Source organism: Schistocerca americana, chromosome 6, assembly GCF_021461395.2.
Source record: "Schistocerca americana isolate TAMUIC-IGC-003095 chromosome 6, iqSchAmer2.1, whole genome shotgun sequence".
NCBI classification, from domain to species: Eukaryota; Metazoa; Arthropoda; class Insecta; order Orthoptera; family Acrididae; genus Schistocerca; species Schistocerca americana.
The window spans coordinates 469,098,018-469,242,196 of record NC_060124.1 but is presented as its reverse complement, the minus strand read 5'-3'; the positions used below and the strand labels follow the sequence as shown (position 1 = coordinate 469,242,196).

General features: G+C 43.2%; 1 protein-coding gene across 1 annotated transcript; it reads right to left on the bottom strand.

Annotated features, from left to right (window-relative positions):
- Nucleotides 1-54,102: 54,102 nt before the first annotated feature.
- LOC124620213 lies at nucleotides 54,103-134,005 on the bottom strand. The gene is made up of 5 exons (XM_047146881.1): nucleotides 133,760-134,005; nucleotides 109,635-109,746; nucleotides 94,667-94,766; nucleotides 61,475-61,724; nucleotides 54,103-54,289 (listed from the first exon to the last, which is right to left on the bottom strand). The coding sequence occupies exons 1-5, from the start codon at nucleotides 134,003-134,005 to the stop codon at nucleotides 54,158-54,160; spliced, it is 840 nt and encodes a 279-aa protein (XP_047002837.1). The 3' UTR covers nucleotides 54,103-54,157.
- Nucleotides 134,006-144,179: the final 10,174 nt, after the last annotated feature.

Here is a 144,179-nt window from a genome sequence, read left to right as displayed (position 1 = left end):
ATTGAATGGAGATTACGTTGAAAAATAGTGTTGTGTAGCTAAAAGATTGGGGAATAACCTGGTGTATTTCAATGCTGAATAAAACAACCCGTGTTTCTGAAAAAAAATGTGTTGCATTACTTATTGAACTTCCCTCGTACATGTTTCTTTTTGAGGTATCATGATTCCTCTAGCTATTATTAATTTCTAGATGAACTGTGAAATGTCTGCCATGATGGTTTCACAAAGTTCGCCATCTTTGGCACTCCCAGAATACAAATCTCCTTCATCGACACAAAGCCCATTCCTCAATACAGAATCAACCTGGAATCCCCAGCCACACAGTCAGGCTGAAAACCACGTGCTGGGGCTGCCCTCTTGCTCCTGCTAATGTTGGGCACCACGCGGTTGGTGACGAGCCCCGGCTTGCCGAGCGGCTCGTGCGGCCACGCCAACTCCCAACTTAAAATATTTTCAGGGCATCACAACTCGCCCGTGGCCTCACAATTCTATATTCAGACTCACATACGATATCGTCACTTTCTCCTTCTATTTTGGCAGCCTCATTATACTCATTTTGCAGCTACTAGGTGAACCTGACTGTCACTTTCTTTATCTGTCCCTATGTCCACTACTTTCCTTGTTGTCTGTGCTATTTCTGCACTCACAATCAAGTCTCCTACTCTGTCTTACACTTCTGCATGTGCTGTCACTGTAACTCTTTCCACCTTTGCCCTGTATCTACTATGATTCCTAGTCCTAATTCACTATTACCTCTTTCTCTACCTTTGCTCTAATTTCGTCGATGAACCTACCTGTACCCTACCAAATGCCGTAAGTGAAACACGCATGCCCTAGTATGTAACAATTCTGAATTTAAACAGCAGTGGCCCAAGCCAACAAGCTAAAATCAAATACGAAATTGGTATGAGCCTCACAACTTAAAACTAAAGACGCAAAATATTCCCTAACATTAACAAAATATAGTCCTCAAATCCTCCCTGCTCTGATCAACCGAGTTTATTTTTTCTATCCATAAAATTACCCACTAGTTCTCATCAAAGGGTTTCCCAACTGCTTAATCAGAAATACCTAAAACTTGAGTGACCTGAATCCTGGCAGTGATAAGCCAATTTCTATACAAGGCGTCATATGTGAGGAAAAATTTGTCCATCTATGAGTGCTTAGTGGACCGACAATGTTGGACTGGTGCATATCCCTGGCATTCCAGATCCCCCATGAAACTAGCAGTCACTTTGGAAATCCAACTGCTGCACACAGATGAGTGCTCGTTGCTGTAATGAGTATTAGCTTGGCCGTAATCACTAAGAAAAACCCACTACAAACAATACCCCAGGGTTTCCATTCTAAATACCAAATGAAAGTTATGGATACAGCAAATTTCACAACTTGCTTAGTTAAATCACAATTAAAATTACGAATAGACAGCAATATGAATCGATAAAACAGACAACTACATGAAACAGAGTCTCACAGCATCAGAAGGCACTTGAATATTAAGGTCAAAGTATTAGTAAATGAAGAAATGTGGTTGCTTAATCATTTGCGTCATTAAAATTCACATCTGTGTTCGACATCAGTTACTAACGTGAGTTAAACAACTACCCAAAAAAAATAGAACGTAGGGTATGGAAAATCGTGTTACGTATCTGAACCTTACACACCTTGAACACCCTGAATGTAGCCAACTCTACCTCTTACTACCGGTGTTTCATTCGGTCGTGATTAGATTACGGTTGCATTATACACGGACTCACTGAACGTTCTTTCTTGTTTTTATATACCTAAGTCAAAACAGTGTAAGAACATCTGTTCAATTAGTATCGCATACAGGTACTGACACATATTTAGCGGGCGAACAGAAGCATTGGAATCACACAATCATTTCGCGCTATAGCGTAAAAGCATTGGCCGATTTGAAACGTGCAATGTAATACTGGTAACGCTTCCTATGGCACGAGTGCCTGAATTCAAAATGAATTGGAATGGTGAAATTTTATATTTGACAGAAAAGTAAAATTATTCGTAACACTTACAGAAAATAAAGATGTTGAAAGTCTCTTAGCAATGATTCTGTTTATTTAGAAATAGAGAGCAAACTACAATGAGAGTCTCGGTGAAACTAACAGAAAATACCATGCTGTATCGTAATCTCCACCAGTAGCATAATGATATATAGTGAAGTCCGTGCTTTTTTAATACGCATCAGAATATAAAATGTGTTACTGTCTTTAATCTCCATACACAAGATGGCTACTTAAGCGCGTAAACAAATATTCGCATCTTGTCAGGATTACGGATCAAAAGACAATGATGTTAAGTTTTTTATTCTTCTGTGAGATCGAAGTTACCGAACAGATGTATTTTTGCACAACTTTTAGCATGACTGGACTTTTTTCTCTATTTAGTCTATAATCTGAATATTTTGCCGCGTCATCTGGCCCACTTTATTTATCCATTTGCTTGTATCTGCTCTGGATTCCGTCTCCGCCGACAATCAGTATTCTGTAACTAGCTTTTTTAAGCCAGTTGTATATTGTCCTCCGCCCCTGCAGCTCAAAGGTCAGTGGTCAGCGAAGGACCTGCGTTTGATTCACGGTGCTGCCAGTCTCCCTGTTGGTGAGAGGGTTGGAAGTGGTGTACTCTGGCTCGTCAGAGCAAGTGAGGAGCTAACTGACCCGTGTGGGTAGTGGCTGCTCTCAGATCTCCAGAGCCCACAACGGCCAGTAGAGCGGTGTGCTGACCGCAGTCCCTGCATACCGCATTTGATGACGCCATTGGCTGTCTGTCACGATAGGCCGATCAGTGACAGAAAGAGGAGCTTCGTTTTCTTGAATTTCTGCTCTACAACTTACTTAAATATAAGAGGTCTTTAAACTTAATATCTGCAACAAAGTAGTCCCATTATATGTAGAAAGGACCAATTGCACCGTTACTGACGTGTACAGGCAACACCGACTCAATGGAAGGCCTCGGCGCTGGTTCGTCACGTGACGTCAGCTAGGCACGGCGAACGCCAGGTCTGTTGCAGGCAGAAACGCCTGGACGTGCTTATCACTACAAATCTCTTATTTTTGGACAAAATGTTTGGTATTGTTTTGGATTCTGTAGTTTTATTTAGATGAAAGATTTTCTTACTATCGTAAAGCTACAAATGAAGATCATAGTTCTGTATTACTGAACCCTGTCGAAACAAACGCAGATCAGTATGAGAAGATGCTTTGCCCCATTGCAATCTTCGGAAATTTTACATTCAAGTAACTATATTTACTTGATACATTTTGCTATCGAAACTTACCCCAACCCCCTTACAATTAACTCGTTTCTTTTATTTATTTATTTTCGTTTGACACCGTCACTGGAAATGTGAACTAATTTACATGTGTAAATGTCCAACTGTTGCCAGTCATTAGATTACAGTCGTTTTCAATTAAAGGAATTCTAAACAGGAAACAAAATAGCTTCATACATCGAAAATACTGCTGAGCTTGAACTTTTTTAAACATACACATTAGAAAAGATAAATATTCCCCTCTTGCAACTGGAAGGAGAAACTTTATAAGATAAAAAAATTTTATTTGATAAAACAAGTATCTCTCTTTCGCCTCTTCTTCTGTTCCCCCTCCCCCCCCCCTCCCCTCCAACGTGTACAATCGCAAGATATTTCATTAACATTCAGTGCTCCTCGCCCCATAGTCAACCAAGATACCTAAAGAAGAGCTCCAATATGTTCTCAGTTTCTTGTAAAAGGAACCCAGAACAAACGTAACTTCATCAGATTTACAAATAAGGTAAAGCAGCACGAATTCTGTTGCTGCTGGACTATGAAGTTGTTTTTGTATGTCAATCCTTAAAACAGGCGGAAATTTAAGTTCAGGTGGTAGTGGTGGTTAGTGTTTAACGTCCCGTCGACAACGAGATCATTAGAAACGGAGCGCAAGCTCGGGTTAGGGAAGGATTGGGAAGGAAATCGGCCGTGCCCTTTCAAAGGAACCATCCCGGAATTTGCCTGAAACGATTTAGCGAAATCACGGAGAAAACCTAAATCAGGATGGCCGGAGACGGGATTGAACCGTCGTCCTCCCGAATGCGAGTCCTGTGTGCTAACCACTGCGCCACCTCGCTCGGTTTAAGTTCAGGTTCAAATGGTTCGAATGGCTCTGAGCACTATGGGACTTAACATCTATGGTCATCAGTCCCCTAGAACTTAGAACTACTTAAACCTAACTAACCTAAGGACATCACACAACACCCAGTCATCACGAGGCAGAGCTTAGGTTCAGGAGTACACTATTTGTTAAGAAGTGTAATGAATTGCACAATTAATTGATTGCATAAATCTCTCAGAACAATGTGTGTTGGTCAACTACCGCCAATTGTTTCACATTTTCCTGTGTCTGAGAGGGAGACACCACCATTTAGAGTATGCCTTCAACAGGCCTGGCGTTCGCCGTGCCTAGCTGACGTGACGTCACGAACAAGCGCCGGGGCCTTCCGTTGAGTCGGTGTTGGTACAGGTCGTCTGGACACGCCGTACTAGGTGAAGGTGCTCCGAGGTGGACGGATAAACTGTGACAGTGCTAACAAATTAGTGACACACAAACATACACTTTATTGCTCTGCGATACTTAACTAAAGTTGGTGGACAGTGACAACCAAGCAGTGACCTGTCAAACCATGTGTTACTGAATACAATGTCAACACGACTATGTCCGCCCTGGGCGCCACACTATCAACCTCTGTAGTAAACACTTGTCCCTAAACGAAGGCTATAGGCGACTCCACTTCTACTCTAAGTCTCGCAGGCTGATCTCCATTACGAACAGTAGACTCTACACAGGATATGGTGGCCGATGCCCAGTAACCAAGTTTCGTCCAAAGCACTGGGCGAGTTCATTCGTTTGTTCGGAAGGGAAAGCCGACAGTGTCTGCCACCTTCTGGCCGGTCGGCGATGACAAAATCGATGCGCATAGCCTACAATCTGTCTAAAAGGATTTTACAGAAACTACTTGGTAAAAAAGTTCATTTTTGCTTTTCTTGTAGCTTTACATGTTAGGTTCATTATGATGTGCCCGTCATTTCGTTAATGGTCATAGTTATTGTGATATTTATGTGGAAGTAAGAAACTGCCCCAAATTAAAAAAATATTTGCAATGAAAAATAGGGGTCGCCATGATTTTGCGTTTAGTGCATATGATGTAATACGTTGTTGCTCATGAAATTTAGGTAACATATTGAATTTTTCTGTAGACTTGAGTGGAGGTCCGTATCTGTCATCAGTCTCGAGAAAACTGATCTCATGTAGGACACTCATTTGCAATAAAGCCGGAGTGAAGTATCTACAACATTCCTCATATTTTGTAAACGGTTTGCGATATCGAAATGAGATTTTTGACAAATGATCGCACCCAAAGAGGGCAGTATTTTGATACATTATTAAGATGCAAAACTCCGTTATCTAACATGTTATTCCACTAACCACAGACTTTTTCGATGAAAGAACGTAATTTTTAAGGGCCGTCGATAGCTGGTGAAATGAGAAATGCTGTGGGTTTTGCTACGATGTGAGTGAAGACATTACACGTTTATTTTGTACTGAGGACGCCATTTTTCATAAGATACAGACCTTACTTTTCCTACATTCCTCATTTAATGAATTTTATAAACAACTTTACATAATTCTCTCGTAATTGCGTCTGCAAGCGGGATGAGACTGTCTAAAATCCGCTGTGTTTACGCAAAGGAATTGAATTTTAAGGCGGTAGCTAGAGACATGTGTAGGTTTTACTCAAAATTCGCCACTCATGACGCTTCTCTGATAGTTAGAAATAGTTAAAAAACCAGGCAAAAGTAAATCGCTGCATTTTCAGGGGAATACTAACCAAAGTAGAGGTGACAGATCATTTTGAATGGTCACCATGAAACTGTGGGCACGGAGCCAGACGGTGTGGCCGAGCAGTCCTAGGCGCCTCTGTCTGGAACCGCGCGACCGCTACGATCGCAGGTTCGAATCCTTCCTCGGGCATGGATGTGTGTGATGTCCTTGAGTTAGTTAGGTTTAAGTAGTTCTAAGTTCTATGGGACTGATGACCTCAGATGTTAAGTCCCATAGTGCTCAGAGCCATATTTGGGCACGGAGGAGCCCCGCTTAACTTTTACAGAAATGGGAGTGTGGCTTCAGTTTAGAAAGGCACTTCCCCTCCAGCACTCGGCATTTCCCCTACAGCGCCTGCCCACAGCCCCCACCACTACCGCTGTCCCGCCATGTGCCCACAGTCTTTGGCGCGGACTCGAGCTGCAAACTACAACCATGGAACTCCGTACTAGAACTCGAACACAAACGCTGAATATGAACGGTCCCTCGCTGCGTGAGGCCACGCAGAACTTCATCCTGTTGGTGGCGACACGAAGGCTGCTGATTTGGCCGCACTTGTGGTCGGCGGCGAACTTCAAAGCGCCGCCAGGGGCGGCAGTTTGAAACTGGCACAGTGCGTCAGCTCTAGTTACGTCCATTGGCGAGGACAGAACAATTACAGTATTATGTGTACCTGTAAGATGACTCAAACTGAAGTGTTCTAAATTTCAGAAAAACTTGAATTCGTTGTTATCGTAATACACTCCTGGAAATGGAAAAAAGAACACATTGACACTGGTGTGTCAGACCCACCATACTTGATCCGGACACTGCGAGAGGGCTGTACAAGCAATGATCACACGCACGGCACAGCGGACACACCAGGAACCGCGGTGTTGGCCGTCGAATGGCGCTAGCTGCGCAGCATTTGTGCACCGCCGCCGTCAGTGTCAGCCAGTTTGCCGTGGCATACGGAGCTCCATCGCAGTCTTTAACACTGGTAGCATGCCGCGACAGCGTGGACGTGAACCGTATGTGCATTTGACGGACTTTGAGCGAGGGCGTATAGTGGGCATGTGGGAGGCCGGGTGGACGTACCGCCGAATTGCTCAACACGTGGGGCGTGAGGTCTCCACAGTACATCGATGTTGTCGCCAGTGGTCGGCGGAAGGTGCACGTACCCGTCGACCTGGGACCGGACCGCAGCGACGCACGGATGCACGCCAAGACCGTAGGATCCTACGCAGTGCCGTAGGGGACTGCACCGCCACTTCCCAGCAAATTAAGGACACTGTTGCTCCTGGGGTATCGGCGAGGACCATTCGCAACCGTCTCCATGAAGCTGGGCTACGGTCCCGCACACCGTTAGGCCGTCTTCCGCTCACGCCCCAACATCGTGCAGCCCGCCTCCAGTGGTGTCGCGACAGGCGTGAATGGAGGGACGAATGGAGACGTGTCGTCTTCAGCGATGAGAGTCGCTTCTGCCTTGGTGCCAATGATGGTCGTATGCGTGTTTGGCGCCGTGCAGGTGAGCGCCACAATCAGGACTGCATACGACCGAGGCACACAGGGCCAACACCCGGCATCATGGTGTGGGGAGCGATCTCCTACACTGGCCGTACACCACTGGTGATCGTCGAGGGTACACTGAATAGTGCACGGTACATCCAAACCGTCATCGAACCCATCGTTTTACCATTCCTAGACCGGCAAGGGAACTTGCTGTTCCAACAGGACAATGCACGTCCGCATGTATCCCGTGCCACCCAACGTGCTCTAGAAGGTGTAAGTCAACTACCTTGGCCAGCAAGATCTCCGGATCTGTCCCCCATTGAGCATGTTTGGGACTGGATGAAGCGTCGTCTCACGCGGTCTGCACGTCCAGCACGAACGCTGGTCCAACTGAGGCGCCAGGTGGAAATGGCATGGCAAGCCGTTCCACAGGACTACATCCAGCATCTCTACGATCGTCTCCATGGGAGAATAGCAGCCTGCATTGCTGCGAAAGGTGGATATACACTGTACTAGTGCCGACATTGTGCATGCTCTGTTGCCTGTGTCTATGTGCCTGTGGTTCTGTCAGTGTGATCATGTGATGTATCTGACCCCAGGAATGTGTCAATAAAGTTTCCCCTTCCTGGGACAATGAATTCACGGTGTTCTTATTTCAATTTCCAGGAGTGTATTTCTTCTAGAAAGGAAGGTGCTCTTCTGGGGAAATAGATTCATTAAAATAGCTTCTCTTCCGAGCAGGTATTTTAACATTCATGACGCCTTTGCTGCCTCATCGCGACCGCCGTCCCCTGTTGAAGAGGCGTGTCGGCGCCACCCAACCTCCCATCTCCACCCCCCCCCCCCTCCACCCATCCTCCTCAGCTTTGACTACAAGAAATGAAACAAATTCATTTTAAGTACAGGGTCTGTCACACACATAAGACGTAACACCCCTTTTATTTCAGATATCGAAACGAGTTTCCCTTACCTGATAGTATATTGAGAGGCACATCATGTTTTGAATGGATAACGTTCTCACCTCTAGTCATCAACCGAGATATAGAAACAAGTGTGGTTTTTTCATAACTACATTCAGTCGCTCTTGGGATACACTTAGAGCAGTATAGTGCTTGTAATATTGACGTTCAAAACTTTTGCAAAAAATTCGAGAAATATACAAAAATTGTAAAGTAACGCGACAAGAGTCGGCTATTGCGGTGCAAACATCTCGAAGCAGAGCTCTCATGCAAGGCTCCATCGTTACATGCTACAAGAAACGACTATGCTTCTGATTTAAAACCTAATTTGCTATACAACGTAAACAGAGGGTCAGCTATAATATTTGAGTACGAAACTACAAAATATGCTAACTTCTTGCACATCACATGGGGCTTAGGAAAACTATTTAAAATCTGAGTATATTTCCAGGTTTTTATCGAAACAACTACAGTTTCATGTGGCAGTCTTCCGCTAAATTCTCCTGGTTCCTGCTTGCTTGTCAAATCTGAAACAGATCTCATCTACATCTACGACATTGCTCTGCTATTCACAATAAAGTGCCTGGCACAGGGTTCAATCAATCATCTTGATGCTGTCTCTCTGTCGTTCCACTCTCGAACGGCACGCGGGAAAAACGAGCACTTAAATTTTTCCCTTGCGAGCCCTGATTTCTCTTATTTTATCGTGATGATCTTTTCTCCCTATGTAGGTGGGTTCCAACAGAATGTTTTCGCAATCGGAGGAGAAAACTGGTGATTGAAATTTCATGAGGAGATCCCGTCGCAACGGAAAACTCCTTTGTTTTAATGATTGCGACTCCAATTCACGTATCATGTCTGTGACACTACCTCCCCTATTTCGCGATAATACAAAACGAGCTGCCGTTCTTTGTACTTTTTCGATGTCATACGTCAGTCCCACCTGAAGCGGATCCCACACCGCACAGCAGTACTCCAGAATAGGGCGGACAAGCGTAGTGTAAGCAGTCTCTTTGGTAGACCTGTTGCATCTTCTAAGTGTTGTGCCAATGAATCACAGTCTTTGGTTTGCTCTAAACACAATATTATCTATGTGATCGTTCCAATTCAGGTTATTTGTAATCGTAATGTCTAAGTATGTAGTTGAATTTACAGCCTTCAGATTTGTGTGACTTATCGCGTAATCGAAATTTACCTGATTTCTTTATTCAAGGTCAATTGCCACTTTTCGCACCATATCTAAATCATTTTGCAAGTCGTAGATACGTAGGTCTTTCATATTTCATAATGACAATCAGCCCCATGTACGGAAAGTAAGGAACTACTGTATTAATCTTCTTGGAAAAAAAAATCTGTCTTCCCCTGGAGACACCTGAATGCTTCTTGAAGATGAAACATAAGCTGTCAGAGAAATGTGTCTACCGGTATTAATCAAGACTGTAATCAGACGAAACACGTGTTAAATGAAGTAAACATTTCCGACCAGACCTCATGTAATGATGGACCGGGAGGGTCCAGCATTCTGGAGGGTGGTTGCAAAAATATGCACGATTTCTGCGGAAGGTACCACTCGTAGGTTTCAAAAGTGATACCAGCAGTGCAGCGAAATAACTGAGCATTTGTTGAGCGTCTCCTCATAAGCCACACATTTCAGTAATAAGTGATAAGCGACAGTGGAGATGGTGAAAAAAGTGAGGCCGTTCGACGGTGAATGATTGGAAACGATTGGCTTTGTTCGGTTTAAGTAGTTCTAAGTTCTAGGGGAATGATGACCTTAGATGTTGAGTCCTATAGTGCTCAGAGTCATTTGAACCATTTTTTTTATTGGCTTTGAATGATGAGTCACGCTGTACTCTGTGGAATCCGACGGAATCGTCCGGGTTTGTTGAATGCCTGGAGAACATTACTGGGCGTCGTGCGTAGTGTCAACAGTGGAATACAGAGTAGGTGGCGTTATAGGTCCCCAGCAGGGTTCAAGTCGTCACAAAGGCGAAGGGTGGACACGCAAAGTACTAATGTCCACTAATAAGTGTGTGTGTACAATTGATCAGACGGTGTAATTCAGCTTCCTAGTAAAGTATCGTATACTCGGGATTCAGTATTGTTTTTCAGGTGCTGCAGTAACCATGAGGTCCAATAAAGTTACCATTTTGATTTACCATTATTTTGAAACGGATTTTAAGTTTGACGAATTGCGGGAGGCCATACTAATTACACTAGTATTTCAGTTTATAATTTCACGGCCATTTGCATGAGAAATGCAGTTTTGAAGAGGAAGTGAAACATATTTTACCTATTCATGTTATGAATAGTATGAAGTCTATAAAATAAAAGATCACTATTTAACTATACATTTTTTCGTTTAGTGACATGTATTGTTTCTCGGTAACAGATTTAAATTTCCTTACTATTTAATAATTATAACGTTGTGAGCTATAGCTTAATTTTATGTTTCCTACTCTTTTCGTGAATCCAGCGGTTCTTGTGAAAAAAAACCAGGTGTACACAGTACAGGCTTCCAAATGGTAATATGTCACAATTATTTGTTTCACTCTACATAGCCTTTTTTGTTACACAATGCACATGATTTTGCTGCAGGGCTGACTGAGCTAATATGCAAGCTGCAGGATATGACAGTGGAGCAGGGAGTTGGGCTGTGGAGGAAGGTTAGGCAAGGGGTTTTGTAGTGGGAGTACTCTGTGTATGTGGGTGTGATATCTGCAATTTTTATTACGTTTCTAATAATTCCTTTTCACTTTACTATATTCTTATGTGGTGAGTATTGAAGTAGTTGGGATATTGTCCTTCAGTTGTTGCGTTTTTGGTTATTGCACATATTTTGATTTTTCTGTATGGCTCTCGTTATGAAATACTATTTCTGGAGATTGAACTTTCACTTTCTCTTTTTATTAAGGCACATAACTGCGATGACTTTTTATCCTATTGTGGTAGTGATTTCCGTCTGTTGCATGATATGCATACACTGAGATAACAAAAGTCATAGGACAGTGATATGTATCCATAGTATCGCCTACACAAGGCATAACAGTGTAGTGAATTGGCGGAGCTATCATATTCGGATGATTCTTGTGAAAAGATTTCCGAAGTGATTATAGCCGCACGACGGAAATTAAAGGCTTTCAACACGGAGTTGTAGCTGGAGCTAGATGTTTGGGACACTTCATTTCGGAAATCGTTGGGAACTCAGTGTTACGACATACAAATTGTCAAAAGTGTGCCGAGAATACCAAATTTCAGGAGTTACCTCTTGCCATGTACAACACATTGGCCGAGCGCCTTCACTTAACGACCGAGAACAGTGACATTTGTGTATAGTTGTCAGTACTAACAGACAAGCAACATTGGGCGAAATAACAGCAGGATTCATCGTGGGATAAACGAAGAACGTATCCTTTAAGAGTGTGTGGCGAAATTCTGCGTTATTGCACTACAACAGCAGACGACCTAATCGAGTGCCTTTGATACCAGCACGACGTCGCCTGTCGCATCTGTCGTGGGCTCGTGGCCGTATCGGCTGGACTCTAGATGACTGGAAAACTGTGGTACCTTCAGATAAGTCCATATTTCAGTTGGCAAGAGCTGACTTTAAGGATCAAGTGTGACCCAGGCTTCACGAAACCATGGACTCAAGTTGTCAACAAGGCACTGAGCAAGCTGGTGGTGTCTCCATAACAGTGTGCGCTGTGTTTACATGTAACTGAACCAATCATCGCCAGGAGATCATTGCCTGGAAATGGATATGTTCGGCTACTTGAAGACCAATTTCAGGCATTCGTGGACTTCATGTTGCTCCACAATGACTGAATTTTTAAGGATGACATTGCGCTGCCTCACCGGGCCACAATTGTTCGCGATTGGTTTGATGCACAAAATTCAAATGGCTTTAAGCACTATGGGACTTAACATCTGAGGTCATCAGTCCCCTAGAACTTAGAACTACTTAAACCTAACTAACCTAAGGACATCACACACATCCATGCCCGAGGCAGGATTCGAACCTGCGACCGTAGCAGCGGCGCAGTTCCGGACTGAAGCGCCTAGAACCGTTCAGCCAAAGAGGCCGGGCTATGATGAACATTCTGGAGAACTCGAGCCAATGATATAGTCTCCCATCGAGAGGTCAGTTCGTCCACAAAATCCTGCAACCGCAACACAATCGCAATTATGGACGGCCACAGAGGCAGCTGTGGCTCATTATTTCTGCAGATGACTCCCAGTAACGTGTTAAGTTCATACCACACCAAGTTGCTACGCCATTCCGAGGACAAGGAGGTCCGACACGATATTAGGAGGTATTCCACGAATTTTGCTACCTCATTGTGTTGGGAAGAGAGTGCCACAGATATTATACGCCTGATTGGGTGTTAATAATAAAAACATTGGCGTTTTCCGTTGCAACGAGCTCTTTTCACGAAATGTCAATTTCCGATATTCTTCCTAGAATGCGAAAATATTTTGTTGACACCCACCTACATAGAGAGAAATGATCATTGTAATAAAATAAGAGAAATTAGAGCTACCACAGAAAGTGTTAAGTGTTGGTATTTCCTGCACACAGTGACAGTGATTCGATGAACCCTCTGCTAGGCAATTAAATGTGAATCGCAAATTAGTCATGCAGATATAGATGAGTGGAATGGATATATTTCGCCGGCTGGAGTGGCCGAGCGGTTCTAGGCGCTACAGTCTGGAACCACGCGACCGCTATGGTCGCAGGTTCGAATACTTCCTCGGGCATGGATGTGTGTGATTTCCTTAGCTTAGTTAGGTTCAAGTAGTTCTAAGTTCTAAGGGACTGATGACCTCAGAAGTTAAGTCCCATAGTGATCAGAGCCAATGGATATATTTCAGTCTTCAATACTCTGATTTGTTCTTTGTACCTCATGTTAAAATTCCTTTTGGACATCCCAACATGTCTTGAGTTGAAGCTATTACATTTTAATTCAATTCTTTCACTTCCATCGTGGTTTTTGAGTTTTTTGTGTTGCGCTCTATTTTTCTTGATGATATTACAGTACCATGTTTTTTGAAAATGTTACGACCTGTGTGTGTCATCCGATCTTGATGTGGTCCACGTGTCGTTTTGTGTTTGTGTAGTCAATTGTCTTTTGTGATGTGGGTCCTTATTGTGTGTTACTGTTACGTTTAAGGATGGTTTTTGCTAGGCTAATAATCATGTTTCGCGCTTCTTCACAGCTATTTTTTTAAGAGGTGCTCTGTGTCTCTGTATACCATATGTCTGATGAATTACCAAATTTTCAGAATGTGGTTGTTTGATTTCTTGTGTATTATTATGTCTAAAGCTGTCGACGGGACGGTGAATCCCAATCTTCCTTCCTTTGAACAGCACAAAAGGAATCACAAGGTTTAATTCCCCTATCTGACAGACATATCACCGTTAGCGGTGTTACGTGTCCTTGTTTCACGAGATATTGAGGAGACTAACGTAATTTCACCCACGACATTGGCGCACAGTCAGGTGAACAGGAGAACTTATATAACTATCTTTTCTCCCCTTGATGCCCGAAAATCAGCAATTAAAATTTCCTCTAGCATCAGTATCCGACCTGTGTACTTTCAAATACAGTGCCAATGCGCTAGCTTAATGAACACGACTATAGCGGATCAAAGCTTATCAACTGCTATGGGGAGCGGACGTCAAGACAATATGTTTCGACCTCTTCACTTAGACCATCACACTTCAGAAAAATAATGTATCACTTCGTAGAGCATTTTTTGATCAATTTATTCATCCATGGCACAGTGTACACTTATAAATATCGCTGGCAATTGAAACAATGATTTTTACTTAATAAAATACATACTTTCTTACATTGTTTATAGTACGAGGGCAGTTCAATAAGCAATGCAACACTTTTTTTTTCTGAAACAGGGGTTGTTTTATTCAGCATTGAAATACACCAGGTTATTCCCCAATCTTTTAGCTACACAACACTATTTTTCAACGCAATCTCCACTGAATGCTACGGCCTTACGCCACCTTGCAATGAGGGCCTGTATGCCTGCACGGTACCATTCCACTGGTCGATGTCGGAGCCAACATCGTACTGCATCAATAACTCCTTCATCATCCGCGTAGTGCCTCCCACGGATTGCGTCCTTCATTGGGCCAAACATATGGAAATCCGACGGTGCGAGATCGGGGCTGTAGGGTGCATGAGGAAGAACAGTCCACTGAAGTTTTGTGAGCTCCTCTCGGGTGCGAAGACTTGTGTGAGGTCTTTCGTTGTCATGAAGAAGGAGAAGTTCATTCAGATTTTTGTGCCTACGAACACGCTGAAGTCGTTTCTTCAATTTCTGAAGAGTAGCACAATACACTTCAGAGTTGATCGTTTGACCATGGGGAAGGACATCGAACAGAATAACCCCATCAGCGTCCCAGAAGACTGTAACCATGACTTTACCGGCTGAGGGTATGGCTTCAAACTTTCTCTTGGTAGGGGAGTGGGTGTGGCGCCACTCCATTGATTGCCGTTTTGTTTCAGGTTCGAAGTGATGAACCCATGTTTCATCGCCTGTAACAATCTTTGACAAGAAATTGTCACCCTCAGCCACATGGCGAGCAAGCAATTCCGCACAGATAGTTCTCCTTTGCTCATTATGGTGTTTGGTTAGACAACGAGGGACCCAGCGGGAACAAACCTTTGAATATCCCCAACTGGTGAACAATTGTGACAGCACTACCAACAGATATGTCAAGTTGAGCACTGAGTTGTTTGAGGTGATCCGTCGATCATCTCGAACAAGTGTGTTCGCACGCTCCGCCATTGCAGGAGTCACAGCTGTGCACGGCCGGCCCGCACGCGGGAGATCAGACAGTCTTGCTTGACCTTGCGGCGATGATGACACACGCTTTGCCCAACGACTCACCGTGCTTTTGTCCACTGCCAGGTCACCATAGACATTCTGCAAGCGCCTATGAATATCTGAGATGCCCTGGTTTTCCGCCAAAAGGAATTCGATCACTGGCCGTTGTTTGCAACGCACATCCGTTACAAACGCCATTTTAACAGCTCCGTACAGCGCTGCCACCTGTCGGAAGCCAATGAAACTATACGAGACGAAGCGGGAATGTTTGAAAATATTCCACAAGAAATTTCCGGTTTTTTCAACCAAAATTGGCCGAGAAAAAAAAGTGTTGCATTACTTATTGAACTGCCCTCGTAATTTGGATTTCTAGTTATGCCATTTATTGTTACATATAACATGATTTTAAATAATAGGTAACATGCTGCTTGTTGAAGGATATTCTTTGCTTGAAGGAAACAACAGCTGCAAAATACAAGGAAACGAGACTCGGTTATTGTTACATAATTCACACAAGTACGAGAAGAAGAAATTACTCTACAAAGCGAGAATATGAACCAACACAGAGCATTTCTGCTCTGTACTTGGAGACTTGAGTCCATCGAAAGGGCAGCTCTGCTCAGTCGAGTCAATCGTACGTGGGAGGTTACTCTGTGGGGGCCTGGTGGTCTTTTCTCATAACACGAAACATACGTGTGCTGCGAAGCGAAATATGCGTGCAGCGAACATACTTAACAGTCAGTCCGATACCTGTTGTCAACACATTGTGGCTTCCATGATCAGCTTTAACATCAGTTCCAGTTCCTTACGTCGTCTCTTGCTAAGGCTTATACACTGGAGCGCCAAAGAATCTGCTATAGGCACGCGTATTCAAATAAAGGGTTATGTAAACAGGAAGAATACGGCGCTGCGGTCGGAAACGCCTAAATGAGACAACAAGTGTCTGGCGCAGTTGATAGATCAGTTACTGCTGCTACAATGACAGGTTATCATGGTTTAATTTAGTTTGAACGTGGTGTTATAGGTGGCGCACGAGCGGCGGGACACAGCATTCCCAAGGTAATGATGAAGTGGGGATTTCCCCGTACGACCATTACACGAGTGTACCGTGAATATCAGGAATCTGGTAAAACGTCAATCTCCGACACTGCTGCGGCCGGAAAAAGATCGTGCAAGAACGGGACCAACGGCGACTGAGGATGATCGTTCAACGTGACAGCAGTGCGACCCTTCCGCAAATTGCTGCAGATTTCAATGCTGGGCTATCAACAAGTGTCAGCTTGCGAACCATTCAACGAGACATCGTCGATATGGGCTCTCAAAGCCGAAGGCCCAGTCGTGTACCCTTGATGACTGCACGACACAAAGCTTTACGCCTCGCCTGGGTCCGTCAACCCCGACATTGGTCAATTGATGACTGAAAGCATGTTGCCTGGTCGGACGAGTCTTGTTTCGAATTGTATCTAGGGGACGGACGTGTACAGGTATGGAAACAACCTCATGAATCCGTGGACCCTGCATGTGAGCAGGAGATTGTTAATGCTGGTGGGGGCTCTGTAATGGCATGCGACGTGTTCGGCTGGGGTGATATGAGACCCCTGATACGTCTAGATACGACTCTGACAGTTGACACGTATGTAAACATCCTGTCTGATCACCTGCATCCAGTCATGCCCATTGTGCATCCTGACGGTTTTGGGAAACCCCAGCAGGACAATACGACACTCCATATGACCAGAATTGCCACAGAGGTGTTCCCGGAATACTCTCCTTAGTTAAAACACTTCCGCTGGCCACCAGACTCCCTAGGCGTGAACATTATTGAGCACATCTGGAATGCCTTGCAATGTCATGTTCAGAAGAGATCTACACCCTGAAACACGTATGTAACGTAGCAGCGATGGTGAGGCACGTTAAAATCTTTGACCAGAGAGCCTATTATCGTGGTTAGTCTGCGCTTGACCGCGCGAGTGTTGCGAGTGGTACGCTAGTAGTCGTCGTGTAGTACAGTTGCGAGCAGTCTGTCAGTGGGCAGTCTGTGAGCAGTGCAGTATGTCGGTAGTAGCAGCCGAGTGCAGTTGTGTGTGAGGAGTCGGCGAGCGTCGACATGGCATTCCGGTCAAGATGTTGAATGAGGTATATTGTTAATTAAGGTAATCATCAGATAATGTAAAGTTTATTTATTGTAATTAATTTTCAACAAGTGCCGCAATAATAATTTTGATTTCAAAGCAATTTTTACAACAAAAAAAAAAAATCATTTAATTACGATTTCCTTCATTTCCCTTAAAGAAAACTTTCAGTTAAATTTAAAAATAAAAAAAAAAAATATTATTTGCAATGCAGTTCCTCCAAGCCGTGCGCAACAATAAGAGCAGAAATTTGACAAGCAGTTTCAATGAGGTAAGAATTTAATTCTGATTGTTTTGCATAGGGCCAAAGACCGATATTTCGGTTTAATTGAATTTTCATTGTCACTGAAGTTTCATTAGCACTGAATTGTTTTTCATTATTTTTGTGGGAGCTTACACCAGAGTCAGATTGCGAATTTCACATTTTTGTTGCCTTTGTCAGTACATTTCATTGCAGGGAGGTCACGTTTGGCTCCCATTTCTATTAAATATTGTCATTTAAATTACGGTGGGGAGGTTACAATTGGCTCCCATTTATTATTATATTTTTTATTTAAATATTTCTGTGGGGACGATATTGCTTCTTGGCTCCATTTCTATTAAATATTGTCCTTTAAAATTTTTGTGGGGAGGTTACAACCCCTCGTACTCTTACGGATTTATGGACAGACCTGCAGGTTTCATGGTGTCAGTGTCCTCCAGCACTATTTCAGCAATAGCCGAGACCAAGTGTAACGTTCCCTGGCAGCACACACACTATTTATAAACTAAAATTTAATTGTACTATGTACGCCGCTATGAAGCAATTTGTATATACTGTAATTATTTAACAAAAAATATTATTTAATTTTGTATAAATGACATTCGTTACTATTGTAATATTTTCTGTAATAATATTCTCGATGTATTTATGATTGTTATATTTCTATACTCATTATGTAATTACGAAATATGTCAATATCTGCGATAAGAACGATGTAAAATACAGCCGCGGACTGCAAAGAGGCATTAACGGTCGGGAGTGGTATAAATAGGAATACATAGTGTGCATTCTTTGTCGTCTTCCTCGAGAGCTGAGAGAGAGAGAGGAACCTGTGACGTAGCATTTTATGAATGAGTAGACTTCTTTTGTCTATATCTAGATTCAGCCGCCATTAGAGGAGAAATTACAAACTAATGTAAGTTGAATTATTGTTGTGGTCTAAATACATTATAATTTATCAAAATTGTGTATTACTAATGTAAATTAGCTTGCCCATGTCATCTATAATATTTCTTTAAAGAATTTTCAGCATTTTTAGCGATTATCGTTGGTGTTGCTGGGCTGTGCCGCGACCGAACGATTTGCAGCGGCGGCACATTTGAAAAATTGTTCCGCTAAGAAAAATTAACCAAACTCGTAAATCGGGAGCAGATAAAATTAGCAGTGAATTACGAAAATATTTTTCTTTTACAGCAATCCTGAGACTGAGGGAATTTATTACTGGTTTCACATTTGTGCATTCATAGGCGGATAGTTAACGTTGAAGTTTAACAATCTGTTGGTTCTTTCAATTTCTAAAGCAAATAACTTAAACGTATAGTGAAGTGTGTTTTATCAATGATAATTAAACGTTCAGGTCGGCTTGGCAATATTTAAACATTTTCTGCTAACAGAGACAGTCTTGTGTTCCATAGCTAACGCCGGGAAAGAATTCAGTAAATATTAAAAAAAAAAACACTGCATTTAGAAAATGTGTGTCAAGGCCGAAATACGTAAAAAAAGAATTTAATTTATACAATTTTCAACTAAATGTTCTTAATCAGTTAATATGAATTTATCAGCATGAGAGGGTTGACTAAGTTCACGTAATTTTAAATGTGCTTAATTCTGTCTAAATGAATTTTTATTACCACACGTAAATAAGGGGTTCTACAACAAAGTTCGTACTGAAAGAGCAAATAATAAAAAACAATTTAAAGTAACATTTTCAATCCCCCCAACATTTTCAGTTCAATTCACATTTCATTTCATTTTTATATTTATTTTTTTATTAATTTCACTAAACAAGCTACGTCGTGTTGCGGCACTTCTGCGTGCTCGCGGAGGCCCTACACGATATTAGGCAGGTGTACCAGTTTCTTTGACTCTTCAGTGTATATGATGTATTAGTTTCAATTTTTTTAATTCTCTAGATAGGCCAGGTATAAAAATAAAAATAAGTTTTTGTGAAAATTATTATTTACAGTTTTAGAATAACGCATTACTAATTCATATTTCTAAATAAGCAGCTTTTCCTTAATATTGCAAAAATTATATATTTTGTATGAGCACATAAATTGAAGAGGTTATTATGTGCCAGTGTAGTAAAAATTGCACAGGTAATAATTATTGCATGATTTTTTTTTCTGGCTGTGTAGTCTGATCTGGTTTTTTCACATCTCGACCATAGCAGAGGGATGCCAATTTGGAAATATTTGTAAGCGAATTTCCAGCTCTAAAAATGGTTCAAATGGCTCTGAGCACTATGGGACTTTTTTTAACATCTGAGGTCATCAGTCCCCTAGAACTTAGAACTACTTAAACCTAACTAACCTAAGGACATCACACACATCCATGTCCGAGGCAGGATTCGAACCTGTGACTGTAGCGGTCGCGCGGTTCCGGACTGAAGCGCCTAGAACCGCTCGGCCACACCGGCTGGTTTCCAGCTCTAATATTTGCCTTACAATCAACCAAAACCTCCGGAGACCTTCGTTAGAAGCAGTGGTTTAGAACTACTTTTACACCAAAATAAGGATCAGCAATGTGTACAATAAAATAGAGCGTGTTGAATGCAACATACTATTTGGAACTATGAATGATTTACGCGGTGCGAGAAGCTACTTATAATTTTTACAGAAATCAGACTGCGCTCTTAAGAGAAGAACGGCATGAAAGGTAGGCAGAAATTCAGAAGGGACCAAGGCAGCAGTATAGCCTTTCACCTTATGATGTTTAATATGTATCTTGAACAAACAGTAAACGAAACCGAAAAGAAATAAGCAAAATGATTTAATGTTCCCATAGAAGGAGCAAAAACGTTAACGTTTGCCGAGGGCATTTCAGTTATAGCACAAGCAATCTTCCAAGAAGATCAGTTGAACTGGTTGGGTAATCTCTTAAGAGTGGGTTATGACACGAATATCTGTGCTGGTGTAACCTGTCGCTAGCACACAAGTCGGCAAATATATAGCGCGAAGCTCGATTGTAGGGGCTGGATCAAGCGCGTATCACGTGAGAGGGCAGACTCACCGAAAAGCAACGCCTTCTCGACAGCCTGTATTTAGGCCGCCGGCACTGACTGGAGAGTCCAGTCATTCGTCATTAGTTTTTTCGCTTGCAGAAAAAGCCAGAACAGACGTACCGTCAGTGGCACACAGAATTAACGGGCATGACTAGGTTCGAATCCTGCCTCGGGCGTCGATGTGTGTGATGTCCTTAACTTAGTTAGGTTTAAGTAGTTCTAAGTCTATTGGACTGATGACCTCAGATGTAAAGTCCTAGTGATTAGAGCCATGTTAGAGCCATATTCAAGCAGTTTGTTTACAACGGCATAAAAACGGCAATTTTCCCAGTTTCGAGAAAAACCAAGTTCGTGCGCGTCAGTGAACGCTGTCTTTTCAAAACCTACAACAGATTCTGACAAAAGTAAGATTAAACTTGTGGCTCCTTCTCGTCCTTGTGTTGTGCAATGTCGTTCTAACAAACTATTTGTCTCGTTACGCATTACTGACCGTCGTGTAAACTTTCAGTTTGACACGGGTGCCTCCGTAACTTTGCTTAATTGTGCCACGTACGAACAGTTAGGCTCACCACGCCTTTCAAAATCTAGCAAACACCTCACTGCTTACAACGGGCAGGAAATTCCAGTGCTTGGACAGTGTAGTTTGCCTGCAACTTACAAATCTTACACTAGGACAGTGAATTTTACGGTGGAGAACTGAAGAGACAGTGAGAACATATTCAGATTAGATGCCTTTGATTAGTTTGGACTTAGCATTCAAGACAATGTTGTTTCAGTGACTGCTTTTAATCCAAAAGACAGTGTAGCTAGTTTTCTTGAAGAATTTCCTGAACTATTTTCAGATGAAATGGGGAAAGCTAATACCTTTGTAGCGCATCATACATTCGAAGACAATGCACAGCCTAAGCTTTTCCGGGCGCGCCCCGTTCCAATTGCTTAACGAGACAAAGTACCAAGCGAATCGAAAGAACTGCAAAATATGGTGCAATTGCTCCAATTCAAGCTAGTCAATGGGAAAGTCCTCCCATTTCGTTGCCTAAGCCATCTGGTCGCATTCGCGTTTGTGTTGACTTCAAGTCTGCAGTCAACCCATAGACAGCAGATGACACTCATCCCATACCTCGCCCTGAGGAACTCAAGGACAGGGTTGATGCAGGATGTTACTTTTCTAAGATAGATCAGCGTGATGCCTACTTGCAAATTCCATTGGATGAAGAACCACGGGAAGTGTTTGTTGTAAATATACACTTATGACTGTTCAAGAATTTGCGTTGACCTTCGACAGTGCCTCCGCACCCGTCATGTTTCACGTTATTTCGAACAGTTGACTGAAAAAGCGCCATTTTATCAAACTATATTTACGACATTGTCGTCTCAGGTCCTGCACCGGAGGAACACATTGTCAATTTGCGTACTATTTTTCGAGTGTTGTCAGAAGAAGGACGCAAGTGTATTCTCGAAAAGTGTGACTTTTTTCAAATTAAACTACAGTACTTAGGTCATGTGATAAACGGTCTGGGTGTGAAACCCCTCCAATTGTATTTGCTTGGATTCCATGACCTGTCAGTGCCTCGCAATGTGTCTGAACTGCAGTCAGTAGTAGGCAAGATGTACTACATTAGGTTCATACCGAATGCCGCTCAGATAGAGGCTCCATTGCATCGCTTGCGTCGCAGAAATGTGCCTTTCGTGTGGACCAAAGGTTGTCACGACGCATTTCAGGAACTTTGACCCTGCAGAGCAAGTAGTTCTGCAATTCGACGTTTCTTCCTACGGAATCGGCGCTGTGCTTTCACACAGAACTGGTGCACAAGACAGACCTATTGCTATTGCCCCAAAGTTGTTAACTCCAACTCAGTGCAGTTATTCATTATTTGAAAAAGAAGCTCTCGTTATTATGTATAGTGTGACCAAATTCCATCACTATTTGTACGGTCGTTAGTTCTTTTTAGTGAGAGATCAAAAGCCTGTGCAGTCCTTGTTTCATCCTCCATAGCCGGTTCCTATACGCAATGCTCAGAATTTAAAACATTGACCTCTGTTTCTTTCGCAGTATCAGTATGAAATTGTGCACAGGCCTGCAGCAAAGTATGGCAATGCAGACGCCCTGTCTCGCATTCCGGTTGCCTCAGACTGTGGTTTTGATCCCTCTGCCGCATCTTGTCGCCAAATCGATGCGCAGGACTCTGAATTGCTGGAATTTTTTCCCTTGCACTACAGAAAAATTGGACAGGCCACAGAATCAGACAAAGGTCTTCAGATTTTGTTGCATTACATTCGCACGTCTTGGCCTCGTTCATTGAACAGTACCCAGAACTCAGTTGTGCTCCGATATTTTGCATGTCGGTGTAGCCTTACAGTTCAACAGGGCGTGTTTCTAGTCCAAAATAACAGAGGATAAACGCGTGTGCTTATTCCCAAAGTGTCGCAGAAAGGTGTGTTGCGATTGTTCATCCAAGGACACTGGGGAATTTTTCGCACTAATCAGGTAGCATGACGGCACTGTACTTGGCAGGGCATGGATACCCACATTGAACAGATGACATCACGGTGTCGCGCATGTGCCGAAAACCAGTCCGCTCCGCCATAGACATCCTCAGCTCGGTCTAAGACTAAATCGTCATGGCAACGAGTGCGTGTTGACTTCGCAGGACCATTTTGAAACACTTGTTGGGTCATATGGGTAGACTCTTTTAGCAAGTTCCCATTTGTGGTGCCTATGTCTTCTACCACATCACGTAGCAACATTCAAGTGTTATCCTCCATATTTTGCATAGAATGTTTGCCAGAAATACTTGTGTCGGACAACAGACCACAGTTCACTTTGAACAGTTTTGTGAAATAAATGACATTCGTCAGCTAACAAGGTCTCAAGTCGTCCCTTTCACCCCCGCCCCTCCCTCCGGCGCAACGGAGAAGCAGAACGAATCGTACGCACTTTTAAACAACAGATGACCAAGCTTCGCACCAGCCACACACGGGAGCAGGCGCTGCAACCCTTTCTCGCCTTCTTTCGCTCCCACAAACGAGACGGACCTTCCGCATAGCAGGCGTCATCTAACGCTGCTACACTTGCTACGTCCACTGCTGCAACCGGCGCCGCCAATGGTCCGCAAGTATCGCTTTGTGCCGCGCGATCTTATTTTCAGGGTTTATGACAACTGTGGGCTCTGGGAGAGAGGCGTGATCCAGGAACACATTGGCTCTTTTTTGTACTTGATTACAGGTCCCGATAATTTGCAGCGCTGCCACCAGAACCAAAATCGTGCGTGCCATTTGCCCCGTGATTCTGCCGCCTTTCTTCCCCCAGATTGACAGCCTCACGGGACCACGTGACCCTCGCAGCAGCCCGCTGGTGCCACGAAGGCGCCCCAGGAGGTCGTTGATCCCTCGTCCACTCCGTCCACGCCCGCCGACCCGATGGACATGGATCCGTCGTCACCGTCGCTGTCATCGCCCCAGGACACGCCCTCAAGCCTGGACATGTGACCTGGCAGAAGTTTTCCGGAGGATCTCTACATCGAGCGTCCAGCGTCCTCCGCCCCCCCCGCCCCGCGCTAGCCCCATCCCCGTTGTCGTTCACATCCTCCCTACTTGGCAATGGTTCAGCATTTCGGGGGGGGGGGGGAGGAATGTGCTGGTGTAAGCTGTCGCCAGCACACCGGTGGCAAAGCCGTGGCGCCAAGATCGATAGTAGGCGCTGGTTCAAGCGCGCCTATCACGAGAGAGGCCAGAGACACACCGACAAGCAACAAGCTGCCAACGCCCTCTTGACAGCAAGCATTTAAGTCAGTGCCACCGACCGGAGGACCCAGTCACTCAATCGTCTCACTGACTCGTTCATCCAGTTGGAGTCTGTCAGTATACTCGCGGAGTGGGCGCAGTTCATCGCAGGTTACGACAATACATACGGACCCAATTAGTTTCTATAGCGGGACTAGCAGTGAGAGTTAAGTTCGTAATAGCAAGATTACCGATATTGTCTGCAAGAGGACTATTACTGACGAGCTTGTACCGCAACACATGGACTCTATTCAAGTTAAGGGGCCCACACCCTGCCTATCTAACCCATGTTAATTTAGGTAAGTATTTGACCCATTTCTGAAAAAGCTATTTGCTGCAGGACCTTAATATTTTTACTGTATGTTACATGATGCTAATAGAGTCAGCTGTACTAAAATCTACTTTATCCATTCTATAGTTTTTAAGAAACACTTTTTTTAATTTATTAACAAAAAATATTAAGTTTTTTCTGCAGAAAATATTTTTTGTGAACTTCCTAATGGGAGAATATTAATGAATGTAGTACCACAGATGGTTTTTTATGTTATGCAGAGAATCTGAAAATTTCATTCATTTATCTATGATAGTTTCTGATATAATGGGACATACATACTGAAAATTTTAGTTTGTGGGAAAACTTACTTTAAACAAAAAACTTTTGAAATTTGTTCGTTGCAGTTAATTAAAACTGTCCTGCTGCATATGGTGGCCCTTCTTTGGCCTCTAGAAGGTCTTACAGCTTCTTTTTCACCTTACTGCATGTTTGTCTTGCTTTCTTCCCCATATTAGATGCAGACCTGTTTGCATCAGCTATCCTCATTTTATCGCAGTGTTGCAGCCCAGTGATCATATTTTCACCAGGATTTTTCCCAGCTTTTTCAGTACCCAACACTTTCCAATATTACCACAATTGAATGTAATAACAGCATCATAAACTCCTAGTTTCATTGCATGCATGCCTACAAATACAGTTTTAGGAAGGCGGTTCCAAATTATGCTGTTGAAACATTCATTTGTGATCTGTGTCTGCCCATGAAGACATTTCCTTGGAAGGTCAGGATGAGCCAAGTCTCTGAAAATAGGTTTAATTGCTGTAATAACAGCAGCAGGAAGAGAATGCTGGTGAGAATAAGATTCTCCAGTTACCTGAGCCCTATTGTATTTGCACCACGAATTTTCTCCTCGTGGACACAATCCATGGCATGGCTTATCATCAGTAGAGGACTTATGGAAGAATATGGCCCAAACATCTCTCTTCATTGCCTCCACATTTTCTTTATTTCTCCTAATTGCCTGCCCATAGTATACCTGCACGTTTTCTATAACAACTACTCGCAATCACACTTGAACAAAACCAACCGCGTGTTTGAAAGTGTGTTGTTTACAAACAGCAGAAAGAAAAGAATACCGGACGTTGCATTCCAAGGATAGCCAACATACTCGGGAGTTAAAAAAAATCCATAACATGCAATGTGAGGGATATAAAGATCTAAAATATATGCAGAAAAGTGGGTGACAGAAAAGTGGGCGTGGCACATAAGCATACGTGGTAGAAAAATGCTCTTTAAACATCCGAAACAAATTTTTTTCAGCAAAATCTTTTTCAGAGTACTTAAATGAAACCTAAATTTATCTAAATATGATGAAAACCGGAAACCGATTTTGCTACCTAAACCACGGTGTGGTTCCCTAAGTTAAGTAAATGTTAATGTAAATAAAGAACCATATCAATCCACGAGGGCATTTTCGTTCTAGAGCGGCTCTAGGCGCTTCAGTCCTGAACCGTGCGACTGCTACGGTCGCAGGTTCGAATCCTGCCTCGGGTATGGATGTGTGTGATGTCCTTAGGTTAGTTAGGTTTAAGTAGTTCTAAGTTCTAGGGGACTGATGAGCTTAGAAGTTAAGTCCCATAGTGCTCACAGCCATCAAATAACGCCAAATATGGAGTCACTCGGACATCCAAAATTAAACACATAATCAGTATATAATATATCTAACGTATTTAACATTTAACGCATTTCAATCAAATGTCTGATACTGCTGTTATGTACATACTAATAAGTGTATAATGTGATACGTGAAACAACACTGCACCTGCCAATTTTTCATTTTCCAGTCACTTCTTATGCTTGCTTGACGCCACTTTTGTACTCCCCTTACTTTTCAACTAGTCTAGACAGAATATATTCTGTGTTTACCAGCGGAAGTTGTTCTTTATTTATGTAATGTCGTTTAAAGGACGATAGTTTAGTGATCAAAATCGATGACCCGACGGCCATGAAGTGAAACGTTTTCAAGGAGATAAAGCTAGTAAATTTCGTGCCTGCGTAGGCGGATTTTACGGAGCTGTCTTGTGGGTGGGCAACTTTGATGGATCTGCCGTTCGCGTGGGTGGCTGTGACGTGTCTTTTGTGCGTAGGCAGGCTTTATTGGTTCGCGCTGTGCGTGGGCGCGAAGAGGAGCTGTGGATCGTGGAGGCTTCCAGTGACAATAACTTCAGCATCCACAGTCGAGGTCGTTAACGGGGGCTTGTGCGGTGGCGCAGCTGTTTCAGAGAGAGAGAGAGAGAGGGTGGGAGGGGACGAAGTGGTAATATTGTACAGCGTGCAATGCCTCATCGTCGAGACAATGTTTTGGATTAAATTCGAGACCACTCGGCCGGGTCAGGCCTTGTTACATTGTGAGATCACTGATGAGAACGGTAAGCTCGCCCCTTTCTACCCTCCTGGGGCTGTTCGATACATGTAGCCTATGCGTCAACCCCTGATTTCACCCTCTCTCTTCTCTCTCATCGTTATTTAGCACACGAACACGACACAGAATTCAGGAATATATGTTATGGTGGTGTTTCAGTCATGGTGTTCGTAATGTAAACTTAAAACGTCTACCGACGAAACAGCATATGGGGTGCTCAAAGGGAAATTGTCGAGGACAAGAAACTTGGCTGTAAGAATAAATAAGAATTCGATTAAGAAATGAGTGTTGAATGTTAACGATAAGCAAAATTTTCATAAATACTCTGAAATTATATGCGAACAAGCTCTAAGTCTGAAGAAATAATTGCAATTTTTCATCATAATAGACTCCATCTACGTCTAAAGACAGACTATATCACGAAGCTGTATTTACCTCCACACGAGGTTTTTCTGCAATCGTGTGGTAGCGTAGGACAAGATTAGCTAATACTAAGCCACCTCTACACAGAGTAAGGAGGAGCAATCTACAGGCTCATACAAGATCACTTCTGTGGAATATTTCCCTGAGGCCTAGTAATCAGAAAGAACGGAGTACAATACTCGTTACTAAGAGAGATTGCAGTAAAAGTGGCACAAGTATTACAGCACCAAAAAGAAAATAATTTCGTTTATAATTCGAGAATAGCATGAGGATTGGGATATTGGAATGACAGCAGGTCCCTTTGTTAACTTTTTGTCTCTGACAGGGACAGCGTTCAAATCAAGTAAATTCTATCCTTGAAGCGTACGATTCATTTTCTTCTTGGACACTGAAGAGGACGTCGATAGTGCGGTAACTGTGACTGCGAAGAAATTTGAACGCCAGAGCATACTATTCGGTACTGTATTCATTTCAGTAACATCACTAAATGCGAAAAAAACAGAAGTAATACATATAGCAGTACACACAACCTAGGGCGAATGTAAATGTCACAAGCTATACAAATAGCCAAAAATATATCCTGGAGACATCTGGAGATTTATGGTTAAAGAAAAGGGAGAGGTAACACTGATTCGCCACAGCGAAATACAGAAAATGAAGATGGCGGAGTAGATTTTGTTGAGCTGAATGTGTTGGGATGACAAGCCTAGATAGTTGAAACTTATGTTGACCTCAAGACTGTCGTCCACGACAGGTTGCAGCACAGTAGCTCAAATGTATCAAATGGCTCTGAGCGCTATGGGACTTAACTTCTGAGGTCATCAGTCCCCTAGAACTTAGAACTACTTAAACCTAACTAACCTAAGGACATCACACACACCTATGCCCGAGGCAGGATTCGAACCTGCGAACGTAGCGGGCGCGCGGTTCCAGACTGAACGCCTAGAACCGCTCGTCCACACCGGCCGGCTTCACAGTGACAAAGGCCAAAAGGAGCCCTAATACCCTATTTTAAGGACTAAAAGACGCACTTTTTCTTCGAAAAAAAATGCCTCCAAAATTCGAAATTAATATAAAAATGTTCAGTGTTTGATTTAAAATTCACGCCAATATTAAAAATGGCCATATATTCGATGCCGCGGGAAACTTATCTCTATCCGGCAATAATGGATTCCGCTGGCAGAAGCAGTGCGCCGATGCGACGAACATGTTTTGCAGGGATTCACAAGCTTCCTGACACTGTCTCCCTCCCGACCTGCCATCACAAACCCAGAACATTGTCTAGCCTATTATGCGTCATTGCAGTCTACAGTGTACTTGAACTGAGAATGATTTGTGTTATCGGTGACAGTATAATAATTTTGTTAGCAGCTAGTTGTGCAATGGGAAAAAATTAATGGTTGTGGTGTGCGTACTGTAAGACCTTCGGTACACACACCATCAGATTATTTGACTTGTCGCTCTAACGTAGTACGCGAGTGGCAGCAATATGTCTCGTGGTCTTATCGTGGCGTGCTTATCTTCTGCCGTTAGGTCAGACGATAGAAATGCCACTTGCACGCTTAGAGTAGCAGATTGACGGTGACCAACTTTAAACAGAACTTGATTAATTTTCACACATATTTATTAAAATAATAACAAGCATAAAATTACTTAACTTGGTTCTGGATGCTATTTACAATTGACCATCTGAAGTTCCTTTGGTATTGGTACATTAATCTTATTCTCACATATCTCTGATACTTGACAAAGTGTCTATTCATATATATTCATGGCTATATACAGGAGTATGGTAATCTTATTAGGTTCAGACTGAAACTTGACTACAGACTAATGCAGACTAATGCAGACTGACTAATCAGAGGTCTGTACACTCGTTATAATACCTCGCGCATTCATGTATCACTGCACCATTGTGATCCGCGAGGAGAAAAGGTTCTACGTTAGCAGCAATCTCATTGGCTGCGTTACATATTAATACGCGGATCGGCGGAAGTAGAATTTGGTCCGTCTCTAAGACAGCGCCATCTCGTAGTGCGGAGACGGACGAGCGCTGCGTCTGCGCTGTTGTGCTTAGCGGGCCGCGCTCTAGTGGGAAAGTTGTGTATGCGCTGACAACGCGGAACTATGTACACAACAAAGGTAATCGTATCACGCCGGATATAAAACGAAAGGAACAGCATACGCAGGAGAACATGCAAACAGAGTAACTGAGCGGCATTTTGGCCATTCAGCAACAGAAAAAGTCGTTCGCGATTGGTGGGTTAGTACAGAAGAACTGAAAAAAAATCAGAAAGACTCAATGTGCAAATAGAGGACTGAATACAAATTGGCCAAAACTACAAGTTGTCCTATTGAAATGGATTGAAGGGCACCAAATACAAGATCGCTGCAGTGGAACTTAGCAGACTTTGAAGGTGGGATTGGCTGATGTTACAGGTTTATGAATCGTCCTGGACTTAGCACGCACAGAGCGAGATGGCGCAGTTGCTAGCACACTGGACTCGCATTCGGGAGGACGACGGTTCAATCCCGTGTCCGGCATTCCTGATTTAGGTTTTCCGTTATTTCGCTAAATCGCTCCAGGGAAATGCTGGGATGGTTTTTTCGAAAGGGCACGGCCGACTTCCTTCCCCGTCCTTCCCTAATCCCCCAAAATAACCCAGCTCAACTTAGCATGCGAACAGAGAGTAAAATATCTCAGAAAATGCCACAAGAATATGAAGAGAAAATGTTATCTTTGCGTCGCTTTATTATTCAACATCGAAAGAAAACAAGTGTGGAACTACGTAAGCCAGATGGCGAGTGTGGGTGAAACTCCTCTGACATTTGATGGCCAAGTAACAGAAAGGTTGCCATGAAATGTTCTGTAACAGTCCTAACTATAAAAAAAAAAAAAAAAAAAAAAAAAACAAGTGGACATGAACATATGCACTACACTGTTGTCCCTTCATGCTGTCCTGACGTTACTAAACTTAATCCAATGATCATTTTGAAACTCAGAACAATGCCAAAACCTTCTGAAATCCCGCCAGAAGTTGTTGTTCACGCACATGTGAAGGGCTGGATGGACGACGCTGTATGAAATTAAGGATTAACAGAGATTGGGAGAGAAGGAAAGGCGCTTTATTGAAGATGAGCTCTCTTCTTTTGCTAGATCAGTTTAGAAGTGATTTGAAAAAATCTGTGAAAGAGAAATTGAGGCAGTGAAATATAGAGATTGCTGTTATTCCGGCAGGACTTACTTAACAATGGCAACCTCCAGATGTCTCGATAAGTAAATAATTAAAAGTTTATATGAGAGAGGAATGTAACGAATGTATGATGGATGAAACCCAACATCAATTCGCGCCAAAGGGAGCTTTAAAACGACCTACAATCGAAGAAATGTGTCATTGGATGAAACAGTCGTGGTCTAGAGTGAGAGAAGACATTATTGTTAAATCTTTCAAGAAGTGTGGCATAAGTAACGCTCTCGATGGCAGTAAAGAGGACAACGATGGTGACGAAGAAAATTCAAGATGACGATTTTCAGGGATTTTAAAGGTCAGTTCGGTTTTATAAACCAAGAATTTTTTTAGTCTGGCTTTGCGATCTAATAATAAGAACATTAAAAATGTTTTTTGTTGTTAAAAATAACCATGGTGGTAGTGCATATGAAGTCATGAAGGCAACTTCAAAGTAGAAACACGTACACTGCTGTTGGCGGCACGCATTGCAAAACAGTAGAAAGTTTGAAACATCAGCAGAAGTCATCGCATCTGACCTATTCAACTTCGTTGATTTCTTTCGGATTACAGATACACTATGCTTGTGCCGGAGGTCAGAACCCTGGCGGTATTGTCCTGTAGTTGAGTGCAATTATGGAAGAACCGGGACCTTTATTAGTAATAAGTAATTAGTTGTTATATTAATAAATTTAAGCAGTGTTCTTCTCATAACTAAGCAATTAGCTATGAATTATCCTTCAAATAGTTACCAAATGAAATAATACAATAATAGTTATTACAAATAATATACGGCTGATTTCTGCTTTAACTTCTAGGTAGCAGGCTTCTACAAATAACTACGAAGTAGTATATGTTACATTCAATGTGTAAACTTCCGCCATAATAAAAGTGTGTGTGAAAAAGAATCATTCGATTATGCACCTTTGTATTTCTGAAACTGATAAATGTATACAATGAATTTCGTTTTTTGATGAACGGGAAACTCAAAAATTCTTTTTTCAATATGGCCCCATTGAGATGCATGGCATATGTCACCGCGGTATTCAAATTGTTCCCACACTGCAGCGAGCATGTCTCTGCTCGACGACCCTTCTTGCAGACTGGGACTACCTGTGCTCTTTTCCAATCATTTGGAACCTTCCGTTCCTCTAGAGACTTGCGGTACACGGCTGTTAGAAAGGGGGCAAGTTCTTTCGCGTACTCTACATGTGTAGAATCGAATTGGTATCCAGTCAGGTCCAGGGGACTTTCCTCTGTTGAGTGATTTCAGTTGCTTTTCTATTCCTCGGACACTTATTTCGATGTCAGTCATTTTTTCGTTCGTGCGAGGATTTGGAGAAGGAACTGCACTGCGGTCGTCCTCTGTGAAACAGCTTTGGAAAAAAGTGTTAAGTATTTCAGCTTTACACGTGCCATCCTATGTTTCAATGCCATTTTCATCCCAGAGTGTCTGGATATGCTGTTTCGATCCACTTACTGATTTAACGTAAGACCAGAACTTCCTACGATATTCTGTCAAGTCGGTACATAGAATTTTACTTTCGAATTCACTGAACGCTTCACGCATAGCCCTTCTTACGCTAACTTTGACATCGTTTAGCTTCTGTTTGTCTGAGAGGTTTTGGCTGCGTTTAAATTTGCAGTGAAGTTATCTTTGCTTTCGCAGTAGTTTCCTAACTTTGTGAGGGACGGGAAAAACCCACCGTGGTTCAACAACAGTTTTACTCGGCACGTACCTGTCTAAAACGCATTTTACGATTGCCTTGAACTTTTTCCATAAACACTCAACATTGTCAGTGTAGGAACAGAAATTTTCGTTTTGATCTCTTAGGTAGTCTGAAATCTGCCTTCTATTACTCTTGCTAAACAGATAAACCTTCCTCCCTATTTTTATATCCTATTTACTTCCATAGTCAGGGATGCTGCAACGGCCTTATGATCACTGATTCCCTGTTCTGCGCTTACAGAGTCGAAAATTTCGGGTCTGTTTACTATCATTAGGTCCAAGTAAGCCAGCTGATCAAGAACCATTATACCCGGAGACCGGCAAGGGCAGTGAGGCATTGTGGCACTGTCTCTCTAGTGAATGGAACCTGTCTGTGGGCAAGTAATTGGGACATCTTTAGAGACTTTTCTGTTCCTCCCGAAGACTGTAACACAGATGACATCCAAGGGAATGTTTCTCACCACGTCTAATTACAAACTGAACTTTGCGACTAAACCTACGAGAAATTTACTCTCCGAGGACATGGTTGGCACTGGCCAACTCCCATGTTAATAACATGTTTGTGACAGGGCACAGAGCGCATGTGAACACCCATGGAACCTACAACGACTTCTTCACTGTGGCATATCTAGGCAACTGTAACCACGCCCCTGTTTAACAACTGATCGAGTTGCACAGAGAGCAACATGGGGAAGATACTGGTACAAATGCAGAAGGATACTCGATAATGGTGACAGGTGCCTGATTACCGCTGCAGGACACTGCACGGCGTCATTCGCGAATATTATATTAATGGATGTTGAACGCTGCAGCTACTCAACATTTTTGCTGGTTTATTAGAAGAATTAAGGAGGAAAGGATAAATTTGTGACATATCTCGTCGGAATTGAAATTCTAAGAGCGGTGTGTCTGGAAAACCGCTTAAAACACCGATGCCGATCCTCATAAACATGAATGTGTCTTAAATGTTTCGGGTAAACCATGCGACTTTAATCTTGCGTGAGTGAAAGAGAATATGTGCCTCACTTCTCTTGCAAGAGAGTATTATACCAAGTCCACACAACGAAAAAACACCATCGTCTTTGGCGTCGTCTATCGCTGAAGACATTAACAATGATCTGCTTGTTAGTGTAACGAGACACAATGGACATTTACAAATGAGGGTGCATTTATATTTCTACACCTCATTACATGGTTTGAATATTACGTTAAGATCAATGTCATTAAAGTGCAGTCGTATTTCTCATTTTGTTTGCAATTATCGATCCAGAAGGAGGAAGGACATTGTGATAAACTGGTGACATCCACTGACTTGAAACTGAATGGAAAAAAGAACACATTGACACCGGTGTGTCAAACCCACCATACTTGCTCCGGACACTGCGAGAGGGCTGTACAAACAATGATCACACGCACGGCACAGCGGACACACCAGGAACCGCGGTCTTGGCCGTCGAATGGCGCTAGCTGCGCAGCATTTGTGCACCGCCGCCGTCAGTGTCAGCCAGTTTGCCGTGGCATACGGAGCTCCATCGCAGTCTTTAACACTGGTAGCATGCCGCGACAGCGTGGACGTGAACCGTATGTGCAGTTGACGGACTTTGAGCGAGGGCGTATAGTGGGCATGCGGGAGGCCGGGTGGACGTACCGCCGAATTGCTCAACACGTGGGGCGTGAGGTCTCCACAGTACATCGATGTTGTCGCCAGTGGTCGGCGGAAGGTGCACGTGCCCGTCGACCTGGGACCGGACCGCAGCGACGCACGGATGCACGCCAAGACCGTAGGATCCTACGCAGTGTCGTAGGGGGCCGCACCGCCACTTCCCAGCAAATTAGGGACACTGTTGCTCCTGGGGTATCGGCGAGGACCATTCGCAACCGTCTCCATGAAGCTGGGCTACGGTCCCGCACACCGTTAGGCCGTCTTCCGCTCACGCCCCAACATCGTGCAGCCCGCCTCCAGTGGTGTCGCGACAGGCGTGAATGGAGGGACGAATGGAGACGTGTCGTCTTCAGCGATGAGAGTCGCTTCTGCCTTGGTGCCAATGATGGTCGTATGCGTGTTTGGCGCCGTGCAGGTGAGCGCCACAATCAGGACTGCATACGACCGAGGCACACAGGGCCAACACCCGGCATCATGGTGTGGGGAGCGACCTCCTACACTGGCCGTAGACCACTGGTGATCGTCGAGGGGACACTGAATAGTGCACGGTACATCCAAACCGTCATCGAACCCATCGTTCTACCATTCCTAGACCGGCAAGGGAACTTGCTGTTCCAACAGGACAATGCACGTCCGCATGTATCCCGTGCCACCCAACGTGCTCTAGAAGGTGTAAGTCAACTACCCTGGCCAGCAAGATCTCCGGATCTGTCCCCCATTGAACATGTTTGGGACTGGATGAAGCGTCGTCTCACGCGGTCTGCACGTCCAGCACGAACGCTGGTCCAACTGAGGCGCCAGGTGGAAATGGCATGGCAAGCCGTTCCACAGGACTACATCCAGCATCTCTACGATCGTCTCCATGGGAGAATAGCAGCCTGCATTGCTGCGAAAGGTGGATATACACTGTACTAGTGCCAACATTGGGCATGCTCTGTTGCCTGTGTCTATGTGCCTGTGGTTCTGTCAGTGTGATCATGTGATGTATCTGACCCCAGGAATGTGTCAATAAAGTTTCCCCTTCGTGGGACAATGAATTCACGGTGTTCTTATTTCAATTTCCAGGAGTGTATATTGGAAACTTAATCGTAGAATCATAAAGGAAGCCAAACCCGTCTGGGGTGGTTCTTTAGTGAGGAAATATGGACTGAACATGTTGTGTATGAGGTAGAAGTATGGGCCTCCTGTTAAAAGGGTGCCCTGGCTGAGTCACACAATTTGACACAGTCTGATCACGAGGTGTGGCCATTAATTGCACGCGTTGATCACGTAGGCTGACGTGAGGATCAATGATCTATACTTGACGGGAGGTATCTGGAACATATTAGGTGATTAGAAAGTTAGGCAGGAGTACAATTAAATACTTAGCTTTAATTCAGCATCAGCGGTGCACGTCGATCTTGACTTTCTACAATAATATTTACAGGTGCAGTTATAGACTGAATTGTGAATACTTCTTTACAATTCTAATTGCTTCACACATATACAGGGCGTTACAAAAAAGAACGGCCAAACTTTCAGGAAACATTCCTCACACACAAAGAAAGAAAATATGTTATGTGGACATGTGTCTGGAAACGCTTACTTTCCATGTTAGAGCTCATTTTATTACTTCTCTTCAAATCACATTAATCATGGAATGGAAACACACAGCAACAGAACGTACCAGCTTGACTTCAAACACTTTGTTACAGGAAATGTTCAAAATGTCCTCCGTTAGCGAGGATACATGCATCCACCCTCTGTCGCATGGAATCCCTGATGCGCTGATGCAGCCCTGGAGAATGGCGTATTGTACCACAGCCGTCCACAATACGAGCACAAAGAGTCTCTACATTTGGTACCGGGGTTGCGTAGACAAGAGCTTTCAAATGCCCCATAAGTGAAAGTCAAGAGGATTGAGGTCAGGAGAGCGTGGAGGCCATGGAATTGATCCACCTCTACCAATGCATCTGTCACCGAATCTGTTGTTAAGAAGCGTACGAACACTTCGACTGTAATGTGCAGGAGCTCCATCGTGCATGAACCACATGTTGTGTCGTACTTGTAAAGGCACATGTTCTAGCAGCACAGGAAGAGTATCCCGTATGAAATCATGATAACGTGCTCCATTGAGCGTAGGTGGAAGAACGTGGGGCCCAATCAAGACATCACCAACAATGCCTGCCAAACGTTCACAGAAAATCTGTGTGGATGACGTGATTGCATAATTGCGTGCGGATTCTCGTCAGCCCACACATGTTGATTGTGAAAATTTACAATTTGATCACGTTGGAATGAAGCCTCATCCGTAAAGAGAGCATTTGCACTGAAGTGAGGATACACATTGTTGGATGAACCATTCGCAGAAGTGTACCTGTGGAGGCCAATCAGCTGCTGATAGCGCCTGCACACGCTGTACATGGTACGGAAACAACTGGTTCTCCCTTAGCACTCTCCATACAGTGACGTGGTCAACGTTACCTTGTACAGCAGCAACTTCTCTGACGCTGACATTAGGGTTATCGTCAACTGCACGAAGAATTTCCTAGTCCATTGCAGGTGTCCTCGTCGTTCTAGGTCTTCCCCAGTCGCGAGTTATAGGCTGGAATATTCCGTGCTCCGTAAGACGCCGATCAATTGCTTCGAACGTCTTCCTGTCGGGACACCTTCGTTCTGGAAATCTGTCTCGATACAAACGTACCGCGCCACGGCTATTGCCCCGTGCTAATCCATACATCAAATGGGCATCTGCCAACTCCGCATTTGTAAACGTTGCACTGGCTGCAAAACCACGTTCGTGATGAACACTAACCTGTTGATGCTACGTACTGATGTGCTTGATGCTAGTATTGTAGAGCAATCAGTGGCATGTCAACACAAGCACCGAGGTCAACATTACCTTCCTTCAATTGGGCCAACTGGCGGTGAATCGAGGAAGTACAGTACATACTGACGAAACTAAAATGAGCTCTAACATGGAAATTTAGCGTTTCCGGACACATGTCCACATAACATCTTTTCTTTATTTGTGTGTGAGGAATGTTACCTGAAAATTTGGCCGTACCTTTTTGTAACACCCTGTAGATCAATTGTCAATGTATAATCTGAATGTGGCGCCAGGCTAGATCGTAGGTACTGACTTAGCTGAAGGCTATGCTAACTAGCGTCTCTGCAATTGAGATCTCTGAAGCTATAACGAGTGAACCATTCCTATTAAAGTCGGCTGTAGAACTGGGCACTGCGCTAGCTTGACTCGTAAGACCAGCCGAGTGGCGGCGCTCGGTCTGCTAGCGTCGACAGTGGCGACTCGCGGGTCCGATGTGTACTGACGGACCGCAGCCGATTTGAAGCCTACAACCCAACCAGTGAGGTGCCTTGCGGTGACACCACAGAACATGTAGTTACCTACAGGTGCCTATGACAAACCGAAAATTGGAAGAACATGTAGAAGAACAGCACCGAGTTAGGTTATATGCTACTGCAGAATGGTTCAAGGTATTAGTCGAGTTAGTGGCACCCCCAAAAAACGGTGTTTTATTCTGAATCTGGATGTTAGTATCACTCAGTGCTGCTAGAAAAATTCGCTATACAAACACGACGTAGGTCGTTGTATCTCCCTGGAATATACTACATGACGGTCGACTTGACGGCTCGTGTGAACTACTTAATGTGGCCAACTACGTAACAGCAAGATTAACAAACATGCATGGGCAAGCAGCTTTGGCAAACATGCTTGACCGTCTATAGCAATGTTCAGGTTCCTTTACATCTGATCGATTTTCAATCAAGTGGACTTGTACAGACATACCAAAGAAACAATTATGCTTGGGCATGTGTATGAAGAATATGCCTACGTCTAGCGACATGAGGAATATCAAAAAAATATTACTGAACAAGCTTATTTACGCATATGAATGCAAGCCTCTTTCAGTAGCATTAAATCGAAAGCCTAACCGTGTCTGTAGACGAGGTACCTAACGCACGCTCGTGCAGTGGTGTTCGATCCAGAGGTAAGCAGGTTCGAATGCTGGTGGTGGTAAAAATTTGCTTAGGCATTTGGTTGGCAATGGAGGAGAGGTGTTGGCGTAAAATTCCTGATCGCCAGATTTTCAATCAGACTTTGTGCCAATGTCCAAGTTTAAACACCAAAACTGTCAGCAGTGTCTCATGAAGTGAGGGCGTGTGACACTGTTGACGGTGATCAGTCCGTCGGATGGGGGAGTTAAGCTTGGCGGCCTCCTTGGTGCTACTCGCGATGAGTAGACTATGTCCCAGCACCTGATTTCAGCCTCTCCCTTTTTTTGTCATCATCATCATCATCATCATCATCATCATACAATTCAAGCATTACACTACATTCCACACACACACACACACAGACACACACATAATGTAACATTTATTGTAATGGAGCATGTTACAAATAAATAAACAATGAGAATCTAAGGGCAAATCACTTAAGTCAAACATGGTTGCTGTATATGTTATACCTAATAAAAAGAACACAGTTGATCCTGTCCCAAACAAACATGTATTTATTAAAACGTTATATTCTACCACAATCAACGACAGGAAAGATAAAAAACCGGTGGTGAAGTACACAAGTAAAGTTTAAGTCTGTGTATTTGAAGTCTTTACAGCCCCTTTAGCACAAGAGAAGTCGTTATGTTGGTGACAGTTCTTAGCGTGTTGTTAACAGTTTTCTGTCACGATTGCATCCAGCCTCTTGATCGAAGATGTTACGAGTAACGTGAGGCTCAAATTTGTTTCTCAGTTTAAGCTGAAAATATTGTGGACTGGCAAGACAGCCAATCCACAGTGACGGGTAACCGAAAGCCACGCGCTTAAACTCACGCAGGCTGGCGTGAGGTCTGAAACAGGATACGTAATGAATGCTATAAAGAAAAGTACGTAGCTACTGGAATACTTAACTTTAATCCATCATTTGAATACATCGTTCTGGACGGTACGTTCAAGACTATAAACTGTTAATGGCGCCTGGCTAGTTCGTAGCCATTGACTTAGCTGAAGGCTATTCTAACTATATTCTCTGCAAATGAGAAAGGCTTCGTCAGTGTTGCATCGCTAGCTAAGTCGTCCGTACAACTGGGGCGAGTGCTAGTAAGTCTCTCGAGACCTGCCGTGTGGTGGCGCTCGGTCTGCGATCACTGACAGTCGCGACACGCGGGTCCGACGTGTACTAATGGACCGCGGCCGATTTAAAGCTACCACCTAGCAAGTGTGGTGTCTGGCGGTGACACCACAGAAACTATTATACTAATCATGGGTATATACCTCTAGTTCTGACTGATTTAACGTTAGAACATTTTTTTGTTTCATTAAATGGTTTTTACCCAACATATCGCGCTTCGTCTTCCGGTTTTTCCTCACATCATAATGGCAATGCCGGCAAAAACTAACAAATCGTCTTTGCTCGAGTTCCAAGTAGTCGAAGCACAAACTAATGCTCTTAAAAGCATGCTTGGAGTGGATGGAGAGAAAGCGTATTTGTGCATTCTTGCACGAAAAGCTTGATCATGCGTACTTGTCAAGGTCACAGATACGTGGTTGGCCACCACTATGGCGCTAGATTTATTAACACCGTTTGGTACATCTGTGACTTCTCTGGATCATATGCTACACTTGTAAGGATCGTGACAAACGTATTGTGTCCGAAAATCAGATTGTATCTGAGCGGATGTAGCAGGCTACAGCTCTTGCCTGCAGAGAAAAACACATTCACATCATCCTGCTTTTTAAAAACCTTTATATTTTTCAAAAGGTAATGACAATATGTCGCAGATATGAGTTGCTTGTTACTACTTCAAGGCAGATGTTTTCGAATATGCTGGCATAGTTCTTATTTTATTGAACTCATCCACTGAAATCCACCCACTGAAGTTACGACTCAACAGTATCACAGACTGCGTGCCTGTTTAATTTATCTAAGGCTTAGCACTAACGAAGGGTGCCCTGGAGTGTTTCTTACGTAGGACAGTGTTCGCCCCATATCGCTCATATTGTCTGTGTCCAAGTTTCAGCAGCCGAGCAGGTGACCTACAATGCCTGCAACACGAGCTTGAAAGCGATCCGTCCAGGTGCTCATAGAACAGATACTTTTTCCTGTAGTAGCGAGGATACCGCTTGGTCATGACCATATCTTTAATATAGTCTTGTCAGGTTGACGTCCAGTACAAGCTAGTGTCAGTTTGAGCTCCCATATCAAGAAATTTACCATTTAAATATTTATTAGGACATAAACGAAAATGTATGTCATGCACAGCGTATTTTATATGTATAACGTGACATTTTAACTATTGATAAAATCTACTCCTAAACTTGACGGCGATAGATATGAAAAAGAGATGAAATGTGGCAGTTTCAAAGCGTTGGAAAACTTGGAATGCACATACACCAAAACCAACTGCTATTGTCTCCCAAACCATTGACAATCTGTTGAGTCTTGTTTCTGCTGCTAAAACTTTTACAATGCATACCCCGTTTTTCATCAGTGATTTTAACTTGCTTTCTCTTTCCTGGGTACCATCCTTTTAATATCCTTTCAGTCGAACGCGCCTTTGAGTAGACACAATCGTTTTACCGCCTTACGTTATAAAAGAGACAAACAAATATAGGTATCGGGGTGGTAAAGCGGGTAACGATAGTTAAGCAAGTTGTCATGTAATGTCGTAGACTGTCTTCTTGGAATGCACTTCAAAAATTTCATTTCAAGAGACATGAAAGTATGTGCCGTAGTTGTCTATGTTCTGTAGCTGAAACATCTTAATCCTCCTTACCTGTACATTCAGTAGAAGTTGGTGTCTTTATTTGTCAGTGTTGTTACACCTCGTAATGCTGAAAAGCACAGGGTGAATCCCCTAAAACTTGCACCACATATATTGCGGCAATGGAAAGGGCTATTGATGTGCGTTTCCCACAGAACTGACTTTAGTCAAGGGCTTGTGTTGTCAGCCAATAAACATATTGTAACAATACTTATAAAGTGTATTTTTTGTGCAAACATACACTGTTTTAAACGGAATAATTCCTATTGACATTAAAACACTAAAAATAGGGTAAATTAGAATGTCTGTCGTGTTCTTTGCAGGATTCTAGTGCAAGTCGCTTACGAGACATCGCATTTTGAAATGTTCCCACACAGACACTTATACAATGCAGCACACACTAAAAAACAAAACAAGTGCATACTCTAGTTGTGTGGATTCTGACCAATAAAGAGACAAATGACCATCACAAGTTGTGTTGAAAACGACTATATTCAGCAGCAACACATGCAACGATTCTGGTACGGAACGACTGCTGCAAACTTGCTAACATTTCAGCGGAGATGTCAGAGCAGGCTACAGTAATACGTCGTTGCATATTATCGAGTATAATTGTATGTATTTGTAGACAGCGTACGTCAGTTTTCCCCTCACAAAAAACTCTACAGGCGTCAAATCAGGGGAACGAGCTGGTCAAGGTACAGGTCCTCTGAGTCCAAGCCAACTATTTGGAAATAATTCGTGAAGACGTGCTGTAGTACTTCATCCACTATCAGCTGGACAACCATCGTGTTGGTGTCACAGGTTCCTTCTGTCTGCAGAGGATCCTCTTCTAGCATCCATGGAAGATGGTCTGTTAGGAGGCTGTGATACTTGTGGGAGTTCAGTGTTCTGTCTATAAAAAACGGGTCTATGAGCTGACAGTTCACTATCCCACTCCACACTCTTACACTCTATGGACGCTGACGTTCCACCTGTCGAAGCCAACGCGGATTGTCATCAGACTAATAGTGCATGTTTCGGTGTTTTACCTGGCCGTGACTGGTAAATGTGGGTTCATCACTAAACAACACACATGTTACATCTGGAGTATCCTGTCTTAATGTCCATGTACAGAAGTTAACACGATTCTCATAATCGTTTCCATGTTGCTTTTGATGGAGAGGAATTTGACAGGGATGGAACCTATGTCGATGGAGAGTGCATAGACACTTGCCTACGCATTCCACTTCCTCGTGCGATTGCTCGGGAGTTAAAGCGTGGTTCAAGTGCAACAACAGCTACAATATTAATTTCCTCTTTTTATATCGTCACTTTTATCCTTCTGTTACGTTGTCTAGGTGTTACGCTACCATTCTCTCAGGAGGCACCGCCTTGCTGTAACACTGGCCGTGTGGGCGGGAGAGTTTGCGTGGTCCAGTGAAGCAAGAAGCTATGCCGGCGGTAGTGTAGCTACTGGCAGGTCCAACCTAGCGGAACAGATCTCATCAAAGGAGCCATACTAACAAGGGGAGGCCGCCAATTGTGAAATTCAGATTCGATTCATACTGCGCATAATAAAAGCTCATGGCCAGAGGTGTACTGTGGCAAAGCACCAAGATGCACTTCTCAGCCGTTGTCGAGAAAATCGACAGTTAAAAGAAACCGTTGCGGTGAAATACTCTCTACGATTAGTAATTCTCTACAGCGTCGTGGCGCAGCGGCAAGCGCTCTGGTTCGATATAATTCCCGGCAATCAGTTGCAACAATTATGCATATAATAAGTTGTTGAAAGTCGTTTGTCGTGGAAAAACTGGCGACTTCGAACATCATTATGTTTTCCGCAAACAAAGTTGTATTTCACAAATGTTATTAATTGTTTTCATAATGTTAACCACGCATAGTTAACGGAAGACGTAGAAACCATATTCCGAAACGAATACGTATAGCGTAAGTCAAACGTTCGAATTAGAATAGAGACCCCACGAACACAAATTTGCTGTGGCAGGTATGAAATATAAACTCCGTTACTCGCTCGTTACACTTGAATGACAGATGTTGAATGGGCCGAAACGAGTCGCCGCATAACAGCGTAGTTGCCTGCTAACTTCGAAAGAAGGTAGATGCGGTCCCTAGCGCAACTTATAACATTGTCGAAAATCAGTGCGGACGGGAGAGCTTTGGTACACCCTGCTAAGAAAAACGGAAAAATGGAGGCGGTACAACTGGAGAGCGATCCGCCTTCACCATCATGCATAAGCAATTCATTAATATATATATATATGACCGAGCGAGGTGGCGCAGTGGTTAGCACAATGGACTCGCATTCGGGAGGACGACGGTTCAATCCCGTCTCCAGCCATCCTGATTTAGGTTTTCCGTGATTTCCCTAAATCGCTTCAGGCAAATGCCGGGATGGTTCCTTTGAAAGGGCACGGCCGATTTTCTTCCCAATCCTTCCCTAACCCGAGCATGAGCTCCGTCTCTAATGGCCTCCTTGTCGACGGGACGTTAAACACTAACCACCACCACCATATATATATTTGAATTACAAAAAACTAATAATAAAAAAAATTGCATGGCGAGAGATTCGATCCGGCGACCTTCGGATTACGAACCCGAGCGCTTACCGCTGCGCCACGACGTTGTAGAAAATTACTAATCGTCGAGAGTATTTCACCGCAACGGTTTTTTTTAACTGTCGATTTTCTCGACAACGGCTGAGAAGTGCATCTTGGTGCTTTGCCACATTACAACTCTGGCCATGAGCTTTTATTATGCGCAGTATGAATCGAATCTGAATTTCACAATTGGCGGCCTCCCCTTGTAAGTGTGACTTACAACGACCCGTCTTTCTTTCCTTTCCTTACCCATCCCTCCTTCCTACCACCACAACCTGTCTCAGGGGCCCGAAAAGCCTCAGCAGTTTTTGTGTCGAAGCTATCAGGGACCGTGTGATTGTTGTTGTGCAGGAACATTCACACATTAAGAAATACACGTATAACCGTCTTTTGGAGGACAATACCATCAGCCCAATACAGGACAACCCTGCGGTGATCGGCATGATCCTACTGGAGGAGGACTGTGTAGTCTGGAAGCTCTTAGTGACAAACCGGCACATATGCGGCATGCGTGTGATCGCCGTTTTACTCGAGATGGCCGTAGAGTAATTCGTGTGCTGCATCTCTGCCTGAGCAGGCCTATTCAGCATTCACTCTGTTCACGCCGCATGGGGCTAACCAACCAACTACCTGACTGGATTGCCGCGTCCAGAGGGTACACCATATGCGGTCGAAACAAAAAGATGAAGTAATGTTCGGACTCTCATTGATTCAGACAGTAATGTTCGGACTCTCTTTGATTCAGACAAAGGCAACGGACCACAGCGAAGAACAGCTATTGTGGCACGTAAACTAAAAAAATATAACATCGATATTGTTGAGCTCAGTTAAACAAGACTTGCGGGCGAGGGTCAGCTAAAAGAACAAGGTGGAGGCTACACTTTCTACTGGAAAGGAAATATGAAAATGAGCCTCGTATCCACGGGGTAGGGGTTGCTCTGAGGAATCAACTTGTCGATGATCTAGACGAATTACCCACTGGAATAAATGAAAGACTTAAGATCCTCCGTCTTAAATTCGTGAACAACCAAAAAGCTACTATAATTAGTGCATACGCACCAACCCTAGACTCAGAGGATGATAAAAAGAAGAGCTCTACAGCCAACAAGACCGACTTTTATCAACCATACCTCGATCAGATAAAATTATTCTACTAAGTGATTTCAGTGCACAAGTTGGCAGTGACTGTGCCATATGAAAGGTGTCACTGGTAAAGAGAGCACAGGCAACGACAACTCCAATGGAACCTTTCTTCTGACTAAATGCTCAGAACACGATCTCGTCATTTCAAACACTCTGTTTAGACAGAAATATAAGTTTAAAACAACATGGCAAAACCCCAGATCAAAACACTCCCATCTCATAAACTACGTGATTTTGGCGTCATCGAATTATCCGTTCAATAATGACTGTACAAGTGCCACCCAAACGGTGGAAGCAGAAGAAACAAGCAAAATACCTGCTAAATATTGAACGACTAAAAGTTAAAGAGGTCAAAAAGATTTCCAGATCATTGCGAAGCATATGTTGCCTGGCGAGTATCCTGAAAATGTTGAAGAACACTGGTCAATACTGAAAGTCGTCATGCTTTCGGCTTGCCAAAAATCAACTGGATTCATCGAAAGAAAACATCGAGAATGGTTTGGCGAAAATGATGGTGAAATTCAAAGCATGTTGGATAAAAAGGTCTACATCAGGCAAAATGATCCAAAATCACTCCACAAAATGCAAGCTTATCTCCATGCCAAAGCTTGTGTCCAAAGAAAAACCAGGGCTCTCAAAACCCTATTGTGGACTATAAAATCAACCGAAATGGAAAATTTAGGAGCAACCAATAACTCCAGAGCCTTCTTCACTGGCACAAAAGAAATCTATGACCCCTCCAAAAAAGGCTTAAACGCCCTTCGATCTAAAGACGGTACACAGCTTTTCAAAGACTCGGTATCTATTGGCTCTCGATGGAAGGAGCACTTTGAAGAACTTCTGAACAGAGATTCAGAGGTGCTAGAGGACCTTTTCATAAAAATACTACAAAAACCCATTAATGCCACTTCCCTTCAAGAGTTTGAAGAAGCTACCCACGAACTGAGGAATGTAAAGGCCCGTGGACTGGATGAAACCCCAGCTGAACTATTTAAAAATGGCGGCACTGAATTAATCAAAAACTGTCACATCCTTATTACCAAGATATGGAAGGATGAGATAATATTTGCAGATCTGCGTGACACCGCTGTTATTACTACATTCAAAAAACGCGATAAGACCCATTTTGGAAATTACCAAGGAATATCACTTCTCTCAACAGCTGGAAAAATCCTTGCTAGGATTCTCTCCAACCGGCTAATTCCTCCGACTGAAGAAACCTTATGTGAAACTCAGTGGGGCCTTAGACCTAATCGAGGCACGATGGATATGATTTTCAGTGCAAGGCAAATTCAAGAAAAATATTCAGAACAAAACCAACCCCTGTACATGGTATTCATAGACCTTTTGAGAAGCACTCTGGAACATTCTGGCATCAAATGGATGTCCTGGATAATACACCAAAATACTTCGGAACATGAATGCCGCTGTCCTTGCCAGAAATGGACCAGGAGAAACGTTTAAGATTACCACAGGAGTCAAACAGGGATATGTTATTGCACCTATCCCATTCTCGATATTTTTGGGAACCATATTCCACCTTGTTAAGGGAAACCTACCATTGGGTGTTGAAATAGCTTATGGGATTGATGGTAAGCTAAAAGCAAGATAACTACAACAGCTGTCATCGAAATTCAGTACGCTGATGATAATGTTATCTTCGTAAACACAGAGGAGGCTCTACAAAGTACCCTAAATGCACTAAGTCTGGCATAAAAATCCACTGCACTAGAGCTTAAGACGGACAAAATGAAAGTCCTCTGCAGCAGCTCCACTTATCACAGATGATCTAACACCTCTACAGATTGTAGACAATTTTCCATGCGTGGGAAGCCATATTTCTGCAAATTCAAACATAGATGCAGAAATTCAACAACGACTAAAGTGTGCAAGTACTGCATATGGTTGTATTTTGGAAAGAGTGTTTGATGACCATGATTTTAGTGTTGAAACTAAGCCTATGGTCTACAGTGCCATCATCATGCCTACACTTGCTTATGGATGTAAAACTTGGACCATCTACAGGCGTCGCTTGAAGTCCTTAGAAAAATACCAGCAACGCTGCCTAAGGAGAACAGTGATAGTAAAGTGGTAGGGTCGGCGAACAAACAGCAGCATTTTGGAAGAAACCAAGTTCACCACCACTGAAGCAAAAATTGTTTTACACCAACTTCGCTGCGCTGATCATATCATACGCATGCCAAACTCCCGTCTCCCCAGGCAAATCATGTTCTCCGAATTGAAGAATGGTCAGTGCAATCAGGGAGGGTAAACAAAACTGTATAAGGCCGTACTCATCACAAAATATCAAATAAAGACAAATGATTGGGAAACTGCAGCCCTAGACAGATCCCAATAGCGACAAATTATTCACCAAGCAACACTTAATTTTGAAAATTGCAGGAGATTAGGAAGAGAGATCGCTACAGAGAACAAGAGCTCTTCAGAGGAGCAAACCTTTTACACCATTCCCTCAACACCAGCTGGGTATGCCATTACTGCGGAAGAATCTGTGGCTCCAGAATAGGACTATTTAGCCACCAAAGAATCAACAGATAACGCTACCATAAGAAATTTCATATTCGCAACGAGAAAATGTCTATGATGATTATGGCACCACCACTTTCACGTAACTAGTTGAAGAGGTTGACTAATAACTGCCGAGATGATTAGCGTCTATTGGGATATCTTGCCGCATACACCACACAAGAACGAACTGCATTCTTCCTACTCTCTGCATACACCATGAGCATATCGGCTTTTTCTGCACTGGTAAATCCTATCGTTCACTCACTATCTACTGCACACACTAACTGAACAGCAAGTCGCAGTGCACTGAGGGAACACACAATCACACTGTAAGTAAACATAGCAACATCGTACCTAACAACTCCGCAGGTTGAATAGCACAAACAAGTGACGGTGTGGAAAGTTTTCAAAATATGTAGTAGACGACTCGCACTAAAATCCTGCGACCAACACAGTGACATTCTAATTTACCCTACTTTTAGTTTGTTAATATCAATAGGAATTGTTCCATTTAAAGAAGTGTAGGTTTGCATAAAGACACGCTTCCTAAGTATTATTTCTATCTATGGTGTCACCGCCAGGCACCACACTTGCTAGGTGGTAGCCTTTAAATCGGCCGCGGTCCGTTAGTATGCGTCGGACCCGCGTGTCGCCAATATCAGTGATTGCAGACCGAGCGCCGCCACACGGCAGGTCTATTATAGAGAGATTCCCTAGCACTCGTCCCAGTTGTACAGCCGACTTTGCTAGCGATGGTTCAGTGTCTGCATACGCTCTCATTTGCCGAGACGACAGTTTAGCATAGCCTTCAGCTACGTCATTTGCTACGACCTAGCAAGGCGCCATATTCAGTTACTAACAGATAATATTGTGAATCATGTACCGTCAAGAGCGACGTTCATCATTAATGGATTAAAGTTAAGTATCAAACCAGCTACGTTCGCTTTCTAAATTATAATTCCTTGTCATGTTCCAGACCTCACATCAGTATAGCTCTTCCCTCTTTACCCCAGCCTGCGTGAGCTAAACGCGTGCATTTCGACCTCCTCTAGTAACACGGTGTTGGCTCTTCTGCCAACACTGCACTATCTGTTCATTGGCTAACAGTGCGAGCCCTTGACTACCAGTTCAATCTGTGAAAACCGCACATCAATACCACTTTCCATTTCAGCAATATCTGTAGTGCAAGTTTTAGGTGATACACTCTGTGCAAGTTTTAGGTGATACACTCTGTACATCCTTACAGAGAGCAATTTGTTATCAGTCGTCAGTTGTATATGTACTGCGTTTTGGAATTATGAAATGTTTCAGTTATTTCTTGGTTTCCATCTATACAGCAGTAAATAAGATGTTGAAGTTGTACACCGGCGTCGACTGCTATGTTTTTCTCCGCTCAGGGACTGGGTGTTATGTTGTCCTCATCATCACCATTTCATCCCCATCGACGCGCAAGTAGCCGAAGTGGCGTCAAATCGAAAGACTTGCACCCGGCGAACGGTCTACCCGACGGGAGACCCTAGTCACACGACATTTTTTTTACTGCTATGTTACTAGTGTTCTTTTATTGTTTTGCTTTTCTTATTCCACGTGACGCCGTTAGGTATCCAGTAAAGCAGTATCGAGTGAAGAGGGACACTATATATTGTAGTGTTCCGAATGAGGAGATCACAAGTCACCATGTGAAACAGATGGAGAAAACAGAGGGACTCGGATGACCATACCATGAACCTTCCAGAAAACAACTGTACCTTCATGCCAGATGTACTGGGCCATTGTTTGTTGTTGACCTGGACGTTAATATCAATAATTATTAGAATGGGGGACACAATGTTTCAGTGCAAAATGACACCGGTTTTTGCAGAAATCAGTGATGCAAACAACCCGTCAGGAATACATTAAATGAACGTGTTTTTGTACCTGTTTCTTTTAATGCAGAAAGGTTGTCTTTACACAACAGTAATTTTATGTTATGTAAGTACGTTTCTGGTTGCTGCTAGACGCCCAGCTTTCTCGCATTGATTTCTGTGTGCAAGGGCTTCTAGCAAACAGGATTTCAGATTTTGTTTCTCTTAACAGATTAGCTGTTTCCTTGTAGAAGATTCCTGAGTATGGTTTACTGTACTATTTGTGTGTCTGAAGTGTTGTATTTTCAGTTTTGCTCTTTTTTTGTTGTATAGTGCATCTTGAAGGATAGGTTGGCTATTTACTTTGGTGAGAAGCTATTGTATGTTGCTATGGTTCTACTTGTGCCCATTTTCTTGCAGTCCCACTCATAAGCTGTTCTGATTGACAGAACACAAACTACTGAGTGGTTCGAATGACTGCAGTTATTGTAACAAAATTTATTCCATCAGATAAAATGTTTGAAAATGAAACGTAAAAGGTAGATTATGTAATTATGTCAGGTTGACCTTCTTAGGTGTTTTTTATTTGAAACAAGAGAACATTGGCAGACGGACTTTCAGTGGAACTCTTTAGTGCATATCGTTACCATGCAGCAGTATGACAAAAGGTGACGATGACTGTTTTTCACTACATGTTACTCACTAGAGAAAGACAGCCTCTGTAGATGGCAGCTGAGTGTACATGAAATGGGCGGTTGGACTGCGTCACATATCAACTAGTAATTAGTTTCACAGTCTTCATTTGCATCTAGAACCTAGGCAGAAGTTGATGTGCCTGACATAATGCCTAGTAGCAATATGTCTTGCAATAGGTGTATCACTCAGTAATCTCTCCTTTCCAGAGTTCTGCAAAATTTCCATGTATGTATACTTATGCCTGGTTATCAAATCTGGACTCCTTCTTTGGCCGAACGGATGATCTGCTAGTAATTTCCGTTCATGTTGTGTAAAGCCCTTACATCACATGCCAAACGAAATACACGATCACCAAACCGATTTTCAAGGAAGCATACCAGACCGATCTGTAGTTCACTCATACCTGCTAAAATCAGTGTCCTCTTGAGTTGTAAATATTATCATATGTCTTCAGCTGCCTGCTCCATTCAACTGTTAATGTTGATGTGCAGAACAAAAACAAGCCTGTGCAGTTTGCCCAACTTGCACATATAACGGCTTTCTGGGAAATGCCTGTAGTCATGCTCTACAGTACACTGTATATCGTGTGAGTATACATATATATTTCTGTATATGCTGTGATACTGGCAAACGGACTGTGAATAGAAAAATGAAAGAACTGCAGTGTAACACAAGTATGAGCGGTAGTCAGAGCCTTTGGTGACTAGTTTCCTGCGATAAAGGTAGAAGTTAGGAAATTAGTACTTAGATTTAGCCATTCTGAAACATAGTACATACAAAATTTAGTGTACTGTTGATGCCCACATAAACACTTAAAGCATAACTATCATACGGGAAATTACGTCTCACGTTGGTACTGAGAACATGCGGACGAGACTGAAACAAAGCAGTGATACGAAAATCTGGCACAACAAAACTTACTGTATGGTGCGTCAAAAAGGAAACTCGTTGAAATTTGGTATCAGAATTCCATGTGATTTGTTGTTTGAAAGTTTTCTGATCTCCACGTAAGACATATTGTCATCAATATTCCAAAAAGTCAAGTCGGATCTGTATAGGGATGTAACTGTAGCATATTTTAAGAGGTAAAGTGATGTGCAGTTTCACACGTATAGCACTTAAATTAGAAGCAAGTCAACGTAGATATTTTGTACTGATATATACGGATAATTTTAATCTGTAGAACACACCAAAACATTTTATAAGAAGCGAAAAAGGTATTTGTTGCAACATAGAAATTAAAATATTAAAGATGGTCGCAGATGCATTGAAGGACAATGAGTGACATAGATAGAAATAATCCATAGAACATTTAAGAGAAACATTCGTACAATGTGAATCATTAAATACTCTTAATTTGTGCCACTCATATTGAGTTTGTTACGTTTTTTACTGCAATGTTCCACTAACTAGTTCCATTTCACTAGACGACCTTAATTGAAAATTGATCAAATGGCCTTAAGTGAAGCTGGTGTTGGCGTCACAGACTGTTAAAGAATCTATTGTATTAATTAATGGCTGCCTTTTCTACAGCCTACAGGGTCAAATCTCAGATACGTTCGTCCCTGTGAATTGATCTTTGGAAGACTTTCATACTATGCTAAATGGAAACTGAAGATTCTACCGAACGTGTTGTACATTATACAGAAGCTATTATACCACCCCAAATATCTAGAGTCCCTAATGACATCCCTTTGGCAGCAAAAGATATAAAAAAAATAATTATTCTGACCTTGACGGGAGCTACAGCAACAAAATATCAACACTATTGAAAGTCTGACTAACTGAAATACTATGTAACTAACAACGTCTATTACAAGGAAAGAACTAAATGAAAGACTATCAGATGATACGAAGCGTGAAACTCTTAAGAAAGAATTCAAAATACATGCCTTACGAAGATTAACACCAGACAAGGTAAAGTGATGAGAGGTAACATTTATCCAAGAAGAGAAGTTCGCTGCGACTACAACGTAGAACTTCAATGGAGATGTTAAATCGCTCTCTTGTAGACGTTGCGATAACAGTACGCCTATTGACCACTACTAAATTGTTTCAGACCGATCTGGAGTTTTAAAGCTTTTCCAGTGTCGTCTTGACGTACTAGTCAGAATTCTGAACAGATGTAAGACAACAGTTAGCGTTTAGCCAGACAACGGAACAGTTGTTATACGTGAAGGAAAAATAAGTCGTGTAATACTTAACCAATTCTGGGACTTAATCGTCGTAATCTGTGATAGTCACGAACACTAAAGTATATAGCAACATACCAATCGCCGACATAAACTCTACAAATAGCCTTGAGTAGGAAACATTTACACGCGATCATGAAGAATTCAAAGGTACGCCGTGTTGTCGGAAGCTGTAGTCAATGTCAGAATTGCTGATGCAAGAAGCTTCAATTCCCTGAGTGACAGATCGGTGTGCTTACAAGTGCGGTGGTTAAATAATTCATAAGTTCAAACAAACTCAGATATAACTTTAATGCTTCGAGTCGGCTACATCATTTAATGGAACTTTACTGTATAACTGTGAATTAATTATTTCTTGAGAGAACGCCTAAGTTAAAGGTGATTTAGTGGCATTATTAACAGGGAACAGTAAGTTTACATCGAAATACGACGCCTTCTGTACGTTGTTTAGAGAATACCTTACCTATGGATTTACGACGTAGTAGTTGAATTAGAACCGTAGTGACGCCTTAACGACGCTATAATACTTCACAAATCAACATCCTCGCAAGACTATATTGTGGCATCGGCTTGAATGGTGCAACTTATGAATCGAGATATCAGATTTTATACGTCTGAACATTCATTTGGAAACCGGGTACAAATACTACTGTTATCAAGTTTTGCGTAAGCTTATAAGCCCGTCGCGAACACGCGACTGATATTTGATTTATTGTTTCAGATAAAGGGAGTTGGTGCGGTACCGAGTGGTCCAGTCGCTGTGTGTGGCAGTAAAGAAGACGGACATACTTCGAACACCATTGCTTCAATTGTAAGCGAGGGCCGCTTAAACATTCCGGCTTGCTGCTCCATCATACGCGGATATCTGTTAAAGGGAGACAGTATCTGAAACTAACCAAACAAAGTGAGGAGTCTGTCACAACAGTTACAGATCGGAGTTGTCGACAGACGCCGACCTGTGTCAACCAGACTTGAACCTCCATTCCCATCGAGCTCTCTCTCTCTCTCTCTCTCTCTCTCACACACACACACACACACACACACACACACACACACACACACACAACCGCGCGCGCGCGCCACAATATCAATAGCGTTAAGTTGTAAATCTTTACCTTTCACCACCTCATTGTACAAACTATCCACGGGACTGTTTGTCAGATATTCTGTAAAAAAGATACTGTACAAGTATCTAATAATGTTTGGACAATATGGATAGTGTCTTTGTGAATATCTGACCACTTTTAAAATGTTACGAGACTCAAGAATTGTCTCTATTTTAGTTCCTGAACGGCATCAAAAAGAAAGTCTCTGATAGTACAGTTATGCTGTAAAATTTTACACTTTTAAGAGTTATCCTGAAGTTGCTGGTTCTCATGCATCTTCACAATTTTAAGCAATAGAAAGAGTATCTTAAAAGTCATTTTATGGCTGGTCACGGTCTACTTTCAACCTAACTATCGAAAGTATTTTGATTATCAAGTGTTCAAAAAAACTATACACGTCCGACTAAATAGTTGCAAACTAAATAGGCACTACAAGAACTTGCAGAGGTTTGCTGTAGTTACTGCTGTCCCATTCCACTCTATCCACAATGTTTCCACGCTAATTGTTACAGGTGCAAATTGTGTGTACATTTAGGCAACAAATAACAGCCTACAAATTCTACTTATGTGTAGAGCTTAACGTAATTGGGCGGAACTACCAAATACGTATCTTTCTCTGCACGAGTAGTAAGTATCATATCCATACTACGCAGAAATGTACAGAACAGTACGACGACAGTCATCATGGTAGAACCGAAGTAGATAATAACTCTTAAAATGGTTCAAATGGCTCTGAGCACTATGCGACTTAACTCCTAAGGTCATCAGTCGCATAGAACTTAGAACTAATTAAACCTAACTAACCTAAGGACATCACACACATCCATACCCGAGGCAGAATTCGAACCTGCGACCGTAGCGGTCGCTCGGTTCCAGACTGTAGCGCCTAGAACCGCAAGGCCACTCCGGCCGGCAAATAACTCTAAAGAATTGTGACATTTCTTCATCTAATTATCTTTGCTAGGCATCTCTTACAACGTCCAGTGCATGCCGCTGTAACATTACTCTAAGGTTTTATAGAAGACATGTCAACAATACAGCATAATTTTAATCATTTCGAAATTTATAGATTACTTATGCTTCAAACACATGGAGGGTAGCGTATTTCTTGGTCACAAAACGAAAGACGACCGGCTTGTATTTGCTGTTGTTTGGGAATTTGTCGTGAGCCTACAGTTGATGACGTCACTATCGGCGTTCGCTGGCCACCGTGCTGAGCGCCTTCTGTGTTGCCTGGCGCGCAGCTGCGAAGGAGCTGGCCCTGCCCAGGTAGCCCTTGGCCCTGGCCTTTGCCGCCGCCTCCCGAGCCGCCTTCTCCTCCTGCAAAGCAACGGAACACACAACAGTCATATCTCCAGTTTAGCTCAGATAAGCGTCAAAAGTAGACATGTGACAGCACTAAGGAAACGGAAGCACAAACAAAACCAATCCGTATTCTAACGCCTGAAGGGCATTGACGGACAGTAGGCGTTGCTTCTCAGATTGGCACAGTAAGGATGTAGGGGAACAGGAAAATTGATGGTGTTATGAGTTAACATATTACTAAAAACTAATACTTTTTGCGCGCATTAATAGCATAGCCGTTGATTTTACTGCACGTAATTTCATACATTTTTATTTTCAAACAATCACAACAATTTTGTCAATTCTAAAAATTGATTCAGAAGTATCGCCTTGCCCCAGCTTCGGGAAAATGATTTTGACCACGGGGCAGAAAAACAAAATTCAAAACTGGAATATTTTTTATTTTTATGACGTATAAAATGATGAAATAAACATTAATATTCCTTTATTATGTGGTTAGTACTTCACGAAATGATTATCATTGAAATTGAAGGTGGAGGGGGAGAAAGGAAAGGATAGGGAAGAAGCTAATGATATCAGCTAAAACGATGCTTGAGACCAATTTCAATGCGGAAATATTTGATTTGATGCTGTAACGTGACTTACATCAAGAGTAGAGCTAATTAGTTACATTTAGCATGCCAGTTTGCTTATGTGTTTGCCTGCTTACTTTGCTATTTTAGCTAACACTTCTTTTTCTGCGGGTTAGTTTTACAACATTGATTCCTTATGCCTACCTTCTAAAATGTCAGATGTTATTAGGCATGGAAAACTAGCACTGGAATACATACTTTGAATGTTGGGCATTAATTTGGCGACTGTGTGTATATGTGGAAATTAACATTATGATACCCGCACTTCGTTTACACTGAGGACTTATTTTAGCAGACATTCTAGAATATCGTGGCACTTGAGAATCATCACTGATGTAGAGAATTGTTGGAAGGAATAATGTAGTATTTTGGAAGCACCATGGACGCGGAACATGACTAATTTATGATTCAGTTGCGTTGTGAACGAACTGTTCTACTTCGAAACGAACAAATTTCGTTTTCACCAGTGCTGATGTTGTTCTCTACAGTTCAGTTCGTAACGGTAAGGAATCATGGTACAACAAACAAACAATGCGTATTTACTGTGGGGCTGCCATCCGTTAGTCGAAGTAAGAAAATTGTGGTACAAAAGATGAAACTATGCACGTTTTCTACAGTGCAGCCTTCTGCTGTTGACAGGAACTTTTCGAAGAGAAACAGAACTCGATTTTGTTTCGCGTTTTCAAGTTTTGCAGGATAGTATTTAAGGAAAATCTCACAGCTGTGTGTTCCTAATCCGTTATTTACATTTTATAAGTAGTTGTTGGTTTTTCGCTATTTACAGTGAAATCTGGTATCTACTCGTTCCAATATTCCATGGCGAATGATAGATAGCAGCAAATAAATGTTACCAATGTGACTGGTGAGCCAGTCCTTAAACGAATTTTAGGAAGTCAGTAATGCAAGCATTGTTGCCAAAATTTTTAGTATTTTAGGCATTCAGATGCTTTATTGTATCTGACGATTAAGTCGGCGTTATATATTAAATTATTCTCTTCACATGGCTGCCGAGGTGAGGGTGAGGGGCGGCGGGGGGGGGGGGGGGGGGGGGGGGATGTCTGATTTCCCGGTGCATGTGGCCGTATGTGATACCCATAATGACCTTGGAGATATGGAAGGGCTGAAACATGTCATTGAAATGTGGTATGTGCTACTGCAGTAGGATAATATTCTTTCCACGATGACAAGGAAGTATTGATGCTGACATCAACGAAAGTGATGCGTCGTCCGATGTTTACTCCTTTCTAAATCTGCAGTGATCCACTACTAACATAATGTTTATACGTAGTGACAGAAAGTAACACTAAGTATTGTTTCTGTACTACAGTAGCAGTTGATGGTTGATGACAAACTCATATTCAGCTATTATTATGAGCAACTCAAAACACTAACGGGAAGATAAAGATACAAATAAAACAATGAGAAAAGTTTTCGCATGAGACAGTATCTGGAATCCAGTCATGCTGTTAATGCTGGCAGAAAGTCACGTCAAGTAACAGAGATTTTTCTAACTGAAATACGTAACAGAAAGTTCTGTATTAACTAAGAGTGAGCAGCCGATGAACGGGCGGATATATTGTCATAAAATTGCAACTCCACAACTCGCTTTGTAGAATGTATTGTTTCTCGTCGTATGCTCAAGGCTGCATGTAGGTTTTAAAATGGAGTGAATAATTTTCTTTCACCTTGTACTGACCTGATGTGATTGTTTCATGTGACTCGCAAAATGTACTAAGTCTTCACCAACAACAATGGACAAAACGTTCAGCGCTAGTGGGAATATGATTGGTATCTGATGTACTTAGAAATGACGGATGATACCATAGCACAGAGTCAAAACAGTGACTTTGTGGCATACGACAGGAACAGAATCTAACGTAGTAGTAGTAGTAGTAGTAGTAGAGGGGTTTTGGGGGCGCACGACAGCAAGGTCTTCAGCGCCCGTGCAGTATCATAGTGAGACGGGTGTCAAGAAAAAAAACCCTCAGAACATTGACATAAAATGGAACATAAAACACGGGGAACAATCATTGAAAAAATGTGCTCACCCACACCGAAGCGTGGGATGAAGCAGGGCGTCAGCAGGAAAACATGGACAACACAGGAAGAAAATGGTAGAGGGAGCTAAAACAATGTAGCAGATGGAAGTGGCTGGCTGACCGCAAGGAAAAAGGGGAGGAGTCAGCCACTCTGCAACACACTAAAACCTCCAGCCTAAAAGTTTAGGCCAGAGTCCAGACAGATCACAGAACTTAAAAACCCTAGACACACACGTCTCATCGTCAGCTAAAACACAGGGCAGATCACCATCAACTTGTGCTTCTGCCCTTGCATCACGGTATAACATGCAGTCTGTTAAAATGTGCCGGACAGAGATGTGCACACCACAAGCGTCACAAAACGGAGGATCCTCCCGCCGTAATAAATAGCTATGCGTCACAGGACAGTGCCCAATCCGCAGACGTGTGAGGGCCACCTCTTCCCGCCTGAGCAACCGGCAGGAGGAACGCCACGGCCGAGTGGTTGACTTTACCGACCGCAGTTTATTGGCCGACACCGCCAGCCATTCGTCCTCCCACAACTCCATGCACTTCCTGTGGAGTGCAGCGATGACTGACTGCAAGGGGATAGGACACTGGACCACATCCTGCTTTCTGCAGGCCTCCTTGGCAGCCCGATCGGGCTGTTCATTGCCCCATATTCCTATATGACCAGGCACCCAGCAGATGGATACCTCTTTACCCCGCCGTTGGAGCAAGTACAGTTGGTCATGTATCAGCTGGACCATCTCCTCAGTCGGGTATAGGCTCTGCAGCGATTGTAAGGCACTAAGAGAATCGGAGCAGAGTAGAAATCGATCGCCCCGAACACGATGCATCTGCTCCAGTGCCTTCAGGATCGCGTGGAGCTCCGCTGCGAAAACGGTATATTCAGCAGGGAGGCAGAATCTTACGATGAAACTGTATGCATATTTAGAAATTAAGGAGCTGATGCAAGGTTTTTCGTTTCCTTTGAACTATATTCATGAACGTTGTACTATCTGAACAAAAATATTATACATCCCTATGTAATGCAGATTTGACAACTAGACGTAACGGGAGAGCCCCCTTCCAAGATGCGGTAACAGCAGAATCGGTCGGTCATCTAGCTCAGTGACTTGGAACGTTCACTAGTGGTGGCATTTACTCGAGTAACAAACATATTAGGGACATTTCAACCCTTCTAAAAGTTGCTCAGGTGTACTGTTGGGGATGGGACTGAAGTGGAAACCCTAAGAAGAATCACAGGTAACAAGGAGAGTACGCCCACTAGTTATCGCCGAATTCGTCCAAATGTACATGTAGGGCGTGGTGAGACAAGAAAGTGCCCCAAAGGGAAACTCCAGATGGCCAAAAGTTTAGGAAATAAAAAGAATTTTGATCTGTCACCATGTGCACCATAACAATTGTCCCTGTGAGAGGGAGTTTCGCAAGTGTTGCTTGGCTCAGCCTTAAGAGCTCAGATTCGTAACGAAGAGGTCGCAGTTTCAACTCCGCTTGGTGGCAAATATTTCTGTGCTCCTTGGGAATGCGTAAACTATTGACATCACAGTTAATAACATCGTATATCTTATTTTATTAATGTGTAGAAGCACAAAAAGTACAGGCATAGGATGAAATGCGGAACTGCAAAACATTTAAAAATGGATTGTAGTTAATGCGTACACGGGAACGTCGTGTATGTAAATCGACGTTCCCGTGAACGCGTAAACTACAATCCCTTGTTAAATGTTTTGCAGTCCCGCATTTCATCCTATGCCTGTACTTTTTGTGCTTCTACAAATTAATAAAATAACGTATATGATGTTGTTAATTGTGATGAAGTAGTGTACGCATTGCCAAGAAGCACAAAATTATTGTCCACCGGGCGGAGTTGAAACTGCGACACCTTCGTTGCGCATATAAGCTCTTACCGCTGAGCCAAACACCATTTCCTAAACGCCTTCTCACAGTGACAGCTGATAAGATGCACATGGTGACAGATCCGTATCAAAATTACTTTTATTTCCTAAAGCTTGGTCATCTGGAGTTTCCACTTGGGGCACTTTCTTGTCTCACCACGCCCTACATGTAGCATGAATTTGGACGAATTCGGCGATGACGAGTAGGCCAAGAGCAGGAAGGCATCATATACTGACCGACAGGGGCCTCCGAGCACAGCATGAAGCAACAGAAAGAATAACCCTTGAGTTTCAAAGTGCCACTGGCAATCCAGGTAGCACAATGATCGTATATGGGGTGTTAAAAGGAATTGGGTACAATGGTCAAGCAGTTCTTCATAAGCTACACATTTCTGTATTGAGTTCTAAGCGACGCTTGAGGTGGCGTAAAGAGCGACACCACTAGAAAGTGAATTCCTCTACACTCAGTGGCGATCCGATAGAATGGTATCTGTTTGCCGAATGCCTGGAGAACGTTACTTGCCATCATGTATAGCACCAACAGTGAAGTACGGAGGAGATGATGTTATGGTACAGGGGTGCTTTACGAGGTTAGTTTATGGTCACCTTACTGCGCTTAAGAAAACTCTGCATACAGAAGGATATGAACACATTTTACAGAAACATTTCGGAGGCGACGATTGTTTGTGTCAGCGTAAAGTGCACCCTGTCATAAAGCAGCATCTGTGTGGTAATGGTTTGTGGACTGAGCTTTCAAGAGCCCCGACCTGAACCCAATGGAACGCTTCTGGCACGACATAGATTGTCTGTTTCACTGCAGAGCAGAGAATCCAACATCAATATCTTCTCTGGTTTTGGCGCTTGAGGAAGAATGGGCTGCCATTCCTCCACGGACATTTAGACACTTCATTGAAAGTGTCCCCTGTAGAATCCAGTTCGTCGTAAAGGAGAAAGGTGGACACATCCAATATCAGACAAAGCACGTGTACTATCTCCCAGCTGAAGTACAGTGCACTGTGGACGGTAGTTCGTATCAGTGTGAGTAAGTTTTTGTGCCATTCCAATCTTGTATTTATCAACAGAAAAAATAAGTGTCTTTGCTCGTCCTGTTCTCTCTTATCGCATTCTTATGGTCCCCATGTCACAGAGTCGTCCTCAAAGAACGGTTCCGTAAATTTATTCCCCAGGCTTTCGCGAGAACGGCGTCAGCTTCCTTCCAAGGATTTCCATTTTAGGTCCCTGAATAACGATGTTAAACTTCTGTGTTGGCCTCATCGACACCCTTTAGGAAAATATAATTTGTTCTATGTATGTTGTAAATTAATTAACAGTATATACTACAAATTTTATGGCATACTTCCTTTGGTCCGAGGTGCGAGCACACAGTCACAATAGTTCTTATTACTGTTTCATTTATTTCCTTACTCTTCATGTTGCACAGCCATTGTATTACAGAACAGCAACATATCAGCGAATGCTTATAACAATGGCTCCTATTTTACAAACTAACGACATTGACCGCACAGGGTACGTACTGGTGTAAATTGTGAAAGACGGAGAGTGCGGTTGCCGCCTAGCTAGCACACATTTAGGATCTCCCCTGTATTTCTGAAAGTAATTTAGTTTTTTATAGGGTATTAATTAATCCTAGTATGGGATTGTGTGTAATGTCGTTTTGTAAAAACGCAATTATTGTCGAGATCCGTCGCCTGCTAAATCGTTATGAGTAATGTAAATTTGTGTTCGCCATGGAAGCAGCAACCTTTACTAATCATCCTGATTCTTAAACTTAAATTAATAGTGATGAGCGTTAACAAATAAATTCAGTTGTTTGTATTCTCGCGGGTAGTACTAACTACTTTTTGTAGTACTGAGTAGAGGTGGTGGATAAATGAGTATGTACGAAACCGGTCGTCACCGAAAATGTTCGAGAGGACATGCCACTAGAATTTTCACCCTAGCGTCTACTATGTATTACCTGTAGAGAACCGAGCCAGGTGCCGCAGTGGCTTGCACACTGGACTCGCATTCGGGAGGACGACGGTTCAATCCCGCGTCTGGCCATCCTGATTTAGGTTTCCCGTGATTTCCCTTAATCGCTTCAGGCAAATGCCGGGATGGTTCCTTTGAAAGGGCACGGCCGACTTCCTTCCCCGTCCTTCCCTAATCCGATGAGACCGATGCCTCGCATTTTGGTCTCTTCCCCCAAACAACCCCCCCCCCCCCCCCCCCCCCCGCCAACCTGTAGAGAACTGCTCAATGCATGACATACTACTCTCCTGCACAGACAGGAGAGCCCTTGGTTTATACGTAAAGGTGTCTGTGTCCATACATATACCAGTAAGATGCGAGGACCGAAGATCCATTCTTTCAGTGGGGATGCACACCAAGCCCGACCTCTTACGGCAATCCGAAACGGCAACTGCGGGTATTGCGAGTAGGTGACTGGGAATCTGGATCGGATGGGAAGCGTCCTCGGCTGGCCGAGGCAATTAAAGCGACGTTTCGCGTTAAGAGATCCATGTTCGAGTCCCGGTCCGGCACATATTTTCACCTGTTGCCATTGATTGATTTCAATGCCCAAATGCGGCTAACGTCACTGAACGCCTTTGAACTGAGGCTGTCTACCTTGGCGTGCCTCCAGCGCGAAGCCAGCTTGGCCCGCTCTGTGGCGCGGCCGAAATGTGCCGCCTCCGCCTTGGACTGCCGTATCTTGACGCGCTCTTCCGGCGTCACCGTCTTGTCCTGTAGTGACGGTACCTCGGAGCCGCTCTCGGACATCTTCTTCTTCTTCGCCTCCGATGTCTCCTCCGGCGGCTGCGGTGCCTTCCGAGGCTGGGCCAGCATTATGATCCGCTGGCTCGGTTCCCGGAGCTTCCTGCAACAAATCCATCAGCTGTACTTCCTTTAGCTACTTTAGCAAGTACTTCCAGATTAGTGGTGTACTGTGTCCTAGCAGGCTGGACATTTTTTTAGAGTGAATACTCAGGTTAGGGGCATGAAAGGGAAACAATGGCTCAAATGGCTCTGAGCACTATGGGATTTAACTTCTGAGGTCATCAGTCCCCTAGAACTTAGAACTACTTAAACATAACTAACCTAAGGACATGACACACATCCATGCCCGAGGCAGGATTCGAACCTGCGACCGTAGCGGTCGCGCGGTTCCAGACTGTAGCGCCTATAATCGCTCGGCCACCTCGGTCGGCCGGGAAGCAGTGGTTGTGAAGCGAGTGAAACAGGGTTGTAGCCTGTCCCCGATGTTATTCATCCTGTATATTGTGCAAGCAGTAAAGGAAACAAAAGAAAAATTCGGAATAGGAATTAAAATCCATGGAGAAGAAATAAAAACTTTGAGGTTTGCCGATGACATTGTAATTCTGTCAGGGACAGCAAAGGACCTGGAATAGCAGCTGAACGGAATGGACAATGCCTTGAAAGGAGGATATAAGATGAACATCAACAAAAGCAAAACGAGGATAATGGAATGTAGTCGAATTAAATCGGGTGATGCTGAGGGAATTAGATTAGGAAATGAGACGCTTAAAGTAATAACTGAGTTTTGCTATTTGGGGAGCAAAATAACTGATGATGGTCGAAGTAGAGAGGATATAAAACGTAGACTGGCAATGGCAAGGAAAGCGTTTCTGAAGAAGAAAAATTTGTTAACATCGAGTACAAATTTAAGTGTCAGGAAGTCTTTTCTGAATGTATTTGTATGGAGTATAGCCATGTATGGAAGTGAAACGTGGACAATAAATAGTTTAGACAAAAAGAGAATAGAAGCTTTCGAAATGTGGTGCTACAGAAGAATGCTGAAGATTATATGGGTAGATCACATAACTAATGAGGAGGTATTGAATAGAATTGGGGAGAAGAGAAATTTGTGGCACAACTTGACTAGAAGAAGGGATCGGTTGGTAGGATATATTCTGAGGCATAAAGGGATCACCAATTTAGTATTGGAGGGCAGCATGGAGGGTAAAAATCGTAGAGCGAGACCAAGAGATGCATACACTAAACAGATTCCGAAGGATGTAGGGCAGATCGGTTGGTAGGATATATTCTTAGACATAAAGGGATCACCAATTTAGTATTGGAAGGCAGTATGGCGGGTAAAAAACGTAGAGCGAGACCAAGAGATGAATACACTAAACAGATTCAGAAGGATGTAGGCTGCAGTAGGTACTGGGAGATGAAGAAGGGTGCACAGGATAGAGTAGCATGGAGAGCTGCATCAAACTAGTCTCAGGACGAAGACCACAACAACAACATTCACGTGAGAGAGCTGTTAGTGTATTAAAGTTCGATCGGTACCGAAGGGAAACCACAGTGAAAGTCAAAAGTTTTTAGCTACACCCTCTAGCTACCTCTCCACCACAGTCTAACATACACTGAGGTGGCAAAAATCATGTGACAGCGACATATACAAAATGCGATACTATCGCGTGTCAAGGTATAAAGGGTTAGTGCGATGGCGCAGCTGCCATTTGTACCCAGATGGTTGCTGTGAAAAGGTGTCCGAAGTGATTATGGTCGTAGGATGGGAATTAACAGAGTGTGAACGCAGAATGGTAGTTGGAGCTAAACGCATGGGACATTCCACTTCGGAATTCAATATTTGGGGATCCACAGTCTCAAGGGTGTACCGGGAATACCAGATTTCAGGCATTACCTGTCATCCTGGACAACACAGTGTCCAACGGTCTTCATTTAACACCCGAGAGCAGCGGCGTTTACGTAGAGTTGTCAGTGATGACAGAGAAGCAACATTCCATGAGATAACCGCAGAAATCAATGTGGAATGTACGACGAATGTATCCGTTTCAACAGTGTAGCCGAATTTGGTGTTAATGGGCTATGGGAGCAGGCGGCCGATGCGAGTACCTCTGCTAATAGCAGCACATCGCCAGCAGCGCCACTCGTGGACTCGTGACCACATCGGTTGGATCTTGGACGGCTGGAAAACCGTGGCCTCGTCTGGGAGTTCCGATTTCGGTTTGTAAGAGCTGATGTTTGGGTTCGAGTGTGGTGCAGATCCCACGAAGCAATGGATCCAGGTTTTCAACACGGCACTGTGCAAGCTGGTGCTGGCTCTATAATTGTGTCGCCTGGTTTATACGTAATGGACTGAGTCCTCTTATCCAACTGAACCGATCACTGTTATGGTTATCTTCAGCTGTTTGGAGACCATCTGCAATCATCAATAGACTTCATGTTTCTAAAAACGATGTCGAGTCACCGGGCCACAATTGTTCACGATTCGTTTGAACAACTTTCTGGACAATTCGAGCGAATCATTTCGCCATCCTCATGGCCCGACATGAATTCCACTGAACATTTATGAGACATAATGGAGAGGTCAATTCGTGCACAAAATCCTGTACCGGGAACAATTTCACAGTAATGGACGCCTATAGAGACAGCATGCCTCAATATTTCGACGGGGAACTTTCAACGACTTGTTGTGTCCATTCTACGTCGAGTTGCTGCATTATGCCGCGCGAAAGGTGGTCCAACATGATGTTAGGTGGTATCCCAAAACTTTTTGTCACCTCAGTGTATGCTTGTACATTTGCGACGTTCACTGCTGTGAAGATTGTTATCGTCTAACATACGGAACGACACTAGCGGCCCTAGCGGCGAAAAAGCCTGCCGTATGACTAACGCTGGTTCTGAATTTTTTTCTACTTAATTAACGAAATAATTATTACATGTTAGGTATTGTGTTAGGAAATTATCAGGAGACACGAATGATCGTGAATTAAATTTCAAAACAACCGAATCTCACTATTTAGTAACATCAGCTACATCTTATTCGTGAAGGTATACTTCCCAGTGCGTGTATAACTGCAGCATACTCTGCTGAAAGTAAAACAATGTAAACTCATATTTCACGCATGAAAAGCACATAATTCCGTGGTTGTCTGTCCGTACTCTGATCCACACATTCCGAGACGGGTAAAAATTTTGTGTTTAGTCTAATGACTAGCAACACTTTTCACGACCATACAAAAATCTTTCTAAATATGCTTACTTTTGCTTCAAACGCGAATGTGTTGAGAATTGTTGCCGTTTCTGGCTCAGATATAGCAACAATAGCGGAATCGGTAACTTCTGTGGTGGGAGACAACCTTTTTTAATTATTTTTTTTGACGTTTTAGTATTACATCTGTGAGGTTTTCTCTTCAGCTACAGCCCAAGTTTCCTCCGTTCCACATTCACTGATATGACTGAAGTTTGGTGAAAAAAGCAGCATGTTTTCTGAGTAGATATACGTCTTTCTGCAAAAGATCAGGTATTGTGTTGGCGACTAGCAATTTTTATTCTTAAAAGAAAGCGACATTATTCGGTAAATATCAATGAGTTACAAGCGAATCATATTGAAGCTTATAGGAAACTAAAGAAAGACAAATGTGATGTCAGTTTGTAGTTAGTGTCGGTTTTTACGGCACTACATACTCTCCATTTTTAAAAACTGTGTTACAAGCAATGTAAACAATACTATTCTCAGTCATCCGATGTGGTGTTCATAAATGTGACTTTCTGTCGGCTTGGAGCACTGCCGTCACATTGTACGACAAAAACAAACAAGAGTTTCTGACTGTATGTGTAAGAATGCGTCTCTACATAGTCGGCGCTGTTCTGACTTAGCCATTTATCGTACCGCCATATCAACTTATTGCCACTACGGAGGGTCATTGCCCCTGCAGCGTGCGGCCGAGAACTGTTCTGAAGAAGGAAATGCTGGTAGTTACGTTATGTGGACAGCTCGTAATCAGGTGAAATCTCTTAGCAGGCACTCACACTTGGCTGGAGACACTATATTCTAGGCACTTTTGTGTGCTCACCATACGCTCAGAAGTGAAAAGAGCGACATGACGCGGTCGATGGACATATAGTTAGAGACATTGCCCAATACATTTTTGCAAAACAATTTTCACTGCGGTTCCGATTTCGCGCCGTGTCGGACGTTAATAAACGAACAGCCCTTATACATTACATTGGTGAACCAAAAAATTATCGCTACCTGCTAAATAGCAACTTGACTCAGTTGCGGACTGCAGTATGCAGCAGTACTGCGTGGCATGGAATCGGCAAGTCCTAGATAGGCTTCCACAGGTATGTGACAACAGATGTTTTCACGCAAGTGACGCAGTTCCGAAGGTTAGCGAGCACGGAGCAGGTGCCCAATAAGTGTCTCAGATGTATTCCATCAGTTTCAGATCAGATGTACTTGGTGATCGAGACATCAACGTGCGATGACTACCATCTTAGTTAAAACACAGTAGCACGATTCTAGACTTGAGATACGCCATCGTGAAACTATCAAACATGAATGGATGCAGATAATCTTCAATAATACACTACTAACCGTTAAAATTGCTATACCAAGAAGAAATGCAGATGACAGACGGGTATTCATTGGACAAATATATTATACTAGAAATGACATGTGATTACATTTTCACGCAATTTGGGTGCATAGATCCTGAGAAATCAGTACCCAGAACAACCACCTCAGGCCGTAATAACGGCCTCGATACGCCTGGGCATTGAGTCAAACAGCTTGGATGGCGTGTACAGGTACAGCTGCACATGCAGCTACAACACGATACCACAGTTCATCAAGAGTAGTGAGTGGCGCATTGTGACGAGCCAGTTGCTCGGCCACCATTGACCAGACGTTTTCAATTGGTGAGAGATCTGGCGAATGTGCTGGCCAGGGTAGCAGTCGTTCATTTCCTGTACCCAGAATGACCCGTACAGGACCTGTAACATGCAGTCGTGCATTATCCTGCTGAAATGTAGGGTTTCGCAAGGATCGAGTGACGGGTAGAGCCACGGGTCATAACACATCTGTAACGTCCACTGTTCAAAGTGCCGTCAATGCGAACAAGAAGTGACCGAGACGTGTAACCAATGGCACCCCATACCATGACGCTGGGTGATAAGCCAGTATGGCGATGACGAATACACGCTTCCAATGTGCGTTCACCGCGATGACACCAAACACGGATGCGACCATCATGAAGCTGTAAACAGAACCTGAATTCATCCGAAAAAATTACGTTTTGCCATTCGTGCACCCAGATTCGTCGTTGAGTACACCATCGCAGGTGCTCCTGTCTGTGATGCAGCGTCAAGGGTAACCGCAGCCACGGTCTCCGAGCTGATAGTCCATGCTGCTGCAGACGTCGTCGAACTGTTCGTGCAGATGGTTGTTGTCTTGCAAACGTCTCCATCTGTTGACTCAGGGATCGAGACGTGGCTGCACGAGCCGTTACAGCCATGCAGATAAGATGCCTGTCACCTCGACTGCTAGTGATACGAGGCCGTTGAGATCCAGCACGGATTTCCATATTACCCTCCTGAACCCACCGATTCCATATTCTGCTAACAGTCATTGGATCTCGACCAACGCGAGCAGCAACGTCGCGATACGATAAACCGCAATGTGATAGGCTACAATCCGACCCTTATCAAAGTCGGAAATGTGATGGTACGCGTTTCTCCTGCTTACACGAGGCATCACAACAACGTTTCACCAGGCAACGCCGGTCAACTGCTGTTTGTGTATGAGAAATCGGTTGGAAACTTTCCTCATGTCAGCACGTTGTAGGTGTCGCCACCGGCGCCAAACCTTGTGTGCATGCTCTGAAAAGCTAATCATTTGCATATCACAGCATCTTCTTCCTGTCTGTTAAATTTCGCGTCTGTGGCACGTCATCTTCGTGGTGTAGCAATTTTAATGGCCAGTAAAGTATCTTTGGAAAGTTATGGAAGGTTCCTATTGGACCAAACTGCTGAGGTCAGCGGTCCCTAGGCTTACACACTCCTTAACCTAAGTTAAAGTAACTTACGCTAAGGACAACACACACACCCAAGGCCGAGGGAGGACTCAAACCTCCGACGGTGGGGAGCCACGCGAGCCGTAACAAGGCCCTGCAGACCGCACCACTACCCGGCGCTGCTACAATAAAATTCACGTCGTTCATAGCTGGCACTGTGCATTAGATTACTTCCATACATCCCACGGAAGGCCAGGTAAATGTCACGCAAGGCATAATATTGCTCCCACCGGCCTGTGTCTGTGGCATAGTGCAGGTTTCGAACAGCTATTCATCTGGATGGCACCGTATCTGGGCTCTACTTGGTGTAGCAAACGATTTCATTGATCCACGATCCTATATCGACGATCCTGTGCTCTCAGCAGTCGTAATTGACGATGCCATTGATTCAAAATGGGGAGACGTATGGACCGAGTGCCACGTTCAACAGTGTGCTCCGAAACACTTGTGCATGTACCAACATTGTACTTTGTCGTCAGATATGGTACACATCGTTACCTATTCTGTGTCACAAAGTGAGCAAAGCCACAGAGCTCCATGTTCTGTGATGAGTAGCCGGCCGCGATGGCCGAGCGGTTCTAGACGCTTCGTTCCGGATCCACACGACTGCTACGGTCGCAGGTTCGATCTTACCTTGGGAATGGATGTGTGTGATGTCCTTAGGTTAGTTAGGTTCAAGTAGTTCTAAGTTCTAGGGGACTGATGACCTCAGATGTTAAGTCCCATAGTGCTCAGAGCCATCTGTGATGAGGTGTTGACGTCCAACACCTCGTCAATAACTCTGACCTGTGACGCCACCAGGGGGAATTCAGTCTCGCAGTGAGCAGTGACCACATTGTTTGACCCCAACAGTGTATAAAGCGACATCCACCACCACGTTAAAGACACGTATCATTTAGGAGTATGCCGAGTAATCTTGATCTTTCTCTCCATCTGGCTTTCTTAGCAACAAGTCTTATCTTCTGCTGATTTTTCAGTTTCACACAACAACTCGGCAACTGGCTAAATCATTTGGTAGACAATTACTTGATTACGCTCCGTTTAATTCTGTATCTTGTAAACTGAAGCATAAGATCTAAAATGCTACATGTCTGCTTCATATTGGTCTGTGAGAGAACGGCAACAATGGAGATATTATTCTCCTTATGTAAACAAATCAGTCACTTGGTCTGCCCCATTAACGACCCTTACCTAAACAAACTGCTGACTTTTCTCGAGCTCTTATATACTCACTGTGTACGAAAGACACTTTAACATAATCTAATTTGTGATACATAACTATGATGTGACCATAATTTATCATCAAAAATTGACGCATCCTCCCCAATCCCGTAGTCCGACCATATGCATGCAATCTGGCAACACCATGGCACTTCTGGGCAGAGTAGTCATGAGACTGACTTATTAGAATTCATACTCCATACGTCGTTTGATCAACATTATGAAGCGTCTGCAGCAGAAACATCAAATTCAGCTAATAATCGCAGTTTCGTTATAGCAATTTGCGGTGGACTAACCAGTCCAAAGCGGGTTTCTGCAGGCACACTAACGTATGATCCCATTTACAGTTTTGGGACAATTAGTTGTTATTTTACTGATGTCCTCCCATATTTTATCATCATCATACTAAGTCAAATGTAAACATGAGACTTTAAATGTTAAGCAATTAATAAATTATTACAAATACAATGATATCCCTCATGCAATTACCACAATAAGTATATTATTAAATTCACCAATACCCCACGGCAAATAAATAGCTCAGGGCAACAAATACACACATCCTACATACCAATTTTACATTTCACTATAAGGGACACGTCCATGGATTACTAGTGGATTAGAAATGACACCACTATCAGGTGGCCTGAGAAGAGTGTAACACCGTAATAGTACTGCCAACTTGTAAATAACGGCGGGAAACGGGAATATATATATATATATATATATATATATATATATATATATATATATATGTGTGTGTGTGTGTGTGTGTGTGTGTGTGTGTGTGTGCACGACACAGGAAATCGCCAAATGACACTAATTTACTGGGGACGGGACTGGAAAAGTATAATTATGCACTTTACTTCAAGAAAGAAAAATTAGGAAGACCTCTCCCACTGTCCAGATCACATTGTGTTTGGACCGTTCCAGCTGATGGCTTCTGCACCTACCACATAGCCGCCATTTGCAACAGAATCAATCTGCCACCATTACTGTCACCACCTCCGCTGCCACACCTGCCAGATACTCATACGTTGGAGTCACAACACACGTATCTGTTCACTGGCAACGTCAACGGGGATAGATGTGTCTTTGTTCTAGAAACCAGACCGGCAGCACAAGGCAGCAGTCTTAAACAGTTATTAATACTCGGAGTGAACAATACATAAAAGGCAACTAACAACAGAGTGTTCACTTACAAAACTTACTAAAGCAGAATACATGTGCGACTTTGTTATGTTTAATCTGGATACATTACCTGATCAGAAGTATCTGGACATACAGTAGTGGATATTAAAATGTGATGTGTATACAGCTGGGATCGCATGCCTTATTTAGAAAGAAAATTTCGACTGACAAGGCTGAGACTTGCTCAGTGGAACTGCAATGCAATGAGACTGTTTCATTACAAGGTAAAGACACTGCGTGTACTGCAGATGTCAGTCACAATCTGGAAGTGTGTTATGTATAATCGTCTTTCCCATATTCTCTGGTACACTCATGCTGTAAGATTCCTCTGAATACCTATATTTGAAAGAACAGTGCAACGTACTAAATGTGCAGCTACTATTGAAATACATACCAACAATACTGAAGTAGATGTCTGCAGTGGAGAATGACAGCAAAACATTTAATCGTTAAAGCTTAGAGTTCAGTATCATTTCATTTTACTTAGTATCACATCAAAATATAATATGTAAGCTGCTACAGTAAAAATCTCGACGGTGCGTAGTGTGTTTCGCCTTCTCTATAGTGTCCGTACCTACGCAGACGAAGGGTGAAATAATTTCATTATAATAGCGTGTACATCATGTGGCAGTGGGGCAATGACAATATTTTATCACCACAACACGTCAGATATGCCGACCCCCATTCCCCCAAAATAATTTAGTGCAATACCCATTTAGTCGATATTCATAACAACAGAGATAGTAAGTATACACAGAATAGCTGGTACCATGGGCAGGGCTAAGCGCAGCTTTCAAATAATCGTCTGGAACCGCGCGACCGCTACGGTCGCAGGTTCGAATCCTGCCTCGGGCATGGATGTGTGTGATATCGTTAGGTTAGTTAGGTTTAAGCAGTTCTCAGTTCTAGGGGACTGATAACCTCAGAAGTTAAGTCCCATAGTGCTCACAGCCATTTTTTTTTGAACAAATAATCTACCCATGTTAGTTAAGTATCAAGTGAGATCGAATGTATAGCATAAATTTCCACCATTCCATTAACAGTACACCCGCTACATTGCTACATGCACAGGATTGTGGATACGCCGGAAACATTAGTATGTATTTGTTGTGCATGTGTTGGTCGTATAGGTATTCTATTTTTATTTGTTGTCCTTGTAAGTGGCAGTGTGAAATTATGCAGAATCCCAGACACACGTCTGGCTACTACGGGTGACATTGTTGTCTCTTTGATAGAGCAGATAAAACTAATGTCAGCGTTAAATTTCCAGCAACAGCGGGAAAAAGAGGAGCCTCACAGGTAGGCAGAAGTTTCTCAAGCTGTGGTCCAATAGTAACGACCAGGGTCTCAGGAAGCCAAGACAGTGGTGTGTGTACGTCCCTCTTCTCGATCCTTCAGTCGCTCCATTAATAACACTTCTGACATGTCAACAGATGACGAACCTGTGTTCATCGACGATGTTAAGGTTACCAAAACAAAGAGTGGTTGGTCAGAAGCGATTACTCTCCAAGTGACTAATTTACGATTGGAAGGAGAAGAAAAGACGTATGTGTTGTACCACGAATTTTTCAGCAAAGGAGTAACATTCCAGTGGTTTGATGATGGGTTATGACAACATCATCATAATAAAAACACCATAAGGTTTTCCTGGGAAAAGCTGAGTACCTCCATACAGAACCGTAAGGAATAGGTCAAACTTTTTCAGATAGAATCTAGAATATCAGTGCACAGAGAGGCTATCTGACACAAGATGCGAAAGCAGATAGCGTCCTGCTGCGGGTACCCAAGAATAAGGTTTTGGTCGTCTTTCTATGCAGTATCCCCACAGGTATGTCAGGCAGGATAAGGATGGAAGATCTCGGGGATTTGGCGGCGGCTTTTAGGGTCGTAATAGATTTGGACTAGACTGAGGTCGCTCTGGAATACGACAGACCGCAATTTTTTCCATTTTTTTCCTTACACAAGTGAAGTGTTATGGATGTGGGTGTAAAGGTCACATGTGGAACCAGTGACAGCAATCTGAATACTATGAGCGTGCCAAGTTGGACACTGAGCACTGGATTGTGGGAAACTTAACAAGAAAAATCAATAAAAGCATTCATTAAATAGCAGCAGGAGCGCTCCGATCATCGGAAAGCATTCCCAATAGCACATAGCATTGCACAAATACTTGCACAGAGGATATGCTGATTGTCAGGCTATGTAAAAGACAAGGAACATAATTTTTTGGGGGGGGGGGGGGGGAGGGGGAGGGAGACACACCAGTATACGTTTCAGTTATCAGTCTGGACTTTATAGGTAGGAGGAAACTGGTGCCCCAGCATCATAAAATGCTTGTAGTTGGTGGCAACTACGCAAATTTGTTGCGTATGACATTGCTCGGTTTCAGCACTGGAACCAGAGATTTCCATGAGTGTGTGGAAATGCAACCATATGTGGGTGAAATGTGCTCAGCTTATCTTGAGCTAAAAGTTCTCGATGAACATCTTTTGCAGTATACAGTGGAACTCAATGGAACTTTCCAGAATGAGATTTTCACTCTGCAGCGGGGTGTGCGCTGATGTGAAACTTCCTGGCAGATTAAAACTGTGTGCCCGACCGAGACTCGAACTCGGGACCTTTGCCTTTCGCGGGCAAGTGCTCTACCATCTGAGCTACCGAAGCACGACTCACGCCCGGTTCTCACAGCTTTAGTTCTGCCAGTACCTCGTCTCCTACCTTCTAAACTTTACAGAAGCTCTTCTGCGAACCTGGCAGAAGTAAAGCTGTGAGTACCGGGCGTGAGTCGAGCTTCGGTAGCTCAGATGGTAGAGCACTTGCCCGCGAAAGGGAAAGGTCCCGAGTTCGAGTCTCGGTCGGGCACACAGTTTTAATCTGCCAGGAAGTTTCAATGGGACTTTGTTTCCATTAGGGATACAGCTGCAAGTAAGGCAATGTCACAAGGCGCACCCCTCATGAAGGTGTTGCTGACTAAACGGTAAAGTCGTATGCTAAAGACTGGTTCCCATAAAAAAATAGCAGCAAGAATCGGAAAGTTAGTGTAGGTTTCTGTTGTTACCGCACTCCCCTCTCCTCCTGCATCGACCGGCCGCCGTGTCACCCTCATCCCACAGGTGTCACTGGATGCGGATATGGAGTGGCATGTGGTCAGTACACTGCTCTCCCGGCTGTATGTCAGGTTAGAAGACTTCTCAATCAAGTAGCTCCTCAAGTTTCCTCAAAAGGGCTGAGAGCACCCCGCTTGCCAATAACGCTCGGCAGATTGAATGGTCACCCATCCAAGTGCTAGCCCAGTCCGACAGCGCTTAACTTCGGTGATCTCACTGGAACTGGTGTTACCACTGTTACTGTGGTGTCACCGCCAGACGCCACACTTGCTAGGTGGTAGCCTTTAAATCGGCCGCGGTCCATTAGTATACGTCGGACCCGCGTGTCGCCACTGTCAGTGATCGCAGACCGAGCGCCACCACATGGCAGGTCTAGAGAGACGTACTAGCACTCGCCCCAGTTGTACAGCCGACTTTGCAAGGAACGGTTCACTGACAAATACGCTCTCATTTGCCGGACGATAGTTAGCATAGCCTTCAGCTACATTTGCTACGACCTAGCAAGGCGCCGTATTCAATTGATATTGAGATTCTATTAATGTATCATCAAGAGCGATGTTCTACAAATGTGGATTAAAGTTAAGTATTCCAGAAGCTACGTACTTTTCTTTATAGCATTCATTACGTATCCGTTTCAGACCTCACGCCAGCCTGCGTGAGTTTAAGCGCGTGCCTTTCGGCTTCCTCTCATTGTGTCTAGGCTGTCTTGTCTAGACACAACAGTTACTGTACTATAGGAAGCATTATATGTGGTAGAGTCAATGAAGGAAAATGAAGCATTAGACAGAATGCAACGCTTTGTGTATAAAAGCATAGCATGTGTAAGTAATATTAATGTTGAATTTATTATTCCTGTAAGCATGGATAACTTTCGTCTAGACATGGTTAGACTGTAAAAGGGCCTAATGATAGCCACTTTAGAGGTAGTAGATGAAGACAGTATTGATAGATCATGTGATGTGAAGAGCTACAATCAAACCGTTGATGTATCAGCATTACCAAAAAATGTGGATCACTTGCGAGGCAGTTATCGGCAGGTAATGGAATGTTTCCTACTATGCTTTAGCGATTTATTTAACACCAAGGGTCCTTTATCAGCTACACCTGCTATCCACTGTGTACCTACAGGCAATAATGTGCCTGTTTACAGGACACTATACCACATAGTGAATCACCTCCAAACCGTACTGGAAGAGTTTATAGATCACGAGTTCGTGCAAGGTATAACAGAGAATAGTGCTACCCCATGAGGTGCAAATATTGTTGTGGTGCCAAAGCAAGTCAACCGATGGTGGCATGAAGTACAGATTGTGCTGTGATTACTGCTACTTGAATGCGAAGACTGTGATGGATATATATTTGATTCCCAAAACTACGGTAATGTTAGACAACCATAGACAGTGCCAGTACTTCAGAACATTAGATCTGAGAAGTGGGTATCACCTGCTACAGGTAACCCCAAGATCGCTTTCAAGCTTCCACGAGGACATTACCAGTACAGATGGATGCCATTAGGGCTGAAAACATGCAGTCGTGTTGCAGAGGTTATTAGATGACGTTCTAGATGGCTTATAGCCGAAAACTTTCATGATGTATTTGGACGATATCATTCTATCCTTGAAAAGATATACTAGAGCATGTGAGATATTTGGAAGACGTATTCAGCAGGCTATTATCTGAACATTTAACGCTTATTATAGGCAAGTGACATTTCGTGCAAACACACATAAAATACTTTGGCCATGTTATTAGTGGGAAAGGTTGTAAGGTGTCAGGCAAATCCAACACCTTTCATGAAAACCCTGACATGATAGCAAATCCGGTAGTATGTCACATAGCTCCGAATAAATCCTGACATTAAATTAACCAAAGTAATATGATCAACGAGTGAGCAAATGGAATATCACAGACTAACATATGAACGCCTAAATGCATGTCATACCTTCCCACCGCGAAACAGACGCAGTTCCGAGGGGAGAAACGAGAACAGAAGCCGACAGCGGAGTCGTGTAGGCCAGGAGGCCCTACGATAAGGGACGGACACCCACGTGGCCAGCCGACCGCCAAGACCACCCCCCACCCATGTCAAAAGATAGAGCCCTCCAGAAGAACAGTATAGATCTTACAATAACACTAAAAGGGCCACACCAGCTGCAAGTTTTAGCGTGAGACTATACGCGTCTCTGTTACGTAACAAACATTTAAAAACAAGCAACACCACGAAAATTATAACTTTTCTCATTGGATAGACAGAATTTTTGTAGGCGGAGCTTAAAGTTGACATTGAGACCCTGATTGGTCAGTTTAAAACACAGCCAGATAGCTATTCTCAAACCAACTTCAGTAAATTGTAGTAAGGAGAAGTTAGAAGGAGTTGCTTCCGAGACGGCGAGGTGTGTGGAGCTGCGCCGCCCACTGCCCCCTGATGCTGCCTAACCAACGACAAGGTAATGAACGCACGTGATGCCGCATAAGATCACATAAGGCTTCGCTCAGAACTGCAGAAGTCTCATCTGTTACACCCCCTTTTTACGTAATACTAGTGTCGATCGTCAATTAAACTTCGTGGTATTCACATTTGCTATTAGAAGTTAAAATCTGACACACAATGATTTTTCTGTTATATATTTATTGAGAAGCCACATCAGCCACTCGAATTTACGACAAGTTAAATAAGTAATTAAAGATAATTGAGGGTCACTGTAGATCATTTTGATAGTTTCCTCTTTTATGAAACTTAATTTAAACCTAGATTCTAGATGTGATATGGCATAGGTCGTCCTTCGATCCATTGTAGAACTTGGAAACCCGTTCAGGGAATATTCGTTCAAATTTTTGCTGAACGCAGTTGGTTTTTATCATCCTGTATTAAAATATTTCCTTTTATCAATAGTGCAATTCATAAACAATGTTTTGTGAGTAGAATAAAAATTCCAATGGTAAACTTAACTACTTTCTCGACGTTATTTTACCAGCTAACTAAAAATAGGAAAGCCTTGAACCCCATTCACTAAATGTAGTTGATATTAAGATTCTTTTACAGGTAGTGACGTGGAGCTGACGCTGAAATCATTAAGTATTTGATTATATCATTGCTAGTCTCACTGAACTCTTCTGAACTCTACATTTCATGTGTGGTCTGGCATCTCCTTACCAGCAACAGTTCCCAGGTTCAAACTAGTCAATTCCCTAAAAACACGCTCAGAGCGTCATTCTGCAAAGGTGGTAGGAAGACACGACTTAGAACAAACAGACACCACACAGAATGTTAGAAAATGGCGACCCTGCCAGGATGGTAAAATACCATGATTGAAGGTCGACCACATGCCCAACTAGGTCAGAAAAATATCCTGTAAAAAATTTTTCGTAACGAGTAATTTTCCTGAAAGGTATAAATAGTCGAATACAGTAGCTGCAGCGATAGATAGTAAGAAAGTATTCAGTAGAAAGTGAGACATTCTAGCAGAGACAATAGCATAATTAAGTTAGGAATTTTAATATTGTTAGAATTAAGTTTTCTCTCCAATGCAAGCACAGAGGTGGCGGATACTTCGTTGACAAGTTGGTTCTGACACAACAAGTAAGTGAATGGATTGTCAGTCTTGGGTATAATAAGTGTAAAGCCGCGTTTGCAAAACGTTTATGAAACGCGTGAGGTCGTATGAGCGCATGTTAACGCGAATTAGGGTGCGTGTATTGCTTTTAAAACAGAAAATAAGGGAATCTGAAAGATTAGCAATGGCAGATCGAGACCTTGACCGAATTGTGGTAGAGACTCAGCATGAAGACGGACAGAGAATAGAGGACAGTACAACAGACGATGCAGTATCGCGAGAAATAGGACAGATCACGCACCATAACGAGGATAATGTACGCCAAGGCACAGAAGACGTAGGTCAGCATACGACAGAGGAGCAAGAAAGTAGAGAGACAGTCGATGAGGATTCGAACTTGCATCTTGAATACGTAGAACCCATAGTACAAGTAATCAGAGCTCCCTCACAACAGAGTACAAGGAATTCGAGTAGAAACGGGTCACCGCACACTTCAATGCAATCGGTTGCAAACCAACACTTGGGCAAAAATACAGAGCGTAGGACGTCGGAAGAAAAGGGCTCTGAGCACTATGGGACTTAACATCTGAGGTCATCAGTCCCCTAGAACTTAGAACTATTTAAACCTAACTAACTTAAGGACATCACACACATCCATGCCCGATGCAGGATTCGAACCTGCGACCGTAGCGGTCGCGCGGTTCCACACTGAAGCGCCTTGAACCGCGTGGTCACACTGGCCGGCGCGTCGGAAGAAAACGCAATAGGACACACCAATCTAGCAGAATTATTACAACGAATGACGGAAACCATGACAAGGCAAAATAAAGAAATAGCGAACCAAATTCAAATTCAGAATGCAGAAACCACGAGACAAATGCGTGAGATTAAAGAACAAAACAAAAAAAATTCAGTTACACCTAAGTCATATTGAAGACGAGGCAAAAGAATCTAGAGAAGTGATAGGAAACTTAATAACAGGTCACAATCAATTGAAAGCAGACATTGACAAGTTACAAGTGGACATACAAACATTGCGTAATGACACTCAGGACGAGATCAAAACATTACGTAACAACACCCAGGGAGAAGTCAAGAAACTAGAGAAACAGATAAACGTAATTACTAGACAATCAGCAGGTACATCGCGTGAAATTGTTGAAAACAGTGTGTTATACAAACGTATCACAAAAGCAGCGCTGAAAAGATATGATAACCGCTTAGTCAAAATAGAAGCGCAAACGAAGCAACAATTTCAGAAATTGCTAACAGAGTTGTTGCAAATCATTGAAGAGCGTAGTGAACAGGACCGAACAAGCACTGAGTCTGCAACCACATCCGTATCTGTAACAGCACCGGAAAAACAAGCAATTAACGAAGATATCATGCATTTGCAATTCCAGTCACAGACGGAAAGTAACATATGTGAAATCAAACAGCCTGCACAGCAACAAACACGTTTCGAAGTTCTTGATGAACAAACGGCACCACAAACACATGGGGAACCACAAATGTATGTTTCAAGACAGTTTCGATCGTGCAATGAAGCGGCAAGGTTAGCCAGACAAGATACCGAACCAATACGTGACAATGGAAAGCCAGGTCGCGAAGAGTACAGTGCAATGCATTCAGCTACACGTTCACAACCGATGGAAGAAAATTATTGCGTACCACTCCAACGATATCATGCAAGGGTAGGCGAAAGTTACAGTGGACAATATCCAATGGCTCTACCACAACCGGAAAGAACGAAGGGAGGAATGATCAGAAACAAAAGTGGCGGAGAATCGCGAATTTCATATGGAACCATGACGAAATACGATAACGATAATTTCCTCACAGTCAGAAAATTTCAACACTTTCGAGAAGGAAACTCATTACATCCACGAACTTTTATTCATCAATTCCGAGTAGGATTACCAAAACACTGGACGCTAGCACACAAATTAGACTTTGTATGTGCACACATGCCAGGAACAGTCGCAGAAACCATGGAGAATGTTGCAACGACATGCCGATCGTACGAAGATTTCAGAGACAAGTTTCTCTCACGATATTGGTCCAGCGAAGCACAGATCAGAGTGAAGTACGAATTATTACAGAACCCATATTTTGAAGATTCAGGAGAGAAGATTCCCGTGAAATTTTTCGAAGTAATGGCAAAGAAAAATCAATTCTTAGATGTACCATACAGTGACGGAGAGTTGATTAAATTATGCGCCATGAAGTTAGCATTGAAATACCAGAAATCATTAGTAGATCGCGGAGGGAATGACGTCGAAACATTTAAAAGAATTCTAAGGGAACTAGAGTTTGTATTTTCGGAAGATGACGCAAGAAAAAGACGAAGCGCACGTGAAAACGAAAGCAAAAATCAGTGGAATCCACAAGACACAGTACGGAGAAACAATAATGACGAACCACGTCATAACTTTGCACCAAGAAACGGTAACAGATTTCAACAAAAAACCGGTTATGGATTTAGAAGAGAATATGGCAATAACTATAATTCATCCAGGAACGGCAACAACTATTACACAGGGAATAATGACAACCGGAACGGGTATTGAAGAACCAATAGACCGACAAATTATCAACAAAGAAACCAATATCAACAAGCTGAACAAGAAAAGAGAATACAGGTAGAAGAGGTGGAGGTAAGACCACCAAATCCCGAATAACGTTCGAATTGACAGCTAAGCGCCCAAGCCAAAGAGAATGACGCACCGACCCAGGATAATTACAGCACCTTGAACAGAGAAGTAAATACCTTATGACGAGAAGAGAAAAAGGAAGAAACAAAACCGCAGGGATCAGATGAAAACGAAGACAGGCAAATAACAATATCGTGGTGGGACGAAATTAATTGGGAGAATACTGACGAGGAAGATGAATCACCAGAGGCATGCACAACGAATGTAGGAGTAAAGGATTAAGTAATGAGTATTGCAGAGCTATTTGAGATGGAAACCAGGGAAAGCGAATTCAATGAGGATAATGCGCAGTCGGCAGAAGTTGAAAATAAGTGACGAGTGGGCACACAACCCAAAGTATATAATGAAGGAAGTTATGAAGTGATAATTACAGCATTTAGATGCGATTATGTGGAAGTAGCGACGAAGAAGGAGAAGATAGACGAAGGTGAGGAAAAAGTAGAGGATGTTGTAGAAAGCGTAAATGTAGGAAGAAATAGAGAAGAGGAAATAAAAGACAGAGAAGTAGCAGTCGACGCTTATCCTACAGAAAGTTCGAATTCACAAGGGAAAGTCCTGAAAAGACTCATGTATGATTCAGTGGAGGTTTCGTTGATGCAAGAAGAAGAAGAAGAACAGAACCAACCCTTTCAAATTCAACTAATTGTGAAGGCCATTGTAAAACAGATCCCAGCCAACATTGTAATTGATAGCGGAAGTGAACTGACCGCAATCTCAGAGAATTTATTCACGCAGTGTAATGCCAATGAGGAATTGCCAATTCTGAAAATACGTAAGATTAAAGTAAGAGGTCCTATTAGAAACAATGCTGCGGAAGTTACGAGGCAAACAAGGTTAACTCTTTCGGGCGAAGGTCAAAAGGTCGAAGTCAACTTCGTGATTATACCTAAGCTAACTGTAGAGTTGATTACAGGTGCAGATTTTTTAAATGAGAGACGAGCGATAATAGATATGGTGAAAGGTAGCATAACATTTGGGAATGTCACACTTCTCTAAAATTAGAAGAAATACCAGTTATAAAGAAACAATTAAGAATGATGTGAGTTAAAGAGGATGAAGAATTAGAATGGTATGCACAAAAGGGAGAATCGCGTCAACTCATGTTAGAAGTCCGTAAAGAAATCGACGAAAAATTGCAAGAAGTTCAAGGTATTTTGGAACACAGTAAAAGAGAATTAGAGGGTATTTTACGAGATAAAGCAGAGGTATTTTTACCTAAGACTGGCAGTATTAAACACTTTCAGTACAAGTTTGAAGTAAAACAGCACAAACCATTTAGAGTGCCACCCTATACAATCCCATTGAGATATAGGAATAAAGTATTCCAGGAGATATCTAAAATGTTAGATGATGATATTATTGAACCAGCTACCTCCACATATAACAGTCCGCTCCATATTGTACAAAAACGAGGTGGGAGCATCAGATTAGTGCTTGATTCCAGACAGATCAACACAATCATAATCACCGAGACGGATCGCCCAGAAAAATTAGGGAAATTGATGCAAAAATTCCACAGTGCTACGATATTTTCATCAACTGATTTACGGAGTAGTTTCTGGCAAATAGAATTGGCCTCAGAATGTAGAAAATTTACAGCATTTATCGCATTCGGTAGATGTTACCAGTTAAAACGATTCCCATTTGGTTTAAACATATCATCAGCAGCTTTTATTAGGGGATTTAATACTATACTCAGTCCTGAAATTTTACAAAAAATTACATGTTATGTTTATGATGTGATTGTAGCAGAACCCTCTTGGGAACATCACAACGACACATTAAATCAGTTTTTACAGATCATGAAAGAGCATGGGGTCACAGTAAATATAACAAAATTTCTAGGACACATAATTTCAGAGAAAGGGGTAATGCCCGACCCAGAAAAACTAACAGCAATCAAAGAATTCTGTACTCCATGTAATACGAAAACTCTCAGAGTATTTCTAGGTCTCATCGGATCCTATAAAAAATTTATTTGGATCGACTCTCTCGCAACACCACACCTATGTGCATTGACTGGAAAAACACGCCATGGGTATGAAATCAGCAAGCCAATGAAGAATTTTTAAAAGTGAAAAACGCACTAACAACAGCACCGATTTTAGCACATCCTGATCTAACACAAAATTTTTGTATGGCCACTGATAGCGCGAATACAGGTTTAGAAGTTTTTTTATTCCAAGAATACGAACAGGCAGGGCTAAGATCATATAGAACAATTGCATTTGCCAGTCGTGTACTCACAAAAAGCGAGAAAAACTATTCAGTCACGGAGCTGGAAGCATTGGCCATTGTATGGGGCTTCCAACGTTTTCGATACTTCCTATTCGGAAGAAAAACAAATGTATACACTGACCACAAAGCATTAGAATTACTGTTATCCGCAAAACTAACTCATGGGAGGTTAGCCAGATGGATGTTAATACTACAAGAATTTGACTTCACTATTACACACATACCAGGACCAGGGAATGTATTAGCAGATGCTTTATCACGATGTCCACAGGGTGCATCCAATAACATAGGTTTGGAAGCAGCAGAAGACCAGTTTACAATGTACTATATGAAACAAGTACCTTTCGAAAACTTCATTACGACAGCATTGAGAAATATAGGCAAAGAACAGCACAAGGATCCCGAAATACTAGGAATCAAACACAAGTGGAGAAGTAGGGATTTTCCAGACATTCGACAGCACTATCTCCTAAAAAATAATGTTTTATTTTTTAGATGAAATGTTGCAATGCTTAATTTATATCCCAGATGAACTAGTTAATAAGTACATATGGTACATGCATTTAAAAAAAAACGCCACTTTGGACCAAAGAAATGCTTTTTAAAAATAAAGCAAACAAGCCATTTTCCTAATATCTAAAGACGAATTAGAACAGTATCAGTCATATGCAAAAAATGTATGAGGGCTAAACACGTCACTTTCCAAACCAAACCACCTATGTTTCCAATAATCCCTAAAAAACTAAACAAATAGCTGCAACGGATTTGGTGGGGCCCCTCCCACGCACGAAAAAGGGATATACGTTCATATTTGTCGTTTTGGAACTTACTACTAAACATGTTACCTTGACACCATTAAAATGGGCAACAGGTCTTACTATACGTAAAGCACTTAGACAAGATTTTCTCAGACAAGTAGGTCGAGTAGAACGAATAATTTTGGATAATGGCCCACAATACAAATCGATGCAGTGGCAGAACACGTTAAAACAACACAAAATAAAACCCATCTACTTACCTAAGTACAAACCTAGCGTAAATCCAGCAGAAAAATCTATGAAGGACACAGGCACTTAATGCCGATTATATGTAGGCAAAAGACACAACACTTGGGATATATACCTTAAAGATTTTCAAGAAGTAATAAATGAAATGTCATATAGCACTACACTACTACGTCCAATCACTGCAGTTAAAAATATTGAACCCCCAAACATAACCAGAGAAAATGTTAGATTTCCTATTGTACCACACAGACAGAACAAATAAGTCATAGCAACAGCACTCTCCAACATCAGAAAGGCAGCCATTAAAAGAAAAGAAAGAGGAGATAGAACAGCAATTAAAAGAACATTCTCAGTACGCCAGAAAGTATTTGTAAAAACACACCATCTCTCCATCAAACAGAAAAACAAAATACATAAGTTTTACACAGCATACAAAGGACTGGTCATAATTAGCCGAATTGCTCATGATAATGCAATAGAACTAATGAACCCAAAAACAGTCTAAACCTTAGGACTTCACCATGTGAGCCATATCAAAAAGTTTGAAGATTAATTTTATTACTGGTAAATGATCAGCACAATATTTCAAGTTTATGTTGCAGATAAGATCGTCAGGAGAAAGAAGAATGAAGAGAGAGGAAGGTGGGAAAAAAAGTAGTTTCAATAAAAACAAAAACAAAAATAACACCAATAGTAGCATAGATTAAGGTGAAGGGATAAAGTGTAGATAGTCTAACAGCATGAAATACTAAAATGCTATACACCACAACACTACATAAAAATAAAAAACCAATTTGAGGATTCTTGTAGAAGTTAAGACTCAAAATATCTTAGAATTGTAACATGGAAAGGGCGCCGAAATTTGTAACTTTTTAAGATGGTGTAAAACAATGTAGGTACTAGATATATGTTAGATGATTATAAGTAAAACTTTTTGTAAGAACCATTGTAAAAACTCCAGCAAGAACCAGATGCAAAGACCCACAAGTTGCGACGAGAGAAGTATCAAGAAAGGAAAGACGTAATTAGTAAGACATGATTCCTACAAGGCAGAACTGTCAAGAGAAGGGAAAGGACAGTGAGACCAACAAAGGACACTTGTATCCGAAGTCGGCAGTAAATCTACAGCTAAGGTGAACCCTGCTTGGGCAAGCCACCACTGGCAAAAAATATGTGTAAAAGTCACACTACTGCTATTAAACACCATGCTGATACACGAAACTGAAGAAAACTTCCACAAAGTAGAAATGGCACGTTCAAACAATTTATCAAACTGTTACTAAGAAGAGAACTTCAAAGCGACTAGTTATCAATAAATATTCCCATATCCTGCCCAGAGAAGAACCAAGAATCAAGTAAGAAGCAGAGAAAAAGCAGGAAGAACAGAAGTTGAAGATTCGTAAGATTGAGACCAAGAAAGAAGATGGGTGAAGAATAGATGACATGCCTTCCCAAATCTCTATCCTATTGTAAACTAGTCGTCTGCGAAGTATTACAACGAAAAACAACCGCTTTCAGCGACATACAACGATGACTTTCACGCATACAAAGCCAGTAATCCACGAGATTCTGCACTCACAGCTCCATTCCACTATGGGACGTCCACAACAGCAATACGCCGTTGCAAAGCCAACAAGGAACGAGGAACAAAGCTGTGCATCAAACACTTGCCCATATCCATCTCGCTCAAGTCCATCAACTTCGTGCAAAAACATTTGTCAACCTCATGCATAAACATTCATAGGATAATGAAAATGTGCGAAATCATGTGATGTAGGAATTGTGCAAAAGACATGTGTGAAAAACTAAATAAGTAAAGCACACCAGACAGCTAATAAACTACAAAATAACAGTCATTGACAATGGACTTAAGTAAAAATAGACTATCGATAAAAATAAGTCATTAGTTCTGAAATGGACAGCGTATAAAGAACAAAAGTAAGGCACAATAAACACTAAAACTATATGCTACTTATTTCCTCCTCATAAAAATAAAAGAATAACTATATTTTACTTATTTTCTCCTTATAAAAGCAAAGAATAAAAAATTATCTTGTTGGATGCTACTGTTTTATTGTCTCAGGACGAATACCATGATAAAATGTACAATTTATTGAGTGATAGCATGTACCGGAAGATCAGCAGGGATCTCACTAATCGAGTGGCGAAGAAAACTGTTTCGCTTCTGAATGATTCTCCCTTTCCACCAGAAGTTGTTCGGAGATTGAAACCAAGTGGTCCAGTGCTTCCTAGACTTCATGGACTACCAAAGGTCCATAAGAAAGATGTTCCTCTACGCCCCACAGTGAGTAACGTAGGCTCTCCGACCTATGACGTTGACAAACATGTGGCATCATTGTTGAGGTCTGTTGTGGGAAAATGTACTAACCACATAAGAAACTCGGCTGACTTCATTAGTAAACTGAAATCATTGAAAATGAACCCGTCTGATATATTAGTTAGTTTTGATGTGGTGGCTTTATTTACAAAGGTTCCCCTTCCAGAATCTCTACAACGTATTGAAAGAAGTTTTGACAAAGAGATTTCAGCTTTATTTAAACATGTTCTGACCACATATTTCTTATTTAACAACGAATTTTTTGAACAGATGGACACAGTTGCCATGGGTAGTCCCTTATCCCCTCTGGTGTCCAATTTATTTATGGAGGGCTTCAAGGAGAAGGCGCTTGAATCTGCTGACTTGAAACCCACGATATTCTGGAGGTATGTTGATGACACCTTTGTAGTTTGGCCCCATGGTGAAGACAACTTGCAAGACTTCTTAAGACATCTGAACTCCCTCCACGATCAAATAAAGTTCACAATGGAAATTGAAAAGGAGGGATGCCATCCATTCTTGGATGTTTTGGTTTGGCACAGAGAGGATGGCACTTTGGGACATGAAGTGTATAGGAAGCCGGCGCACACCAATCTGTATTTACGTGCAAATAGCTGCCACCATCCTGCCCAGACAATGAGAGTTCCCCGAACTTTGACTCACAGAGCACATATTTCTGACGAAAGCAGTCTGCAAGATGAACTATCCCACTTAGAAAGAGTGTTTGAAGACAATGGGTACTCTCCACAACAAATACAGAGGGCACTGAAAATGAAACCGAAAGAGGCCACAAAGAAAGCAGAAGAAGATGAAGAAACCTTTAAATCGATGGCCTTCCTGCCATATGTGGGTAGCTTCTCATCAAAAATAGGACGCATTCTCGGCAGACACAAAGTAAAAGTGATTTTTCGTCCTTCACCCAAGACAGCTGCACTCGTGGGCTCCGTCAAAGATGATTTGCTGCTCCGAAAATCTGGAGTTTACAAAATTCCATGTGAATGTGGCCTTTCTTACTTCGGACAAACAACTCATACTGTCGAAGAAAGATGTACAGAACACCGGAGGTACACACGACTTTTACAACCTAACAAGTCGGCAGTGGCAAAGCACTGTATTGATAATGGTCACAGTATGTTGTATGACAACGTCGAAATTTTGGCAGCTTTTGGGACTCGATAGTAAAGGAGGCAACTGAAATTCGCTTGACGACGAATTTAATTAATAGAGATAGTGGTTTCAATCTTGATAAATCTTGGAATCCGGCACTTGCTGTAATAAATTCGCAAAGACGTCGTCACAGAGCAGCTCACAATAATATATCGATATGCCAACACAGATCAAATGCGGAGTCATAGATACAACTCACGCATTATGCACGTCTCTGCCGCCAACCAACGTCTCTGGCGCATTTGCATCTGTGGCCGCATGCGCAGTCGCACGATACAACAGTATAAAGGGACGAAGCGAGCACTGGAGCGGCAGTCTTGCGGCTCACTCTGAAGATGGCTGAACGGTATACAGCCGAAACTTAATGGAACAGTCTTTGCGCCGCCAAAACCTGAAGATTCACATCTTGTTGGATGTTTTCCCTTTTTTAAAACATTTGTACCATTTGTTAGGATAATATCTCAATACTTATGTATGTATATTTCTTTGTCAAAGCAATTCTTGGAAATAATTCTTATATGTTAGTGTAACAATTTTGAAATGAGCGTCTAGAAACAAAAACATTTTACTTGTACATGATATTTAGAAAATGTTTTAGGAATAGGTTTTACTTAATTAGTACATTTATAAAAAAAATATTTCTAAGAAAATGGATGTGAAACACTCCTCACTTTCGATAACAAACTTCTTAAAAAAACAGACTTCACACTTAAATAAACAAATAAAATAATTAAAAATTAATAATGATAATAAATTAAAAATATTCTTCCCTTGTCAATATAATTATATTTTTGAGAGTAATGTGGAAGAATATAAAAATATAAATTAGTAATACAAACTAGCATAGAACTAGAATAACGTGGCTGAACAGTAGGCAACAAAATTTAGATAAAGGAATAATTTTTGACTGACTTAGACAACGAGTCAATCATTGCCTAGCTTCAGTGCAAAAATTAAGTTTGAAAGGTGGTGATATGTAAGGTATCAGGCAAATCCAACACTTTCTATGAAAACCCTGACATGATAGCAAATCTGGCAGTATGTCACATAGCTCCAAATAAATCCTGAAATTAAATTAACCAAAGTAATACGACAACGAGTGAGCAAATGGAATACCAGAGACTAATACGAGAACGCCTAACTGCATGTCATACCTTCCCACCATGAAACAGACGCAGTTCCGAGGGGAGAAACGAGAACAGAACCCGACAGCAGAGTCGTGTAGGCTAGGAGGCCCTACGGTAAGGGACGGACACCCACGTCGCCAGTCGACCGCCAAGACCACCCCCCACCCATGTTAAAAGGGCCACACCAGCTGCAAGTTTTAGCGTAAGACTATACGCCTCTCTATTATGTAGGAAACATTAAAAAAAAAGCAACACCACGAAAAGTATAACGTTTCTCATTGGATAGACAGAATTTTTGTAAGTGGAGCTTAAGGTTAACATTGAGACCCTGATTGGTTGAAAACACAGCCAGATAGCTTTTCTTGAACCAACTTCGGTAAATTGTAGTAAGGAGAAGTTAGAAAGAGTTGCTTCCGTGACACTGAGGTGTGTGGAGCTGCGCCGCCCACTGCCCCCTGATGCTGCCTAACCAACGACACGGTAATGAACACATGTGATGCCGCATAAGAGCACATAAGGCTTCACACAGAACTGCAGAGGTCTCATCTGTTACACCCCCTTTTTACGTAGTACTAGTGTCGACCGTCAATTAAACTTCGTGGTATTCACATTTGCTATTGGAAGTTAAAATCTGAAACGCGATGATTTTTCTGTTATATATTTATTGAGAAGCCACATCACCCACTGTAATTTACAACAAGTTAAATAAGTAATTAAAGATAATTGAGGGTCACTGTAGACCATTTTAATAGTTTTCTCTTTTATGAAACTTAATATAAACCTAGATTCTAGATGTGAAATGGCATAGACCATCTTTCGATCCATTGTAGAACTTGGAAACCCGTTCAGGGAATATTCGTTCACATTTTTGTTGAACACAGTTCCTGTATTAAAATATTTCCATTTATCAATAGTGCAATTCATAAACACTGTTTTGGGAGTAGAATAAAAATTCCAATGGTAAACTTAACTACTTTCTCGACGTTATTTTACCAGCTAACTAAAAATAGGAAAGCCTTGAACCCCTTCCACTAAATGTAGTTAGTATTAAGATTCTTTTACAGGGAGTGCAGCGGAGCTGACGCTAAAATCATTAAGTATTTGATTATATCATTGCTAGTCTCACTGAACTCTTCTGAACTCTACATGTCGTGTGGTCTGGCGTCTCCTTACCAGCAACAGGTCCCATTTTCAAACTAGTCAATTCCCTAAAAAACACGCTGAGAGCGCCGTTGCGCGAAAGTGGTAAGGAGACACGACTTAGAACAAACAGACACCACGCAGAATGTTAGAAGGTGTTCAGACGGAATCTCTTCTATCAGTTTGGTGAAAGAGTATGACATGTTAACCTTTGTATCTGTCAATGCAACGTTCTTCCACTAGTGTTTGAGCTGCAGTTGGTTATGTAGTTGGTGCTTTGTTTATTAAAAATAAATTCTTTATAATTCTTTCTTCCCATGATTAGCGATGAACCGAATTTTAAATGGCGTATGTTTAGCGCAAATTCAAGGTTTGTATGTTATAGGTGTAGTGACCTTCCATACCCTATAGAGGTCGCCAAATTTCGCATAACTGATGAATATTCTGATTTTGTTATTACTTATTCACAGCAAATATTTTTTCTACCCCATTTGTTTACCTAACTACACTGCTAACATAGACAAACAAGTATAATTTTTCAATCAGTGTTCAAACAATGCTAATGGGATTCCTTGCATTTTTATTTTCTCTCAGCCCCTTGGTCTTGTCCAAGGACCTAGGCTTCACTCCCTAATTGTGTTACTTTCTTCTTAATGTGATTTAAAAACAGAAATTTATCAAAGTGAATCTATCAGTGTGGGTAATTATATTGAACTTGATTATACCCTTGTTCATACCTTGCCCTATTTCTTTTATCATTTATACTTGTACTGACTTCAGAGGCCTAAAACGGATCATGTTGCAGTCCCTTTGTCTGAAACATATGAAATGGTACCGAGGGGTTATTTGCATGCAGTTTTATCGTTGTCAAGGAAGACCATGTGGAATGGCTAAATTCTGATCTCATAAGCGTAGCATAGTTGGATCCAGATGACTGTTACCGGGTATTATTTGTTTCTTGTGGTACTTGAGAATTCTATATGATTCGCATAAAACGTTTGATAAATGTTTGAAATAAGAGGAATATAACGTTATTGTCAAATAAATTATGTAATTCAAGTACATAGAAGCGATATCTGTAACATACGCAGTGCTAAATTTCAGCAGCAATAGAAGTGGAAAGCTCACATCAACAAACCTACAGCGTACCAATCGAATGATCCGGTTAGTAACTGTAATTCTGAGAATGAACTGTGCAATTAGGAATCAATTTCATGTGAGCACTAATCAAGTAAATGTGATTATAAGAGAGCTGGAGTTAGAGAAAGGACTGAAGGACATGTACAGGTGGTAAGTGTAAGGTTACAAGAAGCACAGAAATAAGGTTAAACTGAAAACTTTTTTTGTTTGATGTTCCAAATTGAAAGTATTAAGTGAGATTTTTTGTTACGTAATGAGTTGTTTTTAAAAGTATTTTAATTGCGAGGTCCATATGTGAGCATACAGGCCTTCACCACAGGCATCTGGTACAGAGAACAATCAAATAAATGTATACATATCGATGAGTATAAATTAGAACAATTGGTGTACATTATTTTACAGAAATAACGCTACTTACAAACTGCATAAGTCCATATCAAATCATGCTTGTGTCAAGTATGACATCTTTATGATGTTAAAGTTGATGTGGAGCCAGGAAACAGAGAACCCCATGGATATTTAAAATCCAATTATAACCACACATACATCTTCATGATATGGTGAGTTATCTATCGTGTGTATATGTTATAACTGTTAAAATGCTAAAATGGCACATATGTTGGTGGTATTGGTCACTAATGCACAGTATTAAAACTTGGAACTGCTGGTAAGGTAAAGGGTCCTACATTAATGTTTTCATGTTAGCTCTGAGATCATGTCAGGGTGCATTTGTGATTTGCACTCATTATATGTATTCAATACCGTGCTTGGCTAAACATTATATAAGTGTTGAATCTATAATAAGAATAGAATACATCGAGAGATAAACTGTAGAAGAGTGTCATGAACACTCAGTAAGATGAACGAAATAGGATGAATTCTGTTTATCATATAACGAGGTTGTCAACTCAGGCCTGGGTGCAAGGTGAAAGCGACATATCTTGTAAAATTTAGTCAATTTTATTTTCACGCAAATGGAGGAACTGGAATCCCAACATCTTTTGTTAAAACACAGATATGCACCTTACTTTACACCTCTGTCTGTTTACTGAAGACGCTCTCTGGGTTTCTCGACACAAAAGTGTATATCTTTATTCTAGGATATTCAGTAATCATCCTTGATCTCCCATGTGAAGAATAGTAGTTATTTACAGAATTCTTGCTCTCTCTTACATGAGACACAGATTTTATTGTATTACCTCGATCTTGCTCCGTGAGTTGTTCGTGATAGTTTACATATTCTTTCTCATATACTTTTATATGTTCTGATCTTACTATTTGTCCAAGTGTGGTATTCAATACACATAATAAGTAAATATCACAGATGTTTCTAAGTACACTACTGGCCGTTAAAACTGCTACACCAAGAAGAAATGCAGATGTTAAACGGGTATTCATTGGACAAATATATTATACTAGAACTGACATGTGACTACATTTTCACGCAGTTAGGGAGCATAGATCCTGAGAAATCAGTATCCAGAACAACCACCTCTGGCCGTAATAACGGCCTTGATACGCCTGGGAACTGAGTCAAACAGAGCTTGGATGCCGTGTACAGGTACAGCTGCCCATGCAGCTTCAACACGACACCACAGTACATCAAGAGTAGTGACTGGCGTATTCGAACGAGCCAGTTGCTCGGCCACCATTGACCAGACATTTTCAATTGGTGAGAGATATGGAGAATGTGCTGGCCAGGGCAGCAGTCGAACATTTTCTGTATCCAGAAAGGTCCGCACAGGACTTGCAACATGCGGTCGTGCATTATCCTGCTGAAACGTAGGGTTCCGCATGGATCGAATGAAGGGTAGAGCCACGGGTCGTAACATGTCTGAAATTTAACCTCCACTGTTCAAAGTGCCGTCAATGTGAACAAGAGGTGACCGAGACGTGTAACCAATGGCATCCCGTACCATCACGCCGGATGATACGCCAGTATAGCGATGACGAATACGCGCTTCCAATGTGCGTTCACCGCGATGTCGCCAAACACGGATGCGACCATCATGATGCTGTAAACAAACCTGGATTCATCCAAACAAATGACGTTTTGCCATTCGTGCACCCAGGTGCGTCGTTGAGTACACCATCGCAGGTGCTCCTGTCTGTCATGCAGCGTCAAGGGTAACCGCAGCTATGGTCTCCGAGCTGATGGTCCATGCTGCTGCAAACGTCTTCGAAGTGTTCGTGCAGATGGTTGTTGTCTTGTAAACGTCCCCATCTGTTGACTCAGAGATCGAGACGTGGCTGCACTTTCTGTTACAGCCACGCAGATAAGATGACTGTCTCCTCGACTGCTAGTGATACGAGGCCGTTGGGATCCAGCACGGCGTTCCGTATTACCCTCTTGAACCCACCGATTCCATATTCTGCTAACAGTCATTAGATCTCGACCAATGCGAGCAGCAATGTCGCATTACGATAAACCGCAATCACGATAGGCTACAATCCGACCTTTATCAAAGTCGGAAAAGTGATGGTACGCATTTCTCCTCCTTACACGAGGCATCACAACAACGTTTCACCAGGCAACGCCGGTCGACTGCTGTTTGTGTATGAGAAATCGGTTGGAAACTTTGCTCATGTCAGCACGTTGTAGGTGTCGCCACCGGCGCCAAACCTTGTGTGAATGCTCTGAAAAGCTAATCATTTGCATATCACAGCATCTTCTTTCTGTCGGTTAAATGTAGATTCTGTAGCACGTCATCCTCGTGGTGTTGCAATTTTAATGTCCAGTAGTGTATGATCTGAGAGATAACAAGACACCTAAAATACAAGATTGAAAGTCTGACCACCAGATCAATGTTCTCATCACTTGACAGCCATGCCCATGACGACTAAGATGTGTGGCCACTTAGCGCATGAAAGTTATAACATGTACACACGAGAAGCTGCGTACCATGTAGGCGACGCAGACAGTGGACCTTACAGTGGCAACGTAGATATCGTTACAACTAGGTTTTAAGCATCTAGATCTACATGACTTTCAACATCATAAAGATAAGGCTTGTGGTATTATATTTCGATTTATCTCCTTTTATGAGCGTCTGTTATATATTTTGGCAAGACGACAGCAGTTAAGTGCAGACCTGCCGCCTATTTAGCTCATGACCGCACTTTTTAAGATTACGTAAATTGTCTATTATAAACTGTTAGGATGGAGATCGTAGCGTGAGCACAATGTCTGGGGCTTCCATTTTTTGTTAGCGATCATCCAACCACATGTATCTGCTATAGTACTTTAACGTTCCCTCTTTGAGCTCTCTCTCTCGTATGTGTGTGTGTGTGTGTGTGTGTGTGTGTGTGTGTGTGTGTGTGTGTGTTTGTGTTTGTATGTGTGTGTGTGTGTGTGTGTGTGTCACAAGGGAAAATTTCGAAAATACATTACCATTTTCTTTCTACAATTTTTGCCACTCTTACTGATTTGAACAACATTTGTCTCCCCAGACTTTAGTACAGTCGCAAAAGTTCTCGACGTCGTGAGCCCAATAATTATATCTTCAACGTCATCATCATGTAACTGCACTACTAGCCATTAAAATTGCTACACCACGAAGATGACGTGCTACAGACGCGAAATTTAATCGACAGGAAGAAGATGCTGTGATAGGCAAATGATTAGCTTTTCAGAGCACTCACACGAGGCTGGCGCCGGAGGCGACAGCTAAAACGTGCTGACGTGAGGAAAGTTTCCAACCGATATGTCATACACAAACAGCAGTTGACCGGCGTTGCCTGGTGAAACGTTGTTGTGATGCCTCGTTTAAGGAGGAGAAATGCATATCATCACGTTCCGACTTTGAAAAAGGTCGGATTGTAGCCTATCGCGATTGCGGTTTATCGTATCGTAAGATGGCTGCTCGCATTGGTCGAGATCCAATGACTGTTAGCAGAATGTGGAATCGGTGGGTTCAGGAGGGTAATGTGGAACGCCGTGGTTGATCCCAACGGCCTCGTATCACTAGCAGTCGACATGACAGGCATCTTATCCGCATGACTGTAACGGATCGTGCAGCCACGTCTCGATCACCGACTCAACAGATGGGGATGCTTGCAAGACAACAACCATCTGCACGAACAGTTCGACGACGTTTGCAGCAGCATGGACTATCAGCTCGGAGACCATCACTGCGGTTACCCTTGTCGCTGCATCACAGTCAGAAGTATCTGCGATTGTGTACTCAACGACGAACCTGGGTGCTCGAATGCCAAAACGTCATTTTTTCGGATGAATAAAGGTTCTCTTTACAGCATCATGATGGTCGCATCCGCGTTTGGCGACATCGCGGTGAACGCACCCTGGAAGCGCCATTGTGGCGTATCACCCGGCTTGTTGGCATGGGGTGCCATTGGTTACACATCTCGGTCACCTCTTGTTCGCATTGACGGCACTTTGAACAATGGACGTTACATTTAAGATGTGTTACGACCCGTGGCTCTACCCGTCACTCGATCCCTGGGAAACCCTACATTTCAGCAGGATAATGCACGGCCGGATGTTGCAGGTCCTGTACGGGCCTTTCTGGATACAGAAAATGCTCGACTGCTGCCCTGGCCACACAGTCTCCAAATCTCTCACCAATTGAAAACGTCTGGTGAAAGGTGGCTGAGCAACTGGCTGATTACAATACGCCAGTCACTCCTCTTGATGAACTGTGGTATCGTGTTGAAGCTGCATGGGCAGCTGTACCTGTACACGCCATCCAAGCTCTGTTTTACTCAATGTCCAGGCGTATCAAGGCCGTTATTACGGCCAGAGTTGGTGGCTATGGGCACTGATTTCTCAGGATCTGTGCACCCAAACTGCGTGAAGATGTAATCACATGTCAGTTCTAGTATAATATATTTGTCCAATGAATACCCGTTTATCATCTGCATTTCTTCTTGGTGTAGCAATTTTAATGGCCAGTAGTGCATCTTTATCATCATCATCATGTAACTAAATTTCTGATGCTTGCCAGTTGTTTAAGATTACACCATATACCTTAGCTCAGCTCTCACCTAGGCGAGATGAGCCTTACCTGCGGCTGTAGGGCAGCCAGCCCGGGCCATTGGCGGTCCGGCGCGGCCGCAGGGCCACGCGTGGCGTCCACGCGGCGGAGGCATGCGACGGCTCCGTCCCTGAAAGCAGAGAGCACGCTCAGCTGCTGATGATTCAAGTTATAAAGTGCTCGATGACTAAGTAGTATTCTGCTGGGCAGATAATACAAATGTAAATTACGGGATTCATAATTCTGTGTCTAAATTGCCTCAAGAAGACAACAAACGTTTGTTGAAACCAAATTCTCAAATCTTATACTGCCCAATGCAACAAAACACGCATGTGACACATTGGATGTACACTCCTGGAAATTGAAATAAGAACACCGTGAATTCATTGTCCCAGGAAGGGGAAACTTTATTGACACATTCCTGGGGTCAGATACATCACATGATCACACTGACAGAACCACAGGCACATAGACACAGGCAACAGAGCATGCACAATGTCGGCACTAGTACAGTGTATATCCACCTTTCGCAGCAATGCAGGCTGCTATTCTCCCATGGAGACGATCGTAGATATGCTGGATGTAGTCCTGTGGAACGGCTTGCCATGCCATTTCCACCTGGCGCCTCAGTTGGACCAGCGTTCGTGCTGGACGTGCAGACCGCGTGAGACGACGCTTCATCCAGTCCCAAACATGCTCAATGGGGGACAGATCCGGAGATCTTGCTGGCCAGGGTAGTTGACTTACACCTTCTAGAGCACGTTGGGTGGCACGGGATACATGCGGACGTGCATTGTCCTGTTGGAACAGCAAGTTCCCTTGCCGGTCTAGGGATGGTAGAACGATGGGTTCGATGACGGTTTGGATGTACCGTGCACTATTCAGTGTCCCCTCGACGATCAGCAGTGGTGTACGGCCAGTGTAGGAGATCGCTCCCCACACCATGATGCCGGGTGTTGGCCCTGTGTGCCTCGGTCGTATGCAGTCCTGATTGTGGCGCTCACCTGTACGGCGCCAAACACGCATACGACCATCATTGGCACCAAGGCAGAAGCGACTCTCATCGCTGAAGACGACACGTCTCCATTCGTCCCTCCATTCACGCCTGTCGCGACACCACTGGAGGCGGGCTGCAGGATGTTGGGGTGTGAGCGGAAGACGGCCTAACGGTGTGCGGGACCGTAGCCCAGCTTCATGGAGACGGTTGCGAATGGTCCTCGCTGATACCCCAGGAGCAACAGTGTCCCTAATTTGCTGGAAAGTGGCGGTGCAGTCCCCTACGGCACTGCGTAGGATCCTACGGTCTTGGCGTGCATCCGTGCGTCGCTGCGGTCCGTTCCCAGGTCGACGGGCACATGCACCTTCCGCCAACCACTGGCGACAACATCGATGTACTGTGGAGACCTCACGCCCCACGTGTTGAGCAATTCGGCGGTACGTCCACCCGGCCTCCCGCATGCCCACTATACGCCCTCGCTCAAAGTCCGTCAACTGCACATACGGTTCACGTCCACGCTGTCGCGGCATGCTACCAGTGTTAAAGACTGCGATGGAGCTCCATATGCCACGGCAAACTGGCTGACACTGACGGCGGCGGTGCACAAATGCTGCGCAGCTAGCGCCATTCGACGGCCAACACCGCGGTTCCTGGTGTGTCCGCTGTGCCGTGCGTGTGATCATTGCTTGTACAGCTCTCTCGCAGTGTCCGGAGCAAGTATGGTGGGTCTGACACACCGGTGTCAATGTGTTCTTTTTTCCATTTCCAGGAGTGTATATCGGAAAAAGCGATGCAGTTGTGCATCTGAAATTTAATGCTACTAAATTTACCTCAAACGTCCGTTAAAATTGTGGTCACGTGTTGATCATCTTCTTTAAAACCGAGGTCAAATGTTGTTCGCCCTAAATGGGTTTTTCAGCACACCATTCACGACAGTGTTATAACTAAATAAGACAGATAAAGTGGTACGGTCTTTGCTAAAACGTTGAAGAGGTGTAGAATACTATGTATTTCAGCGTCACGTTTTCTGATTTTCATTTATTGCTTTGAGACAGTCGGAGATTGGTAGATGGATTGCTACTGGAGTACTTTTTGAGTATGTTCTTTACTGACGAAGATTTGTGTCATTGTGTAATATTCATACTGCAATCCTCAGAAGATAGCGTCTTACAGTAGGTTCTAAATGTGAATACTGAAGCCGTGTGTAAATGATCTTGGAGGTTTACTGGCACTGACTCACACTGACTGCCATCGTGTGCATCCACGACCATTAAAAAGTTCTAAATAAGGAGGATCTCTGTCCTAGAATTGTGTAAAGGTTTCAATGTGCGCGTATACGCATCTCACTGGGCAGCTCGATTCGTTTTCTCATCAGTAGAATTATTTAGTAACATACTTTGTTATTGCTATGATTTCATTTCGCACACTAAAATAGACAGAAAAAACATTTCTGCATTATCTTGAGTAAGAATTAATTTGTCTGTTATCTACACGTTTACTGTCCTATCGAGTTACCAATTGGTCAGGTGTATAGGTCAAGCACCATAACAGTTTGCAAATACAGCCTTCACTGCAGCCGAACAACACGCGACATGTGCCCATCATCTGCAGGTATACAGGGGACATTGGGGCACGACTGAGAGAGCTAGTTCTAGTCTCATACACTGGCAAACTAGATGAACTCTTGACTCACCTAGTGGTATAGTACCCAATCACGCAGCTCTGAGGTCTAATGTCATTTGCTTTAAGTTGGCTGTAGACACCAGCACTGAGCTTGTTCATTTTGTGTTGTAGCTTGCGGATAACCATCGTCTACCATATCTGTTCAATTGAATAGATGTAGCATGTATTGGAGAACTATATCTGCAAGGCCTACAATTTATGTATGGCTTAAATCTATAAGTATTCTGATGAGATGAGTTTAGGGCGATTAGCTCTCCCGTTTTTCTCCGGATCTCTCGTATTACAGCAGTTTTTCTTTAATCATCCTGACTCCTTTATCGACTGCCTATTCCTCTGGTGTACTTTCCAGTGATTACTGTTATAAATATTAATCCTGCGACGTGCTATCGGTAGTTCAAAGTCCCTGACCGACAAATCTCTAAACATTTCCCTACATTAGTTGATACTAAATTCGGAATATAGACTTTTTCCTGTTCTGGTATGGAGAGAAGACGGTTTGGCCCAAGACAGTGTGAGACGTGGAGACAGAATAACATAGCCTACGCGTCTAGAGAGGCCGTGAGAGGGGGAACGTTTCCTTGTTCCTCGGTCAGTACTGATAGCCAATGGATGTGGGCGCCTCGCACTGATCAGCAGTTACGGTATGAATAAATCCCGGAAGCAACAAGAATCTGTGAAAGTGGACACTCGTTGCGTTATTTACTGGCTCACACAACCCTACTTTGCGCTATGAAAATGTAACTTCTACATCACTCATAGGGCTAATGCTGCCTGCAGCCAACATTCTTGTACCGAAGGTCATAATACGAACGAAAAAGAAGTTAAGGCATTCCAAAAATTACTCAAATGTTTTGATAATGGCAGCAAAGACATTAGAAACGTTGCAGATGAACCAGCAATAACTTTTCATAATGTCAGACATACTATCAACTACATAAGTATGGACTGTGGAAACAAATTATCGAAGGAAGTTTACCATGGCTCTAATTTGGCAATGATAACGTCTTGTGATCGAACTAAGACAGAGAAGTTGTGAAAAGGTCTTAACTCCAAAAAGTGTTCAGAATATCACTGGTGTCTTGAAAGACACAGCTGAAACAAGTAAGTTTTTCTCAATTGCAACCGATGCCTCCAGTTACAAAACCGAAAGCTGTTCCTCAAGTTGTAAGCTATTTGGATCCTGAAAGGTAATGAAGAATAGACTTACAGACTTCACTGAACGGGGTGATGAGACAGCTAATGGTGTTCACAGTCTGATCAAATCGTCATTGAGTTTTCATAATTTGGTATAAATAAATTAATATAATAGTCATATTATAGTTTTCTTTCCACAATTGTAGTTTGTTAATTCGATTGGTGAAACGAAATTTTTGGAATGACCAATCAGATGTATCAACACCCATATAAATCTTTTCAGAAGGTTATGGGACAGGATCTATTAGGGTAGAACTTTTGACTATTAGGCTAAGTGAGGAAGCGACAAACGTGTTTTTAGATGGCACAGAACTCAGCTAGTAGTATCTCGTATCTGTGAAAATTATGAAACTATTTTAAGTCCTCTATTAACATTCCTTGCAACAAGCGTATGTTATCATTGTACTTGTCCTTAGTTTCAAATTGCACACTCAATTGTAATTATTGTATATTTAGTAAAGAGAGTCAACACCAATTATCAGTGCTTAATATATTCATCACTAATTAAATGGCTCCCATCATGCTGCCTCTCTGGTTGCAGTACTACAGAAATGGTACCCAGTGTAGAGTGAACCAAATGCAACACAGCAATTTCCAAAATGATAAGATTATCATTGAAGAATTCTGCATTTTAAAATAATACTCACGATACATAAACTGTTTTTTCAGCACTGGTGTTCGACTGAATTTACTGTCTAGCAGAATGAGCAAGCACTGTTCCTATTGGTGGGAAGCGGAGTTAATGGACGATGTTGTTAGACATGTATGCAGAGAAAGTCAGTGCTGCAAAAAGTGGACGTTGCGCACTTCCAATGATGTCATTCCAAACGTGATGCGAATAATGTGGCTACAGATGCGTTTCTCATCAAACAAAAAGTCGTGCTTGGATGTAAAATGCTTGTGTTACATAGAGTTAACAAGCAATATGATAATTGAGCGCTACCGTTATGAAGTCCATCTAATAACCCATTCGAAGTTACAGTTACCGACATAAAAAGAGCATGTTTCTGCGAAGTCATTTCAGCATCTTACATAAACTGAAAGTGGTATACAAAATCGACAACTCCTTAGAGAGATGGTCGTTGATAAGCATTTTAAAATAATCGCTAAGCAAAGTGAGGTTTCAGTATAAATGACGATGAAATTTTTCCGTCTCTCTTGAAGTCAGCATGTGTAATGTTCAGAATTTGGAACGTATTGAACCATGTGCTGCCAAGAAAATAATACATGAGAGACCAAAAGTAGAAGCTGGTTGTACCATCTATGAACCAAACACCCCTTCTCCATTTTTCTTCACCGAGATGACTATCATAAACAACGTGTTCGTAAGGATTTGGCAGAAGTTAATGACAACACGGATGGTGGTGGTGGAGAAAGAAGGGTTCATTACACAACTAAAAGTAAAATTCAAACTCCCGAGAGCAAATAAATCGACACATGGAAAACTCACGTACTGGTAGCAGATCAGTCGTAGAGCAGAAAATTTTCAATACTACATTGGACTTGCGGTATGTTTTGGAAAGCGACAGACAGCTCTCAATTAACTCTCTGACAGCAGTTACTTTAACTAATAAATCTTCCACTTGACTACCTTCCCATGCACCTTCAAAACTGATTTTGCCCATTAACTGTGTTTGTTGTTGATAGCCTGTATTTAAGGTTATCACAGTTATCAGAATCTAAATAAACATGAATGCTGAAATAGTGTTAAGGAACTAGTGGCCCTGTCATTATTTTGTGAATTGTTGATGGATGATTAATGTATCAACACGGTATTGAGCTTTTATAAAGGTTATGACACAAGTTTATTGATTGAAATTGGACAAAAATATATGTTAAGCGTAATGACAGAAATAAAACATGATATGATGGCAGCACAAATACGCAACAAACAGTTAACAACCCTGTGTGGTGGCTGGTTGGCAAAGACTAAGGTTTGACTGTTTGAACAATTTACTCTGGTTCCAAAATATGGGTGGGTAAAATCTTCTCAGGTATTGTTGAAAGGAAAGTGCGAGTATTAGTTGAGGAACAATTGGATGAAAATCAGTGTGGGTTTAGGCCTCTTAGAGGTTGTCAGGACCAGATCTTTAGCTTACGACAAATAATGGAGAAGTGTTATGAGTGGAACAGGGAATTGTATCTATGCTTTATAGATCTAGAAAAGGCATATGACCGGGTTCCTAGGAGGAAGTTATTGTCTGTTCTACGAGATTATGGAATAAGAGGCAAACTTTTGCAAGCAATTAAAGGTCTTTACATGGATAGTCAGGCAGCAATCAGAGTTGACGGTAAACTGAGTTCATGGTTCAGAGTAGTTTCAGGGGTAAGACAAGGCTGCAACCTGTCTCCACTGTTGTTCATATTATTTATGGATCATATGTTGAAAACAATAGACTGGCGGGGTGAGATTAAGATATGTGAACACAAAATAAGCAGTCTTGCATATGCGGATGACTTAGTTGTGATGGCAGATTCGATTGAAAGTTTGCAGAGTAATATTTCAGAGCTATATCAGAAATGTAAGGACTATGGTATGAAGATTAGCATCTCCAAAACGAAAGTAATGTCAGTGGGAAAGAAATATAAACGGATTGAGTGCCAAATAGGAGGAACAAAGTTAGAACAGGTGGACGGTTTCAAGTACTTAGGATGCATATTCTCACAGGATGGCAACATAGTGAAAGAACTGGAAGCGAGGTGTAGCAAGGCTAATGCAGTGAGCGCTCAGCTACGATCTACTCTCTTCTGCAAGAAGGAAGTCAGTACCAAGACTAAGTTATCTGTGCACCGTTCAATCTTTCGACCAACTTTGTTGTATGGGAACGAAAGCTGGGTGGATTCAGGTTACCTTATCAATAAGGTTGAGGTTACGGATATGAAAGTAGCTAGGATGATTGCAGGTACTAGTAGATGGGAACAATGGCAGGAGGGTGTCCACAATGAGGAAATCAAAGAAAAACTGGGAATGAACTCTATAGATGCAGCAGTCAGGGTGAACAGGCTTAGATGGTGGGGTCATGTTACACGCATGGGAGAAGCAAGGTTACCCAAGAGACTCATGGGTTCAGCAGTAGAGGGTAGCAGGAGTCGGAGTAGACCAAGGAGAAGGTACCTGGATTCGGTTAAGAATGATTTTGAAGTAATAGGTTTAACATCAGAAGAGGCACCAATGTTAGCACTGAATAGGGGATCATGGAGGAATTTTATAAGGGGGGCTATGCTCCAGACTGAACGCTGAAAGGCATAATCAGTCTTAAATGATGATGATGATGATGATGATGATGATCCAAAATATGGATAACGCGATCTGAAATATCTAATGCTGAATAGGCCTTGATGGATTTATTCTACACAGATATTATACTACGTTGGTGCAGCTGAGAACAAGTGGCGAGATTGTGATCTGTTTGCCCTAACAAGCCAGAGTAGCAATACAATACTTCTTTTCTCGATGTGCGGAATTGCCTCATGTTTCAGTCGTGGTTCAAGCATCGGCAGAATAGCTATTGCAGTGCCTTGTAGTTACCTATCAAAGGCACAAAAAGTGCTAAGTCGCGGCTAGCCATCTGTTAGACGGATCGCGATCACTATCTGTAATGGAGCTAGGAAATCTCGGCAGATTCCAACGTGTGACACTCCCCTTCGCCAGTCATACCACTGACCAGTTTCACTTACTTACATGGTGTGTGCACAAGGAGATCAAATGTAGCACACCTGTCACAAATAAGTTTGCCCACGGCACAGTGAGTTGTCCGAGATGACTGAGGTCTAAACTGCTGCCCCAGCTGTGCCCTCACCACAGGAGACCCAGTCAAGACCAGCGCTAGTGCCGAGCCACGCTCAGGACAAGTGTCCCAAGCGGACCCCATTCATAACAAAAGCCACGACCAGAATCCTCTCCAGACTAGAATCTGAATAAGAAGATCCACTCCGTGCAGCAGTCTGAAATCAGAAGACGAAGAATAATCTCTCCTCATTTTCCATCAAACCTCGGTAAACTCCTAAAACCATTCGCGCAACCACCCCCACAAGGGTTTCGTGCCAATCACAAGACTCCACGAGCTCCACGTCTCCCCACTAACTCGTCTGCTCTACTAATCGACCAGTACTTCTCAATGTTAACAATATTCTTCTCTTTTCAGGACAAGCAGCTAATCTCTGACTCGCAAATTCCCATGCAGACTTGCTTGTCCCCATGACCACTTTAGGCAGCACGTTGTTTTCAGTTTCTGTAAAGCTCTAACGTGAACAAAACATTTATCAGGGAGATCATTATCTGAGCAGCCTGAATTTCATGGCGTGTCCACCTGGGGCCCTGTCCAAACCTAGAGAGGGGTTATGTGTCCCAGCATATACCGTTTCAGATCCGCAATAAATGTTAGTTACTTCTAAAATTGTTTTGAAGCCCTGAGGCTTCCTAAAAATTCTGCAGGCTGAGGGATGGCAGCACCTGACAGCTTCCTTGCCGGCCGATGTGGCCGAGCGGTTCTAGGCGCTACAGTCTGGAACCGCGGGACCACTACGGTCGCAGGTTCGAATCCTGCCTTGGACGTGGATGTGTGTGTTGTCCTTAGGTCAGTTAGGTTTAAGTAGTCCTAAGTTCTAGGGACTGACGACCTCAGAAGTCCCATAGTGCTCAGAACCATTTCAACCGTTTGGGCTCCCTCAGTAGTGTCCTGCCCATGGTGAACATGAAACCTCGCGAAATTTTATGGCCGCCATCCCTGTTCAGAAAGGCATTTACGACAATACATTGCGTTGGAGACCTAGAGAGATATCTCTTGCACTCCCTGGCTTCTGCTATGGCAAGCGGCGTCCAGCAGGTAGGTACAGATAGGCCGTTTTTCCGCACTGTGGAACGAATGCATTCCTTCGCACCATGGGAGGACTTATGTCCCCGGTAATGCTTCGAGATGTTGCTTTACCTAATAGCAGCATGTCGCTTTCAGCCTCAAATGTCCACCGCAAGATTTACTGTTAAATGACCAATTGTCTGCTTGTTCCAACATCAGAAAATTATTATTCCAATGAGAATCGTCATAAAGACCCCATATGCACTAACAATGTACACTCCTTCATCAATGCCTGCTCATACTGATAACTTTCTGTTATCTGACCAACGTGATGTCCTGGGTGAAAAATCAACATTAAATTGTACCCTTGAATATGGAGAATAGTGAATGACTCGTCTTCTCGCAACTTTTACAAATGGCCACCCAACAATCAGGAATTCTGGATGTGTCATATCATCCTTCGGATTTTTATCCAGAAAAAATTACCTCTGTCCACGTCGAGTGATATCAAAACAAGGTCTCTTATTAGGTCAGTTGTTAAATTTATACGATACCATCATGAATGATAAGAATGTGATTGTTATCTGGTTGTCTGTAGTGTTACGAACGAAGCAATTATGATGGTGCATACGTTCGTAGCGATTTTGTTTTGGATGTTGATATTCTGGAGGCCGGTAAATAGTTTGGACAAGAAGAGAATAGAAGCTTTTGAAATGTGGTGCTACAGAAGAATGCTGAAGATAAAATGGGTAGATCACATAACTAGTGAGGAAGTATTGAATATGATTGGGGAGAAGAGAAGTTTGTGGCACAACTTGACCAGAAGAAGGGATCGGTTGGTAGGACATGTTCTGAGGCATCAAGGGATCACCAATTTAGTATTGGAGGGCAGCGTGGAGGGTAAAAATCATAGGGGGAGACCAAGAGATGAATACACTAAGCAGATTCAGAAGGATGTAGGTTGCGGTAGGTACTGGGAGATGAAGAAGCTTGCACAGGATAGAGTAGCATGGAGAGCTGCATCAAACCAGTCTCAGGACTGAAGACCACAACTACAACAACATTCCGGAGGCGATGGTCTCATTAATCGATTGTCATTTTTTATTTGTAGCTCACAGTTGCTCTTTGAGTTTTCATTTGGAAATAGTGAGGGGAGCTGTGGGCGCTAGAAAATGGAGTACTATGTGAATAAATTGGAACATATTCGACATATTCTTATATTTGAATTCAACAGAATGGTGACAGCAGGAGAAGAATCCAAAAACATTTGCACAGTGTGTGGCGATAATGCCGTTGAACGCTCCACATTCAGGAAGATCTTTGGGGTTTAATGAAGGCCTTTTAAACGCAATAATCCACAATGATACTTGTCAGTGTACTCAAAAACTGACAAATATGATGAACTGTGATCATTCCACCACCGTGCGACATTTTCATGCAATAGGGAAGGTTCAGAAATTGCGTGATGGGTACCATATGCTCTAAGTATAGGTGACCATACGTCCATTTCTGCTTGTTCACCATCAGTTGCCCCGTGAACAACACCGACCACTCCTATTTGGTATTGCTAATGCTGATGAGAGACGGTGTCTTTACGCTAACGTAAGGAAAAGAAAGGGGTGGCTGAGGCCATACAAAGCAGAGCTCCCTGGGCAAAGACATGAGCACATCCGTAAAAGATAATGTTATGCTTCGGGTGGAACATCGATGGTGTGGTGTACTACGAATTGCTTCCCCAGTGTGTAACCATCACTAGTGACATTCGCTGTCTCCAGCTGAGACGTCTTGCAGACGTAATCCGAGAACAACGACGAGGGAGTCTGTGTGAAGTGATGCCACTCCATGATAACGCTGACCCGCATTTTGCTAGACTGACAAAAAACACTATACAGGAGTTGGGTTGGGAAGTAAATCAACACCTTCCTTATTCGTCTGATCTTAAGATTTTTACCCTTTCAGTTCTCTACCGAATAACCTTCAGAAACCCCCTTTATAGATAAAAATGCAATCCGAGCAGGACTCGACGAGTTATTCGCTTCAAAACCAGATGCTTCATACAGCCGTGGCATCGTTAAGTTATCCCTAGGTAGCAGACTGTTGTAAATAGTAAAGCAGAATATATTATTGATGATTGAAATCTGCTATCTGTAACTGTTGTGTTTATTAAACTTACGGAGAAGCACTATGAATTTATGCAATATTATCGAGTGGGACGAAATCTGAGGTGAAACCACTCGTCAGGGTATTGGTAAGATTATGTTACTGAAAATATTGCTTCATGAAACCATACAGGTTGCGTAATCATACTGCATTCACCCACCTCTAAGAAAGAATGTGACTCTCACCTAGCCACTGGGCCAAGAGATTTGCAAGAGCATCTGACAGTGAGAACAGTAAACATAAGCCAGCTGAACAGACCGTCTAGTAGCGATAAATATTCTGTGTGACTGCCGTTTAGTGGATGTGGTACCACGTCCTGATACCACGCCACTGGCGTTCAACTTTTGGCATCAGGATATCAAGTTCATGTTAGATGTCGACGGCGGTCGCGCAGGTTCTAGCGCACCTGATGGTGTGTGCCTGCTAAGCCACGCGTACGGTGGCTCTGTACCAGGAGCGTCCTCTGCCGCGGCGATATACGATGGCCAGCGACAGCGAGAAGCCTCACTCCCGCTTCGAGTCTCTTCACTCGACTTTTGTTATGTAAACTAATTTTCATTCTCTAATTAAAGGTGTAGCAAACCATACTGATCGAAACCCACATTTCAATGCTCAAACAGTAGTGTAACGCTAGCTAGCATAAAATCTCCTTAGATTTGTTGTAGAGCTGAGTTTTATGAATTAACATAAATAGACTTACTTTGAGAAGTTTTTTTTAATTCATACTGAGACAATTACTCCGTGAAGTGGAGTCCTAATATTAGACTAACACATGCAAAATATTTCAAAGCAGTTACTACCTTGCTAGTATTAAATTACGAAAACTAAATCACTGGAAAGTTCAGTGATATTTTATATATTTTAATCAATTCAATAAAGGGCAACACTGACAACACTGATAATTTCACTATAGATTGTATTAGAGTCTGTTTGTTCAACATAAAGTTGTTTTGCACTTGCTGTTGGCTGTGTTTTTCAATTAACTATGAATGTTACTTCTTAATAGCAATATGGCCACAGGAGAACGGTCAGACAACCTAGGATAACTATATTATTAGTTGCCACTAATCTGCTCGTTTCTCCGAAACGTGTGTAAAATAAAATTTCACCGACTAATTTGGGCAGAAATGGAACGAAACAGCATTTATCCAGATATAATATTAAACGGGGCATACTATACATGATGCTGCTACTGTCAGAGCAATGTAAAAAGTAAGTATTATAAACGTCAAAATAATAGTCGAAACTAGTCATGCGTACACGGCGCTTCATAGCATTACCAGGGTACATCAGAAGTTATGCACTAAGTGGCACTAATTGTCGACGACAATCTAGTAATTAAAACAGTTGACAAAAAATGTATCCGGTAGAAGCTGGCGTAAGTGAGGGCAAATTTCTGGGCGTAGTATTGTTTTTCAGTTTTCACTATGATGCCTGTGGCAAGGCAGCCTTAAACCCTTCTACAAGACGATCATAAATTCATAGTCTGTGATTAGTCGGCCCCACATACCTCCAAATTTTATGACAGTCAGGAGCAGATCTGCTACACTGCGTGATTTCTTAGCATGTACCCGAGCACCACGTGACGTATTATACTAGAACCACCTCTCGAAAGACAATAAAAGCCATGCTCTGTGTTTCGTCTGCTACGTACCCCCTAGTATGTTGTGCTGCCTAGTATGACAGAGAGTGCAGTCCAACATTTTCTATTAAAGACGATATGGCGCCTGCCAACCGCTAGAAACCACGAAGAGTGATGTTCTACACAGCTGAAACCTAAACAACAAAGGAGTGGGCTAGAGAATCGCTATGAAAGTGAAGAGAAGTAAGAAGTCTAAACATTCAGAAACAACCTCCACTACTGATGAAAAATAATATTATTTGTGAGAAATGGCACCAAACGTATCACTGATTATGTCCCACAGGTTAACGAAATGAGGAGGCTGAATAAAAAAGTACTGTACACAAAAGAAGGGCTTGTATTTGTTGCAGATCCTTAACACTAATTTACTGCGTCTTCCATCGAATATTCATCCAAGATCAATATGTTCACAGATAGTCTTAAATAACTGATTAACTTCAGTAATTCCTCCGCAAACTTGCATTGTGTTGATGCGCTCAGTTCCCATCAGGCTACTGCTTGCCATGTTTACAATTCTGAAGAGGACCTTGGCCAAGAAGACAATGCTACCTGCTACAACATAATGGAGGAACTCCTGCATTACACCAGACACAGTCCAAGTCTTTACTCAACTGCTTGATGAACACTCACACAAGAGTTCAGAAATGTTCACGTGGAGAAATTAACATACAAATACTCTTCCACCCAAGGTAATCACTCTGAGACTAACTGGATAACGATACCACCTTCTTCCTTCGTTACAGACACAAAATAATGGCGAATTTGTTTGTATTAATACAAGGGAGTTCCGAAGTGGAATGACGCATGCGCACAGCACTGAAGAAGCCCGGTGTGCCTGAGGTTATTCGGGTTCACATCACAATTGGAGACGAGCATGTACTGACAACGTGGTTGCCAACGGAATTGCATGTTGTTATCTGGTATGAATAGGCACGTGAGACTAGTGCGTCCATCATCCATAAACTTCTACAGATGGCGCATGGTGCAGAGGTCATATATCATCAAATGGTTGGTCGCTGGTGTTACATGTTCAGAAAATGAAAACAGAGTGTTCGCTGCATTGACAGCCGCACTACCGGGAGGTCACTTCCAAATCACTGCTAAGGTGGGGCAGGCTGTGTGACACAGTTCCTTTTATTTAACCAAAGTGGTTTCGTCAAACGCTACGACAAATGTCTTAATGTTGGTAGCGACTATGTCGAAACATAATGAAAGGGGTATAGTTCATGATGTCATGGTGTATTTGTTTTAGCAATAAATTTTCCATGTCGACTGAGCGGTGTAGCGCAGTGATTTTTACAGTGGAATCGTATTCGGTAGGACGACGGTTAAAACACACGTCCGGCCATCCTGATTTAGGTTTTCAGTGGTTTCCCTGGGTCGCGTAAGGCAAATACTGGGGTGGTTCCTTTGGAAGGGCACGGCCGTTTTCCTTCTCCATCCTTCCCTAATCCGAGCTTCTCCTACATCACTAACGACCTCGTAGTCGACGGGACGTTACAAGACTAATCTCCCCTCCTCCTCCTCCTCCTACTACTACTACTCTTTTCTGCGTCAAAAACAATGACGCAATTTACTTTCGGAGCGTCCCTCACACAAGTGGGTCCCTGTTAACTACATTTCTTACATGTACCGCATTTACAAGTCAATTATATGACCACTGTTGAGTTTAACTTGAGCGATCTGACGCCCAGAATCACATAAAATCGGCTGATGGGATTGTGAAAAATTATTTACAGCAAGAGTTCTGTAAAAATTGCTACAACTCAAATTTTTTCTTGCATCACAGTTGAAATTAACGTTATTGTCAGCTCTTTCACTACATTACATCTAAATGGTTATTCATAGTTGTCAATGTGGTTTTAAAAGACGGCTGCATGAAAACAAAATATACAGAAAAATGACACGTATGACTGAACAGAGTACCACACCAATTTTTGATTCGTAGTGGGGTAGACTGCAACATTTCGTAACATGTAAGGAAATCGTCTGCCCCATTTTGTCGCAAGGAATTAATTCTCAACTTCAAGAAGGCAACACAATGAGCAGATTTCGGTAGCAGGCTGTAGACGTTGCAATTTTCCAATGCATTGCATGCACGTTCATGTTGACGTTGCCGCAGTCCAAATGGTGCCCAAATTGGAAACTTGTAATGCGAGTTAAAAACTTAGAAAGTGCTTTTTAATTGGTTCAAATGGCTCTGAGCACTATGGGACTTAACTTCTAAGGTCATCAGTCCCCTAGAACTTAGAACTACTTAAACCTAACTAACCTATGGACGTCACACACATCCATGCCCAAGGCAGGATTCGAACCTGCGACCGTAGCGGTCGCGCGGTGCCAGACTGTGGCGCCTAGTTCCGCTCGGCCACCCCGGCCGGCAGAAAGTGCTTTCTCGAGATATACATGTCATTTTTGTGTATGTCTTGTAGTTTCCGCATAGTCGTCTTCTGAAACCCGTACTGAAGGTGGAACCAGATGAGGATGCCTACGCGACTTAAGGTGACCTTGTGCGACGGGACTGACCTTGAACCGACCCCACGACGCTGCGCCGGTCGCGGTCCACCCCGGTGCCCGACGGCTGCGCCCGAGACGACGTTTTGGCGCCCAACGGTGATGACACTTGGCTCAGCCGCGCCTGTCGCAGAGGTAACCCCTAAAGCAAGCTAGCTGTCGGCGCTAGTGCTTGCCGATCGGAAAAGAACAACGAGATTTCTACAAATGTGACTGCAAGAAGATTCTGAGAGACACCATATACAACAAATCTGTCCCTTTAAGCCTCTAAGACGCATCTACTTCGACAGCACACAACGTGTAGCAAAGTCTACCATATACAGGGTGATCCATTGATCGTGACCGGGCCAAATATCTCACAGAATAAGCGTCAAACGAAAACACTACAAAGAACGAAACTTGTCTAGCTTCAAGGGGAAAACCAGATGGCGCTATGGTTGGCCCGCTAGATGGCCATAGGTCCAACGGATGTCAACTGCGTTTTTTAAAATAGGAACCCCCATTATTTATTACATATTCGTGTGGTACGTAAGGAAATATGACTGCTTTAGTTAGAGCACTTTTTTCGCTTTGTGATTGATGGCGCTGTAATAGTCACAAACATATGGCTCACAATTTTAGAAGAACAGTTGGTAACAGGTTGGGTTTTTAAATTAAAATACAGAACGTAGGTACGTTTGAACATTTTATTTCGGTTGTCCAGTGTGACACATGTACCTTTGTGAACTCATCATTTCTGAGAACGCATGCTGTTACAGCGTGATTACCTGTAAATACCACATTATTGCAATAAATGCTCAAAATGATGTCCGTCAAGCTCAATGATTTGGCCATACGTGTAACGACATTCCTCTCAACAGCAAGTAGTTTGCCTTCTGTAATGTTCGCACATATATTGACAATGCGCTGATGCGTGTTGTCAGGCGTTGTTAGTGGATCACGATAGCAAATATCCTACAACTTTCCCCACAGAAAAAAATCCGGGGACGTCAGATCCGGTGAACGTGCGGGCCATGGTATGGTGCTTCGACGACCAATCCACCTGTCATGAAATATGCTATTCAATACCGCTTCACCGCACGCGAGCTTTGTGCCAGACATCCATCATGTTGGAAGTACATCACCATTCTGTCATGTGGTGAAACATCTTGTAGTAACTCCGGTAGAACATTACGTAGGAAATCGGAATACATTGCACCATTTAGATTGCCATCGATAAAATGGGTGCCAATTATCCTTCCTCCCATAGTGCCGCACCATACATTAACCCGCCAAGGTCGCCGATGTTCCACTTGTCGCAGCCATCGTGGATTTTCCGCTGCCCAATAGTGCATATTATGCCGGTTTACGTTACTGCTGTTGGTGAATGACGCTTCGTCGATAAATAGAACGCGTGCAAAAAATCTGTCATCGTCCCGAAATTTCTCTTGTGCCCAGCAGCAGAACTGTACACGACGTTCAAAGTCGTCGCCATGCAGTTCCTGGTGCATAGAAATATGGTACGGGTGCAATCGATGTTGATGTGGAATTCTCAACACCGACGTTTTTGAGATTCCCTATTCTCGCGCAATGTGTCTGCTACTGATGAGCGGATTGGCCGCGACAGTAGCTAAAACACCTACTTGCGCATCATCATTTGTTGAAGGTCGTGGTTCACGTTTCACATGTGGCTGAACACTTCCCGCTTCCTTAAATATCGTAACTATCTGGCCAACGGCCCGGACACTTGGATGATGGCGTCCAGGATACCGAGCAGCATACATAGCACATGCCCGTTGGGCATTTTGATCACAATAGCCATACATCAACACGATATCGACCTTTTCCGCAATTGGTAAACGGTCCACTTTAACACGGTTAACGTATCACGATACCACGTACTTATATGTTTGTGACTATTACAGCGCCATCTATCACAAATAAAAAAAGTGGTCCAACTAAAACACTCATATTTCTTTACGTACTACACGGATTGCAATAAAAAATAGGGGTTCGTATTTAAAAAACGCAGTTGATATCCGTTTGACCTGTGGCAGCGCCATCTAGTGGGCCAACCATAGCGCCATCTGGTTTTCGCCTACAAGCCAGACAAGTTTCGCTCTTTGTAGTTATTGCGTTTGAAGCTTATTTCGTGAGATATTTGTCCCGGTCACTATCAATGGACCACCCTGTAGTTCGTGAGGCTCTTAACGGTGCATTCCCCAGAACCCAATAGTAAAAAGTACCAGAATCCTTACGATGCGAAGGGCAGGAAAAAGATTATAATTATTGTGCCACATTTCGACATGCTAATTACCTGTCGCGGCCAGTTAACATTATATCGCCGACAGTATTGCTCCTCCAGTTAGATAGTTCTTACGAGCTGGGAAGTAGGTGGTAACCTGTTGCTGTGGAGATGAAAGGAGTCTGCTGGCGAAACAAAGAGTGTGCTTCTGGCCCTTGCAACAACAACATCTCAGGGAACGTTTCTCTTGCTCTGGGCCAAGTAGGCAGCAACGACACAGCCAGCGACAGGGGTGTGCTACTGGTCTGTATGAGGACCAGAGAAGTACACATTATGCTTTTAACTTGCCCAGCCTTGCCTCGTAGTCATGCAGGCAAGCTTCCGTACGTTAGCAGAGAATTAGCAGGCTGCTTTACTCTCATCCAAGCCGAGTTACACCTAATCCGTGTAGGCTAAAGGAGTCTAGCTCGCCTGCCTGTCTTCCCGCAGTGCTTCACTATTCCTTGATGGCACGCTGACTACCAAACGGAACGTGAAGGTTTTTGAAGATGCTTTCATAGCCATTATCCAAAGTGACCCTGATAACGACAAGATGTGGTTCATGTAAGTCGGAGCTCGACCCCATCGAAGGAGAAGAGTGATGTCCTGGAGGAGCACTTTGAGGATCGCTTTCTGGCTCTGGGGTACCAAGACGCCACTGGCATGGGCCTCGACTGGCCTCCATATTCTTTGGCTCTGAACATATGCGACTCCTTTTTGTGGGGCTATATTACAGCTAAGGTGTACAGCGATAACCACAAAATCACTGCTGAGCTGAAAACAGCCATTCGGAGGTCATCGACAGCATCGATGGTCTGACACTTCAACGGATCATGCAGAATTTCACAATTCATCTGCGCCACATCATCGCCAATGGCGGCAGGTATATCGAACATGTCATAACCTAAATCCGAATATCTGTAGTGATGTTTACATGTTGAATAAAGTGAGTGCACGCCGTAGTTTATAACTAATTTATGTTTTTTTCATGGAGTTCAATAACTGTCTCCTTTATATGTTGGCATCCTTAGAGCTTGCAATCTAAACAGCTTGTTATATGAAGTCCGATCACTCTTGCTATACACTGCGACATACATGTCATATATTGCATCAGTGAGCAATGTGGACGTGGTAGGACAGTATTGTAGAATATTATTCGTGAACTTAACTAAATTTCGAGGTTTCGGAAGACTGAAAGATTTTTCCAAAACTCAAAACAATGGATGTACAGTGGCAGGTGTAAGGCGTTGATGGTGCCGGTGGATACGGAAATGAGTATACGCTTGTTCTCTTAGTTCGTGACGGCAGCTAGACACAGACACATGAATGTATCATCGTATTAGACGCGTAATATCTGTGATCACACGTCGGTCAAGGCACCAAATTCGCATCCAGGACACCAGCGTAACGTAATCGAAGCGATAGTGGGAAAAGTGAAGATCAATCAAGGATTACTTTTCAACATTCTGCACGCTACCTGCTGTGTTCGGTGACTGTTCACACCCATTCAAAAAGCCAATCGAACGGCGGTACCAGCAAAAATGTTGGATCAATGTCAGTCCAACCCAGATGATCTCTTTAGCCACCCAGTCACCGTGAATGAGTGCTGCGTGTCTCAGTGTGACCACGGGACAAAGAATCAAAGCAAGCAATGGAAACAAGTGGATTTACTACCGCCGAAAAAGCCGAAGAGCCAACGACCGTCGGGAAGGCAGATGCTGAGGGCATTTTGCACTGAAATAGCGTAATTCTGACAGACAGTTTATAAATGGGTACAGTTTGGAAGTTAATCAAAAGTATTTTCTTATCCAAATATCGCAAGACGAGGCTCAATGAAACATATTTTAATTTTGAGACGTTTTAGGCCACAAAATAGTGGATTTTATTTGTGCTTTTTTCCCCTTTTCAACATATTACAGGGCTTTTTTTAAATTTTGTTTGATCAGTTTTCTCTGCAATTTCATCGTGTTTCGATTAGTATAGGCTATTTTCAATTCGAACCATCGTCAGCTCACTTCTAACACATGTTTTCTGTAGTATGTAGAACCATCTATGAAAGTCGAGATTCTCTGCACCTTAGAACGTGAGGATGTATATTATATGCAACCCCAACTATAGTAAGGTTTTGGATGTCTAATTTATGTAATCTTAACGTCTTTCAGCCAAATGTAACCCCCGTTACGTCAATTTCAATTGCAAATTGGAGGGTGTGTCTTGCGGACTCACTGAAGTTATCCTAAGTGCTCAAAGTAGATCATACTTAATTCCTCAGATGCACTGTAGCAAAAACGAAGTTCGTTTTTCATATTTCGTTAATCAAAAAGTTATTTGTCTGAATAAGGAGACTTTCTTTCACACTAGCTATTCTTCGCACTGTGTTACATACCACCAGCACGCGTTTTTAATATCCACTGAGCATTGTTTTTCCTATCTCAGTCAGTGTCTGTACTAAATTTAGCAAGCCTATATTCTGCTGCATGGCCTCAAGTCCTTAGCACACATTTCTACACACTTGTCAGCCACAATATCTTTGCCCTCCTTCAAATTATTTATCGAGTGAGAAAACAGCTCGTCAAATTTACGAACGTGTCATAACTCGAGGTTTCGGAATGCGTGTTAAGTACTTTTTTAAACAATTTGTATCACGAGACATCTACTGATGTATTAGAAGTTGCCCCATAAACACACAAGAACCATTGCCCTGCTGGACTTGGGCTGTGTTCCGTGACTGGTATATAGGCCTATTCCCCAATTTTTAATTGCTCTTCAGTCTTCTTTATGTTTCGTTTGCTCATTTTTCTGCTCCCACTGTTATGAAAACTGAGCTGCAGTGAAACCATCTACGCATACATATATACACGGCTAGTCACATTGGATTGATAGCGCAATCTGTTGTCAGATGCAGAAGGATGGAAGGGTCCCGTGGAGCTTATCAAGCTTACACAAACCCAAGTTGACTTGCTTTAACCACTATGTTTCAGTATACAGGTACTCGTGTGTCTTCGTTCCACTAGGCTGAGCTGTTTAATTGGTCCCAGCAGAGATAGGGCAGGCGGACTGGAAGAAGAATGTGTACACTCTGATACGACAGGCGGGCGGAGTGAATGCTATCGGTTCCTGGCACAGACAGTGTTTTGGCCTGTCTTTGGACAGAATTTCTGTGGTGGTTGTATAGAGTGACTTATACCAACCGTAAATCGCAGAGTGCTCCTATATTGGTCGACAACTGTTAAGGAACAGAGACATTTTTGGACAGCAAAAATCACAGGCAATGATAGGCGACATGAAACACAGTACATACGTAATAGAGGTAGGGTGGTATATTTATAATGAAAACTGGTACAGATTTCACCACTTGTGAAAGTGGGATAACAGATATACATAATGGCCATGTTTGACACAGGTCAAACTCCCAGCGTAAAGGTCGATATTGGACTCTCAGTAAAGAATATGGCCTCCTCGGACAAAAATGCACATTTTGCACTTGTTTTTCATGCTGGCTATCAATCGGTTTACATTTCTTGCACGGGGCTGGAGGTGTTGTCTGCCAGGAGCATCGCTGAGGCATGTGCTACAAAGAAACAAGTCTCGGGAGTACACAGGCCATTCCATACGTTCAATATCCTCACAAAAGGACATGATCCAGGATACCTCGCGCACAGATATGCTGTAGTATTCGGCCACTGTGCATACTTCCTTTCCACACTTTAACGCGTAGGGCATACCGATGACATTCATGAATATTCTGTTTTGTGTAACGTGTTCACCCCTGCCTCTACACTGACTGGTGGCCACACTGAAGCAAGATTTGTCGAAGAAAAATGTTCTGAACCACTGTTGCTGACCCTTTCTCGACGATGACGTGGTTGATGTGGTGTACATTTAACAGGGTTTCGAGTATACAAACCGTCATAATTTACTCGCTGCGAAATGGTGTACCCGTAGCGGCTGCAATGTCTGTAGCGATCTGCCACTAGGGTTACATATCGATCCTCTTGCAGTGTGGCGATCCGTCTACGACCACCAGCATGCTTTCGCTAGCATTACCAGCTTCAGCGACCTTTTTTAATGGTGAGATAATATTTGTCGTGCCCATTGCTGTGGCGACAGTAGTGACACACTGACCGGCTTGGAGCCGTCCAACGTCTTGTCCGCGATCGGAAGCGCTCAAATGATGTCTTGCAGACATGTTGCCATACCACACGGTATGTTGCACTAATCGTTTCCACAACAACCTTCGTCAAACACCATAGCGCATGCACTGTCTAATGCATACAGAGCGTCTGTGCATAAGCTTCGCTGCGGTAAACACGTCCCGCACTATACAGTTCTTTTTACTATAATTGATCGCTTGTTCCGTAATAACTGTCGGTTGTTCAGTAGCAAATGGCAGTTTCTCCTTAGCAAGTGTCAGTTGTTCCCTGGCAATTGTCAAGCAGTGTTTACCTGCTTATGACCTACATCTGGGATTGTGTTGTTTCTTCAAGATCGTTTCTGGCGCCAGTTAATTTTTACACCACACCGGACGTTGCTGATCTCAAAATTTGGCAGACATTGTTTAGGCCCATCTGTTCCAAAACAGTCCGAGTACGATTTATCAGTTGTTATGAAGTCAATTTTAAACTGTTTGCGTTTCAAGATACTCAGATGCACTGAAATGGCATGCCTAACCGTGGCAGAAGCAAAAATAGTACAGCTGCGACAAGTCAGTCCAGATGATTCCTTTACCGGCCTAATCGCTATGGATAACTGATTGGTGTATCACTATGACCCAGAAACAAAAGTGCATAGCTAGAAGTGGAAACAATCGGATTTTACACTGCTGAAAATGACGAAGACACAACATCGGATAAGGTGTTACCCAGAATAATTTTTTTTTGGGGGGGGGGGGGGGGGATGTCCGTGTGCGGTCCTAACGAGTTAGGCTGATAAGGCGCAAGCTATTGCAGGACCGTTCTACTGAAATCTTCTGACGAGGTTACAGCAAGCTGTAAAGAGAAATGGTAGGAGGCAGCTATCGCAGGAGGTCTTTTTCTTCATGACAACGGACCAGGTCAATCTGAACTGTCTAACACGTGCTACGTTTGTTGGTTGTGAAGTTTTGGCGGAGCCCCTGTATTCTCCTGCCATGGCACCTTTTCATCGGATCAAGAAATCATTGCCTGGCAGCATTTCCAGAAAAACAATGAGATCTTTTTCGTGGTAGAATGTTGCCTAAAGTGCTAAAATACACACTTATACAACCATGGTCTCCTACAAGTCACGCTTCGTAGGAAAAAGTGAACTTCTGGAGAAGGAATAACACTATCGCCACATTTCATTGTCCAAATATAAAATTTTAGAGGTAATAACTAAAATTTTATGACTACCTCTCACACTATGTAATACACATAATTCGAATGAGAAAGAATGTGGCTCTACCAACAATTTGTTAAAATGATGACTGATGCGTATGCTGCACAGAAAAGACTGTTAAGACAGATCCAACTACGGAACTTCATAAAGAATGCGGAAAACTATGAATCGACTAAAGCAGTACGTCCCCAGTTCCAGAATCATGTATGGTCGTTCTGTTGATTGCGGTGACATGTTTCTGTCAATCTGTGTAGGAAACACCATAGGATGTAAGACGAAATATATTGATGTTAAGTGATGAACAAACAAACATTGTTAGATATTCCGACCACTGTACTTTACGAAGAACTCATAAATCTGGGAAACACGAGGCCAGTACCTCTCTAGCGCCAAAATCATGCACACTCGTTCTACTCTGTGTGGGGATAAGTTTCACGAGAATCTATAGACGGAATTCGAAAGGATGGCTGTCAGAAAGACGAAATCATAAAATGCCTTTGAGGCTCCATCTGACGAAATACTTGAAAACTTCGGACACCAGTCAGGTCGAACGCTGCAGTGGACTATCACCGCCCAGAGCCACCGCTTCATACAACTAATACACAAATTTTTTAAGTTAAAACTTATTACAGTGCACGAAAGGGAATAACGCGACTCTCTTCCGAAGCGACAAATGTTGACATTTCCTCACTACTAATGCAGTAAGGTAGTTAAAAAAAATGGCTCTGAGCACTGTGGGACTTAACTTCTGAGGTCATCAGTCCCCTAGAACTTAGAACTACTTAAACCTAACTAACCTAAGGACATCACACGCATCCATGCCCGAGGCACGATTCGAACCTGCGACCGTAGCAGTCGCGCGGTTCCGGACTGAAGGGCCTAGAACCGCATCGCCACCGCGGCCGGCCATCATGATGTTCGCATCCGTGTTTGGCGACATCGCGGTGTACGCACATTGGAAGCGTGTATTCGTCATCGCCAGACTGGCATATCACCCGCCGTGATGGTATGGGGTGCCATTGGTTACACGTATCGGTCAGCTCTTGTTCGCATTGACGGCATTTTGAACAGTGGACGTTACATTTCAGATGTGTTACGACCCGTGGCACTACCCTTCATTCGATCCCTGCGAAACCCTACATTTCTGCAGGATAATGCACGACCACATGTTGCAGGTCCTGTACGGGTCTTTCTGGATACAGAAAATGTTCGACTGCTGCCCTGGCCTACACATTCTCCAGAGCTCTCACCAATTGGAAACGTCTAGTCAATGGTGGCAGCGCAACTGGCTCGTCGCAATACGCCAGCCACTACTTTTGATGAACTGTTGTATCGTGTTGAAGCTGAATGGGCAACTGTACCTGTACACGCCATCCAAGATCTATTTGACTCAATCCCCAGGCGTCTCAAGGCCGTTATTACGGCCAGAGGTTGTTGTTCTGGGTGCCGATTTCTCAGGATCTATGCACCCAAACTGCGTGAAAATGTAATCTCATGTCAGTTCTAGGTCGCAGGTTCGAATCCTGCCTCGGGCATGGATGTTTGTGATGTCCTTAGGTTAGTTAGGTTTAAGTAGTTCTAAGTTCTAGGGGACTGATGACCACAGTAGTTAAGTCCCATAGTGCTCAGAGCCATTTTTTTGTTAGTTCTAGTATAATATATTTTTCCAATGAATACCCGTTTATGATCTGCATTTCTTCTTGGTGTAGCAATTTTAATGGCCAGTAGTGAACCTGGCAAACAATACTAATAGTAAACTTAGAAATTTTATTGATGGGGGAATTACGTAAATGTTGCACTATCTGGAAAAAACTGCTAGATCTCGATAAGATTTCAAAGTGGTGCAAAATTGGCAATTGCTTTAACAGTTCACAACTGTAAAACTGTTCGCCTCACAAAGCGTAGAAATCCTATGACTACATTGCCAATGATGAACAACAGCAATAAATCCACTCACGCAAATACGTGCGTAGAGAATTTCGTAGGGATATGAAATGTAACCACCACACAGGCACAGTCATATGCAAGGGACAGACTTCCTTTCATTGGCCAGACAGTGGAAAAATGCTATCCGTCCACGAGAAGCGTTCAATAAATAATGCAACACATTTTTTTCTCCGCCAATTTCTGTTGAAAAATCGCGCAATTTATTACGAAACGTCGTGGAATATTCCCAATTCAGCCTCATGAATTTCTGATAGGTGGCGGTGCTATACATAGCTTTCAGTATGGCGTCTGTAACGGAGGTGGGTTCCAAGGACAGACCTGTCATTTAGTTTCTTTCAGCGGATAACCAGGGCATCGTAAGAATTCATAGGCGCTTCAGAATGTCTACGGAGACTTTGCAGGGAACAAAAGCACGGTGAGTCGTTGGACAAGGCGTGTGTCATCATCGCAATTAGGTAGCGCAAACCTGTCTGATGTCCCGCGTGCCGGCCTGCCGCACGCAGCTGTGAGTCCTGCAATGTTGGAACGTGTGGTCACCCTCATTCGACGTCATCTGTGGATCACTATCAAAACCTTGTTGCACAGCTGGACATCTCTGTTCATAGTGATGACATAGTCGTCCACCAGATGGGGTACTCGCAAGTTTGTGCCTGCCTGGTTTCTAGCCTCCAAACGGAAGACCATAAAGAGCAACGAAGGACCATCTGTGCGGAATTGCTCGCGCAGTATGAGGCTCATCGTGAGCATTTTTTGTTGAAAATCGTCACAGGCCATTAAACATGTGTTCATCACTTCAAACCAGAGACAAAATTGTTGCGGTGTAACGATAAGCGATGGCTCAATGATGAAGAATGCAAGAGCAAAGAAGTCTGTGAGGCGACGTCGGCCAATAGCCCCCTGACAAGGACCGCACCACGACAGGAGCGCCCTCTAGCCGAAGCGAACATAAGCGCCGCTTCTCCAATCCTCGGCCGGACGGTATTAGCACAGTACCAGACTGGGATTCGCATACCAGGGCAGTATATGCACAGTAGTAGGAGAGCACTAAGATAGCAATGACTTGTGATCCATACCAATTGCTTACATGGACCTTGTATACGGCAAATGACATTGATTGTTTGCATGTCGCCCATCGCTTGCGTCACTGTTGTCAATTTAAAGTTGAGTTTTCTCAATCTGCTTTATTGAAATAAAAACTATTAATGTGATTTCCTTGAATTGTTGCATAGCTGGCGCCTTGATTTTCTCTTGTCTTTACTATGCAGGGGCGCTCAATTGCTTTAACAGTTTCTTGTCGTTTTTGCTAATCAGTGTTTTCAGGTGGGCGCTACAGGTAATTTCTTTGATTTTGTCGTTATTTAGATTTCTTGCCTTATACTTTTGGCATTTATGCCTTCCAACATGCCCACCAATCCTGTCCCACCCCCTGCTCTGGCGCCACATCCTCAAGCGTTAAATGCCACACAGCTAATGCAGATGTTTCAATTCCAGATTCAGCTAATCTCCACCCTGTTCAACATAGTGTAGCAGCTACTGGCCAACACTGCGAGTCCGAGAGAACAAGCACTACCTACTACAGCTGCTATATCACCTTATCGACAGTTTCGTGACTGGTTCTTTTGCTTGCTTGCCTTGTCTGTTTGTTGCATTTGTGTCTTCCAACATGCCCATCCCACCTATCCCGTCCCCTGCTCAGGCGCCACAGCCGCCAGCGTTAGATGCCACACAGCTAATGCACATGTTTTAGTTGCAGACGCAGCAGATCCCTACGTTACTCAACACGGTGCAGCAGCTATTGGCCAACGCTGCACGCCTGACAGAACAAGCACCACCTACCGCAACACTTATTGCTATACCTCCTTTTTGAGAGTTGAGTGAACAAGAAAAGGAATGGCTCGCGTGATTGTCCCAGTTTTTAAGCGCATCTCCTCGCTCACAACGAACCAGGTACTGTGAAAAGCCATTATCTATTATCAGCAGTGGAAAGTGCAGTGTTCCGCCTAATCACAAAATTTTTCCCTAACGCCACTCCGAGTGAACTATCTTATGACGAACTGGTAGCCTCGCTAACAAACTATTATGACCAACAAGCGAATGTGGTAGTAGCTAGGTATCACTTCTTTAATTGCAAAAAACAGTCAGAACAAACTTATTGCTAGTGGCTAACAGATTTACAGGGTATGACAAGAAAATTCAAATTCAAACGTGCTTGCGGTGCTCTATGTTCAAGTACAGTACAGTACCAAACTGTTCAAACTATTCGGACGATATTGTAGTAGCAGGTCGTACACCTGAAGAACATATTGCAAATTTACGTGCATTGTTTCGTGTGTTATCTGATGCAGCACTAACGTATAGATTGGACAAGTGTGATTTTTTTAAACCTGAATTGCAGTATCTTGGTCATGTCATAAACAGTCAAGATGCACATGCTCTTCAGTCGCATTTATTAGCCATACAAGATTTGCCAATTCCTCGCAGTGTCACTGAATTGCAGTCAGCCTTAGGGAAAATGAACTATTGTATTCGGTTCAGAACGAATGCTGCGCAAATCGCGGCTCCATTGCATCGCTTGCGTCGCAAGAATGCCCCCTTTGTTTGGACAGAAGAGTGCCAAGTAGCTTTTCAAAAACTTAACGATGCATTGTTCAGTGACCGAAGCTTTGTTGTCTCTGATTCTGACAAATCAGTTGTATTGGAAATTGACGCTTCCACTTACGGAATTGTTGCAGTGCTTTCACACAGAATTGGTGATGAAGACAGACATATTTCTTTCGCATGAAAAGTGAGTCCCGTAGTTCAGTGTAACTATTCATAAACTGAGCAAGAGGCATTGGCTATTGTGTATGATGTCACCAAATTACATCACTATTTGCACGGCAGGAAATTCTACTCCCCAAAAATCGCAAAGATGAGCTTTGTTGTTGCCTCAATACCACTACGAGACTGTATATCATCTGACAGCTCAACATGGTAATACGGACGCTCTTTCAGTCCTCCAATTGGCCCTGATACAGGTTTTCACGCTTTTGCTGCATGTTGGTGTAACATCGATGCTCAGCATTCTGAATTGCTTCAGTCTTTTGCCCTGAATTATAAGCAAATTGCAAAGACCACGGAAGTTGATTCAGATTTGAACATTTTGCTCACATACATTGGCACAGCTTGGCCTCGCTCCCTGCATAGCATAAAAAACTCTGTAGTGTGCCGATACTTTGCCCGTCGGCACAACCTCGCTGTACAGAAAGATGTAATTCTTGTTCAAAATGACAGTGGTCAGTGACGTGTGTTGATCCCTAAAGCTTTGCAAAAAGAAGTGTTGCAGTTACTTCACCAAGGCCACTGGAGAATTCTTTATACCAAGTAGTTAGAACGTCGACACTGTAGTTGGCAGGGTATGAACGCCCAAATACACTCCTGGAAATGGAAAAAAGAACACATTTGACACCGGTGTGTCAGACCCACCATACTTGCTCCGGACACTGCGAGAGGGCTGTACAAGCAATGATCACACGCACGGCACAGCGGACACATCAGGAACCGCGGTGTTGGCCGTCGAATGGCGCTAGCTGCGCAGCATTTGTGCACCGCCGCCGTCAGTGTCAGCCAGTTTGCCGTGGCATACGGAGCTCCATCGCAGTCTTTAACACTGGTAGCATGCCGCGACAGCGTGGACGTGAACCGTATGTGCAGTTGACGGACTTTGAGCGAGGGCGTATAGTGGGCATGCGGGAGGCCGGGTGGACGTACCGCCGAATTGCTCAACACGTGAGGCGTGAGGTCTCCACAGTACATCGATGTTGTCGCCAGTGGTCGGCGGAAGGTGCACGTGCCCGTCGACCTGGGACCGGACAGCAGCGACGCACGGATGCACGCCAAGACCGTAGGATCCTACGCAGTGCCGTAGGGGACCGCACCGCCACTTCCCATCAAATTAGGGACACTGTTGCTCCTGGGGTATCGGCGAGGACCATTCGCAACCGTCTTCATGAAGCTGGGCTACGGTCCCGCACACCGTTAGGCCGTCTTCCGCTCACGCCCCAACATCGTGCAGCCCGCCTCCAGTGGTGTCGCGACAGGCGTGAATGGAGGGACGAATGGAGACGTGTCGTCTTCAGCGATGAGAGTCGCTTCTGCCTTGGTGCCAATGATGGTCGTATGCGTGTTTGGCGCCGTGCAGGTGAGCGCCACAATCAGGACTGCATACGACCGAAGCACACAGGGCCAACACCCGGCATCATGGTGTGGGGAGCGATCTCCTACACTGGCCGTACACCACTGGTGATCGTCGAGGGGACACTGAATAGTGCACGGTACATCGAAACCGTCATCGAACCCATCGTTCTACCATTCCTAGACCGGCAAGGGAACTTGCTGTTCCAACAGGACAATGCACGTCCGCACGTATCCCGTGCCACCCAACGTGCTCTAGAAGGTGTAAGTCAACTACCCTGGCCAGCAAGATCTCCGGATCTGTCCCCCATTGAGGATGTTTGGGACTGGATGAAGCGTCGTCTCACGCGGTCTGCACGTCCAGCACGAACGCTGGTCCAACTGAGGCCCCAGGTGGAAATGGCATGGCAAGCCGTTCCACAGGACTACATCCAGCATCTCTACGATCGTCTCCATGGGAGAATAGCAGCCTGCATTGCTGCGAAAGGTGGATATACACTGTACTAGTGCCGACATTGTGCATGCTCTGTTGCCTGTGTCTATGTGCCTGTGGTTCTGTCAGTGTGATCATGTGATGTATATGACCCCAGGAATGTGTCAATAAAGTTTCCCCTTCCTGGGACAATGAATTCACGGTGTTCTTATTTCAATTTCCAGGAGTGTAGAACAGATGAATTCACAGTGTCACGGATGTGTGGAAAATCAGTCCGCTTCGCCACAAAAATTCTCTGCTTGGCCTAAGTCGCAAACACCATGGCTACGTGTGCACATAGACTTTGCGGGACCTTTTTGGAACACTCGCTGGTTGATTGTGGTTGACTCGTAGAGCAAGTTTCGTTTTGCTGCGCCAATGAACGCGATAACGTCAAGTAGCACAATCAGGTGAGTCCTGCAATGTTGGAACGTGCGTTCGCCCTCATTCGAAGTAATCTGTGGATCACTATCAAACACCTTGCTGCACAGCTTGACATCTCTGTTGGTAGTGATGACATACTCGTCCACCGGTTGGAGTACTCTCAAGTGTGTGCCCGCTGTGTTTCTGGACGCCCAACGGAAGACCATAAAGAGCAACGTAGGACCATCTGTGCGGAATTGCTCGCGCAATATGAGGCTCATCGTGAGCATTTTTTTGTTGAAAATCGTCACAGGCCATCAAACGTGAGTTCATCACTTCAAACCAGAAACAAAATTGTTCCGATGTAACGATAAGCGATGGCACGAAGATGAAGAATGCAAGAGCAAAGAAGGCTGTGAGGCGACGTCAGGCAATAGCCCACTGACAACGACCGCACCACGACAGGAGCGCCCTCTAGCCGAAGAGAATGTAAGCGCCGCTTCTCCTTGCCTCACCCGGACAGTATTAGCACAATAGCAGACTGGTACTCGCAGGCCAGGACAGTATACGCACAGTACTAGGAGAGCACTACGATAGCACTGACGTATGATCCATACCAATTGCCTACTTTGACCTTGTATACAGCAAAGGACATTGATTGTCTGCATGTCGCTCATCACTTGCGAGACCATTGTAAATTGAAGAAAAAGTACTGTCAGTCTGCTTATTGAAATAAAAATAATAAATGTGATTTGCTTGAATTGTTGCACAGCTATCTGGGAAAGCAGCCTCCTTTAGGTACCCTATAAGCGACGAGTGGGCAGGACCCCACAAAAATTGCAATCCAAGGAGTGGCGCCACACTACCTCTCCTCTGAAAAAAACGTTGGAAGCTGCAATCTCAGCCCGTAAGGTTATGGCGACAGTCTTCGGTTACTCTGAAGGAGTTACTGTGTTTGATGTCCTCCCTCATGGTGCGATGATCAACTAGCGAGTGTATTGTGCTGCCCTTAGGAAACTGAAGGAACGACTTCGGCGTGTATATGGATGACGGGAAGGTTATTGATGAAGTAAGACGTTGGCTCCGACGTCGACCAGTAGATGATGATGATGTTTGGTTCGTGGGGTGCTCAACTGCGCGGTTATCAGCGCCCGTACAAATTCCCAACCTTTGCTCAGTCCAGTCTCGCCACTTTCATGAATGATGATGAAATGAGGAGGACAACACAAACACCCAGTCAACTCGAGGCAGGTGAAAATCTCTGACCCCGACGGGAATCGATCCCGAGACCCGTCGATCAGTAGAATGCCATCATGTTGGCATACAGGCCTCCCCCCCCCCCCCCCCCCCGAAAGGTGACGTAAGGCCATAGCATTGAAGGGAATTTACGTTGAAAAATAGGGTTTTGTAGCCAAAAGAGTGGGAAATAAAATTCTGTGATGGAATACTGAATAAAACCAACCTGCTTTCACAACTGTGTTCCATTACTTATTGAAAGCATCTCGTCCAAATGAGGTTGCTTGCACGACATTCGTGTGGCCCAACGCAGAATTCTGGTAATTCGTGTGTGGAACTATGCCAGGTAGTACTAACAGGTATATTGAGAGTATACAAGATAAAAACAGCACGAATGGTGACAAGTTTGTTTGACTATCCGGCGATAATCTTGTTATAAATATTCAAGGGACAGTTTACTTCTCCCTACATACCGATCCCGTAGCATCTGGAAAGAGGAATTTAAACTACGGCTCGCAGAGAGATATTCAAGCAATACTCTTCCAGATCTCCACACGAGACTGGAACACGAAGCAATCCTAAAGTCTGACACAGCGAGAAGCAGATTGTGCTTCAAAGCAATTTTGAAGACTGTGGGTGTGGATCCAGGTGTCGATGACCCACGTGCTGGAAGAGGTCTTACCTTTAGTACATAGCCTAACACTTAGAAATACGAATAAGAGAATTTACAAAAACGTTGGTTGCTATGAAAGTTTATTTGAATTTGTGAGAAATAGAATAGCATGGATATTTTACACAGTGGTAGATTTATTGTGTGGTCCGCTGAATGAATGGATGGACACAAAAGAATCGTAGAGGAGGACACAAATAAAGATGAGATGAAGGCAAAAAGTAAAAAACAGTATGACGCCACTGCCTGAGAATGAGAAGGGAAAAAGTGTACTTGTGTTTCACTGTCTGAAATGCCCATGTATGTTAAATGTTGATAGAAGAACGATGAATGTGACAGAATGAGGTGTATTCAATTTTATTTAAATGCGAAAACGGTTTGAATTCTGTAGAGGGTGCAGCATATTTAGTTCCAGAGCTGGGGGGGGGGGGGGGGGGGGGAGCTACATTGCTCGTCTACAAAGAATGAAATAGTCGTAGTCTTGTATCACGGCGTATAAGCAGAGGATGTCAAAAAATCTTAACCGACTGGGTCCAGAGACAAATATCAGCGGCAGTGGGTTTGAAACTCGCCAGACATTTTTCCTTTCAGTGACTGCGGGTCAACCAGCTTCCAAATTAGCACTGTAAAGGGAAATGCAACTAAAGTACATTTGGCGACTTGTGCCTCGTAAAAGGTCACTGCTCACAGCGTCACAAATAGCTGCACGTTTTGCACGATGAATGTGTATCATCGTGTATTGCTTGTACAGCCCTCTCGCAGTGTCCGGAGCAAGTATGGTGGGTCTGACACACCGGTGTCAATGTGTTCTTTTTTCCATTTCCAGGAGTGTAGATAACTACCAAATTGCGTGGATATTGATTCCACCCCCCCCCCCCCCCCCCCCAGCTCTGGAACTAGATATCCTGCACCCTCTACAGAATTCAAACCGTTTTCGCATTTAAATAAAATTGAATACACCTCATTCTGTCACATTCATCGTGTATTGTGCACCGCCGCCGTCAGTGTCAGCCAGTTTGCCGTGGCATACGGAGCTCCATCGCAGTCTTTAACACTGGTAGCATGCCGCGACAGCGTGGACGTGAACAGCAACTAGGCAGCAGGTGGCTGGGGCGTGTAGTGTGAATCGACGCATAACCTCTTTTCAAGGCGTCGATTGCACCGACAGTCGAAAGAGTTGTTTAACCTGCAGTGCGTTGAGAGTTTATCGCAGGCTTCAGATGGTTCTTTTATGTTTTGCGAGTGTTTTGTGAGTGTTTTCTGGTTTGCTGAAGCCTTAGGCACCTTACTGCGCCTCTACTGACCTGCTGTGCTAAATCGTCTCCTCTTAACCCAACAAATGATGTCTCCACTATTTTTAATAGCAGCTTGAAACGCAGCAATCAATATCCACGCAATTTGGTAGTTATCTACGTATTTTACTAAACGGGTATAGGCATTCGTTCCCAGCTACAGGTTGTCTGTCTAACGGCTTTCAGGTGCAACAAAAATTTGATTCATGTAACAGCTGTCAGGTCTAGTGTCTAGCTGTAGGGCACGCGCCTGGAAAGAGAGAGGTCGTGGGTCCGAATCCCTGTCGAATAATGAATATTTTCAGTCTGACTTTCATCTAGCCCTCATCTCTGAACGAATGAGGAGTCAACAGAAAAGTCATTTGATTTGAATTCCACGTAAAACTGCAGGTCCCCTTTGCCCGATTGGGTGACTCTGATAGATCAGGGATTTGTGAGTCACCGAAGTGGCGTCCAAATGAAATGCTTGCACTCGGCCACCGAGCCATACGAAGTTATTATTATTATTATTATTATTATTATTCCGCCCTCTTAGTGGTCAGAGCGTCTGACTGCTATGCAGCTGGCCAGTGTTCGATGTCCGGCCGCGTCGGACATTTGTCCGCCTCGGGGACTAGGCGTGGTGTTGACCTGCACGCAAATCGCCCGATGTGGCGTCAGCTGAAAAAAAAGACATACAATTCGGTGGCTGAAGTTCCCCAGGTGGGGACTCCCGGCAATCAGTGCCATAGAATGATTTCATTTTTCATTATTATTATATAATTATTGACTAAATTTATAATTTTACATGCTGCCTTAATCCGCTCATTAAGAGGTACAGTCTTACGTTAAAGTTTCTGTACAATAATTCAAGCTAAAAAGTAAAGTCGTATGGCATGAATGGCTGGTAGACGCCAAAGGGCAGATTCAGCCGCGTAAGTGGATAGGTTTCTGTGGTGAGTGTACTGTAAGACCTTCTACACACACACCATCAGATTATTTGACTTGTCGCTCTAGCGAAGTAGGCGAGTGTCAGCAATATGTCTCGTGGTCTTATCGTGGCGTGTTTATCTTCTGCCGTTAGGTCAAACGATAGAAATGCCACTTGCACGCTGAGAGTAGCACATTGACGGTGACCAACGTTAAACAGAACTTGATTAATTTTCACACACATTTATTAAAATAATAATAATCATAAACCTTACTTAATTTGATTCTGGATGCCATTTACAATTGACAATATGAAGTTCCTTTGGTCTTGGTACGTTAATCTTATTCTCACATATCTCTGATACTTGACAAAGTGTCTATACATTTATCTTCATGGCTATGTACAGGAACATGATAATCTTATGAGGTGCAGACTGAAACTTGACTATAGACTGGTACAGACTAATGCAGACAAATGCAGACTAATGCAGACTGGTGCAGACAAATGCAGACTGACTATTCAGCGGTCTGTACACTCATTATAATACCTCGCGCGTTCAGGTATCACTGCGCGAGTGTGATCCGCGAGGAGAAAAGGTTCTACGTTAGCAGCAATCTCATTGGCTGCATTACATATTAATACGCGGATCGGTGGAAGCAGAATTTGGTCCGTCTCTAAGACAGCGCCATCTCGTAGTGCGGAGGCGGACGAGCGCCACACCTGCGCTGTTGTGCTTAGCGGGGCGCGCTCTATTGGGAAAGTTGTGTACGCGCTGACTACGTGGAACTATTTACACAACAGTTTCCCTTTCGTTCGGCCGGCCGCGGTGGCCGTGCGGTTCTGGCGCTGCAGTCCGGAACCGCGAGGCTGCTACGGTCGCAGGTTCGAATCCTGCCTCGGGCATGGGTGTGTGGGATGTCCTTAGGTTAGTTAGGTTTAAGTGGTTCTAAGTTCTAGGGGACTTATGACCTAAGATGTTGAGTCCCATAGTGCTCAGAGCCATTTGAACCCTTTCGTTCGTGCCCGCAGGCACAATTCCTTCGCGAAGTATGAGAGTTGTGTATGAAAGCGGATCTGTTAAATGTTGAGGACAGCAACGTTTGTGTGTGTGTGTGTGTGGGGGGGGGGGGGGGTTGCATAGTGCGTGTTTGTGTTGGGGGGGGGGGGGGGTGTTGCATAGTGCGTGTTTGTGTTGGAGATGATGCGAGAAAAGAGAGGGTGAAACCCGGTGCTGACACATAGCATACTCATCTCGAAGAACACCACAAAGGCCTCCATGATTGACGTCCTCGTCCAGCATAGGTAATCGTGATGCCTACGCTGGATGGTATCGATCAGCAGTGTCGCATACCTTCATTTCATGAAACACTGCGGAGTAGTTCGAATGTAATTCACGACACTGGCGCAGAGACTAGTGACCAGGGACTTTACATCACCACACCACCTGTCCCATCCTCCGCAAAGGTAGAGAGCAAACTGTCAAGAGTGCGAGACATACCCAGAGGGTCACCCGACCAACGACCGGCCCCGCCCACGGCGCTAAACTTCGGTAATCTGACGGTTTGAGGCAGCGTAAGTCACTCCACGCAGACTACCCACAGCGTTTGAGAATTAGAGAATTTAGGGACTGACAACGAACACTACAGATAACATGAAACCTTTGGTCGCTGTAGAGTCCGTCTCCTGCAACCTCACCAAAATAATGATGGAGAAAAGTTTATCGCTTAATGCATTTTCGCTCACATGCAGTGAAACTGCAGCATCACACGCAACATTTTAATTTATTACATCTTCACCACGAACCCTATTCGCAGCACATTTAACATTAAATATCCACATATATCACTGAATGTAGGTGCACAATTACATCACTTTACGACAAAGAGTTCAGGCGATATGACGTCATAAATGTTGATATACTTTAAAACTAGCTTTCCTTAATATGGACGCAAAATACCTGTCCCCTGATTTAACCGAAAGTAATAAAACCATTATAATTAGGGTTTTGCGTCGTCAACCATAAGGGTTTAATATTACATAGTTACTTTCAAACACTTCATACATCAACTCTATTGTAAAGTACCGAAATCTGATGTTCGAAGCTGTTTTATAGGTGGGAGTTAGATTATTTAAGGAATCGAGGGTGGGGGATTGTTTGTACGGAATCTAATCGTCAGTAACTTCAGCTCGACATGACATTCCTGAAGAAGCTTGTGGATCCACGTCCTCGCCGAATTGGGGCCATATCGAGGCTAGAGGTGGTGCTACACGGTAGTAGCAAGATGTCTCCTGCAGGTGACTAAATTTAAGTCCCGTGCGCTTACTGCACTGGTGTGCAAAAGTTCAGAACTAAAGTAACTTTCTCATAATGTTTCACACCTAAGTAATATAGCGCAAAGAAGCCTGGACAACAGATAGAACTGTTACAGTACAGTACAGAAGGTAACTGAAAGAAACATGCATTGAGAAGAGCCGAAAAAACATTTTTGTTCGACGTCAATAATTACATCGAAGTCGCCGCGATTTATGCTGCCCTCTGGACACTACAAAAGGCCGGACATGGTTCTTTATACGGTATGTAAACACTATGGACGGCAGTGCCCGCTCTGCAACCTGCTCCTATGCTGGCCACAAGGCTGCTGAAGAGTTCTTGTGGTACTGTGTTCCATTCCTTCGTCAGTACGGTTGACAACGCTGGATAGTCTTTGGAGAATATGGTCGTGGTACAATTCGTCTCTCGAACGCATCCCACAGGTGGTCGATGCGATTTAACTCGGGGGAGCGGCAGATTATCCCATTCGCCGAAAGTTCTCTCCTTCCAAGAGCCCTCCACCTGCGCTGTTACATGCGGTCACCTATTGTCATCCATGAAAATTGGCCAAGAGCGATTAGGGATCGCGCACTGACGGTTCCGTGCAGACTTTATTACACAGGGTGAACACGTGCAGGTGTAGGGTGGTTCATTGATCGTGACCGGGCCAAATATCTCACGAAATAAGAGTCAAACGAAAAACTACAAAGAACGAAAGTCGTCTAGCTTGAAGGGGGAAACCAGATGGCGCTATGGTTGGCCCGCTAGATGGCGCCGTCATAGGTCAAACGGATATCAACTGCGATTTTTAAATAGGAACCCGCATTTTTATTACATATTCGTGTAGTACGTACAGAAATATGAATGTTTTAGTTGGACCATTTTTTTCGCTTTGTGATACATGGCGCTGTAATAGTCACAAACATATGGCACACAATTTTAGTCGAACAGTTGGTAACAGGTAGGTTTTTTAAATTAAAATACAGAACGTAGGTACGTTTGAACATTTTATTTCGGTTGATCCAATGTGATACATGTACCTTTGTGAAATGCGTGCTGTTACAGCATGATTATCTGTAAATACCACATTAATGCAATAAATGATCAAAATGATGTCCGTCAGGCCGGCCGTTGTGACCGAGCGGTTCTAGGCGCTTCAGTCTGGAACCGCGCGACCGCTACGCTCGCAGGTTCGAATCCTGCCTCGGGCATGGATGTGTGTGATGTCCTTAGGTTAGTTAGGTTTAAGTAGTTCTTAGTTCTAGGGGACTGATGACCTTAGATGTTAAGTCCCATAGTGCTCAGAGCCATTTGAACCATTCTGATGTTCGTCAACCTCAATGCATTTGGCAATACGTGTAACGACATTCCTCTCAACAGCGAGTAGTTCGCCTTCCGTAATGTTCGCACATGCATTGACAATGCGCTGACGCATCGTTGTCAGGCGTTGTCGGTGGATCACGATAGCAAATATCCTACAACTTTCCCCACAGAAAGAAATCCGGGGACGTCAGATCCGGTGAACGTGCGGGCCATGGTATGGTACTTCGACGACCAGTCCACCTGTCATGAAATATGCTATTCAATACCGATTCAACTGCACGCGAGGTATGTGCCGGACATCCATCACGTTGGAAGTACATCGACATTCTTTCATGAAGTGAAACAACTTGTAGTAACATCGGAAGAACATTACGCAGGAAATCAGCATACACTGCACCATTTCGATTGCCATTGATAAAATGGGTGCCAATTATCCTTCCTGCCATAGTGCCGCAACATACATTAACTCGCGAAGGTCGCTGATGTTCCACTTGTCGCAGCCATCGTGGATTTTCCGATGCCGAATAGTGCATATTATGCTGGTTTACGTTACCGCTGTTGGTGAATGACGCTTCGTCGCTGAATAGAACGTGTGAAAAAATCTGTTATCATACCGTAATTTCTCTGGTGCCCAGTGGCAGAACTGTACACGACGTTCAAAGTCGTCGCCATGCAATTCCTGGTGCGTAGAAATATGGTACGGGTGCAATCGATGTTGATGTAGAATTCTCAACACCGACGTTTTTGAGATTCTCGCGCAATGTGTCTGCTACTGATGAGCGGATTGGCCGCGACAGCAGCTAAAACACCTACCTGCGCATCATCATTTGTTGCAGGTCTGCTACTGATGAGCGGATTGGCCGCGACAGCAGCTAAAACACCTACCTGCGCATCATCATTTGTTGCAGGTCGTGGTTGACGTTTCAAATGTTGCTGAACACTTCCCGTTTCCTTAGATAACGTAACTCTCCGGCGAACGGTCCGGACACTTGGATGATGTCGTCCAGGATACCGAGCACCATACATAGCACACGCCCGTTGGTCATTTTGATCACAATAGCCATACGTCAACACGATATCGACCTTTTCCGCAATTGGTAAATGCTCCACTTTAACACGGGTAATGTATCACGAAACAAATATCGTCCGCACTGGCGGAATGTTACGTGATACCACGTACTTATACGTTTGTATTACAGCGCCATCAATCACAAAGCGAAAAAAGTGGTCCAACTAAAACATTCATATTTCTTTACGTACTACACGAATATATAATAAAAATGAGGGTTAAAATTAAAAAAAACGCAGTTGATATCAGTTTGACCTATGGCAGCGACATCTAGCGGGCCTACCGTAGCGCCAAGCTAGTCAAGTTTCGTTCTTTGTAGTTTTTTCGTTTGATGCTTATTTCGTGAGATATTTGCCCGGTCACGATCAATGGACCACCCTGTATATATATAAAATAGAACTACACTACTCTATGTACCGTCATTAATTGCGGTGACAGCAGTGTAGTTATTAACTTTTAATAAAAGTCTCATTTTTGTTCGTCTCATTCTCCTGTATTTTCCTGTACTATACTGCAACAGTTCTATGTATTGTCCAAATTTCATCAAGCTATGGTATCTGGCAGGGAAACAGCGTGTGAATGTTGCTGTACACTGCTACTTATTTTGAGGCTGACGGCCCCCCTCATAACTTAACCATTGGCATCAGTAGTGTGGTGATGGTCTGACTTTATTTTCAAGTGCCGTCTAGCGTGTGCACACCTATATTTGACGGTGCCGTTCCGTTCCGTAGCCGCCAGTGTGAATCGGCGTACCTGCGTGAGGCCGGCGCGCGGCGAGGCGCTGCTGCTATGCTCGGAGCCGGACCGCTGGTAGTGCGCCGCCTCCGCGAGCGACTGACGCTGCCTGATGCGCCCCAGAGCCACCACCTGCTTGTCCTCCACCTGCGACAGCTGCGTCCGAATGGGGCCAGGCGGCTCCACCGGCCTCCGAGGCTGTGCCAGCGTCAGCAGGCGCTCACTCGGCTCGCGAATCTTCCTGCGGCCGCCACTACTAAACATCAGTCATGTCATCGTATGCTACACACTGGGACTGTTTACATTAAAAAAAAAATCTCGAAACCGATACATCGATATTTAAAGAAGTATCACAGTTTAAAGAAGCTCTCTGTTTATCGAAAATATTATCGATTTATCGATATATCGATGGAAATATATCTACTTACCGGACAAAAAAGAATATCCGCCGCATATTGCAAATATGCTACTAATTTTAGAGCTGTATATTTAAGTAGTGATTTCTTATTAGATATTACGGACATCAACAAGCTAGCAGCCTGCACAGAGCAAGAATTGAAACGATAACAATGCACGTTCATGCTTGACGGTAACCACTTTCCTTACAATGGGAACTGCAGGTAAGTGGCACGGTAAAAGGTGCCAGATGGTTATGTTGTTCAGTTTCGTCACATACTGGATTTGTCTGCAACACTTCATCTCGACTTCTCTGTTTTTTAATTTCTGCAAAAGCCAACCTAGCGGTTGTAGTGTCAAAATTGGATGGTGAATTTAAACGTTGTCTTTTCTGTTGGTAGCACCGAGCGCCGATTACGTCAGCACTTTCCCTCACACATTTCCACCCACGGCAAAGAACAATCTTGTTATTTAGATTTTTTCATCAGCAACTACTTTTGAAGAACGTCAATGTGAAAAAACAGCACTCTAGTTGCGCCAAAATTGTTTTCTAACGTAACAAGTGTGTTATTTTTACACCTCTGATGTCTTATTCCATTCAAAGCTCCATCCCCCGTTACAATAGGACTTCTTCTTTGTGCCGTCTATACTTGTTTCATACAGTCAAAGAGAAAGGCTGGATATGAAGGAAGCTCAAAAAACATAAAACAAAAATATCTCTACTCGACATTGCCGTTTCGACACCCGTTTATCGATATTTCGGTGAGAACGATACCGCCGATATATATCGATACTTTTTATGAGAATGAATAGATTTGTCGATACATCAATATTTTTTCAGAAGTCCTAGTACTCATAGTGAACAGCTGCATTATGATTCCTACATTCCCGCACTGCGTATAAGATTATTCGCTAATAACCAATGTGTGTGTATGTGTGTGTGTGTGTGTGTGTGTGGGCCATCAAGAACGGCCTTGCTAAAATGCCATATGATAAACGTGATTAAAAACATTGAAACTAAAAATCGTTTCTAATTAATGGTTGCGAGCAGCTGTATTACACACCTTTATTTCACAGCTAATTTCAGTCAAAAACAGGCAACCTTCCGATGTCTACATACAACAAAATACCTAAACAAGGCACTATGTGTCATTAGAAAAACAATCGTTGGTGCAGTAATCGTTATTCATAGCCTACTGAGAACTTATGACATAATAATCAGATGTGCGACAACTCATAACCACTTTCAAGCATCGTGTCAGAGACCAGCATCTTTATTTGCAAGTTGCCACCGGGATATGGTTGAACACACACAATTCCCTTGATCTGAATCGAATGAACCCATTCGATATGCAGATCGCCAGACCCCTGCCCTTAAGAGTTATACGTATTTAATAAACTGCGCGCCAAGGGAACAGAAAGAGAAGACGTGTCAGTACCAAGTGAGTCGACGGTGTGCTTCTTGATGAAGCGAATAGTAGTAATTTCAGTCAAGGGATTCATCTCTAAATACTGCAGTAAAATAGTGGTAACTAAGATCAGTTTTAGTACACAGTATGCCACAATAGGAACAGCACGTCCAAAACAAGCGTAATAGTTCACCCACTCACACACTGGAGATAACTACTAATTGTAAAATGAAATCCGTATAATTAAACAGTCTATGGGGAAGGGAAGAAGATAGTCTGGTAATTAACTCAGGAGGTCACTAAAGTAAGCTATGTACATGGCTTCGCTTTCGGCTAAACGATTGCTCGCTCATGTGGTAATAGGGGTATATATGCAGGAATCCAAATGACTGCGTCCTGGTTAGGACATCGGCTGCTAGAACGTGATTTAAAACGATATTCGTGATGCTTTAACTAAAAAAGCACCTACTCCCGTTTCGTCACTAACATCTGGCCTTGCTTCGCTGCCAAAACGAACCAATTTTAAGAGTCAGAAAGGCGAACTGCCTTCCACAATCTGCCACAAAGGATGAGACCTACTATGGCCCGGTCATGTCTTAATTTTTCCTCCCGGTCAAGAATACTTCACCATCTCACATCACAATCAAGAGCCCTTTCACCTTAGTCCCAGCCAACTGTACTTTACCGCCTCACATCCCGACCCATTAAAACAAGGCTCATCTGAGCTCTCTGCGGAGAGAACGCCAAAAATTATTGATTATCCAAGCTGACAGAATGTTAGAAAAGCCGCCAGTCAGAGGCTACGTTGCAAATATTTTCCTCTCTCTTCCAAAACGTTTGTTATTACGCTCCATGCCCTTTAGATTAAACAAGTTAACAATAACATGGTGCTAATCCCCATCCTCGGAAATGGTGGCAGCTCAGACCATTCTGAAAGAACTCGAGTTGCTGCTCCTCTGAAAGATGACAATAATTTCCCCATGTTTGTTAATTTTTAGGACATGTCCAGTCAATGAGTTCACTACACCTCGTGTTAAACGTCCGGGTTGATAATCACTATGGATTGGTCCAAGATGACGGTGGTGAAATTCATGTGCGGGTCTACTGTAAGATAGCATTCTTCCGCCTTCGTGAGCTTTTACCTCGAGTCCAAACTGTTGCCTAAAATTTGTAGAACTGTCCTCTTGGCTCATCGGCTCGGCATATAACGCAATATCGTCAAATTATTAGCACAGCGTAATTTGCACGCGACTATCCTCCTAAGGCGTCCACAAGATTTTCTCCGCAGCCGGCGCAGTTGAAAAGTATCTTAGGCCCCTGTAAGTGCCCAGCGATATGACGTCTCATCCGATACAGACGGCACCAGGATAGTGATAGACCAAACAGGCTGCAAGGACGGACGCCCCACGGTACTGGCGACCCTTTTACCCAAGTTTCAGGCGTGCCAGTCACCTCGCACATTCTGGTCTCCCCGAAAATTCTGCCACCTGCGGCCAGCTGAGTGCTGCACAGAATTCAAAAATATTTCGTTAGAGAAGGATTGTAGCCTCAACAACCATCGTGCAAGTAGTATTAGCGTATCAACATCCAAACTGCACTAGTGCAAGCGCCAAAAGGATCTCTTATTTCTCGAATGAGTGTCTAGTACTCTTGATGAGAATGAAATCGAAAGTTTGGATCTATCCTGACGCGTTTTGTATCGAACTACACCACTGGCCAATAAAATTGCTGCACCACGAAGATGACGAGCTACAGACGCGAAATTTATCCGACAGGAAGAGATGCTGTGATATGCAAATGATTAGCTGTTCAGATCATTCACACAAGGTTCGCGCCGGTGGTGAGACCTACATCGTACTCACATGAGTAAAGTTTCGAACCGATTTCTCAAACCCAAACAGCAGTTGACCGGCGTTGCCTGGCGAAACGTTGTTGTGATGCCTCGTGTAAGGAGGAGAAATGCGTACCATCACGTTTCGGACTTTGATAAAGGTCGGATTGTAGCGTATAGTCATTGTGGTATATCGTATCGCGACAGTGATGCTCGTGTTGGTCGAGACCCAATCGGTGGGTTCAGGAGGGTAATACGGAACGCCGTGCTGGATCCCAACGGCCTCGTATCACTAGCAGTCGAGATGACAGGCATCCTATCCGCATAGTTTAACGGATCGTGCAGCCACGTCTCGATCCCTGAGTCAACAGATGGGGACGATTGCAAGACAACAACCGTCTGAGCGAACAGTTCGACGACGTTTGCAGCAGCATGGACTATCAGCTCGGATACCATGGCTGTGGTTACCCTTGACGCTTTATCACAGACAGGAGCGCCAGCGATGGTATACTCAACGACGAACCTGGGTGCACGAATGGCAAAACGTCATTTTCTCGGATGAATCCAGGTTCTGTTTACAGCATCATGATGTTCGCATCCGTGTTTGGCGACATCGCGGTGTACGCACATTGGAAGCGTGTATTCGTCATCGCCAGACTGGCATATCACCTGGCGTGATGGTATGGAGTGCCATTGCTTACACGTCTCGGTCACCTCTTGTTCACACTGACGTCACTGAACAGTGGACGTTACATTTCAGATGTGTTACGTCCCGTGGCTCTACCCGTCATTCGATCCCTGCGAAACCCTACATTTCAGCAGGATAATGCACGACTGCATGTTGCAGGTTCTTTACGGGCCTTTCTGGACACAGAAAATATTTGACTGCTGCACTGGCCATCACATTCTCCAGATCTCTCACCAATTGAAAACGTCTGGTCAATGATGGCCGAGCAACTGGCTCATCACAATACACCAGCCACTACTCTTGATGAACTGTGGTATCGTGTTGAAGCTGTATGGGCAGCTGTACCTGTACACGCCATCCAAGCTCTGTTTGACTCAATGCCCAGGCGTATCAAGGCCGTTATTACGGCCAGAGGTGGTTGTTCTGGGTACTGATTTCTCAGGATCTATGCACCCAAATTGCGTGAAAATGTAATCACATGCCGGCCGGGGCGGCCGAGCGGGTCTAGGCGCTTCTGTCTGGAACCGCGCGACCGCTACGGTCACAGGTTCGAATGCAGCCTCGGGCATTGATGTGTGTGATGTCCTTAGGTTAGTTACGTTTAAGTAGTTCTAACAAGGGGAGGCCGTCAATTGTGAAATTCGGATTCGATTCATACTGCGCATAATAAAAGCTCATGGCCAGAGGTGTAATGTGGCAAGGCACCAAGATGCACTTCTCAGCCATTGTCGAGAAAATCGACAGTTAAAAGAAACCGATGCGGTGAAATGCTCTCTACGATTAATAATTTTCTGCATTGTCGTGGCGCAGCGGTAAGCGCTCGGGTTTGTAAACCGAAAGTCGCCGGATCGAATCTCGCGCCATGCAATTTTTTTATTAGTTTTTTGTAATTCAAATTATATATATATATATTATATATATATATTATATATATATACGAGTATATATAAACTATTAATGAATTACTTATGCATGTTGGTGAAGGCGATTCGCTCTCCAGTTGTACCGCCTCCATTTTTCCGTTTGTTTAACAGGGTGTACCAAAGCTCTCACGTCCGCACTGATTTTCGACGATGTTGTAAGTTGCGCTAGGGACCGCATCTACCTTCTTTCGAAGTTAGCAGGCAACTACGCTGTTATGCGGCTGCTCGGCTTGGCCCATTCAACATCTGTACTTCATGTGTAACGAGCGAGTAAAGGAGTTTATATTTCATACCTGCCACAGCAAATTTGTGTTCGTGGGGTCTCTGTTCTAATTCGAACGTTTGACATACGCTACACGTATACGTTTCGGAATACCGTTTCTACGTCTTCCGTTAACTATACGTGGTTAACATTATGAAGACGATTAATAACATTTGTGAAATACAACTTTGTTTGCGGAAAACATAATGATGTTCGAAGTCGCCAGTTTTTCCACGAGAAACGACTTTCAACAACTTATTATATGCATAATTGTTGCAACTGGTTGCCGGGAATTATTGTGTGTATATACACATTAAAATTACAAAAAACAAATACTAAAAAAAAGGTTGCATGGCGCGTGATTCGATCCGGCGACATTAAAATTACAAAAAACAAATACTAAAGAAAAAAAAAGGTTGCATGGCGCGAGATTCGATCCTGCGACCTTCGGATTATGAACCCGAGCGCTTACCGCTGCGCCACGAAGATGTAGTAAAATTATTAATCGTAGAGAATATTTCACTGCAACGGTTTCTTTTAACTGTCGATTTTCTCGAGAACGGCTGAGAAGTGCATCTTGGTGCTTTGCCACATTACACCTCTGGCCATGAGCTTTTATTATGCGCAGTATGAATCGAATCTGAATTTCACAATTGGCGGCCTCACCTTGTAAGTTCTAGGGGACTGATGACCTTAGAAGTTAAGTCCCATAGTGCTCAGAGCCATTTGAACCATTTTTTTGTAATCACATGTCAGTTATAGTATAATATATTTGTCCCGTTATTCATCTGCATTTCTTCCTGGTGTAGCAATTTTAATGGCCAGTATTGTATATATTAAGAGCACCTGTAGCATACAATAAAACTACGGCGAAACCCTTGGCAACAGTGATGTAACATGGGATTTTCAGTACCGACTGAGATAGAAGACTGATAACAAGAGATACCACAGATAACCAAAGAGCAGCATATAATTTTATCACAGGTACCGATTCGACATAGGGTGCCTTACTATCATTGACACAATCAAAAATGAAAGGAGTAAATGGAAATCTCAAAATGTCATTATATCATCACAATGGCTGGCCATCTCATTTCGTCAGAATCTTAAAAATATTTTGCGTGCAACCCACAGACACAGTAGATTACAGCACTGTATAAAATAAAATTTTCAGTAAGAACGAATACAATATCTAGATGCCCGAATCAACTTCTGGTTTGTCTGTCCTTTTACTCAGACCGATTTTGTAATAAAAGTGGGTAATACAGCTCTGTGCAGCCATGATTTTTTTACAAGCCTCCTCAAAAATGTGAAAAGTAAATTCTTATTGTATACTAATTTCACTCAGAATTACCATCACTCTCTCATTTAATGTCACTCTTAGTTACCCAATCAGGAGATAAAGCCGTCAGTTTTCTCAGTGACAAAATGTAGTATTAAAATGCCACATGAACTGTTCAACAAAGGCTAAGAGTATTACTCAGAAGAGATTGGATGGTTAACCAAACAAGAAGGAAAGAAGAAGAACATCAGCCAGCCAAGTCGACAAGGCATTAAAATATCCTCCGTTATAATCTGTGAAGCACGTCAGAAATCTCACAAAATTAAGACATCTCACATTCGCCTCATTATTGAAATGGAGGACATACCGTTTGGTAAACTAACCTTTCCACTCTTGTCTGAATATAAAATACATGCAGTTAAAATGTGATGTACTTAAATATATTTACAGTGTGTATCTAAAATGAATGTAGAAAATGGGAGGGCTGGTAGAGGGGATCATAATAAGCATATTTCACACAGCAACCCATGTCCGCATCCCTTAGTGTATGGCGCTACGCGTCCTTGAACAACGTCGCGCGCCGCGAGGAGGGTAGGCACACGACATGCCATCTGAGCCGTCATAGTAGCAGGTCTGCAGAGCAACGATTTCAATGTATTTGTGACATCAAGGTATGAGGGCTATTTGGAAGCAAGTTCCTATCGGTCACGAAATGGAGACCACTATGAAAATAAAAAATGTTTTACATGCTATAGATAGCTACACCATACAGCTCTACATAGTCGCCGCTCCCACTTGGACACATGTGGTAGCGTTGTAACAACTTAAAATTAGAAGGAATGTCAGCGTTTGCCGTAATTTTGATGATTTATTAATAGCAAAATCGATTTTCGATCATATAATGACCATCTTCAGTGCTGAAAGTTTAAAATTTTCACATAGCGATCAGTGTATAAGAAACAAAAGACCAAAAATACACCTGAGTATAAACCAACTGCTGGCATTAACATACCTTTAGCGTACAAATTAATGCTCGTAGGCACTGGTGTCTAGTTGTTAGCAGTAACAGAAGCTATGAAACGATCAAATAACTGAAGCCGCTGTTTACATTCACCTATACAGCAGACCTCGGTGTGACAGGGGCTTGGAACGCCCCCTACGTGACATGTGTCACGTGAAGACTTGACATTACTTTATTTGGTAAGAGGTAACAACATAACAAATGTGCACTTGCAAATCATTAACTGAATATTTCAAATTTAAAATAGTACATTAGAAACGCATAGCAAAAAGGAAGGGGGAAATGCACATCTTGCCAACATACTGTGGCGTGTTATTTTCAAAACAACTTAAAAAAACCATGAAAGAATAAAAATCAAGAGATAAAATTATGAGGTGTTAGATTACAGGACTAGTAAAAAAGATAAACATACAAATAACATGACATCAAATATAACAGAATTTGTTATAGCACAGTAACCGCCATCTGGCGTGGGAAGTCAGAGGTGCAAAGTCATTAATTTACGTAAAATATTACGTTGAAACCAAGAAGTCAAATACCCAAATAGTGGTAATTGTACAATATATGTCACGATTTAACAGGTCAAAATGCCATGAAACACATTATGCTTTATAAAAAAAATTTTGGGTGCAGACTAACAATTTTTTATTGTATTTAACGACATGATGATACACACATGCTTTTCGTCTCGTTGGGACATGTTAACACATTATAACTATTTCTGAGGCCTAATTTCAAAAAGTCATAGTAATTATGAAAAGGAGAATGATTTAAAAGCACCTTGTGGATGCGGAGATCGTTTAGCGCATTCATGAGTAAGAACTTCTGTTACAAATTGAAAAGAATTAGTGATATGTTGGCTAGAGACACAAGTGTACGAAATACGCTAGCCTAGCAGAAACCTCCACTACGACACCTATTATTTATAGAAAAAATTTTCTCATATGATACAAACAGAAGTTGGGTATAAGGACGGTTTTGGATAGTCATATGAAGGATATAAACCAACTTTCCAATACCATCGTCATAGAAGGCAGCCGCTTGTGCTTTCCGCCAATTCTCTACTCTCGTCTATAGCTCGTTATCTCTGCCAAAATGTTGTCTTCATAGCCAGCGATTCATGTGAGGAGAGACAAAACTCAGGACGAGCCAGTTACGGTTTTTTTTTTGTGTGTGATCAAACAATTCCCACCGAAAACGCAGCAGTAGCATCTTCATTTCCCCTGTAGAGTGTGGCCGAGAATTGTCATAAAGAACGAAACGCATGACGGTTGTTTTATGTGGGCTGTACGACATAAGGCGAAATCTCTCACTAGCCCTCATACTTAATGGGAGACACTATTTTCTAGGCATCTTCACGTGCTCACTGTGTGTTCAGAATTGAAAAGAGCGACGTGCCGCGATCGACGGGCATACCAGAGTATGCACATCTGTGCAAAACGTCATCGGATTTTCAGAGTGGTTTCTGTTTCGTGACCGATCGGAACCTACTTTTAGAATAGCTCTCGCAAATGTGAAGTCGGGTTGAAGTCTTATAACCTTTATTTGAAAACAGTTACAAAAAAACTCGCGACATTATATCCTCCTGCTTGAACGCTGGAGTGACTGTCGCCCTCTTTCAAACACCTTTGGCGAAGTGGAAATTGGATTGGAGGCTGTCATAAGGGACGCTGACAGCTTTTCATCAGTCTCAATCTGTGTTTCATAGATAACAGATTTCACTGGGCCCCAGAAGCAAAAATCTGTAGTCTTCAAGACGGGGGACGTGCATGCCATGGCACCAGCTCACCGCGCCCTGTCTGATTGTCAACAAAGGCTTCATCCAATTGCATTCGCACTGCATGTGCCAGGTGCACAGGTACACCATAGGGTCGGTACCACATTTTCTGTAACATTCTATCTACACTCCTGGAAATTGAAATAAGAACACCGTGAATTCATTGTCCCAGGAAGGGGAAACTTTATTGACACATTCCTGGGGTCAGATACATCACATGATCACACTGACAGAACCACAGGCACATAGACACAGGCAACAGAGCATGCACAATGTCGGCACTAGTACAGTGTATATCCACCTTTCGCAGCAATGCAGGCTGCTATTCTCCCATGGAGACGATCGTAGAGATGCTGGATGTAGTCCTGTGGAACGGCTTGCCATGCCATTTCCACCTGGCGCCTCAGTTGGACCAGCGTTCGTGCTGGACGTGCAGACCGCGTGAGACGACGCTTCATCCAGTCCCAAACATGCTCAATGGGGGACAGATCCGGAGATCTTGCTGGCCAGGGTAGTTGACTTACACCTTCTAGAGCACGTTGGGTGGCACGGGATACATGCGGACGTGCATTGTCCTGTTGGAACAGCAAGTTCCCTTGCCGGTCTAGGAATGGTAGAACGATGGGTTCGATGACGGTTTGGATGTACCGTGCACTATTCAGTGTCCCCTCGACGATCACCAGTGGTGTACGGCCAGTGTAGGAGATCGCTCCCCACACCATGATGCCGGGTGTTGGCCCTGTGTGCCTCGGTCGTATGCAGTCCTGATTGTGGCGCTCACCTGCACGGCGCCAAACACGCATACGACCATCATTGGCACCAAGGCAGAAGCGACTCTCATCGCTGAAG

Coding starts and splice junctions, on each gene's coding strand:
- LOC124620213 (XM_047146881.1), bottom strand. CDS start 134,005: ATGTTTAGTAGTGGCGGCCGCAGGAAGATTCGCGAGCCGAGTGAGCGC. Junction 94,767..109,634: donor CGTCGTGGGGTCGGTTCAAG/GTCAGTCCCGTC, acceptor CTCTGCTTTCAG/GGACGGAGCCGTCGCATGCC. Junction 54,290..61,474: donor CGCGCTGGAGGCACGCCAAG/GTAGACAGCCTC, acceptor GTTGCTTTGCAG/GAGGAGAAGGCGGCTCGGGA.